The sequence below is a fragment of the Gymnoscopelus microlampas genome, assembly GCF_963454915.1.
Source record: "Gymnoscopelus microlampas genome assembly, chromosome: 1".
NCBI lineage: Eukaryota > Metazoa > Chordata > Actinopteri > Myctophiformes > Myctophidae > Gymnoscopelus > Gymnoscopelus microlampas.
The window spans coordinates 56127154-56271332 of NC_139962.1; the positions used below are offsets into that span (position 1 = coordinate 56127154).

At 41.9% G+C, this 144179-nt stretch overlaps 2 protein-coding genes across 5 annotated transcripts; both read left to right on the forward strand.

Annotated features, from left to right (window-relative positions):
- Window positions 1-3118: 3118 nt before the first annotated feature.
- On the forward strand, window positions 3119-94722 carry LOC311048328 (insulin-like growth factor 1 receptor). 2 transcript variants are annotated; one of them, XM_084061557.1, is made up of 21 exons: window positions 3119-3911; window positions 23854-24417; window positions 56921-57230; window positions 58694-58833; window positions 59268-59412; window positions 64429-64637; window positions 65383-65509; window positions 66642-66874; window positions 67480-67647; window positions 68844-69054; window positions 72791-73176; window positions 73885-74018; window positions 74952-75111; window positions 77295-77394; window positions 78348-78412; window positions 79203-79432; window positions 80136-80246; window positions 80919-81084; window positions 87532-87661; window positions 88628-88762; window positions 92547-94722. In XM_084061557.1, exons 1-21 carry the CDS (start codon window positions 3821-3823, stop codon window positions 93370-93372), a joined length of 4641 nt encoding a protein of 1546 aa, XP_083917683.1. In that variant the 5' UTR covers window positions 3119-3820; the 3' UTR covers window positions 93373-94722. The 2 variants fall into 2 exon arrangements, with proteins under 2 accessions (XP_083917683.1, XP_083917682.1); XM_084061556.1 differs by having other exon boundaries at window positions 3120-3911; window positions 78342-78412.
- Window positions 94723-106787: 12065 nt separating this feature from the next.
- Window positions 106788-136295, forward strand: lrrc28 (leucine rich repeat containing 28). Of its 3 annotated transcripts, none has more exons than XM_084080472.1 (11): window positions 106788-106919; window positions 109551-109655; window positions 110625-110799; window positions 111577-111617; window positions 112377-112414; window positions 113693-113830; window positions 117854-118060; window positions 122848-122950; window positions 123265-123440; window positions 130690-130849; window positions 132512-136295. In XM_084080472.1, the coding sequence occupies exons 3-11, from the start codon at window positions 110632-110634 to the stop codon at window positions 132579-132581; spliced, it is 1101 nt and encodes a 366-aa protein (XP_083936598.1). In that variant the 5' UTR covers window positions 106788-106919; window positions 109551-109655; window positions 110625-110631; the 3' UTR covers window positions 132582-136295. The 3 variants fall into 3 exon arrangements, with proteins under 3 accessions (XP_083936598.1, XP_083936599.1, XP_083936600.1); XM_084080473.1 differs by having other exon boundaries at window positions 106797-106844; XM_084080474.1 differs by having other exon boundaries at window positions 106809-106919; window positions 109554-109655.
- The last annotated feature ends 7884 nt before the right edge of the window (window positions 136296-144179 follow it).

A 144179-nucleotide genomic window follows, 5' to 3' on the forward strand; every position in this document is an offset into this window, starting at 1 on the left:
CTAAACTTGGATGAAGATGAGACTCCAGTCTCTCTTGTGGGATCAGATCTCAGTGTTGTGGCTGATGGAAGTGACCCGGAGTCAGTGGCAGTTGGCGGTGTGGATCGCAATGTCCAGACAATGGACTGGCTCATGAATACTCCTGAGATTGAGGATCCTGTTGATGGGAGTGATGTGGATGAAGTTCTATCCATAGCTTCAGGAAGTGATTCCTTGCCTGATGGCTTGGCCGATTCACCTGATGGAACTGACCCTGTCCCAACCAATGAGGTCTCTTCCCCCGAACCTGTCACTACCAATGCAGTCTCTTCTCCCGAACCTGTCCCTACCAATGCAGTCCCTAACCCTGTCCCTGCCGATGCAGCCCCTGCCCCTGATTCAGCTCCTGTCAGTGCAACTCCTGAGACGGCCCCTTCCCCTGTCATTGTAGCTCACTTACCTGATCCAGACTCAGTCAGTGTGTCTCACTTAGATCCCTCAGATGATGTTAACCAGGATGCTGTTGTTTCTGCACAGCCTCAGAGTTTAAGTGCAGATCAAGCTGGTGCGGTTACTACCAGGTTTGGGAGACATGTCAGACCTCCTAACAGATTGATTTGTGAGATGTTGACACAAAAGGTTGAGGATACCTCACCTGTTTCGGGTTCTGTTTTGAATCTCCCCCTCGACCTTGTGGTCTGAATGACCAAGAGTTTTTTTTTCCAGTTTTTCGTTGAAGTCTAAGTTTCTGATAAGCCTTGATTGAGGAAGTGATTTATGACTGTCGTTTTGTTTAAATGTGTAATGAGAGCTAAGTGAGATGAGGTGTTCAGGAGGTGTAAACGGCATCTTCTATTGGTCTGTGGAAAGTGTAGGGTCTGATGCCACCCTATTCTTTTGCACTCCTTACAGGAGAATTTTGTGTTGACTGTGTGATACATCAGTGCTCTGATTTCATTCGTTTTTTTTGAGTGGTCGAGGCGTTGTTTTTTGTTTTGGTTTGATGACTTACGATTTGCACAAGAGTTTAACATAATTTAAGGGGGGTGTATGTAACAGTGTTAACAAATACCTTGTTTATTATCAATTATATTAAACTTGGGACACAGCCATAGTTATTTAATTCCCTTTTGTATGTGATGCATTTTATTCTGAAGTTGTGCTCTTACAGTTGTGTTGCATTATGGGTCCTCAGTCCAGAGGAATCCTTTATGAAAGTAAGATGGTCTCCTGTCTGCTCAGACTCTAAATAATTAATTAACATTATCTGTGTTTCACTAGAGTGGCCAAATATGCTCTTGTGTTTATTATCTGTTGTCTAGCAACACTCGTTTTTATATTTCATTTCATGGAATTGGTTTATTTCATGGTTAAAAACGATTAGCTTATGCTAAGCTATCTGCTGTTATATAAGAGCCCACTAACATGAAACATGCTGTTTCTGAACAGGAGATGACCAAAGACTGTCTGTACCTTACTAAGAGCTGTGGTTGTGTGTCCCAAATTGTGCTTACAGGTATGTCCTCTAAGTAATATTGTTTATGAGGTTTTGTTATTATTATTTTGTACAGTATGCAGTGGCATAATTATTTGAGAGGCCTAGCTGCAATTCTGCATTGATTCCAGCAGGGCGGCAGTAAAGTTCATGTCTGTCCACTCTGACATTTGCAATATATAAAAAATGGAGCTTTAGAGGAAAGAGGTTATTCTGCTATTTTGTAATGGATTGTTGTGATATTGAATTCATGTATTTTATAAGGAAATGTTTTTATTTTATTATTTGTATTTTTGTCAGACTTTGTGTCAAACTAATTCCACTATACGATCACCATGTATTAATAACTCAGTCCAGAGGAATCCTTTATGAAAGAGATGACCAAAGACTGTCTGTACCTTACTAAGAGCTGTGGTTGTGTGTCCCAAATTGTGCTTACAGGAATAAAACCATACTCTATTGCTCCAACATCCGGATTCATGTGTCTTTGATGAGATAGCAGGCAGGACAGGATAGAAGAGGTCACATATATATATATATATATATATATATATATATATATATATATATATATATATACATACACATATACATATATACATATATATATATATATACACACACACACATATATATACATATATATATATATATATATATATATATATATATATATATATATATATATATATATATATATATATATATATATGTTCTTAGTAAAGTATCTATGATTAGAACATGCTTAAACATTCGATCATATTCATAGGGTCTAATATTTCTACAATTGCTACAAAACCTGAATATCCAGTCATTTTGGGGCATGAAGAAGAAGTTGAAGGATATACCGTTCAAGTTCACATCATCTGTAGCGACCCCGCAAAAGACCCAGCCGTGACTTACTAACTAACTACTATCTCTCTCTCTCTCTCTCTCTCTCTCTCTCTCTCTCTCTCTCTCTCTCTCTCTCTCTCTCTCTCTCTCTCTCTCTCTCTCTCTCTCTCTCTCTCTCTCTCTCTCTCTCTCTCTCTCTCTCTCTCTCTCTCTCTCTCTCTCTCTCTCTCTCTCTCTCTCTCTCTCTCTCTCTCTCTCTCTCTCTCTCTCTCTCTCTCTCTCTCTCTCTCTCTCTCTCTCTATCTTGGCATTGCTTGTTATCTGCCGGTCTGCTGAGTTGGAGACCGGGGTACGATTCCAGTTCGGCGCGCGAAAATATTACAATACTTTATATTAGGCTACTTAAAGACCATTTTTCAAAGACTTTTATTTTAATTAAAATAAAAAGAAAATGTGCTCAAAATAGCCAATTTAACACCGGGGGGCGGGGGGGGGGGGCACTCTAGTCTTCCTTATAATAGACAGTCAGACATGGCAACGCCGAGCACGGCTTAGCTCGGCACAGTGTTATTTCTCTGTTCATTCATGTGCTGCTATTAGGACTGAGAGGAGACTATAGAGCACCCACCGCCAGCCTGCTGCTTTCATACAGCAGCAGCACCACCACCACCACCACACTATCACTATAGTAGGACTGAGAGGAGAGCCTGCTGCCTCCATACAGCACCACCACACTACTATATAGTAGGAGTGAGAGCAGCCAGAGAGCACAGCCTGCCTCCATACATACAGCACCACCACACTATCTATCTGCTAGTAGGACTGAGAGCACATTCTGCTGCCTCCATACAGCAGCAGCACCACACTAAACCTGCTCTATCTGCACTGCTTTCCTTTCCAGCTACGTCTGAAAGAAAACGGGACACAGATCTCATTTTATTTTTCATCTTTATTATTTCATTTTTTTTCTTCAAGTCCCATTTTTTGGGGGCTCCTGGAGGGAAGAAAAAAATGGGAGAAGATGCGGATTCTCCTTCTTCCCGAGGAGGAATTTCCATTTCCACCAGCAGCAGCAACAACAACGCGTGTTGTTCTTCTTGTTTACCATTCTCCCTCCTCTACGGGTGTTCTTATCGCACAGCAACGGAAGAATAGCGCAACGTTATAATAACACTACTTAATGATGAAGATATTAACATATGTCGTCCGTTAAACGGGGGATAATAACAACAACAACAACAACAACGCGGCGATTTGAGGGAGAATCCCACAGATAATCCTAAACAGCTAGCATCACCACAGCTAGCTGTTAGCCTGCTCCCATTTAGAGCTAAAGCTAAGCAGTGTTGTGTGTCTGGGCTGGTTAAAAAAAAAACACTAAGAACTATCTGGACCAGTGGTGTTTATTTAGTTTTTTTTCCCCCTCCACCACCTCTTTTTCTTCTGACTCTTTGGAACATATTTATTTATCTGAGGGACCTCCTGGGGAGGATTTGTACCGTTTCCACAGGAATGGAGAGACAGGGTTTTAATGTGACCTTGTTTTGTGGTGTGTTGCTGCTGAGTGTGATGATGTGCTCCTGGCCTGCTGCTAATGGAGAAAGTAAGTCAAGTTTTTTTTTTGATTGATTGAATATTGATTGATTGAATACTTTATTAGCAGTTTGCATCAAAAAAAAAGCACAGAGTACAGTTTAATACAAATGCAATGCTAAAAGGATTGAACCCATATTGCTTGTCTCCATTGGGTCCGTCCATGTGTATTCAATTCATAGAAACATTTAGTGACAGACAGATATATATACAATACTATGGGAAAAACATCATGTAAGTCACAACACATGTATCTGTCTACCACAGTGGTTCAACCTTTTCTGGTCGCAACCCCCCCCCCCCCCCCTCCCAAATCATCATAATGTGAACTGGGGACCCCCCACCCTGACAAGCAGTTGGAATTGAAGCCATTACATTTTCGGTTCCACAGATAAATATTGTGAAAATAGCAGATCTACAAGCCCCCAACGCCTTTTGAGCTTGCAGATCTGCTATTTTCAAAAATGTTGCCTCTTTTCTTATTTCATTTGACAATTTGGCCAATGTTTGACTAGCTTTTATAGTAGGGTTTGTTGATTGCTTTTGATGCAGTAATGGTCTTTTTCTTTTCTTTCTTTATGAGGTATTACAACATTGTCACTTCACTGTCATCTGGGGACCCCTCCAAAATCGTGTGGGGACCCACAGGTTGAGAACCACTGGTCTACCACATGTGTTTGATGATAATGATGGTGGAGAGAGTAAATAAGTCAAGTCAAAAACACCATTTTATTGATCATCACTTCTCTCCAAATTCCCCTACCTACATCATTTGTAATGTTAAATAACATTCAATATTCCTACACACCACCTGAAATGAACTCGCTGCTGCCTTGAACTTGGTCAATGAACATCAAAGTTGGCAGAGAATGTCAATAACACACACCTACTGTACAACTCCTTAACACACACACACACACACACACACACACACACACACACACACACACACACACACACACACACACACACACAGAGAGAGAGCAGTTTTTTAGTCATTGGTGTATCAATTATTTGCATACTGTGATCCATTAACTGAATTTCATTTGGTTTAGTTTTAATTGCCCCAGAAACTGTACTGTGTAGTGCACTGTTCAATAACATGGTATTAACATGCAGTAGCAAAAAACATTGTGTGTTATTTCTGCCCACTTTCTTTTTATGGGCATTTTTACATTTCAACAAATATTTACTTTGTGGTAAATTAAATTTGACTATAATACTATTATAATGATAGTGTAGTCAAGCACACACCTAAATACAACGGGTCATGAAAAGTATTCAGGTCCTCATAAAATGTGTCTCCATATTTTTGACTGATTGTTACATTTTCTCTAAACCTGCGTGATTAATGCAACAGAGTGCCTCCAGGTTTTATAATAATGTGTGTTCATTTACTGAAATCAGATTTCTGAATAACGACAATTAGAAGTGGAAGCAAAAGAGAGAGAGAGGAGAGGATTTTTGCTGAATTATTTGAACGTATACGGTTGAGAGATGCAAAGTGAATAAGGTTAATGTAAGGATGAAAGTCATTTGTTGGCTATTTATATGGTTTATGGCCCAACATTAAGGCTGTAGTATTATTGTTGCTGACTGCTTTTGCATTCAGCCTCCTGTGCATTATGTGAGCACGGCACCACAGCAAAACAGCCTTGCCATGCAGCCTCTATTTTTATTGTTTTGTTGTTGCTGTTATGTATTTATGAGATGCTACACTTGCGTGTGGTGGTGGCTCCGAGGGATTGAGTTACAAATCCTTACTATTGGTTCCTCCTTGTAATGTTTATGATCTAGTGGGAACTGAAGCCCATTTTGTACTTGTTTGTAAGTCGTTCTGTATAAGATCATCAGCTAAATCAGTGGTTCTCAACCCGTGGATCGTGTCCCCACATGATTTTTGGGCGGTCCATAGATAGCAGTGAAGAGACAATTTAAGGACTTTTAAGACCTTTTTTAATTCCTAAAAAAAGACCATTAATGCACCAAAAGTAATCAACAAACTAATACTAAGTGATCTCGGACACGGGTCAGACGGGCAAATACAACCTGACTGTAAAATAAAGGCTCTTGTGGGTTGGCTTACACAATATTGTTTGACAATTTGAAGCAATACAACTAGTGTTTGTGTTGGTTTCAGCTCAGCGTCCTTGTGGTTACAGTTATCTGACCCTGAGATTGTGTGGTTGGGGGGTTCAATCCCTGGCTGAGTTTTATACCAGGGAGTCAAGGACTATAGAGATGGTACCCAATGCCTCCCTGTTTGGCACTGGGTCATGTCCAGGGAGTGACTGTACCGTATCGGTGGTTCTCAACCTGTGGGTCGTGATCCCTGGGGGGGGCAGATGACAGTGAAGTGACAATTTAAGAACTTTTAAGATCTTTTTAATAAATAAAGACCGCTCCTGCATCAAAAGTTATCAACAAACTATACTACTAACAACTGGTGAAACATTGGTCAAATTGTCAAATAATACAAGAAAGAGGCAAAAATTGTGAAAACACTCGCATTGAGCTTGTAGATCGGCTATTTTCACAACATTTATCTGTGGAACCGAGTCAAACAAAATGTAATGCCTCTACTCCTTCAATTCTAAGTGCTTGTCAGGGTGGGTGGGGGGTCTCCAGTTCAAATATGATTATTTTGGGGGGGGTTGCGGCCTGAAAAGGTTGAGGACCACCGCTGTACCTCAACCTCCCTGCCTCACGCTTAGGAAACAGGAGATAGGTTCCTGGGCTATTAGGCCTCTTGGCTCATGAACTGTTGATTCTTATTCCCACGGCTAGTTATTTGACTTGTGTTGGTCAGTCAGATACAGTAATGTGTTGGTGCTGACAGTCGAAAGCTCCTCTATTATGGATAAAAAACAAGTGAAATACAGACAGACAAACATCAACTGATCTAGAGTGTATGACACCACACCCCAGTAGCCGATGGAGTTGGCTAAATAAGTAGCTGAAGCACTGAAGCGGTCACATTCATCGTTATGCTGTTGTAACAATCTCTCATTTACTGTCACACTTTGTTTGACCAAATTGGTCCCTGAAGAAACGGCAGTACCTGTTCTCGTCAAGTTTATGGCATGTCTATAGAAGGAGTACTACTACAACAGTGGTTCTCAAACTTTTTCGTGTCGAGGACCCCCAATTTCATATGTATGTATGAGCGTGGACCTCCATCTGAACATATGTTGTGCAAGGAACCCCCAGAAGCAAAGATTTGTGTTAAAAATGTTCACCTTAAAAAAAAAAGATTTAAAGATTTGCACACGTTTTCAAGATTATTCAAAAATAGCCAAAGTATAAAATATGGATAAAGGAGTTACAATTATAGTGTCACTTTATTAACTAATTTTTCTGGGGACCCCCTGGTACCTCCCCAAGGACCCCTTGGGGTCCCCGGACCCCACTTTGAGAACCAATGTACTTCAAGACCTTCTGGTTCTACTACTAGGCATACATTACATTGCATTACAGTCATTTAGCAGACGCTTTTATCCAAAGCGACTTACAATAAGTGCATTCAACATAGGTAGAGATTAGGGAACGAAACTACTAATCACCAGAAGTCTTAAGTGTATTTCCTGCAAAAACAAGCAACCAAGAGTATACCTAGCGCTAAGGTAAAAGTGCAATATATCAGCTACCTACTTTCTTAAACAGATGAGACAAAATAGCAAAATCAAATGAGCACGAGCTAAAACAAATAAGTGTATCGACTAAACAAGATCCAATAAAACAATACAACAATAAAACAAGAGTTCGTACAACTAGTAAACAACAAGTAGGCCAGGCCATACAGACTAGTAGCCAAAGTGGCATAGTTACTAATTAGAAATAAGCTGTATTGGGCTAGGCCTACGCTATACCATTTGCTGGACTGATGTACTATTATAATCTCTATTGCTTATTAGATAAAGAGAGAAAGAAATATTGATCCCAGAGGTATAATTGGGTAATATCAAGCTCTCTGCTTGTGTTGTTGTCGTCATTTAACAAAACATGGTTACAAACGATCTCTTTTATCCACCTCCCTCTGTTTCTCTCTCTCTCACTCTCACACACACACACACACACACACACACACACACACACACACACACACACACACACACACACACACACACACACACACACACACACACACACACACACAACCTGTGTATTTCTCTTTCTTGCTCTCTCTCTGTACCTATCTATCTCACACACTTGCGTCCGTCCTCCAACACACACACACACACACACACACACACACACACACACACACACACACACACACACACACACACACACACACTTAACACTGGAACCAGTAAGTAACCTGCCATTCATTAAGTACACTTCCGTTTGGAGCCTTTTCATTTTGTCATTAGAAGGAGACCAAATTCCATTTGCCTTTTTTTTATAATTGTATTTACCATTTAGGTAAACAGTCCAGGGTGACTTGTTGCAACAACTGAAAATCAGCTTCAGTTCCTAGATCATCAGCATTACAGATGCAGTCAACATTAGGGACTCAGACTCGGAGCCACAGTGGACAGACAGACAACATTCCTGTGAGATCCTTGAAAATCATATAGAGGCCTAATTGGGGGACGTGTCATTGCCAGAATAGAGATAAGATTAAAGCATTATAATAAAGGCAGTGAGTGAACTTGATGTTGTGTTTGAACTCTAGTCATCATCACGTCTGTACAGTCCTCCCTCATGAATATATGGATTGTCCTGACCCAGACCCATAAAAGAATCTCTACGGCACTTGACCTTTTTAATTTGAAGTTGTTTTTAGGTTTAGGGTCAGAGAAGGACAGAGAGCGAAGGCAGGAGATATGCAGAAAGGGATGGAGGAGAGAGGGAGAGAGAGGAGGTGAAAGACAGAAGAGAGGGATGGAGAAGATGGACATGTTCTGCCCTGCAATGGTTGAAACGTTATTTATTTATTTATTATTGAATACTTTATTATTAGTCAGAAATGTAAAACAGTGGTACAGCAAGACATTAATGCTAAAAGGATAGCACTTATAGACTTCTTTCCATTATGGTCCTATGTATGCAATTCATGGTATACAAAAATAACAATAATAAATAACAATAACACTTTGTACAACAAATACAAACACTATATGTACAAAAGAGAAAGAAACCAGTGTTACACATCCTTTAATGGATGGTGTCAGGGCATTCCACATTTTGGTGGCAGAGCAGTAGAATGAGAACTTTCCCATGTTTGTTCTAAATGTGGGTGGTACCAGATCATGGTCGCTTCCTCTAGTGTTGACATGTATGAGGGTATTGTGGGCACTGAGGGCAATGTCTCTTTAACTATCTTAAATACCAATCCCAGTGATATTCGCTTAACCCTGTCTTCTACCCTGAGCCATCCCAAACTAGCAAAGTGTGTTGGAATTAGGTGGGTCATGGGCTTAAGGCCGAGAAGTAGTCGTATCAGTTTGTTCTGGGAGGTCTGAAGCTTAGTATTTAGTGACATTGAGATGTTGGAGATTGGAGAACCAAGAGGTGCAAGGATAATCAAAATGGCATTGAATGAGGGCTCCAGCTAGAGTCTTAAGAGCACTTTTGTTGATAAAAGAGGAAATCCTGCAAAAACAATCTGTTCTTTGGTAAGCACTTACCAAGACTAGGGTTTGATTTAACAAAAAAACAATACTGAAATAATACTATTAGGGGTGTGCCGATACACTAATTTCACGAAACGATACGATACGATATTTGGCTCACAACTTCGATACGATTTTGATACGATACGATACGCACTTTTTTTATTATGAAAATATATGGAGGAGAAAAAAAGAAAATGCAAACAAATAATTCTGTTTTTGCATTATTCAGACATGCAAACTTGTAGCTTTTCAGCTACAATAGCCGTTTTGAATCCAAATAGTATGACACCTGACCCGAAAAAAAAACATGTTGTCACTCTTTTCACTTCGGGGCCGTTTGCATGCCTGATTATTATGATTGTAAAAAAATATATATATATATATATATTTTTTTTTTTCAAAAACGATATTTTTTTTTTCAAAAACGATACATATCGTCGCGAAAACGTATCGCGATATATCGCGGGACGATATATCGGCACACCCCTAAATACTATCTACTTAATTAGGTAAATTAAGTGTTTTTGTCTCAGTTCCACTACTAAGCCAGTTAACTGCTCTTTGGCACCTCTTTCCACAAACCTAGTTCTGGTTCTGATCTATTCTGGGTTGGTGTCATTGCTGGTTTGCAGTGTTAAGAATCAGTTTACCTTTCCATGGGCTAGAAAGCCACAGCATTACGTAAGTGTATGCGTTCTGAATCTAATTGGCCTTTTCTCTATAATAAGAATGCGAAGAATGGACTTGCGTCCTTGGTCATAATGTCCTTCTCAAATTCATGAGACCAGAGAATGCATCCTTCTAGTTTAATAAGTAGCGAAAGTCAAAACAACTTCCACTATTGTTGTGGTCAAGTCATTTAGAACATTCAGAACTCTATAACTTTAACTTTTATTATTATTAAAATGTTTTGACGGATTTTGTTACTCAAATTGAATCTTTGATGACTGAATAGCTAAATTATGTATAGACAATATTGTTTTTTAAATAAAAAGATCTACGATACATCTATTGGTATATCAGTGAAACGTTCTCTACTCTGCTGCTTTTTGGGCATGTAAACAACAATTGTTGCCGGGGCGACGATGACGATGGGATAATCGTCCCGACTAAGGACGCAGCGCCAGTGTGACGTCGTCCTATGATCGTATGACATCATATTCTACCAATAAATACCCACAGCTGTTAGACAGAGTGTGTGTCAAGGCAGTTGTAGAATCAGAAAAACAAATAACTAGATAAATAGCCAGGGCCTATCCACCCATATTCAACGTTTGTGATTCAAGAACCACTGATTCTCGGCCCCATCCACCAGATAGAGTACGAGACCTCGGCTCTATAGGATCTCATAGGCTGAGCCACTCATCTCAGCCTTAAACAGCCTTACCACTTGTGACAGTCACAAGAGCCAGCAGTACCTACAGAATAATACAGTCCTTTAATAAGATATCGAAGTAGTAACAGATTCCTCTGTTATAACAATGTTTGTAGAAAGTAGTGTAGTGCCAATTCAGGTCATGGATGTTCGGAGCACGTGGCAAGTTTGGAATGAGAGCTCGGGGCCCATTTCTTGGCTCATGGAATGCGTGAGGCATTCGGAGCACCTGAAAGTGCTGCTCGCTATGTTGTTGAGAGAAAGCCCTGCAAAGCAGAATGCCCGCAACACTCCAGATTAAATAAAAGTCCCAAGGTGCACGGCTCGACAATGTCATGGAAATGAGAGAACAGCCAGGCACAATAAATGTCCTTTTCACATAGTTTTATTTACTTCTTGACAACGCTGAGGAAGACCTGTTGGGTTGAAACGCGTCCGTTACTCTGTCTGTGGAGAGGTAAATAAAATGTGAAAAGGACATTTATTGTGTGCTGGCTATTCTCAATTTTTCATGCAATGTTGTTGAACCACACCACAGTATTGTTCTCGAGAACTGTCATCCAATCAACTTCATGCTCAACATGGCTCTACCTTTGGTCCTCAGCAATACACCTGCCAAGTATGAAGTCGATGGGATGAATAAATGGTATTAAATGGTGCATTTATATAGCGCTTTTATCCAAAGCGTTGTACATCGATTGTGCATTACATTCACCCATGGCACCAACCTGCTCCTCGGGAGCAATAAGGGGTTTTGCTCAAGGACACTTCGACACTAACTCTGGGGGAGCCCGGGATCGAACTGGGAACCTTGCGGTTTCCATCCGGCCACTCTACCCCTGAGCCACTGCCGCCCCCCGAATAGTTGTCGCACGACACTTTCCCAGAAGCTTAATTTTGGTTTTACCATCTCGGTTTGTGTTCCTACTAGCAGTCCAGCCCTCATTTAGCCTAGCCTCCTTTTGTTGACTACGTCTGACCTGGGAATAAGTTTTCATTGTGAAGAATTGCCAGGTTGTTGTAGTTCTACTGAGCAGTGTTGTTCAGTGATAAAACACTGACTCCATTCTTCACACAGCATGGCTCCCATTAGATTTCGGCTGTGTTTTAATTTAAAGGCATCTAGCAAATGCAATGTTTTGTATCGGTGCAGAATTCCTCAGTACTTGTACTCAAAATGAACTTACAATGTCCATGTTTATGTATTAAACATAGTTACGGGGCAATTTTCAGAATGCCAAGAAGTCAGGTATGCACATTTAGTTTTGAAAGGAACATTCTAGAAAATAAATATTTGACTTTGCTGCTACATTGCTTGGAAGTTGTGTAATTTAAATTGTTTACATGGCTGAAGAGTCAGTCAGCACACAGAGCGTTGTAGTACAATAGTGCTCTACTCTTGGGAAGTCAGGATTCTCGGTTGATCCTTCCAAAATAGCTGTGGGTCTAATTTAACCGATTTTAAGTTGTCCATTTGATAACCCCCCAATGTCACTAATGCAATTTCCTGATCACAAGGGGCTCCTTTTGTTTTTCTGAAAGCAGACGCGGATATGAACAATTGTTTCAGTCAGCTTTCTAACCAAGGTATTGCTAGTTGTTGTGCAGAATCGCAGGCCTAAATCAGGTTGCATGATGTGGGAGGAAATGTTTTGTTGAGCATATTATTACCATTGGGATTCCTCCTTTCCTGGGCCTTGTTGTACAAATCTTTTGCACAATATCCATCCAAACACATTAACATTGTACATTTTGATATTTAACTGAAATGCGAAGAAAGAAAAAGCAGTTAGCAATACGGTGTTGTAGCCTAATACTGTGTATATAAAAACAAACAGCAAAGAGTGAACTCGGTAACCCCGAGGCCGGCTTGGCCCTGACTTTATCCCACACTGGTAAAGTAACTCAGACACTGCACAGGTTCAGCCCACACAAGGAAGCTTTACACACGCTGTAGCCTGCCAGCTGTGTTGCCAGATTTTGGGAGAGAAATAAGCAACCAGGTTTAGGAAAACAAGCCCAAAAGAAGCGACTATAGGCTACATGGGCACTTTAAACCTATATATATATATATATATATATATATATATATATATATATATATATATATATATATATATATATATATATATATATATATATATATATATATATATATGTGTGTGTATTAGGGCTGGGACTTTAACTGATTAATTTAGATTCATTAATTACAGAAAATTAACGCGATTAAAAAAATTAATCGCATTTTAATCGCGCTTAGTTTATGCACCACAGAACTGGACGAGTTTCAGGTGTACCGATCATACCAGTGCACCAACCAACAGCCAACACACCCCAGTGCACGCAATGGGACAAGAAGCCGATCAGACTGCTTTGCTTGGCCCAGTGGATGGGACATTTAGATTTAAAAAACTCTCTGATGGAAGCGTGGATAAAAACACGCTTGTGTGCAGAACTATTTTTTGTTGCTTAAACTTATGTATTCACTCATTGATTCACTCATATACCAAAATCTGTTTTAACTGAAAAGAAATTGCTTCTCAGGTCAAATATTGATATGCGATTAATTTAGATTAATTAATTACAAAGCCTCTAATTAATTAGATTCATTAATATATATATATATATATATATATATATATATATATATATATATATATATACACACACACACACACACACACACACACACACACACACACACACACACACACACACACACACACACACACACACACACACAGCAGTAGTATACATCGGCTATTCGAAAATAGCCGATCTACAAGCTCACAACGGGATGCAACGCGTTGTGAGCTTGTAGATAGCCTATTTTCACAAGATCTTTAAATAAAATGTGGAATATTTTTGAAACATTCTAACAACACAAATCTGGTACCGGGCTTCCTGGCATTTCCAGATGGGGGTTAGGGGACAAATACATATTATTTTGGGGGTCCATGACATGAAAATATTTGACAACCACTGGTTCAAATGATAATAAAAAAATGTGTAAGCAAGCCCAAATAAGCAACTACACTTTAGAAACTACCACAAAAAAACACAACCACCAATATTTACATGCAACTTTACAGAAAAAGAAGGCCAAAGTCGCTTATAATAAACGGACATGGCAACACTGTGCCAGGGATACACTAAACCTGGGCTCACTGGCACAATCTCTCTCTCTCTCTGTGTGCTGTCTTTTTCTGTCCCTGCTTCTGATTATCTCCCTCTCTACCCCTGTTTTCCTCTCGCTTCTCTTTCTGTCTCTTGTTCATTTAACTTAACTCTTCCTGTTCTCCTAGCTCTCTCTCTCCCCCCCTCTTTCTCTCTGTCTCTCTCTCTCTCTTTCTCTGTGTTTTGGCCTCCGCCCCTCCACTCAGTCTATTTGATCAGTTTCTCTCTCTCTACCGTTCTCTCTCTCTGTCAGGTTGGGGTTTTTCTGTGTAAAGCCAACAACACAGAGTTTGACAGACTGCTCAGTCTGTTCAACAGGAGTTAGTCTGTGTTGCTGCCCTCCCCTTTTTTGGAGGTGGGGGGGGGGGGGTTCTATTTTAAAAACTCCCTGACCATTTTTCCTTTTTTTTCGCCCCCCTCTCCTCCACTGGTGATGGATGGGATGAATCGTGGAGCCTTGTTTAGGAGTATGTCTTGGAAGAGATTTATTTTGTTTGCGGCGGTGGCACATCAAATGTTGTAAAAAATATACAAAACAAATATAAAAACCCTTTAATTTTTAACCACTTGAACCCTAGCGTCCCTATTCTGGGGGGGGGGGGGGGGGGGGTGAACCTCCTGTGAAAATAGTAGATCTATAAGCTCATAATCGCGTCCCAACTTGATCTGGATTAGAATGTGTCATATCTCTGAATATAAGGATCATCAGTGGACAATTGTGTTTTTAAATAGATGAATAATGTGTAGAGCATGGGTTCCCAAACCTTTCTGGCCGCGACTCCCCAAAATAATCATATTTCGAATCGCTTAGTCTCCTTGTACATTAGGGATGTGTGCAGTGACTAGTTTCACTTCTTTCGTATGTCGTCCTCAAATGTCCAACTCGGTGTGGTGACTCGTGCAGCCACGCCCCTTGTCTCTGGTCCCACTTGGAAGAGGAGGCCGGCCCTCCGAAGGTGGTCCGTGCCATCATGGGACAGTTGGCGATTGTGTGTTCGGCAGTCTGCTCAGGCTCGCCGCACTCGCATGTCTGCCAAGCCCCACTTCTTCATAGTCGATTTTAGGGCTGGGTAATGTATTGCCTACAGCTTCACGATACGATTTGTGAGATTAGGGAGCTTCGAATACACAGACAGACAAACAGAAAATAAACGTGATTATTTCAAGTAATTGCGATTAGACATGCGATTAGGCCTAGAGCATGGCCTGTGACCTTTTTACAACACATAGATTCCTGCTGTTGCAGAGTGAGAGAGGCATGCCGTTTAGTGACCGTCTCAAGGAAACGTCTCAAGGAAACCCCCTCATAGACGGCTAGGCTCCTACTGGGCCACACCGTAAAAAAGTTAATTTCAAGCCAAGCCCTGGGTAGCGATATTGCCAATTTCTTATATCTGGCAGAAGAGACCTTATTTGTGTATTGTAATCAAGATATGCTGCTTGTCTAGCATCATGTCTCTACCCTCTCTCTCTCTCTGTGCCTTGATTTCCTGTCTATCCACAACGTCCTATCTGAAATAAAGCAGAATATGTTCCGCCCCAAAAAGGTGATATAAATGCAATAAACGCCAGTGAGGTTGTGGTTTGCTGTTGTCCACCTTTTTTTTTCTCCTGTTGACGCCCAGTACCACCAACTGTACCCAAACCCAAGGGTTCCCAAACTTATTCAGGCCGCGACCCCCCCAAAAAATAATCATATTTGAACTGGGGACCCCCCCCAACCCCTGACAAGCATTTGGAATTGTAGGCATTACATTTAGTTTGACTCGGTTCCACAGATAAACATTGTGAAAATATAGCTGATCTACAAACTTGTGAGTTTGGAAATCGGCTATTTTCACAACGTTTGCCTCTTTCTCACGTAATATTTGACAATTTGGCCAATTTGGTATTAAAAAGGTCTTAAAAAGTCATTTTAATTGTAACTTTAGAAATGTGCAGATACCCTGTATACCCTGTATGTTGGTTTGTTTACTGTTGAGTGAGAAAACAATGTTGCACATTAAGCTAATCATCTGGGGACCCCTCAAAATAATTCGGGGTCCCGACCCCAAGTCTGGGAACCACTGCCCAAATCCAAACTGCACTGCCGTTACCCATTAACGTTGACACACTGAAAACAAGAGGCCAGTGTCTTCTTGTCTTATTGTAAAGCTGTTTCTCAACAGGGTACATTTCAGCTGTTTAGCCATTCGGAAAGTTTACTTACAATTGAATCCATGTAATGCAAACACAACTGACATACTATCTATACTCACAGTCACAGTCACACATATAGATGAGTGGGCACACATAGAATGTCTGTGTATACATTAACCCATTAAGACCTGGAACGCATACTGTGTCATTTCAGAATTATTTTTTGTTGCTTTAACCATTATTTTATACTTTGGGCTATTCAAAAATAGCAGATATACAAGTTCATAGCACTATACTGATACTATAGCAACTTATGTTGCTATAGTATCAGTGGTTCGCATTCTCAAACCTTTTCCTGTCAAGGACCACCCAAAATGATATGTACGTACTAGACCATACCCGTGGGGGGATATGCGCACGTGATCTGGCAACCCTGGAGCCAGCGAACACAAAAGCGCAAATAAACAGCTGAGATTTCGTGTAATCGGAAAACTTTGCTGTTTTAGGTGGTCAATGGCTGTGTGCAAATTCAGATCAATTGCTCCAGCCACTGAGGAGAAACGGGCAGAACCAATTTTGGCCTCACCACTACACCACGCACTACACCACTACAGAGGTTTGTCAAATTATAGGAGGATTTGGCCGCAGACCCCCATCTCAAAATATTTTTTTCCAGAGACCCCAGAAGCAAAGATTTGAGTTAAAAATGTACATATATGTCCAAAGATTTGCACACATTTTCTATTTTTCCCCCCCAAAAATAGCAGATCTACAAGCTCATAGCACGGCACTCTGTGCCACGCTATGAGCTTATATATCTGCTATTTTTGAATAGCCAAAGAAATCTAAAATGACACAGATGCGTTCCCGGATTGAATGGGTCAAATACAAACATTCACATACCGTACATCAACAGTACACATACAGGCATCTTCACATCCCCGTATTGACACACATGCACATATACATACTCTACATAGATACACAGGCATAGATATATATTTAGCCAGGAAACATTGTGTCGTTTATTTTGCCTCCCTCGGGCCGTGTTGCCATGTCTGCTTATTATAAGCGATTTTGGGCTTGTTTTTCTGTAAAGTCGCGTGTAAATATTGGTGATTGCGGTTTCTTGGGCTTGTTTCTAAAGTGGAGTTGCTTATTTGGGCTTGCTTCCTATATGTTGTTTAAACCAGTGGTACTCAAACCCCCCAAATTAATATGTATTTTTTCAACGAACCCCCCCATCTAAAAAATGTTTTGTGCCGGGGACCCCCTACCAGATTTGTGTCGTTAAAAAGTTGCAGATAGTTGGGAGCTTGTAGATCGGCTATTTTCAAATGTCCAATGGATATAGGTTTAAAGTGCTCTCGTGACCTAGTTGCTTCTTTTGGGCTTGTTTGCTTATTTTTCTCCAAAATCTGGCAACACAGCTCTCTTGGGTTTGAGTGACTGTAGAAGCAGTTTCCCATGAAAAGAGTTGCATGCTGGGTGGAGCCGCAGTCAAAAAGTGTTTATCTTCCATTTGTTTTTTTGTTTCTTAACCTCTAACCTTGAGGTTAAGAGGTGGATTTTGCCAGTTAGCAGTAATGGCTGAGAAACTCTGGTGTGTGTGTGTGTGTGTGTGTGTGTGTGGGGGGTGTAAAGAAAGTGAATGAGCCAGTCACGCCATTGAGCAAGGCACTCAACCGCTCTGTTGGCGCTGCTCTGCTCAAGTCACCAAGCGTAGAAGACTAGGGGTGGGTTTGCTCTGGGCTTCTCCCAGTAGCCAGCAGTAAGAAGACTGTGGTCATACTGGGCAGTTCTGAAGATGTGAATGTGTGTAACAAAACTGTCTGAGCGTGAACTGAAGCAGGGCGTTGCTAGAAAACAAGCGTCCATGCTCGGTTGACTTTTTCTCGGATTGAGGATGTTGAGAAAAGGAAGACAACGAGCTGAGAGGGAGAGAGACGGTTCCTAAACGGCATGTCTCTCTCTCACTCTGCAACAACAGCAGGAGTCTATGTTGTAAAAAGGTCACAGGACATGTCTGGGGTTTCCATTTCATGTCCACACAAAAATGATACCTATAAACAATGAAGAGACTCAGGGGCCCTATCTTGCCCAGGGCCTTACCCCCTTATGCCTAAACTTTTTGGTATTTTTTTTAATTTATTTTGTTATTTTTAAACGTGTAGTTCAAATACAAATACCAAATACATATAATTTTGGAGGTCCTTGACATGAGAAGGTTTGAGAACAACTGATATAGAAACATGTTTTTTAGAAAACTATTAGCATTTAGAAGACATTTGTACTTTATAGAATCCTAAATCGCTAAAAAGAAAATCTATACATTCAAAGAAATGTTCACGATTATAAAAAAACAATTAGCAGATCTACAAGCTCATAGCGTGACACTTGGTGCCGCGCTATGAGCTTGTATATCGGCTATTTTTTGAATAATGGTTATAGCTAAAAATCGAAAATGACACCGTATGCGTTCCCGGATTGAATGTGTTAACGTGTTATCAAAATGGTACAAAATGGCTAAGAAACCCATTGAGACCTGAGGCGATTCTTAAAAATGTGTTCTAAATCCTAACAGTTTTTTGAAAAAAAATCCCCCAAATTTTTTTTTCAAGATTTTTCAAAAATAGCAGATCTACAAGCTCATAGCGCGGCACTCGGTGCCGCGCTATGAGCTTGTAGATCTGCTATTTTTGAATAGCCAAAGAAATCTAAAGTGACACGCATGCGTTCCAGGTCTAAGTGGGTTAAGGGCTAAGGGCGGCCCCCAGCACCCAATTTCTTGACCTTCTCAGCATCGTTCGTAGTTTGAATATGAAAATGAAACGTGTGAATGTGAGTGCTACAAGTTTTGAGTAGGAAAATATTCCCCTCTCAGACAAAGCCATTGTGTTGTTACCTCCTGTTTTGTTTATCGTCTAGTACACCTGTACGAGTGTGATGGCTCAGTGGAGAGTGAATGTCAGGGTGTGTCTCCATGCTCTGATGTAACGTGTTATTTCAGCTGCGTCGCTTCGTGGAGTACTGTCTGGGACTATTGTCATCGTCACGGTGATGTCACCCATCGGGTGTTTTTTGCCCGGCTGCCCGAACATGAATCATGAAAATATAAGACGAAATATGAAGACACAATATTGCACGCTTTACCGGTTGCTTAACCCATTAATACCCGAGGCCGATTCTACAAATGTCTTCTTAATCCTAATTGTTTTGGGGAAAAAAACGTATGTTGCTGTAATGGTGGACCACCCAAAATGATATATATTTGTCCGCGTACCCCCATCTCAAAATGTTTTGTTCCAGGGACCCCCAGAAGCAAAGGCTTGAGTTACAAATGTTCGCTTTACAAATATATATATATTCAAAAATTAGCACAAATTGTAAAAAAAAATGTAGTTCTACAAGTGCCGCGCTATGAGCTTGTGTATCTGCTATTTTTGAGAGGTGCCAACCACTCCTATATCTGACTTTGTCTGTGTGTCCGGGTGTATGTATGTCCAATAAACAAACATTGGTGACAACATCAATACGGGGCTCATCAAAGGCACCACTCTCTTCACACAGGGTGTGATTTTTTTAATAGCCAAATAAATCCAAAATGACACGGATGCGTTCCCATATTGAACAGGTTAAAATATAGCACCTCGGGCTGACCACTCCTAGCACGTATGGGGCTTTTATGCCTTATTTGACAGGACAGTAGGCTGACAGGAAATGGGGCGAGAGAACGGGGGGGGGGGGGTGTGTGACACGCAGCAAAGGTCGTCGGGAACGGGAGTCGAACCCGCGCTACGCTGTCAGGCTGGAATACCAGCCTAGGCCTTGGTGCCCAAAAAAATATTCTGGCACCCTTATCCCACACACGCGCACGCACGCACGCACGCACGCACGCACGCACGCACGCACGCACGCACGCACGCACGCACGCACGATTCCCAGATCACCCATATAAAGTATCAGGGACATGAAGTAAACAGATTAGAGTTCAGTGCTGTAGCAATGTTCACAGCTAGTCTGGTGGTGGTGGTGCATCAACAGAAAGTGAAGCAGCCAGACCAAAAGAATCATCAACAGCGTAACTTACTGTAAACCCGACACCAGTAATCCACACAAATGTAAAAAAAACAAAACAAGATCATCATCTAGACTGAGGAGAGAACTGAATGTACCATCTTGTGTTGTGTGTCCACACGCACACACAGACACACACAGCCAACACACATCATCAGCACTGAGGGCTGTGCAACACGGGTAACATTGAACCCATTAACCCTTTAAGACCGGGGAAGCATCTGTGGCACTTTTAGATTTCTTTGGCTATTCAAAAATAGCAGATCTACAAGCTCATAGCGTGGCACCGAGTGCCGCGCTATGAGCTTGTAGATCTGCTATTTTGAAAAAAATGTGAAAATTAGTGTAAATCTTTGCATATAGTTTTTAAAGCAAACATTTGTAACCCAAATCTTTGCTTCTGGGGGGTCCTTGGAACTACATATTTTGAGATGGGGCGGGGGTCCGCGGCCAAATACATATACGTAATTTTGGGGGTCCTTGACATGAAAAGGTTTGAAAACCACTGATATTATAGCAACATACGTAAAAAATATTTTTAAAAGAATTAGGATTTAGAAGCGATTTGTAGAATCCCTCAGAAGCAAAGATTTGAGTTAAAAATGTTCGCTTTAAAAATGTATACATTCAAAGATTTGCACACCTTTTCATGATTTTTCAAATGACACAGATGCGTTCCCAGTCTTAATGGGTTAAAACTAAAGCATGTTATTTTAGATTTTAGCGTTGGCTTATTCAAAAATAGCAGATGTACAAGCTCACAGCGCGTCACTTCGCTTTTTAAAAACAAATTGTGAAAGTGTTTGAAACAATTTGAGTTTTTTTTTTTTTTTTTGCTAAAGATTTGGTGGACCCCTTGTAGTATCTCTGAGGACCCCCTAGGGGTCCCGGACCCCCTGTTGAAACCCCTGCTCTATAGTCTATACTGAGTGTTGAATTGTCTCACATTGGTGATTAAGACATCTCATAGTGAAGCATTTGCTGTGTTTCATAGCTTCTGCAGTCAGTCTGTCTATCAGTGCTGCTGACAGCAGGCAATGACAAGTATGTGTTAACCTACTTAGCACGTCTGCCACTATAACACACATACCAGACAAACACAATGACAGACAACCCTCTGGAACCATGTGTAAGGCACTATGACCACACACACACACACACACACACACACACACACACACACACACACACACACACACACACACACACACACACACACACACACACACACACACTCAACATATTTACACTCTCACCCACACATGATTATTATTTCACAAATGATTTAACTGCTATTAGGCCTTAGGATGGTACATGGTCTTGTGTAATCGTTGCTGTCGGGGCAGAATCCTCCATTTTCTAACCTTTTTTTTTTAGTTTTTTTCATAAATGAACGGCCTACTTGATCATACTACTGCGTCACACAAAAGTATCAAAAGTAGCAGATCTACAAGCTCTAAACGTGTCACGAAGCAAACACATTTTCCCCATTTCGAGCTTGTAGATCTGCTACCTTTTTCTACTTTTGGCTACTTTTGAAGTTTAATCCTTTATATGAGGTTTCCACCCGACAGACTTTCGTCTTTTTTCACTTCCTATCAGTTTGTTTTTTTGTTGTACATGGTGCAATTAATACACTGAGGTGCTGGAAAAACACTGGCTTTAGTTTGTACCATGAAACGTGCTTGAACTGTTGAGAACCTTTTTTTATTGTACAAACATTGAATGGTGAATTTGTAATCCTTCATCATGACATGTCATAGTAGGCGTCTTTGTGTTTAGATGTACAAAAGGTGTTTCAGCAAAACCTACAGGATTTTCAACCTTGCGTTGATCCAGGGCATGCATGGGGTTTGCCAAGCATGCATTGTGTACCTTGCTTCACTTGGCTTTATATACTGACAGTTTTGAGCCCTGTCGTCGGTCAGTCATCTTGTCAAATCCCATCCCCATGGCCTTTCCTCTGGCAGCCACCCTTAAGACCTGGAACTGTGTCATTTTTAGATTTGAGCTAAAAAGCATTATTTTACACTTTGGGCTATTCAAAAATAGCAGATATACAAGCTCATATCGCGGCACCGAGTGCCGCGCTACGAGCTTGTATATCTGCTATTTCTTTTAAATCGTGAAAATGTGTAAAAATCTTTGAATATATATATTTTTAAAGCGAACATTTTTAACTCAAATCTTTGGTTCTGGGGGTCCCTGGAACAACATATTTTGATGGGGGTCCGCGGCCAAATACATATCATTTTGGGGGTCCTTGACATGAAAAAGATTGAGCACCACTGATATAGAAACATACGTTTTTCAGAATACTGTTGAGATTTAGGAGACATGTAGAATCGGCTTCAGGTCTCAATGGGTTAAAATTACTTAGGTCTGGTTGGGTGTAAGGAGCAGCACAAGGTCAAGCTAGCAGGCCGAGACTCTTCTTAGTCTTGTTGCTAAAAGTATCGTTCTGCATTGTAATTGCACTTTGAAGTGGTCACTTTATTATGAAAGGCATTACGAAACCAGCCAATGGGTGACCAGTACAATGGCAACAATAACCCAGAGACCAAGAGCAATCAGTGACTGTATTCCACTGTTTACCTACCTACTACAGTTCACTATTGACCCTGTCACGCCTTGTCTAGCTTGTCAATCGGTGGACTAGTTGACGATTGCAGTGTAAACAGCTTGTGTCAACATTGCCAGATAACCTCGGGTCAAAAGTATAATCAATATGGACCAATACGGACGTAGAGTAAACACGGCATACCAAAATAAGTGGCATTGATATTTGTATTAGTGTTTTTTTTTCATGGCATTGAGTGCCCCATTGTTTTGACGTCAATGAGAAGTCAAGTGTTTTAATATTGACACATATTTTCATAATGCACATTCCAGATCATATAATAGCATATCACTATTGTATTGTTTTATCTACTAGTGTCCCTAGCCGGGCACAATTTCAAATTATTGTGAGACAAAATCTCAATAGTATCCTTGACACGTGAGAAGGACTTGGTTAAATGAGACTGCTGGGAACAGGTGGATAAAGAAAAACTAGAAAAGTGTGTTCCTCTGAGTGCAGGTCTCTGCCAGGCCGGGTTGCCCTTCCAGGGCCTGCAAATGTGAAAGCCAGTCTTGGCCGAACGGAATCGGAAAAATCTGACTGATAGATCTTATTCTAGATTCTAGATCATATTACGACTTTAAATAGAATGTGATTTGTGAGTTTTGGACACAATTTGTAGAAGTAGTAGCAAAAATTGCGTTTTGAAGAAAACGCAAAATGTCGGAAAAGCTAGTGTGGCACAAATGATCCAAGGAATCCACAGGGTTTGAGTGTACAACCTACGTTCAAGAGTTATTGTCCAAAGTGTGAAGCGGGGTGTTATAGTGCCACCATGAGGCCGATTTGAAGAATTTGGGATGGCGGCTCTTCTTTGACCTTACTGGGAGTGTGTGTGCAAAGTTTCACAGCACGACGCTGCGTTCATTATTTGTGGCATTTTGTGCCAAACGGGCCCTTTCCTGCAAACTAAAATAACCTCTCTCTCTCTCTCTCTCCCCAGTCTGTGGGCCGAGCATCGACATCGGCAACGACCTGAGCGAGTTCCGGCGGCTGGAGAACTGCACGGTGGTGGAGGGCTACCTGCAGATCCTGCTGATCGGCGACCGCAACGCCAACGCCAACCACGACGCCTTCCGCTCGCTCAGCTTCCCCAAGCTCACCGTCATCACCGACTACCTGCTGCTGTTCCGCGTGTCGGGCCTGGACTCGCTGAGCACGCTGTTCCCCAACCTGACGGTGATCCGCGGGCGCAACCTCTTCTACAACTACGCGCTGGTCATCTTCGAGATGACCAGCCTCAAGGACATCGGCCTGTACAGCCTGCGGAACGTCACGCGCGGCGCCATCCGCATCGAGAAGAACCCCGAGCTGTGCTACCTGGACTCGGTGGACTGGTCGCTGATCGCCGACGCCGAGTTCAACAACTTCATCGCCGGGAACAAGCAGTCGAAGGAGTGCGGCGACGTGTGCCCCGGCATCATGGAGAACAGTCCGCAGTGCAAGCGCACCGTGTTCAACGACAACTACAGCTACCGCTGCTGGTCCTCCAGCCACTGTCAGAGAGGTAAGAAACACGCTTAACGTCGGCAGGTTATTCAAATGTTAAACATTAACCACGCGCACAAAGGTAATTAAACACAACTAGCTAACTCATAGTACCGGGGGCTTTGTCAGCGTACCCGCCGTAGCCGTCTGTCTGCATCCCTTTTGTGCCCCTATATGGAGATCTCTGTGTCTGTCAGAACTTGTCCCTTTTATGCCCATATAGACCCCTTGACAGACAACGTCACACTGGTTGCAAGCGTCATACTCAGGGGTGAAAGTGGACCGGAACGGTCCGGAACGGCGTTCCGATAAAAGATTCGGTCCCGGAACGCCGTTCCGTTAAGAAAAAGTCAAAGGCAGCTGTGAAAATCCCATATTAAATAACCTGCCACAGACCCATGGCCATGTTCAAGAATAAAACATAATCTACTAACGTCAGATTAACATACAGGGCGTCACAACCATTCATTAATTTGTGCGTACGACGGGACACTCTCACAGATCTGTGATTTCCCCCCACTGTTTGTCTGACTTCTTTTTTTTTTCCTCCCCCCGTTCCGCATAAACAGCTGCTTTCGCGTGAAGTTAAGTAGTTTCAACTAGGCTACCTCGGTACTTCTACTTCCAGTAGTATGATTTCAAAATAAAACGTGTGTTGAATTGTAACATTACAAGGATAGAGTTTTAAAAAACCTCTTATTCTGAAATGCACATCGTTTTGAAAGGAAACCAGATTTATTTTCTGGAGGCAACTTGACAGCTTCTGCTCACGGAACACAGCTCCACTTGACTAACGTGCATCGTAAAAATGTAAATAACACGGACGTGGGTCATGGGACATTATGGAATATAAAGACTTTGTGGCAAAAGTTCATATTTACAACCATGATCTCTGAAACCAAGACAATGTGGGGCTATGGAACAAAAGTGTGTTTTCTTTCATCTTTTCAGAAGGTGAGTAATTCATCTGATCTAATGCTGATAGTGGTGGAAAGTAACTAAGTACATGTACTCAAATACTGCACTTGAGTATAATTTTAAGGTCATTTTACTTGACTGGAGTATTTCCAATTTGCAATATTTTTATTTCTATTCCAATACATCTCAGAGGCAAATATTATACTTTTACTCCACCTCAATTATTTGAAAACTTTAGTTTAATACTACTAGTTACTTTGTGGATTTTAATTATTATGACAAAACATACATAAACCGCTTCAGCCCCATTTAAACTTTGGCTTTTTGAAAATGTACTTATTGTACAGTATGGTCAAGTTGGACAATATATAGCTCTGTTTTCATCATGTGTATCAGGGGTGCAGCCATGGGTGGGCCCAGGGACGGGATTTATTTATGAGAACGAAAATTAAATAAACTAACCCTAAACCTAAAACCGAAATAAAGTAAAGGAAAAAAAGTACCAAAACCCACCCAAAACCGCACATTTTTCGACCCGAAAAATGTGCGGGGTCCCGCGCGCGCACCGAAAAATGCACGCGCGTGCATGGGTCAGTTCCGGCAAGAAATGTCAACCACTTTCACCACTGGTCATACTGGTTGCAAATGAAACCCATTCTGTCAGGTCTCGCTAGGACGCGCCACACTAGCCAATACACAAGAGGGGGTTGGGGTGTGCTGAAACCAGCGCACCCCGAAACAACAGGTTGAGAATTGATTGCATTGCATGAAACAATCACCTGTGCATCCAGTCTCAATGATGGTAAACAAATAATTGGTCTATGGAGATCCCTGTCGTCAGTATATGCCCATATATGGGTATATCCATATATGGAGTTGACTGATTTGTTTGAGCCTGGTGCCATGGCGACACATTGAGGTTAGGCAACACACTTCATATTTGGGCGTATCTGCATTGGGAACTCCTATATGGTTTTAGCTGAGTCGTAGTGACATGAGCGTGATGACGTGGTCCGCCCGACCTCCCACCAGACAATTTTAATATAGGATAAGCATTAGCACCATCAGAATGGTTATTAACATTACATGTGTGTGTGTGTGTGTGTGAATGTAATGCTGGCTAATACAGAGCTTTGGATAAAGGCACTATATAAATGCACCATTTATTAGGGGAGAAAGACGGATTTGTATTGTGTATATAAATCACAGTTAAGTTTCTGTTTAGTTTTGAAGGGCTTGACTTTTTTAAATAAATAAAAGGCTTTGCTCTGGAACCGTCGCTGATAAAGATACAACTAGGAAACCGCAAGGCAGTGGAAAGTATTTCCAGAAAGACGAGATGACAATTTAATTTTATATGAAGTGAAGCATGTCGGACTGGCATGCTTTATATAAATGAAGCTTACATGCAATGTGATAAGATCTTTTTATTAAATCTAAAATAACATAATTGATTTGACTGATTTTCTTGGCGGACCCATCCCGCCTGCACACAATTCTATTGACTCAAACCTCCTAGGTTACTTACAAGTCAAACTCGTGCATCACCGCTGTACGCTGGGCCGTCACTATACTGTAAATGACCTCGGTTGCTGCAGACAGTATGATAAAAATTCACGTCGGATGGAGACACTGGAGCTTATCTGTCCGCAAAGGAACCAAAACACTGTAATGGTGACCTTGTACGGTTCACAGAGTGGCTACCAACAAGGAACCAAAACACTGTAATGGTGACCTTCTACGGTTCACAGAACAAGGGCGAGGGCCAGCAGCAGCTGCTGTCTGCTCAGCCAACTCCCTCCTCACACTGTTGGGAAATCCCAGTTCATTTTCTCAGTTCCTCGTTGACGGCAGTGTTAAACTATTTATGTAATGTGTTCACATACACATTTCTTGTTGTCTTTATGAATAAATAAGGCTATGAGATAAACAAATTATCGCCCGGCATTCATGGTTGCGAGAGTAGTAAATCATAATGTTAACAGAGAAAAAAGAAACAGACAATTTCCCAAGGCCACCAGACTGAATGACCCACAGGAGACTTTTGGCACCATTTGCTGTCATATCATAGTGGTCTGTTGTTGCGTCTTTTGTGGGAGTGACAGGAAAGTGTGTGTGTATGTGTGGCCTTGTTCTTGCCTTCACTACTTTAATAGACTATTTATTTATCTGTGGAAGATACATGCTTCTTTCTTTCTGGTTTTCTTTCTTTACTTTGCTCTTTCGTAGTTTTGTTGTTTGGTTCGTTGTTTGGTTCGTTCTTTCTATATCATAGTTGTGAAAATATACAGATATAACTTTATAGGTGTGTGTGTGTGTGTGTGTGTGTGTGTGTGTGTGTGTGTGAGAGACACGTGTTTTGTGTGCGTCTGCCTGCCTGCCTGTCTGTGTGTGTTTATGTTTTTGCGTGTATATTTGTCTTTTTGCGTCTGGCTGTATGTTTGTGTGTGTGTGTGTGCAAAGCAAGGCCAGTCCAGCTGGAGTTTCAAGACAGAAAACACTAACAAGCACCGTCAGCACCAAGCGCGCACACACACACACACACACCACCCTTGAAAAAGCCCATGTGTTATATTCTGCTAACGATGTACAGTCCAGACTAGAGGATGCTGGGAGATGGAGTATTTATGCACCGTTGTGTTTGCCTGGTGTGTGTGGGGGGGGGCGGTTGTTATGTGTATGTTTACATAGAGACAGGCGTACGTAGTGAGAAACGGAGATGGAGAGAGAAGACACACTACAGCAGGAAGGAAGGATAGATAGATGAGTGTGTGGATGTCTTTAACTGTCCATGTAATTACACAGGAATTCCAGCTGTGTGTGTGTGTGTGGTTGTTGGGTACAGTGCAGTCAAGGGACCTGTGTTGTTGTTGTTACGGTAACAGAGTTTCAGGTATGTGTCTGAACTGGTAGAAGAATCATCATAGCCCCAGAGGACAGGATGTAGATGAAGGTTACCTTACCTGACTGTCTATCTGTCTGTCTGTCTATCTGCCTACATCTCTGTCTGCCTGTCTCTAGGCCTGTCACCATTACTTGACATAATCGCAATTATGTTATGCCTAATCGTCATAATCATTTCCATGTCGAAACATGTTCATATATATTCAAACATTTTCAAAAATAGTGGAAATGGCCGATCTACGTGATGCGTTTTGAGCTTGTAGTTCGGCTATTCCCACGATTCATTTTAGTTTTTTTTTGTGTAACGTTATTATATATGTAAGTAATTTGTTATATCTGCCCTGTGCACCTTTTGTTTACGAAGGCTAAAAGACAAAACGGAAATGTCATTTTTATTCATAATAATGTTCCAATGTTCCGACAGAACGACAGCAACACAATTAAATCGTTATAATCGCAATTATTTGAGCGACAATTGTACAGTCGAGTATAATCTCATAACCGTGACTGTCAGCCTTACCTGTCTTCTGTTTCTTAGTCTGTCTGTGTGTATGTATGTGTGTCTCTTCATCCAGACTCAGTCCACCTGCCTGTCTGTCTGTTTGTCTCTCTGCCTTGTCACCGTCTGTTTATTGAAAAAACATAGTAGTTGACATCTGGAGTCATGAAGAGCAGGAGAGAGAGGATGAAGGGAATAGAATGGAGGAGGAGAAGGCATGGGGGGGTGAGAGAGAGAGAGAGAGAGAGAGAGAGAGGTGTGTTGTGACCGCTGCTGATTTTGACAGCACATTTTGATTTAATTTTAGTCATTAGTCTTTTGAATAAAATTCCATTTAGTTTTAGTCATATTTTAGTCAACCAAACATAAAATGACTTGTCTTTTAGTTCTACTGGATCTCTTCTCCACTCGTCCCTCACTAACATGTTAGTCTAGTTTTTATTTGTTGATGAAATTGTCAGTATATTTAGTGTTAGTTTTAGTCGTCATAGCTTAGTTTTTATTTCATTTCGTTTTTATTTAGTTTTTGTCAGTGAAAAAAGGTAGTCGACGAAAATCCTTCATCATAGCTTTAGTCGACAAAATCAACACTGGTTGTAACACAAGAGAACTGAGGAGAAGGCATGGGGTTAGAGAGCGAGAGAGAGAGAGAGAGAGAGATGTGTTGTGACCTAACAGGAATGAATCAAGGCTAACTTACCAAGTCAGACGGTGGACAGAGTTTTTTCAATTAGATAGACAGACATCCATAACAAAGAGAAACGAGGAGAAGGCATGGTGTGATAGAGATGTGTTGTTGTGACCTCAACAGGAACGAAGCATAGCTAACATACCAAGTCAGACGGGGAGTTTTCTCAATTAGTCAGATAGACACACGTTCAGCCTCAGGCCATAACAAGATGGACAAACAGAAAGGAGACAGAGGGATAGATAGGGACCGGTGAGCAGTGGTGGAAAAAGTACTCAATTTGTTTACTTAAGTAAAAGTATTAAATTATATAAAATGACTTGATTAAAAGTACAAAAGTTTTGGCATATAAAATGTACTTAAAGTACCAAAAGTAAAAGTACTCATTATGCATAATGTCCCATGCATAAATTCACAAGTTGAAAAAGAAAAATATTTTGAAAATAGCAGATCTACAAGCTCACAATGCGTTGCATCGCGGCACATTGTGAGCTTGTAGATCAGCTATTTTCAAATGGCCAAAATATATATATAGGGGCTGAAGGGGTTAATGTATGTTTTGTAATAATCAAAATCTAAAAAGTAACTAGTAACTAAAGTTTTCAAATAATTCTAGTGGCGTAGAAGTGAAAGTACTCTCAAAGTAAAAGTACCACAAAATTAAAAAGTACAGTACTTGAGTAAATGTATTTAGTTACTTTACACCACTGCCGGTGAGAGAGAGAGGAAAATGTGTGTAAACAAATGAACAAAAAGAGAGAGAGAGAGAGAGAGAGATAGGACAGGAAGGAAGGTTGAGATGAATTATGATATTATAACAGAAAACATGAAATATGATGCGAACAAGGCTGGTCATCACTATTGGGGGGGGGGGGGGGGGGGGGGGTATGCTATTACTACCACAACTGATACAGTATTACTTTAGATTGATTGAATACTTTATTAGTCAGAAAGGTTAACAGCACGTGGTACAGTAAGACATTCAAGCTGAAAGGATGACACAAAAAAAGTCCCATGGACCTGTTTCCATTGTGGTCCTATGTATTCAATTCCGTACAAAGGAGATGGGAAAATTACATTTACCTCCACTTTTGGCCTCCTGTTTTTTCAGGCCAATTTTGAAAGAAACCAGTGTATGCATCCTTTAAAGGTTTCATGACATGCTGGTTTACAAAACATTAAAAGTCTCTCAAACGTGTATTAAAAGATTTTAACCGAATGATCCACTCCATCCTCTCCTCCCAGCTGTTGCTGGGAGGAGAGGGGGGCGGGATTAATGGACTGTGACATCAAAGTCCACGGGCAAATCACGGCACTTTTCTGAGCCTAATTATTCAGAAAACCCCAGACCAAAGAAAACCCTCTGAATGTTCAAAGTACAGTTTTGTTGGGTGTAATTGAGGTCAGAAAACCCCAAAAAAATTAAAATAAATCAAAGGTTATGTCACGAAACCTTTAATGGATGGTGTCAGGACATTCCACATGTTGGTGGCAGAGCAGTAGAATGAGAACTTTCCCATGTTTGTTCTAATGTTTGGGTGGTACCAGCTCATGGTCGCTCCCTCTTGTGTTGTGGCTGTGGGTGTCACTCACTTTGGAGAAGTAGTTTGACAAGATGAAGAGAAGAGAAATGAGGAGAAGGCAATGGGGTGAGAGAGATGTGTCGTGACCTCAACAGGAACGAAGCATAGCCAACATACCGAGTCAGACGGAGAGTTTTCTCAATTAGTTTCTCATCTTGCTCTCCTACCTCAGGCCACAACAAGATGGACAGGAAAACAGAAAGGAGACAGAGGGATAGATAGAGACTGGCGAGAGAGAGAGAGAGAGGAAAATGTGCGTAAACTTGCCTAACCCCTGCTCATTATGCTAGGGTGGGATGGCTCAAGGTAGAGGACAGAGTACAGCAACTTGCGATGGGCCTGGTTTTCAAGATACTCAAGGGACCAGTGCCCACGTACCTGTCTAACTCAAAAGAGTAGCCTCGTTCCCAGCCTTTACTTATCTGCGAAGAGGAAAGCCTGGTCACGACTTAAAGTAGAGAGTGTCTATAGGGGCTGGACTTCCGCCGTACGTCTTTCCCCCCGGAAACAATCTCTTTCGACCAATCACAACACTCGTTTCATTCACGGAGAATGTAAACGGATTTGTTAAGCGTCGACCTCATTTCCTTGGGCGGTACTTCCGTCAAATTCAACCGTCTAGGTCAGTGGTTTTCAACCTCTTTCATGCCAAGGACCCCTAAATTGATATACATTTGGCCCGCGGACCCCCTATCTGAAAATGTTTTCTTCCAGGGACCTCCCAGAAGCAAAGAGTTAAAAACTGTTCGCTTTAAAAATATATATATATATTGAAAGATTTGCACCCATTTTCAAGATTGTTCAAAAATAGCAGATCTACAAGCTCATAGCGCGGCACAGAGTGCCGCTTGTAGATCTGCTATTTTTGAATAGCCTAAGCTAAGTGGTTACAATGATTGTGACGCTATGTTAACTCATTTAGCTGGGGACCCCCTGGTACACACCCCCAAGGACCACTGGTGGTCCCCGGACCACTGGTTGAGAACCACTGGTCTAGGTCTTGCCCAGCGTGTCAAAAGAGTGAGAAACCTCCACGGGCACAACCCCAGATTCGGCACACACATGGGGATGAATTCCTTCTGCTATTATGCCACCAAGTGCATAAATAAAATGTATTATTATTATTATTTTGACTTGCCCATTTGTGTGCCTTTGGCACAAAAAGTTTGAAAACCACTGTCAATAACCATAAAATGTATCGTAATTTAGATGTTATTCAACCATTACTGATCTCCGACCGTCGCGTGTAAACACAGCTACGGGTCGTTATGCAATCACTAAGAGCCTTAACGAGAAGGCCACGCCTCCTCTGACATCATGGAGGTGAACGTGTGGTGTAGCACAGCGATGGAGGGATAATGGGATGAGAGGGAGAGAGGGAGAGAGAGAGAGGGGGGAGGAGGTGTAGGGAGAGGGTCAGCTGGGGTGAGAGGAAAAATAAAGGTCCAGAGGGAGAGGAGAGGGCAGTGAAGGGGGAGCGAGGCGGGTTGTCTGAGGTGGTGGTTAAGGTGCTAAGTAGGTGAGTGCAGCTTGAGGCCTCGGGCGCTGAAGGAGAAAATAAAGTAGGCTAATGGAGGTATTAGTGTGAAGGTGATTCCAGCATGTTTGTTTGTCTGTCCCGTGGTGGGGGGGGGGGGTTTGATGATGGTGTTGCTGGGAGAATCATCCAACAGTCTACACCTGTGGTTCTCAACCAGTGGTCCGGGGACCGCCAGTTGGTCCTTGAGGGGGTTCCAGGTGGTCCCCATCTAAATGATGGAGAGTTGGTAACCAAATGGACCCTTATTAGATCTTTAACTCTTGAGAGCGTAACATGAAACCTGTCTGTCTGTCTGTCTGTCAGCCAGTCTCTGTCTGTCTGTCAGTATATCTCTGTCTGTCTGTCTGTCTATCTGTCTGTCAGCCAGTCTCTGTCTGTCTGTCAGCCTGTCTCTGTCTGTCTGTCAGCCAGTATATCTCTGTCTGTCTGTCTGTCTGTCTGTCTGTCTGTCTGTCTGTCTGTCTGTCTGTCTCAGTGTCACTCAGTCTGAGCTTTCCAGAGTAAAGCAGATTTAATGGTCTCTTCAGAGATTAATGTGTGTGTGTGTGTGTGTGTGTGTGTGTGTGTGTGTGTTTGTTTATCCACACATTAACACATACAGTGCAGTCCATAAGTATTCAGACATTGACACAGTTTGTGTTGTTATTGTCTCTGTACTCACACATTGGATTTGAAATGAAATGATAAATATGATCCATTATCAGGTGAAGAACCTGTCATATCAGCTATGTAGGAAATTGTACATAGGTTGACCATTTTAGGGAACTAACAGAAAGGCAGTCTGAAAGGTCAAGAACGCTTTGGTAGGGGTTTGGGTTGTGCCATGATGTAACTCCAAAGGTGGGCAAACAACTGACAACAACAACTTGACTTACATTGAACACCTGTGAAACGGCTCTCAAAGTCACTCTTTTAGCCCGTAAACAAACAAAGCTTAGGGGAGTAGCCAATGAGAGAGGGACTAGGGGAGTAGCCAATGAGAGAGAGACACCAGAGAACGATGATGAGTGAGGTTGTGTGTTGGTCTCTCTGTGACCTTGGGGGGAGAGGTTGACTGGAACAGACACCTTAATGACACTTCCTGTTCTTTAGGTGTGTGTGTGTGTGTGTGTGTGTGTGTGTGTGTGTGTGTGTGTGTGTGTGTGTGTGAGTTTTATAGGCCATGTGCAAGCTTAAAGCCTCTCTCTCTCCGTCTTACTCTCTCGCCCTCACATCCCAGAACAGTGTGTGCTCTCTGATTTAATTGATCTTGAAAAGGAATTCAGCAACTCACTCAGTCACTTAGTCAGCTGGTCACACACACACACACACACACACACACACACACACACACACACACACACACACACACACACTCACACTCACACTCACACTCACACTCACACTCACACTCACACACTCACAGTACAAAGATAAACATAAATGCTTACACATACAAAGGGCAAGAAGACATGTGCATACATGTACATGGGGCCACATAAACACACACACACACACACACACACACACACACACACACACACACACACACACACACACACACGCTCTGACCTTATATAAAACTACAATGCAGTGTTTTCAGATTATTCAGTCTAGAACCAGTACAGCCTTTTTTTCAGATTCTTCTGACTCCTCTGTCTTTGTTTAGGCCCAGGAGTCAGGTAGCTGCTCAGGTGACATACGTGTGTGTGTGTGTGTGTGTGTGTTTGTGTAGTATGTGGTTAACCTGTTGAATCCGGGAAAGTATCTGTGTCATTTTAGATTTTAGCTATATATGAGTGTGTCACAATCTTTCTAAAATAGCAGATATACAAGCTCAAAGCGAATTGCACAACATTTTTGCAAATCTTTGAATATATATATTTTTACAGCGAACATTAATTACTCAAATCTTTGCTTCTGGGGGTCCCTAGAACAAAATATTTTCAGATGGGGGTCCGTGGCCAAATACATTTTGAGGGTCCTTGACATGAAAAAGTTTTGACCACCACTGATATAGCAACATACGTTTTTCCGAAAACTGTTAGGATTTAGAAGACATTTTGCAGAATCGGAACCTCCGGTATTAACGGGTTAAGGTGGAGGCTTTGGGAAATGTGAATCTCCTTTTTGTATTCAAGACAGGTGACCTGAAAGATGAGGTTTTGGGAGGAGGGTGTGGCAGGATTCAGCGATGGCATAGCTGATAGTGTTTTCCCATGGAGCAGTCAGTCAGTCAGTACACACAGTGCTGCTTTGTTTGTGTGTTCTGTCTGTAATACATCTTCTGACACTTTTAGAGACGGTCGTTACTAAGCGACAAAAAAAAACAACTTACAGGATAACTTTGTAAGTACCCTCAGGGCCTGAATTTTAGGGCAGGAGTTTGAGAATTGGCTTCTACATTTATCTTTATCCCACGATTTTGCAACCCCATTGTTTTCACCCAGTACCAATTGTCTAAGTAATCCTGGGCGCTACACTCCCTCTGCCAGCCTAGGGGGCTTCTACAGTTTCTGTCCATCTTTCATCGCCTGCTCTCCCCCTACTCTCTCTCTCTCACACACACACACACACACACACACACACACACACACACACACACACACACACACACACACACACACACACACACACACACACACACACACACACCTTGCAATCTGAAACAAAAAATATCCCCCTCCCCACCCAAAGTGTATAAAGCCCCCCTATGTGACGCATATAAAGGGGGCATTCCCCTCCATTTTGAAACATGTCAGGCCCTTGCCCTCCAGGCTTTATTGTACTTGGAGAAAAGTTTGTCCTGTACATTGTCACGTGTTGATTCATCCATTTGTAACTGAGAGACTGTACAGATGTAATGCTGAGTTAGATAAATCACTCGGGACAGTACAGTATGACTGCTTACCGCCTGATCGCTGCTTGTTAGGACAGCAGTGTGTGGGAGGCTGGCTCACTCTGTCCTCACTGCTTTGTGTAAAGGTGCTTTGAGCTGAAGGCTACGTCTGAATGGTGCACTGCTGTCCAAATAGAGTTTATTATTAGGGATTAGGGCTGCCGCCATCATGAAATACTAGTTGACGATTAATTGTGTTTATTGTGTTTTTTTTTTGGCATTGAATATTGGAACGCATTACTAGAAATAAAACGTAACACTGCTGTTTGGCTTACAGGCTTTGTAAACACTAATTCCACAGGTTAGATAAACAGAGTTACTACAGGGGGGTCCGCAAAATCTTTGTGTGAATTGATTCTTTTTTTTTTACATTAACCACTTGAACCGTAGTGTCTCTCTACAAGCTCACAATGCCTTGCGCTGCGAGGCGTTGTGAGCTTGTAGATCAGCTATTTTTGGCAAAGAGATATAGGTGTAGAGGGAAAACAGAGCAGACAAAGTAAAACATAAAGTTTAATCTGAAACACAATTTTATGTAATATAGAGGGGGTCCCTGCTTCATCTCTTTCTCAGCTAGGGGGTCCCTTGGCCTGAAAACGTTGAAGACCCCTGGCATAAAAGAAAGATTTAACCTTTGTATGGGCCTTTGGGTACGGGCATGGCAGCAACAGAACTGTCCTACAGATGAGGATGTATTGTAGGCCATCAGGACATGACACCTCTCTGTGTCATGTCATTTATGAGAGGAGATAAATTGAGATCATTTGACTATGCAAGCAACAGTGGTGGTTTTGCTGGTGGTAATCATTTTCTTCCTGTGTTGCTTATCAGTGTGTTCGTGCACTCACGAACACTGGGTCGCGACCAGTGGTGGAAAAAGTACTCCACATTTTTACTTAAGTAAAAGTATCAATACTGCAATAGAGAAATAAGTACCAAAGGTAAAAGTACGTGTTATGCAGAATGTCCCATTTCAAGTTTTCAAATGTATAAAAACCTTTTGAAAATAGCAGATCTACAAGCTCACAATGCGACGCATTGTGAGCTTGTAGATCGTCTATTTTCAAATGGCCGAAATGTATATAGGGCTGAAGTGGTTAATGTATGTTTTGTAATAATAATCAAAGTAACTACCGGTAGTCACTGAAGTTTTCAAATAAACGTAGTGGAGTAAAAGTACAACCTTTGGATCCGAGATGTAGTGGGGTAGAAGTAAAAGTATTGGAAATTGAAAATATTCAAGTAAAGTACAAATACCTCAAAATTGTACTTAAGTACAGTCCTTAACACATTGACTGCCTGAATTATTTTCACTGCCTATTGTTATTCATGCCAGACATTTTTCAATGGAAAAAAAAAAAGTACTCAGGAGCCGAGATACAAAATTTTAAAGTTTTAAGTTAACAAGGAAGTGGATGAGAGTAAAGATCTTCGAAAATTCATATCTCCTTGGTCTTTGGGTCAAATTTAAAAAAAAAAAAGTAAAAAAAAAAAAAAAAAAAATTTGAAAATTTTTGAAAAATTAATTTTTTACTAAAAACGAGTTAACTCGTTTTTAGCAGATCTTGGCACTCAAGTGATGAAAAGCTAAAAACGAGTTAATTCGTTTTAGGCATTCAATGTGTTAAGTAAATGTACTTAGTTACTTTACACCCATTTATCAGATGGATTCTATCTGATAAAGTAGGTGATGACCCATGGCATCAAGTGCATCAGTATGTGCTCACGCAGATGTCAGCACATAGTGATACTGAACACATGGTATTGTATGTACTGGGTCAAACAGATAAATGTCAAGCTGTACGACAGACAGTACAGTACAGTACAGTACTGGCCACTTTCATACTCGGGCCAGAATTGGACTCATTAAACAAGGAGGACTTCCGCACACTATCTTCTTCACTTGCAAATAAAACATATAATTATTGGGAACAGGATCAAAGGTTTTGTACACAGGCCTTCATCAGGTTATCTTGATCTGGTTGATCAAGTTAACGATGAAGGTTTGTGTACCGAATATTACCACAACATTGTTCCTGTTCCCAATAAATATGGCAGCCAGGTGTGCAAAAGTTCTGCTCTTTTATGAATCATTATTAAAATAAAAAATAAATGGCAATCATTGCTATTAGAGTGTTTGTTCAGTAACAGGAGTCCTGTTACTGAACAAACACTCTTGTCTATAGCAATAATTACAATCAGAATATAGTGCTTAAACTTTTTTTTTTAATCAAAAAACGTTTAGTTTTAACCCAAAATAGCACTTATCCTACCTTAACTGTTCCATCCCTCCAAGGAATGAATACATTTATAGTCTCTATGTTACCGTCTGTACTGACTCTCACTCAAATTGGCTTGGCCCACATTTAATTCAACAGGTATCAGTCGGGACCGGGTGTAGTACAATGTCATCCCTATGTTCCCCAGGTTCTATGCTCCCCGGGTTCTATGTTCCCCACTTACCATAGGGTTACGGTTTAGGGTTAGATAAGCGGGGAACACAGAACCCGGGGAGCATAGATACGCAACTCTGTGGGGCGGTTCACTTCGTCTGTCCAGAATCTGTCCTGATGGCGGGTACCGGTACTACCGTTTGATCACGGAATTGATCTGACTGTGGTGCAGTGTAAGGTTCTCGGTGTCAAAATGTTTCTTTGACAGGGACCCCCAGAAGAAAAGATTTGTGTTAAAAAAAAAAGTTAAACAATAGCAGATGTACAAGCTCGCAGTACAAGCTGTGAGCTTGTAGAGCTGCCATTTTTGAATAGCCAACATATAAATGGACAAAGTGGTTAAAATGACTGTGATACTATATTAACTACTTTTGCTGGGAACCCCCTGAAACCCCCCCCCCCCTGCCCCCCCCCCAAAGGACCCCTGGTGTTCGCCGGTCCCACTTAAAAGAACCAATGATGTAAGGGCCCCATGCAGGAGTCCATATGTACTCCACGTTGTAAAACTCTAAAATATTCACATCTGCAGACGAGGTGTGACAGCTGTGTAACGCGTTTTAAAGCGACACAAGTCTTAAAGGGCAAGACCACTTTGGTAGAGGTCTGGGTTGTGTAGTTACCTTGCCATGATGTAACTCCAAATGTGGACAAGAATTCAAAAATAATTGCTCCTTTTGATTAGAAATTGCTCATTCAAAATATGCTCCTCATTGACTTACATAGTAGAGCTCTCAAAGTCACTCTTTTAGCCCGTAAACGAACACAAACAACGCTGATTCAGACAATATAGAACATCACAAAACCCAGTACTGTTTATATTTTTTAATACAAATATTAACTTCCTGTTGATTTCGCTATTTTATTAGGAATAAAACCCAGACTGGAGCCGCGGATCCGGATCCAGATCTTCAAATAGTAAAATCAGCAGGAAGTTGACATTTCTATTAAAAAACAAACAGTACTGGGTTTTGCGATGTTCTATATTGTCTGAATCGGCTTTGTTTGTGTTCGTTTATTTTGTATATATATATTATTTATATTTTCTAATCAAAATGTAGCAATTATTTTAGATTTCTTGTCCACCTTTGGAGCTACATAATGGCAAGGTAACTACACAACCCAAACCCAAAACATTGCCCTTATAAGTCCCCATTCATTAGCAGTGCTCTGCGTCCTGTTTTTAAAAACGTGCACCCTGTCCAGACTTGTCCAGAGTCCTACAACAAGCATTAATACTGTCTGTGTGTTCCACTAACCCAAACATCTGACGACAGATAAGAGCTCTCAGAAAGCACAAACCCAATCATTACCAAAGAATGGACAACAGTTTACACTACGGTTCCTCAGTGTAGCGCTCTGTGTAATCAATCAGTCCACATAGCAGGCGGTGTGCTCTACTCCTCCAAGGGTTCCGCGACCCCCCCCCAAAACAATCATATTTGAACTGGGGAGGACCCTGACCCCCACCCTGACAAGCACTTGGAATTGTAGGCATTTACATTTAGTTTGACTCACTTACACAGTTAACATTGTGAAAATAGCCGAACTACAAGTACCCATGTAAAGAAATGGAGGCAGAGGATCTGCTCTGGCATCCAGGGAGTGTGTGTGCACAGTTTCGCTGCGATCAAGCCAACGGTGCCGGAGATTATGTTTTGGGTGAAGTATCACTTTATTGAATACAATGTTCATTTACTGACCCCCACTTTGAGAACCACTGGCCTAGACGGACTGTAGTGGACGCACACAGTAAAATCCATAGGGTTCATTTAACTCAGAGAGACAAAAAAATAAGTAAAAAATATAGCTGCAAGCAGCGATAATACGGGGCCAGGAGAGAGAAAGAGAAATGATAATTCCTTTAACAGGTCAGTTCATGAAAGTCCTTGCGGTCTTGTTTCCAATGAGGGCCTGTGAGCAATTAGGGGTTAAGAGTCTTGCTCAGGGACAAATTTCATTTCGTCGACACATTTGCTGACCTGGCCTGGAATCGTACCTGGGTCAACCAGAGCCTCTGGCTCCCTCGGCGGGCTCACTAACCACTCAGCTATGGCCGACCCTCAGAGAGAGAGAGAGAGAGAGAGAGAGAGAGAGAGAGAGAGAGAGAGAGAGAGAGAGAGAGAGAGAGAGAGAGAGAGAGAGAGAGAGAGAGAGAGAGAGAGAGAGAGAGAGAGAGAGAGAGAGAGAGAGAGAGAGAGAGAGAGAGAGAGAGAGAGAGAGAGAGAGAGAGAGAGAGAGAGAGAGAGAGAGAGAGAGAGACATGGAAACGGAATAGATTGAAGATAGAAAGCATCAAGTGAGGCTTGAACCGGAAACCTTGCGATCGTGAGGCACTCTTAGGTAGCTGCAACACTACCTATAGTGCTATAGCTTTGTCTAGGCTGATATTGTCTGTTGGATCACAAACTCTTGCCTTCTGTCATGACCCAAGCCCCTGTTTCACTAACACAAAGATCACTCGTTCACAAACCATTTACTAATGAAGAAATTGTACATCTCCTCAGAACCAAAACTAGTGAAAGTAGCCGATCTACAAGCTCACAAACCATTAAAAGTTGTCAGATTGTACATCGGCTATTTTCACAATGAAGTATGTTATACATTGAAAAAACATACTCTCATTGCTATCTGAAAAGTTGTGAGATTGTAGATCAGCTATTTTCACAATGAAGTATGTAAAAAACACTCAATTAAGTATTTCATGTTATCTTTAACAATTGCAGATGTATTCATTGATAGTCATGTTGTGTGAAATGCAACTTAGATGAAGTCTGCACCAAGTGAGGCTTGAACTGGTGACCTTCAGGTTGTGGGCCACACATTTAAGCGAGAAGCCACCAACAGACAAGAACCTGTGAAAGGAGATCACACAGATGATACAGTTTCACGCAAATAGCTGAAAAATCCTGGGTTTAAGTGTTTTTCAAACTGCTCAAGATTGCGGACAATATAAGGGCGGTGCTTACTGGTTAACGTGATAGATGTGTTCCTCATTAGTCAAGGCACATGTGTAAGCAGGTCTAATGGCTGTCGGCCAAACGAGGCATGACTTTTGCCTGTTTAAAGTTTCAATTTTCAAAAAATTGCTATAGCGCCCCCGTTTGACCAATTGGAGTAAGATTGGTTTCAGTGATATTTGGAATGGCCCTTTACATTTCTGCAAAGTTTCAAAGAATGGTAAGTCTGCATGTATGTGTTAGGGGCAGATGAATAATTGTCATAAAACTGCAATATTCATTGGCTCATTAAAGCTTCATTTTTTCACTTATGGAAGATATTTTGCAAATGTTTTTTGGTATAGGTCCAAAGTTCATGTGTAAAAAGTTTCGTGCAGATTACTCAAAAATCCCAGGAGGAGATAGGTTTTAACTGTTTTTCATATAATTCGAAATGGTGGGAGATCTAAGGGTCAGAGGTCAAAAGTCAGAGTGTGAAAGTTGTTCATCATGAGGAGACGCATGTGTGTATTGAAGTTTTATGGCTGTAGGTAAAACAGGGCATGAGTTGTACCTGTTCAAAGTTGGCATTTTCAACTGAGTGCTATAGCGCCACCTTTTGACGAAAGATTGTGAGATTTATTTTTTGATCGTTTTTCATGACCATCTATCATATGGCCGAGTTTCATAAAAAGCGTATGCACGGTTCAGCCAGAACTGGCAAAAACGGCAGAAGAAGAAGAAGAAGAAGAAATGGAATAATGCGAATAACAATACGGGTCCATGCTGGAAGCCTGGCCCCGTAAAAATATACGGGTGGATTTGCTTCCATTTGTATTTTGTACACTCTTGGAGTTGGACAGGGTGAATAGAATGCATTGTTTTTCCACGAAGGACAGATTATTCAAACAGGCTGGACAACACAATGCTGGTCTGGATGCACGCACGCACGCACGCACGCACGCACGCACGCACGCACGCACGCACGATACACACACTGGTCTGGATGGACACACACACACACTATACTGCTCCCACACTGGCTATAATACAGGTTCATTGGTTGATTCACTTACTCTGGCTGGCTGTGTGTGTGTGTGTGTGTGAGGAATGGAATGACACAATATCATTGTTCTCTGACTTCTCTCCATTCATGAAAAATGTGTCTCCGCATCCTCCTATAATTTCACAAACCTCTGTGGTCGACTGACCGTGGTGAGAGCAAAAAATGTGAGAGCAAAAATGTGACGGGACGCGCGGGGAGGACGCGCGACAGGACGCGCGACAGGACGCGAAATAACCCCACGTTTGCAACTACTTTCGCCTGCGCACTTCACCGGGTATGGTCTAGTGAGAATAATGCACTGTACAACCTAGTGAATACTTTGTGAACACCAATATTTGACTAATTGAAGTTAATAGGAGATCAATCTGAACAAGAGCAAAACCATGTTTAAAACATTCTGATCCTGGATCATCAGCAGTAGTTTATATTATTATTTAACATAGTTTTTGCATCGGTCTCCTACCACAACAGCATCAGCAAATATTGTTTTATTGGCCCAGGCAGGGGTCTTCAACTGGAGGTCCGGGACCCCTAGGGGGTCCTCAGAGTTACTACAGGGGGTCTGCCAAGTCTTTGTGTGACAGGAACTTTTTTTTTCTTTTACATTAAAAAGGCTGCATCTCGGCTCCTGAGCAATTTTTTTTTTGTATTTTTGGCCCAGAAATGCTATTTTCAAAAGCAGACAATTAATGTCAACGAGGTCGCGTTGTGTGCTTGTAGATTTGCTGTTTTCGGCACAGAGGTTTGGTGTTGAAGGAAAAAAGAGCAGATCAAGTACAGAGCCAACAATCAAGATTACTAAGTGCTGAGGGTTTAAGTGAAATAAACAAAAAACATTAGTTCACACAACACTGATGAAATCTATGAAAAGGTTTAAAATGCAACGCAATTATACAATTTATACAATATGTAGTGGGGTCCCTGCTTCATCTCTCTCTCAGCTAAGGGCTCCATGGCCTGAAAAGGTTGTAGACCCCTGTGCTCAGGAATGCGACAAAAACAAAAACATGTATTCAAGGCTTCATGGGGTTGAGTAAATGATGGAAATAAGTACAAATAAGTCATTGTTTTGGGTGAAGTATTCCTTTAAGGTCTGCCCTGCGCTTTGAGAGGACGTGATGTCAGCAACAATAGCTGGCCTATAGAGTAACACACACACACACACCCCTAAAAAAACATAACATCCATAAATCTCCTCTGTTAAACAGCCATTTTATGAATGAGCAAGGGAAGGAGTGGGAAGGGGAGGAGAGGAAGAGGAAGAGAAAAACAGAGGTAGAGAAAGGAGGAGGGGGGGGGTATACTTTTGGGTATACTATTAATCCATTCAATCCGGGGGGATTAGATGTCTTTGGGCTATTCAAAAATAGCAGATCTACAAGCTCATAGCGCGGCACCGAGTGCCGTGCTATGAGCTTGTGTGTCTGCTATTTTTGGAAAAATCGTGAAAATGTGTGCACATCTTTAAATGTATATATTTTTTAAAGCAAACATTTGCTCATAGAAACAAGCTCATAGCGCTGCTATGAGCTTGTAGATCTGCTATTTTTGAGTAGCCCAAAGACATCTTAAAATGACAGATGCGTTTCCCGGTTTGAATGGGTTAAATAGTTTTGAGAAAAAGTGCTGCTATTTTGTCCCAAAGTGACTGCAAAAGATTGCTGCTATTTGTCTCAAAAAGCTTTATACCCTGTATATATATATATATATAACATGTATATAACGACACAATGTGACATAGCTCTGTTTAACACAATGCTTTACCCGTTTTCAACTGTTTTCATTATATTTTGACACCTGCTTTGGCAATGTAAACGTATGTTTTCTCATGTCAATAAAGCTCCATTGACTTTGATGAGGACCCGGGTCCAATATGACCCGGATCTCTTCTCTCTCTCTCTGCCCTTGGTCTTCTGTCTGTCCTTAGCTAAGATAAAGCATTAAAATATAATGCCTAAAATAAAAGCAGGAAGGAGGGTGGTTTGGGAAGCAGGGGTAAGCAGATAGGGGTAGGTAGACACCAGTGGTGGAAACAGTACTTTTTACTTAAGTATATTTTACTTAAGTAAAAGTACCAATACTGCAGTATAGAAATACTCTGTTACAAGTAGAAGTCCGGAATTCAGGGTCCCCACGGTCATGAAATTCCTGGAAATATTTTGAAATAAAAAAAAAAAAAATCCAGTACTGGAAAAGGTTTACAATTGATCAAACTTCATCAAAGGTCCTGGAATTTATCAAGGGTCCTGGAAAAATATTTGGCTATGTATTGTTTTTGGCTATTGATTATTTTTAATACAAAACCTTTTCATAAACATGTATAACATTACACGAAATATGTAACATAAGTAGTTTTTCGCCGAACAGGCTGTGTAACACCCCATCCGCACTGCCAGCGATGCGACGTGACGCGACGCGAGCGGGCGATGAAATCTCATTAAAATACATGTTTTTGAATGAGACCGTCCTGACCTACTGCAAGCGACAACGAACCGTGCAACGACGTCGTCCACCCCTCCTATTTCCGCTCGCAGGCTCTATTTGAGCGAGGTTTCGCGGCTGTGCCCCACCCCCAAACACTTTTTATTGTTTTTTATTTATTTATTTTGCTACACTGCCTATCTTTGGGCATTGTACATAGGAGTAAGAGACACATTATTGCGCTGAATGATTGTTATATAGGCCAGGAAATTGGGCTAAATATTCTGGAAAAGTTTTGGAAAAGTTTTGGAAATTCATTGCTAAAAATGTGTGGGGACCCTGGGAATTCAACATTTTTTTTTTTTTTTTTTTGTAGTATTGGCAAAATATTTGAAAATAGACGATCTACAAGCTCACAACGCGTCGCGATGCGACGCGTTGTGAGCTTGTAGATCGGCTATTTTCAAATAGCCTAGGTATAAAATAGGGCTAAAGTGGTTAATGTACGTTTCATGATATCATAATTTATATCTGAAAAGTAACTAGTAGCTAAAGTTTTCAAATAAATGTAGTAAAAGTACAATATTTGCCTCTGAGAGTAGAAGTAAAAGTATTGGAAATTGGAAATACTCCATTAAAGTACAAATACCTCAAAATTGTACTTAAGTACAGTACTTAAGTAAATGTACTTAGTTACTTCCCACCACTGGTAGAGACACACACACACACACACACACACACACACACACACACACACACACACAAGCAGGTGTGTGAGTGAGAGAGAGAGAGAGAGAGAGAGTGAGTGAGTGTGTGGCGAGGTCAGGCGGTGAGAATTCCGTTGGTCCTTGGGGGGATTGGAGCGGGGGAGGGGTGTGTTGTTTGTTGTGTCTGGAGAGTCGCACACTGTCTGCACGCACTACTGTGTATGTGTGTGTGTTTGTGCACAGTACAGTACAATCCATTTTTATAATTTCCCATTTTGGTTCCGTTTGATTTTCCTGTGTGTCGTCCCACTGTGGTCCTTGTTTGTCTCTCTTCTCAATTCAATTCAAAGGAGCTTTATTGCCATGAGAAAACATACGTTTACTTTGCCAAAGCAGTGTTACATATAAATGGAATAAATAAAAGTTTAAACAGAGCTGTGTTACATTGAAACTTAGAGGGAAGACTATCTTACAAAACTATAAAAGTTGTGCATTTTCTGTCATAAATAGTTACATATATACATCATGTAGGAGAGATTAGTTTAGTATAAACTTTTGAAAGTTGACAGCAGTATTTCAATGTTTTGCATTCATTTGGTATAACATCTTCACTCTCTCTCTCTGTGGTCCTTGTTTGTCTCTGTCTGTCTGTCTGTCTGTCTCTCTCTCTCTCTCTCTGGTCCTTGTTTGTCTCTCTCTGTCTGTCTGTCTCTCTCTCTCTATGTGGTCCTTGTTTGTCTCTGTCTGTCTGTCTGTCTGTCTGTCTCTCTCTCTCTCTCTCTCTCTGTGGTCCTTGTTTGTCTCTCTGTCTGTCTGTCTGTCTGTCTGTCTGTCTGTCTGTCTGTCTCTCTCTCTCTCTCTCTCTCTGTGGTCCTTCTTTCTCTCTCTCTTTCTCTTTCTCTCTCTCTCTCTCGTTTGTCTCTGTCTCTCTCTGTGGTCCTTCTCTATCTGTCTCTCTGTCTGGTCCTTGTCTGTCTCTCTCTCTCTCCCTCCCTCTCTCTGTGGTCCTTGTTTGTCTTTGTCTCTGTCTCTCTGTGGTCCCTGTTTGTCTCTGTCTCTCTCTCTCTCTCTCTCTCTCTCTCTCTCTCTCTCTCTCTCTCTCTCTCTGTCTCTGTCTCTCTCTCTCTGTCTGTCTCTCTCTCTCTCTGTCTGTCTCTCTCTCTCTCTCTCTCTCTCTCTGTGGTCCTTCTTTGTGTCTCTCTCTCTCTATGTGGTCTTGTGTTTTTGTCTCTGATCTCTTTGTGTGTATTTTCCGCTCTGTTGTCCCTGTTGTAAAGAGCGTTTAACCCACATGGTGAATGATGTCATGTTGTGTTTGTGCCTGGCTGGGACACCACGGCCCAGGCACCCACAGACCTCTGTTTATGTCCAGGGAAAGTTGACCGGGTACAACAGCAGCACTTTATAACAACACAGTGTACTCACCTGGTACAACAGACCTTTATAACAACACAGTGTACTCACCTGGTACAACAGACCTTTATAACAACACAGTGTACTCACCTGGTACAACAGCAGACCTTTATAACAACACAGTGTACTCACCTGGTACAACAGCAGACCTTTATAACAACACAGTGTACTCACCTGGTACAACAGCAGACCTTTATAACAACACAGTGTACTCACCTGGTACAACAGCAGCACTGTCACACTTAACACTGGTTGTGTACACCAAGTGCCCTGCTCATTATGTACATGAAGGACTTGAACCAGCAACCTGGCTTCCTCCAGTGGTGTGTTCTAGGTTTTTTTCGGAGGGCATTGCGATAATTATTCCCCTCGCGATATGCGCGTGGTCAATGGATGAAATGGTTAGCAGCCGTGGTGGTAAAAGTACTTGCATGTTTTACTTAAAATAACACTAAAATTACAAAATAATACTAAACATTTTAGTAAAATAATCAATATACTGAAATTGAAATATACTGTAGAAATACTCTGTTACAAGTAAAAGTCTGCAACTCAAAATGTACTTAGTAAAAGTGCAAAAGTATTAGTATCAACATGTACTTAAATTACCAAAAGTAAAAGTACTCATTGTGCAGAATGTCCCATTTCAGAAGTTCAAAATGCATAAAAAATCATTTGAAAATAGTGAAGAGGTTAGTGCGTTTTGTAATGGAGTAAAAAGTACAATATTTGCTCTGAGATGTAGTGGAGTAGAAGTAAAAGTACTGCAAATTGAACGTGGCAATACCTCAAAATGGTGCAGTACTTGAGTAAATGTACTTTGCACCACTTATGGTTAGTAGAGGGCTACGCTTTTTTCCAAAACATTCTGCACGTCATACTACATATAAAGCATAACACGGTAGAAGGCACCACTGGCTTCCTCTAAACTTTTGTTAAGGGATGTTGTGGTTTTTATTTCCAAGCTGTAGGGGTTGATTCAGAGGAAAGTGTGCGCTACACACGTGTATGCATGCACACGCACACGCACACACACACAGTGCAGTCATAACATCATGTGATCTACTGGTTACTCTGAGGTCAGACTTGCCTCTCCTCTCCTCTCCTGTATCCTTCCCTTCTCACCTATACTCGGCTCTCGTATGTCCTCTCCTCCTCCAGTCTCCTCTTCTCCTCTCCTCTCCTCCCGTATGAGTTTGAACCCGTTAAAGGGATAGTTCACCCCCCAAATTATTTTTTGTTCCTATCGATTAGTCATCCCATGGAGACTTGAATTCATGGAGATGTTTTTGTTTTTGTCACATTCCTAAGCCGTGACCAGTGGAGCAGTAGGCAGCGGTTCCGGTAGGAGACACAAAGGAGACTCTTTGTGTCTCCTACCAGAACTGCTGCTGGTCATCAAATTATTGACTTAGGAATGCCACAAAAAAAAAGGAAAAATCCATGAATTGATGTCCCCATGGGGTGAGTAATCGATTGAAAAAAAGTCATTTTTTGGGTGAACTATCCCCACTTTGAAATGACTTCAAAGTGACAGGAGGTGGGGACATGTGACCTTTTTAAGTCTTTTTAGTATTCACCTTTGAAGTATAAGGCCGGTCTTTTGTTTCCAGTGTTGTTGTAGGCTTTCCTTCCTGTCCCATTTGTCCTCCAAAAAAAACGTCTCTGTTTATGAATGTGTAGTCTTGTTGATCACAATATCATAATCTACTAATAATATCTCAGACAGCCATTTATGTAGTTCTGTTGAATGTTGACGTAAGATGCAGTGGTGTAAAGTATCTAAGTACATTTACAGGTACTTTTACTTTACTGGAGTATTTCCTATGTTCAATACTTTTACTTCTACTCCACTACATCTCAGAGGCAAATATTGTACAATTATTAATTAGTTACTTTTCAGAAATAAATGATTACATTATAAAACATACATTAACCACTTTAGCCGTATTTTATGCCTAGGCTATTTTCAAACATTTTAGTACTTTTACTTTTTGGTACATTTTGATACCAATACTTTCGTATTTTCACTCAAGTAAATTTTGAATTCCGGACTTTTACTTGTAACAGTCAGAGTACTTCTACATTGCAGTATTGATACTTTTACTTAAGTAAAACATTTGAGTACTTTTTCCACCACTGCTAAGACGATAACGCATATGAACCCGGCCATTGAAAACAGCTGGACCCTTCAGTTAACTGTTGTTTGTGTTCCTGTGTCTCGGAAAGGGAGAAACTAGAACAACAACAATGAATGGATGGAAAGACGGAATGAATAAAATGAAAAAGGAAAGCAGGGAATCTTTTATCTCACCTTTATTTAAGCAGAGGGCTGAAGAATGGGGGGAAAGCAGGTAAACAAACACAATGAATACATGAATGGAATTGAAAATGAACAATTGTGGCCAAAGACTGAAATAAACTAGGAGAGGAGGAAAGAAAAGAATGAAGAGTGTAAAACGGGGACGACATAGAGGTTGTTTTTGGGGGGGAATGTGATGAGACTAGACAATGTGTAGAACACAGCTGTTGTGGTGGTCAGTGAAGTGTGTTTTCCCCCCACACACACACACACACGCACACGCACACACACACACACACACACACACACACACACACACACACACACACACACACACACACACACACACACACACACACACACACACACACACACACACTGACAGACACAAACTGTTATACAGAAGACAGGGTAGGGTAAGTGATTTTCTTTGGTTAAAATAAGTGTTAAATGAATAGCTCTATATTCTGATAGTACTCGTTGCTATAGAGTGTTTTTGTTCAGTAACAGGAGTCTCCCATGTCTCTCCAGCTCTTAATTAAACAGAAAATGTGTGGTAAAGTGCACGATTGTTGTGCGTGGACGCTGCTGGACTAGGTGTGTCTTAACCCATTCTATCCGGGAATCTGCATCTCTGTCATTTTAGATGTCTTTGGCTATTCAAAAATAGCAGATATACAAGCTCATAGCGCGCCACCGAGTAGGTAAAAAACACTAGTTTTCGCTGGCACTGGGGAGACACTATTACAATTTTACTCAGGCAGTTAAAGAGGTAACTTATTTAGCTGGGGGACCCCCTGGTACCCAGCCAAAGACCCCAGTTGGATGTATTTTTGTTCTCTGGTGAAAGTTGATCAGCGTCACAGGAGACTGAACATATTGTACTGTTATGTATGCACGTGTTCTGGAGGACTGGAGACACAGATTTAAGCTTACTAGTTGTACCAACGGTGTATAACTTGAGCGTAACAACAGCCCTAAGCAATAATCAAGACAGATGATCTACAGGTGTTGAATGCCTGAAGGGGAAACGGCTTGGGAAAAAAACACTCTATTGGCGTGTGTACGTGGTAGTGTGTGTCTGTCTGTGCATGCTTGTCTTCTCATGGGTGAATCATGAATCGTGTGTGTGTGTGTGTGTGTGTGTGTGTGTGTGTGTGTGTGTGTGTGTGTGTGTGTGTGTGTGTGTGTGTGTGTGTGTGTGTGTGTGTGTGTGTGTGTGTGTGTGTGTGTCACACAGGCTGCTATAGATCCATCATTGTCCTCACCACACTTACGGTGACCCTGCGTAACGTGTTTCTATGTGTGAGCACTGAGAAAATTGAGGCATTTGTAGAATGGGCCTCGGGCCCATTAAGGCCTGAGGCCCATTCTACAAGTGCCTTCTTAATCAGTAGTAGTGTAGTACAAATGTATTCGCACTGCTGCCAAGGACCCCCAAAATGATATGTATTTGGCTGCAGACCCCCCCCCCCCCCCCCACCCCCCATCTGAAAATGCTTTGTGCCAGGGACCCCCAGAAGAAAAGTAGCCTATGTATGAAATAGGGCTGAAGTGGTTAATGTATGTTTTATAAAGTAATCATTTATATCTTCAAAGTAACTAAAGTAAAAGTACAATATTTGCCTCTGAGATGTAGTGGAGTAGAAGTAAAAGTACAATATTTGCCTCTGAGATGTAGTGGAGTAGAAGTAAAAGCACTGAAAACTGGAAATACGCCAGTAAAGTAAAAATACCTCAAAATTGTACATGAGTAAAGTCTAAAAGGACACGCATGGGTTGAACATAGAGATTGTTACTCTTCTAAGAGGTGAGTGTGTGAGGCAGCGGGTTGTTTGGCAGGTGGATGATGTGCAGGTGAGTTATGTGCTGTCTCAGGTGAGTTCCCACACTACCTGCAGATGGTAGAGAGTAGATGGAAAGATACGCAGAGAGAGAGAGAGAGGTGGACAGACGGGGCAGAAAAACGGAGACAGTACAGGCACTTAGTCTAGTTTTAGTTGACTAAGTGCCTGTACTGAAACTAAATCTCATCAGATTTTAGTTGAATACATCTACAGTTGATTTTTGTCCATTGGGTCTCAAAGTGGGGTCCGGGGACCCCCAGGGGTCTTTGGCAGGGTACCAGGGGGTCCCCAGCTAAATAAGTTCACAATCATTTTAACCACTTGAACCATTATTGTATACTTTGGATATTCAAAAATAGTGAAGATTTCCGCAAATCTTTGAATATATATATATATTTGTTCTTAAAGCCACCATTTGTAACTCAAATCTTTGCTTCTGGGAGGTCCCTGGAACAAAATATTTTGAGATGGGGGTCCGTGGCCAAATACATATAATTTTTGGGGGTTCTTGACATGAAAAAAAGAACCACTGATTTTAGTCACAAAAATGTTGGCAAACGCCATCATCATTTATATTGTGGGTGCCTCGGGGCTAAAGCACCCAGGAGAAATGACGAGCAACTCATCACAAAAAAAGAAAAAAAACTCTGACATCTGCACTTCATGGAGTACATTTTTTGTACCAAATTAACCGCATTAAAGTAACAACAAAAAAATATGTGTGCATGGTGCACCCAATAGCGCGGACATAAATCAGGGCCCGTCTAAGTGACTGTGTTATTGTTAGAAGAAAATCCAGTGATTCTGTGGCCTGACAGACAGCCTGTAGCCTACAGTACCATGCAAGTTCCAACACATCCTGCCAGACCTGTGCATTGGTGTTGATGATGAATATCAACATGGCAACTTGACTTGACGGGCTGTGGGTTCAATCTGTAGTGTAGCCCGTTTACTGTGAAGCCCGTGGCTGAGGAGTCTGGCAGGCGACTCACCCAGAGTCGCCTGCCAGGAGCATCAGCATGGTATTGTTATACAGCATGGTTCCGTATGATTCCGTATGGTTCCATATGGTTCATCATGGTTCCGTAATGGCCGTGACAACGCCTCGCAAATCTTTGCCTCTTTCTTAGGTAATATTTGACAATTTGGCCAATGTTTGAATAAAAACGAAATAAAAGTTAAGCTATGATGACTAAAACTATGACTAAATATACTGACAGTTTCATCAACAAATAAATACTAGACTGAAATGTTTGGGAGGGACTAGTGGAGAAGAGATCCTGTAGAACTAAGACAAGTCATCACAGACTGAAAATAGCTGATCTACAAGCTTGTAGATCAGCTATGTTCGGCAAGCAGACGAAAGTGAAAATCTGCCATTTTGATGGCATCACGGTCTGCCAAAAAATGATTTTACTCGACTAAATCAACTGTAGATTTAGTCCTCTGAAATCTTATGATATTTAGTCAACTAAAACTAGACTAAAAGTAAAACATTTCAGGTGACTAAAATATGACTAAAACTGAACAGAAGTGTATTCAAAAGACTATGACTAAAACTAAATCAAAATTTGCTGTCAAAATCAACACTGGTAGTCAACAGGTGCTGTCAAGACATCCGTTTCTCCATCTGTATGTTACACAAACACACGCACTTGGTTATAAAAAGCATTCATGGACAATTGAGTGTTCCTGTATAAAAAGGGTTTTAAACATGACCAGACATCCAAAACGACGAGATAAGTCAAGTCGAATTTTATTATATCCCAATATCACCCAGAGGGCTGTACATAAAAACAAGCAGTAATAAAACAATAATAAAAACAAGTACTGCAATGTATATACATACACATGCGTACAAATCACACACAAAACATCTGCTGCTTGATTCAGACTAGGTGATGTCAATGGCTGATGCAAAAAGGTGTGTTTTTAGTTTATTCTTGAATATGTTGACTGAGCTAGACTGTGGGATGTGGATGGGGAGACGGGGCAGAAAAAGCAGCCACACTTCCATACACACCCACACACCTTTGTTCTCGTCCCTCTATAACCATCCCGTGAAACCTAAGGCAGGTAGACAAAGCTCTGACTCAGAGGAACAAGAGTGTGTGTGTGTGTGTGTGTGTGTGTGTGTGTGTGTGTGTGTGTGTGTGGGGGGGGGGGGGGGGGACAGACCGATACCGCTCCCCAGTCTCACATGACTTCCTGGGACTGGTGTCATCTTACATAGGGACATGGGGAACACTAGAAGAAATAATTGTGTAGTTTTGGGTGATTTTTGAATTAAATTACCGCGTGTTTCTATCGTTCCAGGTGTCGTGTGTTTCAAGAGACATCGTATTGTGTGCATCACACGACTGATGTATCACAACCTTTATTCGGTGCCAGTTCTTGTTATAGGTTGTGCCCGATAGGCTCTATGCACAGCAGCCATATTGGAAAGAAATTGGGCTTCTTCCTTACTTCCCTCACAGGTGTTACCAATGATACTTAATGAAGGCTCTGTTCCATTCTGGTCAGAATCAGAGTCAGGGTGCTGATACTGTGCATGTTGGCTCACTGGAAACACTCTGTTACATCAGTGGGTCTCAAAGTGTGGTCCGGGGACCCCTGTGTGGTTCCTTGAGGGAGTTCCAAATGGCCCCTTACAGGTGTGTAACTCTGAGAGGTCGCGATGCGACGTGTTGTGAGCTTGTAGATCGGCTGTTTCCAATTTTGGGGGAAAATGCATTTTTCAACTTTCAACAATTTTGACGATCGTGCAAAAAATAATTCCAATTATGTCAAAGAATTGACATACCTACTCTCAGACATACCTACTCTCACAGTTGTAGAACAACTGTGGACTTTGCTCTGCATAGTTATGTATGCCATTGGTTCTAAAAATATAGCGTCACATGCTAACATTTGTAACTCAAATCTTTGCTTCTGGGGGTCCCTGGAACAACATTTTTGAGTTGGGGGTCCGCAGATAATTTTGAGATCACTGATGTATGCAACGTAGAAATGCTTTCCACTGCCTTTGTTTATTAGAAACATTGTAATGTGTGTTCACGGAGCTGGTCAGCAGAGTGCCCTGCTGTGCACACAGACTGGGTAGGTGGCCGTGAGTGTAGACGGTGCACGATGACCTCTCTACTTAATGAGCTGAACTAACTGTTAACACACAAACAGCTTTGTTCTGCCCGAGTAAACCCAGCCTATTTTGGATGTGTGTGTGTGTGTGTGTGTGTGTGTGTGTGTGTCTGTGTGTGTCTTGTGTAGTGTCTGGCTCTACTCACTACAGCGCTGACCCCTGTGAACACACTGGTAGCAACCATGAAGGCAACCCTTTAGACCAGTGTTTTTTACCTTATTCATGCCAAGGACCCCTACATTGATATACATTTGGCCGCGGACCCCCCCATCTGAAAATTTTGTGTGCCAGGGACCCTGCAGAAGCAAAGATTTGATTTAAAAATATTCGCTTAAAAAAAATAATATATTGTATTCAAAGATTTGCACACATTTTCAAGATTTTTCTAAATAAACAGATATACAAGCTCATAGCGCAGCACAGCGTGCCGCGCTATGAGCTTGTATATCTGCTATTTTTGAATAGCCAAAGCTGAATGATTGTGACGCTTTAACTAATTTAGCTGGGGACCCCCTGGTACCCCCCCAAGGACCACTGGTGGTCCCCGGACCACTGGTTGAGAACCACTGATCTATATATATATATATATATATATATATATATATATATATCTCTATCTCTCGAACACCCCCCAAGAAGGACCCCTTGGGGTCCCCGGACCCAACTTTGAGAACCAATAATGCCGTATTTCACATACACAGTCCCAACTAGGCCACACTCACACACACACCACGTCTCTCTTTTAGCTGTTTGTGGCGCGCACACTGTCATATAATAGAGTAGCACTGATTTAACACTGTCATAGCGCGCCACACTCTCCTTGCACTGACTTTAAGGCCACTTTAAAGTTGTGTGTCTTGATGTAATGGGTGAGTAAGCGAATGTTGAGTGTGTGTGTTCATGTGTGCGCGGTTAAGCTAGCTCTCCACCGCACCGACGTTGGCGCCGGTAAGTGTTGGAAAGCGTCCGTTGCCGAAGAAATCTGCCGTTGAATGGGAGGTGGGTGCACTGTCCAGTGGTGGAAAGTAACTAAGTACATTTATTTAAGTACTGTACTATGTAAATTTGAGGTATTTGTACTTTACTTGAGTATTTCCAATTTCCAATACTTTTACTTCTACTTCACTACATCTCGGACCCAAATATTGTACTTTTACTCCACTACTTTTATTTGAAAACTTTAGGTACTAGTTACTTTGTAGATTCAGATTATTATTACAAAACATGCATTAACCACTTCAGCCCTATAAACATTTTGGCCATTTGAAATTAGCCGATCTACAAGCTCGAAAGCCTCGACCCGCCGGACAGCAGCGGGCTTGTTGTTGAAAAAACACATCAAGCCGTAGGCTATTTTTAGCACCATAGTAGCCGTCTGTCGGTGGCGGCTCTCGGGTGCATTCAGCGACCTTTTTTTCACACCTTCCCAACCGACTGATCTGACTTCATTCGACTGCCACTCTGTAGTAATCTGTAGTCGTCTGTTTGGTGGAGAGATACCTTTAAGCATCTCTAGACCCAGCTGTTTTAATGACAAAGCAAAATACAGCCTGCTGCCATTACTGTCTGTGTGGGGATGACTCATTTACACACACACACACACACACACACACACACACACACACACACACACACACACTCACACTCACACTCACACTCACAGAGCACTGTTCCCTGCAGAGAACAACCAGTTGCATGTAAACAAGACAGAATGGCACCCGGTTTCACTGAGTTTACTGTGTGTGTGTGTGTGTGTGTGCTTGTGCATAGTCATAAGTTGTATAAGTACTATGCGTATGATGCATTTTGAACTAGTAGATCTGCTACTTTTAAATTTGAACCCTGAAAAGTAACAGTTTTTTTTTGGACATAAAATTAGGTTTCCACCCAACAGAGACTATATTATATGCACGTCCACTTGTGTATATATACCGTACATGTAGAGGCAAATACAGTACTATAGACCTACAGTAGTGGGACAATGACTTTGGCTTTTGTTGTGACAACCACACACATAATGACAGGCTTTGTTGTAATAGATCACATTAACCCACTCAAACCGGGAACGCATCTGTGTAACCACTTTAAGTAATGGTGTAACCATTACTTTGGCTATTTCTTTAAAAATTCATGAACATTTTTGCAAATCTTTAAATGTATAGATATTTTTAAAGCGAACATTTTTAACTCAAAACATTGCTTCTAGGGGGTCCCTGGAACAACATTTTGGGTGGTCCTTGACATGAAAAAGTTTGAGAACCACTGATATATATCAACATAATAATAAAAAAAAAAAAACTGTTAGGATTTAGAAGACATTTGTAGAATCCCCACAAGCAAAGATTTGAGTTATACATGTTTCCGTAAAAAAAACATGTGTATTCATTATTCACACATTTGCGCACATTTTCACGATTTCTCAAAAAATATTCTCTAAAAAAAATCAAAAGATGACACGGATGCGTTCCCGGTCTTAATGGGTTAAGATACCTTGGTGAACAACAGACCGTAGAGGAAATATCAGACGGATAGATTGCAGTTCAGATGCATTATGGGTGAAAAACATCCCTCCAACCCGAGGCTAAACAGTTTGAAAATAATTTTTCCACGTAAGCGTAGAGCATTGCTGTGCATGCCGTGTGTATTTGTTATGATGTGTGTGTGTGTCTGCCTCTATGCTCGTCTTGTGTATAATTGCGTGCGAGACGTGTTTGTTTGTGCAATCTGTGCATGCATGCGTGCTCATATGTGTGTGTGTGTAACTTCATGTGTTGTGCTTGCAGCGTTGTCGCTTTTTGTTGGAGAAAATCTAGTGGATTTCCTCTCTACATTGGTGACAAACGGAATGAATATGGAGATTAGGGCTCTGCACACTGTGTCATAATTACGCTGCAACACTATTGCAATGTTGAGGCGTATCAGTGGAACCGAGTAAAACTGAACGTAATGCCTCAACTCCTGCAATTCCAAGTGCTTGTCACCGGGGGGAGGGGGTAAAATTTGATTGATTTTTTGGGGTCCCCGTCCGTATATCTGTTATATAGATCTGCTATTTTTGAATGGCCAAAGCCAAGTGGTTAAAATGATTGTGACGCTATGGTAACTCATTTTGCTGGGGACCCCCTGGCACCCCCCAAAGGACCACCGGTGGTCCTCGGACCACTGGTTGAGAATCACTGCTTTAATCCATGAATCCTTCTTTTTTTTTTTTTGTCTCGTTTCAAACAGAGTGTCCCGAGAGGTGTGGGCGCGAGCGCCGGGCGTGCACCCAGGAGGGCGAGTGCTGCCACCCTCAGTGTCTGGGCAGCTGCTGGGCGCCGGGCAGCGACCTGGCGTGCGTGGCGTGCGTCCACTACTACCACGAGGGCCGCTGTGTGGCCGACTGCCCCACCGGCACCTACCGCTTCGAGGGCTGGCGCTGCGTCAGCGAGGACGTCTGCTCCCAGGTCCACCTGCCCGACTCGGACACCTTCGTCATCCACGCCGGGGAGTGCATGCCCGACTGTCCGTCCGGGTACACCCGCACGGACCCTGACAGGTGAGCAATGGGGGAGGGATAGGGTGGGTACACCCGCTAGAGTTCTCAAACGGGCCTGAAAATTAAGGCCCGGCCCTAATTGGGGCCCTGCTGGGCCGGACCGAGGCTTTGCCCGGCCCGAACAATTACCATACTTTTAGGCCTGAAAACTCGAAAAACCCGTAAAGGTGTCAACATGTGCTAAATGTCCTCAAAGTCACGCATCCAGCAAGCTGGAGGGGGGGGGGGGGGGGAATCAAAGGAATCAAAGAAAGACAAGAAGGTATCTGCATATTTACACACAGCATATCCATCCAAACATGATGTACATTAAGGTATTAGAGATAAGGTGCGTGAGCATACAGTAGCAGCTGGTATATATACTGCTCATGCCATAGACATTAGTGTAAGAAGAGTATCGGTGAGATTAAGGTGCAGAGTATCAGCTAGTGTCAAGTTCAACCACAAAAGGTTGCTTTTAGGGGTGGAGAGGTTGTCCTCTGTCGCTACAAGGGACGTGTACAGTACACCCACTAGGACCTAGTGGTTCCTGAACTGGGGGTCGATTAGCTTAACCCATTCAGACTGGGAACGCATCTGTGTCATTTTTAGATTTCTTTGAGCTATTTAAAAATAGCAGATATATGAGCTTGTACTGTATCTGCTATATATATTTTTGAAAAATCGTGAACATTTTTGCAAATCTTTGAATATATGTATTTTTAAAGCGAACATTTGTAACTCAAATCTTTGCTTCTGGGGGTGCTAACAAATGTCTTCTAAATCCTAGTTTTTTGAAAAACGTATGTTTCTACATCAGTGGTTCTCAAACTTTTTCATGTCAAGGACCCCCAAAATTATATGTATTTGGCCTCGGACCCCCATCTAAAAATATATTTTAATAGGGACCCCCAGAAGCAAAGATTTGATTCAAAGAAATTCCCTTTAAAAATATAAATATTCAAATGTTTGAAAAAACCCCCACTATTTTTCAAGAAATAGCAGATCTACAAGCTCACAGCACGGCACTTGGTGCCGCGCTATGAGCTTGTATAAATCTACAATGACATGCGTTCCCGGATTGAATGGGTTAATGTGCAACATTGTTTTCTCACTCAGCAGTACAGTATAAGTGTATACAGGGTATCTGCACATTCTGAAGTTACAATTCAATGACTTTTAAGACCATTTTAATACCGAATTGACCAAATTGTCAAATATTACGTGAGAAAGAGGCAAACATTGTGAAAATAGCCGATTGAGCTTGTGGTTTGGCTATTTTCACAATATGCATCTGTGGAAACAAAACGTTAATGTCTCAACTCCTACAATCCCAAGTGCTTGTCAGGGTGTGGGGGGTCCCCAGTTCAAACATGATTCTATTGGGGGGGGGGGGGTGTCACGGCCTGAAAAGTTTGGGAACCCTTGGTTTAGGAGAACAACATGTAAAAGATCTCTATATTCTCTTTCTCTCCCCTCTGCAGTATGTTCTGTTCAGCATGTGATGGACTGTGTGATAAGATCTGTGATGAGAAAGTCACCATTGACTCGGTGAACGCTGCTCAGCTGCTCAAAGGCTGCACGGTCATCAAGGGCAACATCCACATCAACATACGTAGAGGATGTAAGTATACTGCCGTTACCATGGTTACTACTAATCAGTGGTGGAAAAGTACCCACATTCTTCACTTACTGTAAGTAAAAGTACCAATACTGCAATATAGAAATACTCTGTTACAAGTAAACGTCCAGAATTAAAAAAATACTTGAGTAAAAGTCCAAAAGTATTGGCATCCAAATGTACTTAAAGTACCAAAAGTACAAAAAATACTAAAATTTGAAAATAGCAGATCTACAAGCTCACAACATGTTGCGATGCGACGCGTTGTGAGCTTGTAGATCGTAAGTAAGTCTGATGACCCCCTGTTGAAGATCCCTGATGTAATCTGTTTCTGTCTCGTGCGTGCGTGCGTGCGTGCGTGCATGTGAGTGTATTCTGTCTGTGTACGAGAGTAGGACCTGTGATACTGAATCTCTCTCTCTCTCTCTCTCCATCAGATAACATCATGTCAGAGCTGGAGAGTTTCATGGGATTGATCAAGAGAGTGACGGGTTATGTCCGCATCACACACTCTCACACACTGGTGTCTCTGTCCTTCCTCAAGAACCTCCGCTTCATCGACGGAGACGAACTTCTGGAAGAGTATGTGCGCACGCACACACACACACACACACACACACACACACACACACACACACACACACACACACACACACGACAACACTAGGGCTGCACGATTATGGCCAAAATGATTATCACGATTATTTTGACCATTATTGAGATCATGATCATTCATCACGATTATTCACTGAGTTCAGTGACTTTTTTTTAACAATCATATATCACTGCTTTCACATTCATGTTGTGATACTGTACATCCCTGCTAATGTAGGTTTGAATCAAAATAAAACTGATTAAAATGTGATTAATTATGCAGCCCACGGCACATAGCGAATAAAGCATACTTTTAACACACATTTACCTTTAAGCATTTGGTTTTTAAGTGACCTTGGTATCATTTAAAGCCTATGCTGGATCATGTACATCTTACAACAGTCAAAACGGCTTGTAAATGCATTCTGTGGATCAAATTCTGCCCACTGAAAAAATCTGAAATAACAATTTCATGCCATTAACTGATGCAACAACACAGGGAGATGAAGTGACGTCTGAAGTATACCAACATTTTAAGGGATAGTTCACCCCAAAAAATACTTATTTTCTATCAATTACACACCCCATGAAGCCTAGAATTCATGGAGATTTTTTTGTTTTTGTCGCATTCCTAAGCCAATAATTTGATGACCGGTGGAAAGATGCTAATGTCTCCAGTCATCAAATTATTGTCTTAGGAATGCGACAAAAACAAAATAATCTCTGTGAATTCAAGGCTCCATGGGGTGAGTAATCCATGCAAAAAAAGTCATCATACATCAACATCATAAGACTAGCGCAGGACAGGACAGTGATGTCTGGAAACGTTTGAATTACAGACATGTAGCATGCCTGCAGAACCAGCGTTCCAGCTTTGAAAATAACAGGGTTTGGGTCAGTGGTTCTCAACCTGTGAGTCGGGACCCCTGGGGTGGGGGTGGGGGGGTCCCCAGATGACAGTAAAGTGAAGATTTAAGGACTTTTGAGACCCTTTTAATACCTTGACAAAAAAAGATTACTGCATCAAATTAATCAACAAACTATATACTATAAAAACTGGTCAAACATTGGCCAAATTGTCAAATAATACAAGAAAGATGCACAAATTGTGAAAATGGCTGATCTTGCGAGGCGTTGTCACTACATCACCCAAACCACCACCCCCGAGGCGTTGGCCGCGGACCCCCATCTCAAAATGTTTTGTTCCAGGGACCCCCAAAGGAAAAGATGTGAGTAAAAACAAATCGCTTTAAAAAATATATGTATTCAAAGATTTGCACACATTGTCACGATTTTTCAAAAATAGCAGATATACAAGCAGTGCCGCGCTACGCACCAACGAAATCTAAAAAAATGACACAGATTTGTTCACGGACTGAATGGGTTCAAAACTAAACAGAACCAAAAACATCTCCTGAATTGGTTCAAAATAAATCTCTATTGGATATAATCAGTTCCACTGAAGGCTTGAACAAACGGCATACATAAAAAAAATAAACGTTTTAAAATCAGAAATGTCCCTTTAACGGCCAGCAGAGTGTTTCCGTCACATTCCTCCCTTTTATGTGCTGTGTGTGTGTGTGTGTGTGTGTGTGTGTGTGTGTGTGTGTGTGTGTGTGTGTGTGTGTGTGTGTGTGTGTGTGTGTGTGTGTGTGTGTGTGTGGCGGTGAGCGTTACCATGGGAACAGAGCAGTGGAATTGTACTGCGGTGGTGTTGGAATGTGAACAGAGAAGAAGAGTCGCATAACAAGTCAAGGACACCGTGTGTGTATGTGTGTATGTCTGTATCCTGTGTAAATACTGTAAATGACAGTGTTATGCTGTACGTTGAAGTGCCTTGCTCAATGAAACCTTGACAGTACAGTAGTTGTTCAGTTTTGATTGATCGATTGAATACTTGTTTATATCAGAGATATAGACAGTACATGGTACATTAAGACATTGGTTCTCAAAATGGGGTCCGGGGACCCTTAGGGGTCCTTGGGTGGGGTACCAGGGGGTCCCCAGCAAAATGTGTTATATACCGTCACAATGATTTTAACCTATTCAAAAATAGCAGATATACAAGCTCATAGTGCGGCACCGAGTGCCACGCTATGAGCTTGTAGATCTGATATTTTTGAAAAATCTTAAAAACCTTTTGAATATATATATTTTTTTTTTAAGCAAACATTTTTAACTCAAATCTTTGCTTCCGGGGGGGGGGGGGGACGGGGGTTGAGACGGGGGTTACATATCATTTTGGGGATCCAAGACATTAAAAAGTTTGAGAACCACTGCATTGAGACATCGCCTCCATTCGATGAGGGGAGTGAGGAGAGAGGAATTTTCATTTGCTTTCCCCTTGCCTTAGTTCACAGCAGCCATATTGGAAAGAAATTAGGCCCCCTTCCTTACTTCCTTCATAGGTGTGACCAATGATTCTAGTGAAGGCTCCGTTCCATTCTGGTCAGTGGAGTCAAAGTGCTAAACTAAATTCAATTTCCGTTTCGGAATTGCACAAGAATCTTTTTACAGATTGTTAAAAGTCTAGACTTAGTTTTGTCAGAATTGAATTGAGGACAGGAAACACAATTAGGCATCAGTTGACATGTGACTTATTTTTGGGATGAGCATCTTAAATGATGAATTTACAGACTATAGTCCAGTCATGGTTCTTGTTTGTTTCTGTTTTGAGGGAGAGCTTCTAGGAACTCAGATCAGTCATGTCTCTCTTTGAAAAGCCTCTGTGCCCAGCAGCCATATTGGAAAGAAATTGGGCCTCATCCTTACTTCTTGCACAGGTGTTAGCGATTATACTAATTAAGGATCAGAATCAACTTTATTGTCACATCACAGGTTTGCAGGTGTAAAACAGTGAGTGAAATTCGTTATTTAAATGTTATTTCCATTAAAAAGAAAGGGAAGAAGAAGAAGGGGGCAAGGGGGAAGAGAGAGCAATCAATCAATAAAAAACAAACGCATTATCTAATATCTACATATTTACACATTGTACCTGAGGTAAGACATACAGTTGCATGAGCATAGCAGCAGATATATACCGGCTATTTTCAGCAATGATCTTTGCGGATCCGGATCTTCAATAGTAAAATCATCAGGAAGCTGACATTTTTATTTAAAAAACAAACAGTACTGGGTTTGGTGATGTTACATATTGTGTTCGTTTACGTGCTAAAAAAGTGACTTTGAGAACTGTTTTACCATACAATGTAAGTCAATTATCAATTTCTAATCAAAGGAGCAATTCATGTCATCACCTCAAGGTGCATCATTAATCCCATACAACTTATCGTCCATGCCTGCTGATACGATATTATGGAACAAATATAGGCGCCATTTATCTTTTTTTATTCCATCCTATGTTTGACTTAAATATTACATTATGATAAAGAAGAAGGGGGAAAAAAGAAAATCACACATTTGTTCTCTCTATTCAGTCTGAGTAAACCTTTATACGGCTAGATCAAACACATTTTTTTGACTCTGGGAGAGAGAGAGAGAGGGAGAGAGATCAAACAAAGCCGCATCATAATGATAGGCAGCTTTGGAGTAGTTAATTAAACACACTGACACAAAGGCAGGTCAACTAGGTGTTCACAGAACAGAGATGTTGACACGCCGCGAACACCACAGTCGTTCAGCTGACTCACTCTCATCAGCAGACACTCACAATAATTACTATAGCAATAATAACTGTACAATAGGCTTCAGTTCCTTCATCGCTTCAGTGGTTCTCAACCTGTGGGTCTCGATCCCCGGGGGGGTCCCCACATGATTTTTGTTTTTTGGGGGGGGGGGGTCCCGTGCAACATTGTTTACTCACTCAACAGTAAACAAACCAACATGCAGTGTAAGTGTATACAGGGTATCTACACGTTTCTAAAGTGGCTCTAAAATGAAAAACAAAGACCATTACTGTGTAGACCGGCTATTGTTATTATATCTAAATATAATAAATATATGTATCTGTGGAACCGAGTAAAACTTGCCTCAACTCCTACAATTCCAAGTGCTTCTCCGGTTGGGGGGCCCCTGTTCAAATATGAAAATTATTTTGGGGGGGGTCCCCTGTTCAAATATGATTATTTTGGGGGGTTGCGGCCTGAAAAGGTTGAGAGCCACTGACGTATAGAGGCTGAGCAGTAAGCAACACAAGGGTCAGAACCATGGTCCTACACACACGCACAAATACATACTGTACATAAAGCCAGCTCATGCATGCATACAGTAAAACCACACCAAGACCTTCAAATACAAATATACAATGATACACACACACACACACACACACACACACACACACACACACACACACACACACACACACACACACACACACACACACACACACACACACACACCCCCCAGACATTCCTATCTTGTTTTTCTCTCACACACACCTCAGAATTGTCTGGAAGTTTTTTTTTTCTATAGATAATGTCCAAGGTCACAGACCAACACAAGCACACACACACACACACACACACACACACACACACACACACACACACACACACACACACACACACACACACACACACACACACACACACACACACACACATTCATTCCTTCAGCCTTGAGACACACAAAAACAAATGTAGATATAAAAAACCCACACATCCTGAGTAGTTATCTGTTATGGAATGTTGCTGTCTCAAGGACTACATAGCATCCATTCCTCTGTCCGTACACAACTAACTCCTTCTCTTCTCTCCTTCTCTCCTCTTCTCTATCTCTACTGTCCTTCTCTCCTCTTCTCTATCCCTTCTCTCTTCTCTATCTCTTCTCTCCTTCTCTATCTCTTCTCTATTTATCTCCTCTCTATCTCTTCTATCCTTCTCTATATCTTCTCTCCTCTTCTTTATCTCTTCCCCTCTCTCCTCTATCTCTTCTTATCTCTCTCATCTCTTCTCTATCTCTTCTCTTTATCTCTTGTCTATCTCTTCTCCTCTTCTCTTCTCTTTCGTTGTTTGTCTCTCTCTCTCTCTCTCTCTCTGGCAGAACGTATGCCTTCTCTGTGTTTGACAACCAGCAGCTGCAGTACCTGTGGGACTGGAAGCAGCACAACCTGACCATCGGAGCGGGGAAGATGTTCTTCAGAGCCAACCCCAAGCTCTGCCCGTCCGAGATCAAGAAGATGTGGCAGAAGACCGGCGTGCCGGGGACCTGCGGCGAGAACGACTGCCGCAACAACGGAGACCGTGCAAGCTGTAAGAGAAGAGAGGACATTGTTAAAACCCACTGAATCCATTAAGACCGGGAACGCATCTGTGTAACTTTAAGATTTCTTTGGGCTTTTCAAAAATAGCAGATATACAAGCTCATAGCTTGTAGATTTTATTTAAAAAATTGTGAAAATGTGTGCAAATCTTTGAATATATACATCTTTAACTCAAATCTTTGCTTTGGGGATCCCTGGAACAAAATATTTTAAGATGGGGGTCTGAGGACAAATACATGTCATTTTGGGGGTCCTTGACATGAAAAAAGTTTGCCAACCACTGATATTATAGCAACATAAGTAAAAAAAAATAGTTTTAAAAGAACTGTTAGGATTTAGAAGACATTTGTAGAATCCCCAGAAGCAAAGAATTTAGCTAAAAAACTAATATATTTAAAGATTTGCACACATTTTCACGATTTTTCAAAATAAATAGCCGATCTACAAGCTACAAGCTTGTAGATCTGCTATTTTTGAATAGCCCAAAGTATAAAATAATAGTTATAGCTAAAAAATATAAAATGACACAGTATACGTTCCCGGAATGAATGGGTTAAACCCTACTATACTTTCTTTACCCAGGGTCCCCCAGGGGTCTATAATTAATTGGTCCCTCATTTTTCCCCTCTACACCAAATCCCTTTGCTGAAAATAGGACGGTCTACTACAAGCTCACGCAATCTGCTTTTTTTCTGCTGTATGTAAAGTGTGCGCGCGTTTGTTTTTCTGTCCAGGTGAAAGCACCCTGCTGAAGTTCAAGTCCAACACCACGCGGAGCACCCGGATCAAACTCACCTGGCAGAGATACCGACCGCCCGACTACCGAGACCTCATCAGCTTCATAGTGTACTACAAAGAGGCGTAAGTTACCATCAGCCTAAGAGAGCCCCGAGCTAGTATAACCAGGGGTGCACATAACTGGTGCGCAAGTGCGCATGTGTCGTCAAAATGCATGCTGCGCGGCACATCAGACGAAGGGAGGCGCTCTTGCGTACCAACAGCTGGGACAGGAATTTACTTCCTGAAGCCACACTCACACAGTCACGGTGACGCACGCGTCCGCTCCATACACACCCATGGACGGAGGCGGAGGGGGAGGGGACGCATGCTGCACATGTGTGAGTGTGGCCTCGAATCCTGACACAGCTAGTCGCACACAGCACGCTGCTGGCTGCGTTTACATGCACTCGTCACCGATGATGAACGCACCGTGATGCCTCTCTTCTTTCCCCCCGACACGGTCGAGGCAGAAGGCCCCCACCCTAGAGCCTAGGGTCTGCCTGACGTTTCTTCCAGTTAAGAGGGAGTTTTTCGTTGCCACTGTCGCAAAATTGTTTGCTCAGGGTGGGACTGTCGGGTCTCTGCTCTACATGTAAAGTGTCTTGAGACAACTTGTTGTGATTTCAACTTGTTGTATTTAGTCGACTAAAACTAGACAAAAACTATACGATTTAAGATGACTAAAATATGACTAAAACTAAATGGAATTTTATTCAAAAGACTATGACTAAAACTAAATCTAAATTTTCTGTCAAAATCAACACTGGCCCTGAGCTAATATAACCCTAACCCCTGATCTAATGTAGTTCTCTGCCATCAGCTGTGTAATACTGTTGCATGAAGAGGCATAGGTTACCTTCAACTACAGTATAGGATTGTAAAGGTCCTTACAGAAGAGTCATTGTCATTGAGTTTCACTGTCTGTCTGTCTGTCTGTCTGTCTGTCTGTCTGTCACTGTAGTCCCATAGACCAGGGGTCTTCAACAGGGGGTCCAGGACCCCTAGGGGATCCTCAGAATTACTACAGGGGGTCCGCCAAATCTTTGTTTGATGGGGAACTTAAGCCAAAAATAGCAGATCTGTGACGCTAGGCCTGGGCGAGTCGCACTTTTTGATGGCTGGCGGTAGGGACAGTCCACATTTTGGTGGCATAACCGTAGAATGAATTCATCCCCATGTGTTTTGTGCCGAACCCGTGTCCTCCATTCAACAGACCCTTCCAGAACATCACAGAGTTCGACGGGCAGGAGGGCTGTGGCTCCAACAGCTGGAACATGGTGGACGTGGAGCTGAGGCGAGACGACGCCGACCCCGGCGTCCTGCTGTCGGCCCTGAAGCCCTTCACCCAGTACGCCGTGTTCGTCAAGGCCGTCACCCTGATGGTGGAGGACAAACACATGCCCGGGGCCAAGAGTCAGGTGGTCTACGTACGCACCAGCCCCGCAGGTATGAACTGTGCAAAAACACACCCAGGGCTTCATTTACGATTCCAAACACAGTGGTGGGAAAAAGTACTCGGATATTTTACTTAAGTAAAAGTATTAATACTGCACTTTAGAAATACTCTGTTACAAGTAAAAGTCCGGAATTCAAAATGTACTTCAGTAAAAGTACAAAAGTATTGGTATCAAAATGTACTTAAAGTACCAAAGGTAAAAGTAATCGCGATGCGACGCATTGTGAGCTTGTAGATCTGCTATTTTCAAATAGCCTATGTATAAGATAGGGCTAAAGTGGTTAATGTATGTTTTATAATATAGTAATTGATAATTGCAAAGTAACTAGTAACTAAAGTTTTCAAATAATTGTAGTGGAGTGAAAAAGTACAACATTTGCCTCGTCAAAATGAAAAATACACCAGTAAAGTAAAAAATAACTCATAATTGTACTTAAGTACAGTACTTGAGTACATTAGTACTTAGTTACTTTACCCCACTATCCAAACGTTTGTCCTATAATGACATGCCCAAAATAGGGATGCCAGGGTTCATGTGGTTAACCCCCTTCTGTTCCCCTCTGTCTGTCTGTCTGTCTGTCTGTCTGTCTCTCAGCTCCCAGCATGCCTCTGGATGTGAGGGCGTACTCCAACTCCTCCACCCACCTGGTGGTGCGCTGGTCTCCACCCGTCTCTCCCAACGGGAACCACACCTACTACCTGCTCCGCTGGCAACGGCAGTCTGAGGACAGAGAGCTCTACCAGCACAACTACTGCTCTAAAGGTTATACACACACACACACACACACACACACACACACACACACACACACACACAGAGCTCTACCAGCACAACTACTGCTCTAAAGGTTACACACACACACACACACACACACACACACACACACACACACACACACACACACACACAGAGCTCTACCAGCACAACTACTGCTCTAAAGGTTATATACACACACACACACACACACACACACACTCACACACACACACACACACACACACACACACACACACACACACACACACACACACACACACACACACACACACACACACACACACACACACACACACACACACACACACAGAGCTCTACCAGCACAACTACTGCTCTAAAGGTTAATGTTCTCACACACACACACACACACACACACACGATTAGCCTGCCTGTGTGTTTCTGGTCATGCGTGCGTACACGCACCAGAAAAGCAACCCCCCCCCGCCGCCACCCCCGCCGCCAACCCGCCCCGCCCCAGAAATGTTTACTGTACATATTTTTCTTTTAGCTACTTGTTAATGTGATGTTTTTGCATAGTATTGTGTATTTGTCTGTCACTACATGTTTCTATGAATTGAATACTCATGGACCCGAATGGAAACGAGCCATAGTGCTTTCTTGTGCTCAATCCTTTTAGCCTTGTAATTGTATTAACACATTCCCTGCCGGGTATTAATTAATTCATTAATTATGTAGCTTCTGCCAGGGTTTTTTACCTTTTTATATTGACGATCTTTGCAGAGCCAGGGGAGCCGTGATGTGTGCATGGACATAAACAAAGCATGTCTAGGGGATGGGGGAGGGTCTAATCTATTAGCCAGGGAAAATAAATTTGTAACCGCGATCGGCCATTTTGTCCCGGTCGGCTGTTGTATAACAGCCGTTTTCACCAAAAAAAAGAGGAAAAAATGAAAGGAGTGGTTTCCTAAAACTGATAAAGAAGGAGTGGACGAGAGTGTGTTTTTCGGGATGACGCCACATCCGTCCATTCCTTCTTTCAGGGTCCCAGGATCATTCCTAAGTTGCGTTGGAGCGCCCTCTTGATTTTTTTTTTGTTTCTTGAAAAGACGGAGATCTCCGTCAATGGCAGGCCAGGGAATGTGTTAAACTGTACTTTCTGTGCAATCACACACACACTCCTCCTGAACCTTTCCTTCCTCTGTGTGTTATGTTTCATCCAGAGCTGAAGATCCCCATCCGTCTGGCGGCCACGGGCGTGAACGACCAGGAGGAGGGGGAGAGCAAGCCCACCAAGGCCGACCCCGACGGGGACCCCAAGGGTCCCTGCTGCCCCTGTCCCAAGTCGGCCCAGGACCTGGAGGCCGAGGCCGCCGACGCCTCCTACCGCAAAGTCTTTGAGAACTTCCTGCATAACTCCATATTCACCCCACGGTGAGGGAAGACACATCATCTTCTGCTATTGCTAACTACTTAGGGATGTTTCACTTTTACCCATTCAATCCGGGAACGCATCTGTGTCACTTTTAGATTTCTTTGGCTATTCAAAAATAGCAGATATACAAGCTCATAGCGCGGCACCCAGCTTGCAGATCTGTTATTTATTTAAAAATCGTGAACATTTGTGCAAATCTTTGAATATATATTTTGTACCCCTTTTAACTACTACATATTCACCCCATAGTAAGAGAAATACTACTATTCCACATTCATCCTATTGTAAGGAAGAAATACTAGTACTATTAGCACAGTACCACTACCAGTCCATATTCTGCATCTGTAAAGCGTATTACTAATAAATACTACAGGTACGCAGACACATGCAGACACCCACGCACATGTATTGTTTTGCTTTCTCATTCCCTCGTACACACACACACACACACACACACACACACACACACACACACACACACACACACACACACACACACACCTAGCTGTGAGGCTGTGGGCTGTTGTTGTTTCATCTGGAGTAGTAATGAAATCAAAGGAAGATCCCTTGCAGCCAGACAGTACAAATCAATGGGAACAGACACACACACACACACACACACACACACACACACACACACACACACACACACACACACACACACACACACACACACACACACACACACACACACACACACGAAGAGTCATTCTGGGTTGTTTGAGGACAGGCATCACTGACTGACGCCGTGGAGAGAGGCTGTGTGTGTGCGTGTGTGCGTGCGTGCGTGTGTGAGACACAGAGAAAGAGATGGGCTAGGAATGCGGAGTCAGCAATCCACGCCGCAATGAAACCAATTACCATTTACATTACCGTTAGCTTCCAGGCCTCACAGCTGACAGGCCAAAGAGGTGCAACACATCTCTCAACTCTACGTGGCTCTAGTCAGTGTGCTTGTAAAAGGGACATTTCAGCCGTGATACAGGTGAGCTGCTGCTGCATTGTGGCCCAGCCTTCCACCAATAGGCTCAATGCACAGCGGCCAGAAATGTGGGCCCCTCCCTTCCTTACTTCCTTCATAAGTGTTACCAACAGTGTTGATTTTGACAGCAAATTTTGATTTAGTTTTAGTCACAGTCTTTTGAATCAAATTCCGTTTAGTTTTAGTCATATTTTAGTCATCTGAAATGTTTTAGTTTTTGTCTAGTTTTAGTCGACCAAATATCATAAGATTTTAGTCGACTAAATCTACAGTTGATTTAGTCGACTGAAATGTATTTTGGCGGTGCCTTGATGGCGTCGTAATGGCAGATTTGCACTTGGTTGCGTGCTGAAAATAGCAGATCTACAAGCTGACAACGCGTCGCGCTGCGACGCGTTGTGAGCTTGTAGATCTGCTGTTTTCAGAGCGCAACACCTGAGCGCAACCGAGCATAAAATGAAAAGCATAAAGCATATCATAAGCATAAAAATCAACGCGACCCCCCCCGTTCGCTAATCATAGGCCGTTGAATATAGCATGTTTCGTCAAAAATGCAGAGGAAATCAAGGGAGGCGAGAAAAATGGCGTTTTTTCCAAATTGAATAACAAGGAAGTGAACGGTGGAGGAGATCTTGCGATCACGTGATCTCCTTGATCTGTGTGTGACTGAGAATGAAATGGTCACTCGTGTGTTGGCGAACAGTGCCAGCGTGAAACCACTGAAAACACAAAATCGCGCCATTCTCGTCATTGGCAGTGTGAGCCTTGGCAAAATATGACGAGAAATATCCTCATTGGCAGTCAAAGAGTTAAGCCTCTGTTGTCTGTTCCATATAGTGTATCGCAGTGGTTCTCACAATTTCAATGACCCCAGTAATTCTTGAGAGTGTACAAATGGAACCAAATGGACCCTTATGGGTCCAGTTGGTTCCATTTGTACACTCTCAGAGTTACACACATGTAAGGGGCCATTTGGAACCCTACCTCAAGGAACCATTAGGGTCCCTGGACCACACTTTGAGACCCATTGGTGTACCAGAGTGTTTCCAGTGAGAACAACATGAACATAATAACAGATATGCTATTTTTGAAAAATCTTGAACATTTTGTGCAAATCTTTGAATACATATATTTTTTGGAAACAACATTTTTTTTTCAAATCTTTGCTTCTGGGGGTCCCTGGAATAAAATTTTAGGGGGATCTGCGGCCAAAAACATATCATTTTGGGGGGTCCTTGACATGAAAAATTTGAGCACCACTGATATAGCAACAATCGTTTTTCAGAAAAATGAAGACCTTTGTTGAGACAATTGACAGTTACAAATGTTCGCTTTAAAAAATATAAGATTTGCACAACATTTTATTTTTCAAAACAATAGCAGATCTACAAGCTCGTAGTGCGGCACAGAGTGCCGTGCTATGAGCTTGTAGATCTGCTATTTTTCAATTGCCAAAGACATCTAAAATGACACGGATGCGTTCCCGGACTTAATGGGTTAAAACGGAAACAAACAAGAACCATGACTGGACTATATAGACTATAGACTATAGTGTAAATTCATCATTTAAGATGTTCATCCCAAAAATAAAGTCGGATGTCAACTGATGCCTAATTGTGTTTCCTGTCCTCAATTCAATTCTGACAAAACTAAGTCTAGACCTTTAACAATCTGTAAAAGATTCCTGTGCAATTCCGAAAAGGAAATGTAATTTAGTAACGTGTGGCATGGGAGAGTGACACTGGTTTAGAAGGTAATGACTTTCATTGCGTTTGGCAGCGTCTATGCCACGTCCATCTGATGCTCAGTGTCATTGTTTCTTCATTCTGTTCCCCTTATCTTGCAGGCTTAACCACTTTAACCCATTTAATCCAGGAACGCGTCTGTGTCATTTTTAAGATTTCTTTGGCTATTCGAAAATAGCAAACATACAAGCCCGCACTAGGAGCTTGCAGATCGGCAATTTTTGAAAATGTTTGAACATTTGTGCAAATATTTGAATATATACAGTATTTTTTTTTTTAAAGCGAACATGACACAGATGTGGTCCTGGTTGCCTTTTCGCAAACATATTACTCCAGTTTTAGCTTCACTACATTGGCTCCCGGTTGTTTTTTGGATTGATTTTAAAATGACTTTACTTGTTTATAAAGCTCTCAATGGTCTGGCACCTTCCTACCTCTATGAGTGTCACTGCCTGCTTAGATATGTTCCAAACCGCCCCTCAGGTCTTCTAGTGCTGGTGCTGACCTGCTTGAAGTGCCTACAATGACACATAAAAAAACACGGTGAAGCAGCGTAGTTTTTTCACACAGAACCAGAGATAACGCGATCCGAAGATTTGCTGCTCCATTCACTTCCTGGTTAACTTATTACTTAAAAATCCTGTATCTCGGCTCCTGTTTACCTTTTTTTTTACTATGTATTTTTGGCCGAGACATGTTATTTTCAAAGGCGTATGAAAGCGAACGGGAGGTCGCGATGACATTTTTTTTTGGGGGGCGGAAGCACAGTGAAACCCTCTGTGATCAGCAACCATCAGGGGATCGATCATACTGGAGATAAATATTCTGTGACTACTTGAAAAAGGTAAGAAAATCGGAAAAATCGCTGGCAGTGCGTGAGTTTTTTAATGTATGGCAGTTAAATAGTTAAACAGGTTGAGAATCACTAACTTACACCATTTCACCGACACACTCTCTCTCTCTCTCTCTCTCTCTCTCTCTGACCCCTCCCCTAACCCCCACCCCCAGTCCTCCAGATCGCCGCCGCAGGGACCTGTTCGGCGTGGCCAACTCCACGTCGGTCCTCCGCTCCACTCGTTCTCCGCGCTACTCCAACACCTCCCTCGCCACCGCCTCTGCCACCACCACCACCTCCTCATCCTCCTCATCCCCCACTCTGTCCTCCAACAACAACGGCACCGGGGGTGGTGGTGGCGGAGGGGGGGCCGCGCCGCCGCCGGCGGAGCCCACCGACCAGGAGTTTGAGTTCTCGGAGCGCTCGGTGAGGGAGCGCGAGCTGCAGATCTCCGGCCTGCAGCCCTTCACCGTGTACCGGCTGGACGTGCACGCCTGCGACCGCCAGGTGCGCCGCTGCAGCGCGGCCGAGTTCCTCTTCTCCAGGACCAAACCTGCAGGTAAACAGGATCTCTCTGGATCTCCTATTTATGTTATGACCCCCCCCAGGTCTTTTTGTTCCTATTACTGACCATGACCCCCCTATAGTCCAGTATACCATTGGTTCCCAATCTGGGGTCAGTCCCCCAAATTATGTTGAGGTGGTCCCCAGATGATTAGCTTAACCCATTAAGACCTGAGGCCGCTTCTAAACATTTTCTAAATCCTAACAGTTTTTTGGAAAAAAATATAAAAAAATAATTTTCACGATTTTTCAAAAATAGCCAAAGACATCTAAAGTGACACAGATGCGTTCCAGGTATCAATGTGTTAATGTGCAACATTATTTTCTCACTCAAACAGTAAACAAACCAACATTACAGTATAAGTGTATACAGGGTATCTGCACATTTCTAAAGTAAAGATTTTATGACTTTTAAGACATTTTTTAATGCCAAATTGGCCGAATTGTCAAATAAATCGTCAATTTCTTTTAACATTTATATGTTTAAAAACGTGCCTTTCGATTAACCGAAAACGTTATCCAAAGAATAATCGCTAAGAAAATAATGGATAGTTCCCTACAGTGAGATGTTCTAATGGAATCTCTTGATTAAAAGTAACATTTTATTACAGGAATCTATATTCAAGGATAGATTGCATCTATTACTGTGTTTTGCCACATATATAATCTGAGTTTGAACCTGTGTGTCTCTCCATCCATCCAGACAAGGCAGATGACGTCCCTGGTCCTGTGAGCTGGGAGGGACAGGATGACTGGGTGTTCCTGCGTTGGCCCGAGCCCCACCGGCCCAACGGACTGATCCTCATGTATGAGATCAAATTCAGGCTGACCGCCGAGGTACGACTGACCGAGGTTCACACAATGACAATAATGGAATAGAAGGAAAAGGCATGGGTCTTAAGAGAACTGGATTTTTTTCCGTCTGCACCAAATCTCTTCGCCAGAAATAGCAGATCTACAAGCTCACATTCTGAGCTATTGTTCTATTCTTTGACTAATGCCCCCCCCCCCCCACACGCTGGGGTTCACCCTGTTGACCCTATTTTTAATTTTTGTGTTTAAAAATGTGCAAAGATTTAAATGAAAATAGCAAGAATAGGAGATCACTGCTGTCCTCCTTGTATCCTTCTTGTCACTGTTTTTGATAGACGCTAGTTTATATGCAGTTTCTGCCGTATGTCGATTACTTGTTGGTTACATGTGGTGTTAAGGATAATTCCTTTTAACAGGTCGTTCATGAAAGTCCTTGCGGTCTTGTTTCCAATGAGAACCTGTGAGCAATTAGGGGTTAAGAGTCTTGCTCAGGGACAAATTTCATTTCATCGACACATATGCTGTCCTGGCCGGGAATCGAACCTGCGGCAACCAGGGCCTCTGGCTCCGTAGGCGGGCTCACTAACCACTCAGCTATGTTGTTTAGATTTGTTTAGCCTGACCACAAATGTTAAGAATGTTATTAAGATGGCGTGTTGTTTAGCCAGATGCTTGGTGTGATGTTTACCCTGGTGTCCTTGTTTCTTAAGCATTGCATTGTTCTCTTTGCTCTCTGTGTATATGACTATGTACCATGTTGTTTGTGGACCAGCGTTCATGCCATTTCATCTGATTTCGACTCTGGACAAGAGTGTTTGCTAAATGCCTTAATTGTAATTGTACATTTTAGATCGGCATTTTTTTACATAGAGCTAAAGTGTTTAATAGTTTGTGTGTTTGTGTGTCTGTGTGTTTGTGTGTTTGTGTGTGTGTGTGTGTGTGTGTGTGTGTGTTCAGTCTGAGAAGCATGAGTGTGTGTCTCGTCAGCTGTATGCGGAGCAGCGTGGGGCGAAGCTCTCCAACCTGAGCCCAGGGAACTACTCGGTCCGAGTCAGAGCTACTTCCCTGGCCGGGAATGGATCCTGGACTCAACCACTGGCATTCTATGTCCCAGAACGTAAGCCAGACACACAGACACACACACGGCCACTGGCTTTCTCAGCACCAAATTGCTAAAAGTGTGTCTATTATGACATGCCCACAATAGGGATGTGGTTAAGCTTCCATCAATTTTGGTTTTGATGTGTGTTAGCAAAACATAACCTCCTTAGCTTAATAACCCTTGACGCTTGCCCAGGACTCCTCAATGTATCTAGAAGAAAATTGGTTTATTAATGGTTCATTATTTTAGGTGTACAGGCAGCGTAACAACATTGCCAATACTTTTGTCCATGTGTCTAATCCTGTTGGATATGATTGTACAAAATGGACAAACGTCTGTCACAGATATTCTGTTTGAAGCCAGATAAGGATAGCAATTGTTACTGATTACATTGGCCAAAGATCCACATTTTATGCAGCCTCAACATTCAAGAGTCACTTCAGATAAAGATTAAGAAATAAGAAAATCAGTCGGAAATTTAAGCCTGTTTTTATAAATGTTTTGGTGTGATTCCTTCATATGACTGAGTATGAATTAAGCATGAGTCGCTGTACAGAGATGACACACTATATGTGTGCATGGATTGAACCCATTCAATCCGGGAACGCATCTGCAAATGTCTCCTAAATCCTAACAGGTTTCTGAAAACCGCATTATGGTGCTATAATAATATCAGTGGTTCTCAAACTTTTTCATGTCAAGGACCCCCAAAAGTATTTGGTCGCGGACCCCCGTCTCAAAATATTCTGTTCCAGGGACTCCCAGAAGTAAAGATTTGAGTTACAAATATTCGCTTAAAAAAATAATTATATATATATATATATATATATATATATATATATATATATATATATATATATATATATATATATATACAAATAAATAAATAAATAAATAGCTAGCTAGCTAGCCCAAGACAAGGGCCTTTTATTTATAAGGTATATATTTTACCACTATAGACAATAGTATGTTTAGCATGAATGTTATGTTTAGCAAAATGTCATGATTCCCAAATCATACCCCATCAACCAAGACAGTTAATAATGCAAAATTATATTATTGAGCATTGGAACACACATTTTAATTTTTAATATGTCCATTATGATTTTCACGTACTATATTCACATATATAATCCCAGTTAATCCTTTTTTAGAACATCTTATAGGGACAGAGCATAGAGTTAAAAATCACACCTGTGTGAAGGTAGCGGCGCCTTTGATACATTTTGTCATCAATAAGTGTTTATAATGTGTTTATAGCCACGTGTCACGTGAAGCTTGACCAATCACTTTGTTGACGTGTCTGACCAATCAGAACGTTGACGCAAAAGCCAGGTATAGAGGGCTAATATCCGCTCTATACCTAAAGGTATAGAGCGGCTAGCGCCGCTAAAAAATAAGGAACAGAGACCTCTATGTCTCGTCCGTCAGACTGCAGATGGACTCTTCAGATATCTTTCCAAATCTCGCGAGAGTGTGTTGCTGGGCTAGAGAAAAGTCGATAACAAAGTTGATTTGCCCCTCATTTGTGTCTCTAAAAAAAGCCATTTTGTATGAAAATCTTATACATATTGTGTGTCTTGTGACGATTGGGTCCAATATTTAGTTCAGTAACCATGGAGCTAAGGAATGGCTCAGAAGCTGTGTTCACGTTCACTCTTCCATTGGAATCAATAGACTCCAAGCTGCTTCCTGTCTCCTAAAAAGGCGTCCACCTACGTCACGCAGAAACGGGAAGTAAACCGGAGAATGCGACTCTTGCTATTTCCCTCTTGGACTCTGTGCCGCGCTATGAGCTTGTAGATCTGCAATTTTTGAATTGCCAAAACCTAAAATAATGGCTATAGCTAAAATCTAAAATGACACAGATGTGTTCCCAGTTTGAAGGATTAAAGTTCTCAGTCGCGACGGCTGAGCTCAGTCATCTGCGACGCGTTGAGAGTCAAACTAGCAAAAATGTCCAGAAGCATCTTCCATGAAATCCTAATGGTCTGGGATGTTTCATATAAAAGCCAAGGTTGTGATTTCTTCACCTAGTTGGCAGTATGTAGAACATCAGGAACAATGTTTCTAAAACATCAACCAGTGCTAGGCTCCTTTCACACTGTTCCACAAATCGCACATTAGGACTTTTTTCAGTCTTGAGATTGTATTTGTCTTTAATCCGTGTGTGTGTGTGTGTGTGTGTGTTCCACCAGGATATGAGAGCCATCTCTACGTGATGATCTTTGTCCCCATCCTAGCCGTCCTCCTCACCTGCCTGGCGGTCACTGCAGTGCTCGCTGTCAACAAGAAACGGTGTGTGTGTTTGTTAGGGAGTGACTGTGGTTTGATGTGTGTGTATGTGTGTGTGTTTGTCCACCCCATTCGAATGCTATCAATGGGACATTATCACGTTGACCGTTGCGACGTTCGCTTGAGCCTACGCAGCGCCGTCCGAGTTCTGTACCGATAGGCACAGAATGGTAAATCATGTTGTGGGGACTGCTCTACCTCTGGGTAGGTCAGTAGCTCCTGATTACGCCCAATGAATGGTCTGATAAATCGCGGGTAGGTCAGTATGTCGCCTACCCATTCAATGCATTGATAGCATTCGAAGCTGGTGGTCTGTCAGGGTCTTTGTTAGGGGGTGACTGTGTTTAGGGGTGTGTGTGTGTGTGTGTGTTTTCGATCATGTGTATGATTGTGTCAGGCGCCTCGCATATCCGAGGCGAAATCTCGTTAACGATTTACCCAGTTATAGCTCTGTTTTTAATGTTGTGAGAACAAGACAGAAAGAAATGTGTTCGGATGGAGAGAGAGAGAGAGAGAGAGAGAGTGTGTGTGTTTTGTTATGTGGGAGGAAACACAGCTGACTTGAAGACCTGATTACAAGTTATAGCCTCTGTGTGCTGAGTTAGTTTGACTATTACGACCAAGGGAAAAACATCATCATGGCTGTAAAAATGTTTTCCATCAGTCCAGTGTGAAAGTGTAATTGTTGTGTGGATCGGTTTGTGTGTGCGAGTGAATGAAACTAACTGTGTGTGTATGTGTGGGGTGGGGGGGGGTTTAGGGGTTAGAGTTTTCCCTATGAAATACTTTGTTATGTGGCGACGTCACACCGCAAAAATAGCTGATCTACAAGCTCCAGATCGGCTATTCTTCAACTATTTTCAGCCGGTTTCAATGCTGTCCTAAAGATTTTGATATCCACAAACTTGTGTGTGTGTTTATAATCATTTCTGTCCGTTTGTGTCTTTTAGCAACAGTGACCGCTTGGGGAACGGAGTGCTTTATGCTTCAGTCAACCCAGAGTACTTCAGCGCTGCCGAGAGTGAGTCTGTGTGATATGTTTTTATTTGGGTGTACATTATTCAGACAGTATGTATATGTACATATACTTTGAATAGCCAAATAAATCTAAAATGACACAGATGCGTTCCCGGTCTTAATGGATTCATGAACAAAATTCGTTATTAAATGTCAGTATTTTATTGTGAATAATTCAGCCACTCGACTGCATCCTGCCGGCATGTCATCATCGTAGGCCAACATTGTCGGAAAATATATTAGACCCTCCAGAAAAATGCGATTATGCGATCGCATAATTTACCGCAAAATGGCACATAATTATGCGGTGCAAATTTCTTTTCAAAAAGATCGCATCGCATAATATGCGCATTCCATATAATTGGATAATATGCGCATCGCATAGCATCACATAATATGCTCATCGCATAATATGCGAAATATGTGGCGCATATTTTCACATATTTTGCATCTTTTCACATATTTCATAACTTTCCGCATATTTTGCATCTTCACGCAATTTCACTGCATAAAATCACATAAAAAATCCTCATATTTCATCGCAAAATCTAGATTTTAGCCTGCATAATCAAGGATTTTTGCCCGCGTTTTTCTGGAGGGTCCAATATATGGTCTACAAGCTCACGACATGTTGCTGTGTCACGTTGTGAGCTTGTAGATCAACTATTTGTCGTATGACGAAGTGTATATAGGGCTTAAGTGGTAAAGGGAAAATCTCTTCTCCGCTCTCCTACCACTGGCCCCTAATCCTCTCCTCCTCCTCTCCTCCTCCTCTCTCCTCTCCTGCTGAGCAGTGTACGTCCCAGACGAGTGGGAGGTGCTGCGGGAGAAGATCGTCCTGAGCAAGGAGCTGGGCCAGGGCTCGTTCGGCATGGTGTACGAGGGCCTGGCCAAGGGCGTGGTCAAGGACGAGGCGGAGACCAGAGTCGCCGTGAAGACGGTGACAGAGTCGGCCAGCATGAGGGAGCGCATCGAGTTCCTCAACGAGGCCTCCGTCATGAAGGAGTTCAACTGCCACCACGTGGTACGCTCTGACCCACACCGTAGGAGACAGTGGTTCTCAAAGTGGGGTCCGGGGACCCCCAAGGGGTCCTTGAGGGGGTTCCAGGGGGTCCCCATGCAGTCAAATGATTGATAGTCAGGAACAAAATGGACAGAGTTATATTAACATTGATTTTACAGTGTATATTGGGGTCCCAGAGATACAAATGCCATCAAATCGGCGGGTTCATGGCCTAATGCATATCAAATTGGGTTCCTTGAAATTGAAATGGTTCAGAATCACTGCTATAACCTTTAAGAAAATTTCTCTTTTGGGGGTCCCTGGCATATCTTTTCAAATGGGGGTCCGTGGGCTGATATGTATCAATTTGGGGGTCCTTGGCACGAAAAAGATTGAGAACCACTGCCGTAGGACAGTGGTTCACAACCTTTTCAGTCCGTGACCCACCCCAAAATAATCATATTTGAACTGATGAGCCCCTACCCTGACAAGTACTTGGAATTGTAGATGTTGATGCATTACATTACTCACATTGTTTTCAGTGTTACAAAACACTTTTCATCTCAGTGGCACCGCCATTATGAAGTCATAGAAACGTAATTAAAAATCATGATTTTAAAATAAGTCTATGAAACGTGTCCGACTCGACACAAAACAAAGACTTGAGTCATTTGAGTCACTCCCTGGTGATGTGGTGCTCATGCTGCGTTGTGATTGGCTGCAGGTGCGTTTGCTGGGTGTGGTCTCTCAGGGACAGCCCACCCTGGTGATCATGGAGCTGATGACCAAAGGAGATCTGAAGAGTTACCTGAGAGGTCTGCGCTCTGGGAAAGAGGTACGTACAGCTACTGATACTGTCAACCATATTACTGGTACCTGAGGTCTCTACACTCTGCTGAACGTTGTCCTATCACCATACTACTACTGCTACTAGTACTTCAGCTTTAATGCCAACTCAGTTCTCTGTGATCTCCTAAAGATGTATTACTACTACAACTGCTACTATTGTCACTGTTACTATGACTAACTTCTGCTGCTGCTATCTAGCATAAACACTGAAAACACAGTTTTGACGTGTTACATATCATTGGCACTGTGGGCTTTGGAAAATAATTGCCGTGTTACACGTCATTGGCACTGAATGAGTTCATGTTTTTTTGAAAGTATAGAGTAATTATGTGTATGTTTTTTTCATATATGCCCTGTGCAACATTTGTTTACAAAGCCTAAAAGCCAAACAGAAATAAAAATGTTATTCATTCAAATGAATTAATTTGTTATAATGTTCAATGACAATTAAATCGTTAATCGCAATTATCTGAGCGACAATTAATCGTCAAGTAAAATGTCATAATCTTGGCAGCCCTGATTTTGAGTTGCCTTCAAAGCAGCTTGTGAAGCTCTTGTCGGACATCCTGTCTGCTTCCTCCTCGTGGGAATGTCTCGGCTGTGTTTATGGTACAAACATTTAGGTCTCTCTCTCTCTCTCTCTCCCTCCCCCCTCCAGGGGCATACAAACCTCAGTGAGTCCCTCCCTCCTCTCAGTAAGATGACTCAGATGGCGGGAGAGATCTCGGACGGCATGGCTTACCTTAACGCCAACAAGTTTGTCCACAGAGACCTGGCCGCCAGGAACTGCATGGTGGCCGAGGACTACACTGTCAAAATAGGAGGTAAGAGTAGCCTCTGACACTATAACTCTGAGTGTGACCCCACAACCAAACGAATGGCTGTGGGCAAAAGCTTGGAGCAGTCCACTGTCTACTATTGTCTGCTGCTCAGTGCACTCAATTTTCACAATGTTGAGTACAATGTTGAATGTATTTCATATTGGAAGACAGTGGAAGTGTGCTTATTTTAATTGACTAAAAAATCTGAACGCAACACTACTGCACATCCAGTAGTCGATGATGCAAGACCAAATAAATAACGAGAATAGAGAAAAGATGCCCGTTGTGTACCTGATAATTGCACAGTAAGCGTTCTATTGGAGCTACAGCTCTGCGCGGACGTCTTTCCTCTACGCAACGTTACTTGTATAGAATTCACTATGGCTCAGACACAACCATATATAGTTCCCACTGCAGCTACACCCAGATATGGCATGTGTCATGCTGACTGTGACAGCATGACATCAGATCAGACCCAAACAAAACATGTCGTCATGACATCAGACAAAAAATAAATAAAATAAAACGCGTTGTCATGAGTCGGATCGGCGGTGCAACGTACTGTAGGCGTGAGGGCGCGTAGCAGCCCGAACTCTAGATGCCTCTAGTACAATGAAATAGATTGACTGATTTTACCTTGAACTTTCTTTTCTTTTCTGAAGTAAAGTCTTCTTAAGACTGTTGTCTGCGATGCTGCCAATGTGTTCTTTCCATTTACTCAGTAAAGGTGTGTATTGAATTCCTGTTGATGGCCTGCTTTATTTAAACCACATTCTGAATAGACCTTGTTCTATATCCAGAATAACTTTTTAACCCTAATCTCAAGTGCTGTCAATTCAGGTTTTGTTTTCACTCAAGTACAAAGTGGGCCACAGCAGAAAGCACTAAGAGGCACAAAGGATGCCTATTATTCCCATTTCACTTTAGACTTTGTGTGTACTCTGTGTTCTTTCTCCTGTGGTCTGTTTAGTATTTGGACATTTTATGCTTGCAAACCGGCAAACTTCTGGCAACAAGTGCGCTCCTGTAACCTTTAGGCCACCGCTAAATATAATATGAGACAATTAATCGCAGCAACAAAAAGAAAAACAATGTGAAAGCTAGGAGAAGGTTAACAGAAAAATGATGACAGCAAACTAAGTCTTTAATTAAAAGCTAGATGCTTTGAATTGTTTTGAAAAAAAAACACAGATGTAGTTGTGATTATCTCTGTGGGCAGATAGACTGTTCCAGAGCCCAGAGCTTTAAACAGATAGCGTTAAACAAAACAAACCCCTGACAGCTGTGTTCCTCTTCCCTTAGAGGAGGCCTTGAGTGTGTTGCTGCCCACTTTATTCATTTATCTATCAGGTCATCAGTACCTATTCTAACAACAGTAAGACAACACGTCAAGCAGAAAACAAGTCAAAACAACATCTGTCAGCTCAGTTTGGAAGCTACTAATAGATTAATAGGCTCTATGCACAGCAGCCATATTGGAAAGAAATTGGTCCTCTTCCTTACCTCCTTCACAGGTCTTACCAATGACATTAATGAAGGCTCTGTTCCAAGCAGAGTAAGGGTGCTGATATTTTTCATGTTGGCTCATTGGAAACACTCTGCTACACCAGTGGGTCTCAAAGTGTGGTCCAGGGACGAGTGTGAAACTCTGAGAGTGTACGAATGGAACCAAATGGACCCGTAAGGTTACAGGTATATTTGGTTCCATTTGTACACTCTCAGAGTTATGGGGGTCCTTGAAATTAAACAAAATGTGAGAACCACCGTGCTACTCTAAATGGAACAGGGCCTTTATTAGTATCATTGGTAACACCTGTGAAGGAAGCAAGGAAGAGGCCCAATTTCTTTCCAATATGGCTGCTGTGCATGGATCAATTCATACTGTGGTAGTCAAATGATAAGTTACAAACGTGATGTCAGTGTTCAAAAGGTTAAAAATATTGTGCGTAATTCTGCTGTAAAAGCGGAACATTAAAGTCATGAAAAGTCAACTAATTTGGGGACATATTTTGCCTGCTCGACTACTTTTAATACAGTTGTAATACAGTATACTCAAATCACATCATTTCAGTACATTGAACAGTATACAACATGACTGTAACCCTAGCCTTGACCTTTGACCCCTGAACCTTTAAAGCTGGCAGCTTACTTAAAAAGAAGTTGAGCAGAGAACAAGATCACTGGGGATAAAATTATTTTATTCTCTATTCAGCTCCACGCTGATTGCTGAATGTATAAAGTACGTATACCGACTGTATGCAGTGCTAGAACTGGAACGCTGGAAACCTTGGTTTCCAGTGTTTGTTTTCGCCAACCTTCAATGTGTTTTGACCCTTTCAGGCAACAGACACAGTGGATAAATTGTATGTGCCATCTCTCTCTCTCACTCCCTCCATTAATTAATCCATCTGGTTGTGTTTGTATAGCAGCCCCTCAGAGTGGTTTGTACCTCAGTCCTAACCCCCTCAGCCAACCTTTCTTCAAAACTGTCCGTGGTTCGTTACCGGGCAGATTGTGCAGAAATAAAACCATATCAATCGTGAGCCTTGAATCTCCGACCACTCATACGTGATGTTTGCGTTGGTGTCTCTGCGGTGACGATGTTCAGCTTGTTAGAAAAAACCTTGGAGGTGCAACTACTGCAGCAAGGTCATGCGTTGGTTGGTTTTCTCCGCAATGAAACCATTTTGCACTAAAGATCTCATCAAAGTTTGTTTCTGCAAAAACAAAAAGTATGCTGCAGCCTTCACCTGACCCTGAAACAAACCATATCTCTTAACCCATTAACACATTGAGTGCCAGTCGCGTATATCTACACGAACCTACTTAATTGTGCAGAGTGCCAGTCGCGTAGATCTACGCGAAGTGGTCTTTTTTACTCACAGGTTGAAATTTCATTGTAGGCCTCGTTCGCCACGACACATTTCATTGTAGCACCACCGGAAGCGGAATTATTCTTCTCGGGATATTTTCGTTGCCATCCGCCTCCATTCTAAAGCGGACACAAAATCGCCACAGTTTTTTGAAAATATATGAAAAATATTTTTCCACGATTTAACAAAAATAGCAGATCTACAAGCTCATAGCGCGGCACTCGGTGCCGCGCTATGAGCTTGTATATCTGCTATTTTTGAGTAGCCAAAGAAATCTAAAGTGACACAGATGCGTTCCAGGTCTTAATGGGTTAAGGAGGTAAGGATAGGATACCCTAACCCTGGCCACAACTGACCCTGAACCAAGCCGTATCTCTAAGGAGGCAAGGATACCTAACTAACACCTGGTTCTAACTGATTGCTGCAAGATGTTGTTTGTTGCCGCCATTAGACAGTGGTGGAAGAAGTACTCAGATGTTTTACTTAAGTAAAAGTAGCAATACCACAATATGAAAATACTCTGTTACAAGTAAATGGCCTGTGTTCAAAATGTTACTTGAGTAAAAGTACAAAAGTATTGGCATCAAAACATGCTTAAAGTACCAAAAGTAAAAGTACTAAAATGTTTGAAAATAGCTGATCTACAAGCTCACAAACGCGCGTGATGCGACGCGTTCTGAGCTTGTAGATCGGCTATTTTCAAATAGTCTTATGTATAAAATAGGGCTAAAGTGGTTAATGTATATTTTATAATATAATAATCTATATCTGCAAAGTAACTAGTAACTAAAGTTTTCAAATAATTGTAGTGGAGTAAAAGCACAATATTTGCCTCTGAGATGTAGTGGAGTAGAAGTAGGTAAGTACTGAAAACTGGAAATACTCCAGTAAAGTAAAAAAAACACCTCAAAATTGTACTTGAGTAAATACCTAGTGACTTTACACCACTGCCATTAGAGCACTTTGTTTCTTTCTCTGCCTCCAACCCGGACCAATGACACTTAACCCATTAAGACCTGGAACGGATCTGTGTCACTTTAGATTTATTTGGCTATTCAAAAATAGCAGATATGCAAGCTCATAGCGCGGCACCGAGTGCCGCGCTATGAGCTTGTAGATCTGCTATTTTTGAAAAATCTTTAAAAAAAAAAAAAGTTTTTTTAACACATCGGGTGCCAGCATTTTTTCATAACAACTTACCGTGGGTGCCAGCATTCTGCCCATTGACTGCGCTTTGCTGTTTAAAGCTTCCGCGTGCGTTACAAGCAAATCCACGGAAAAAAAGCATCGATTCATGTTGTGCCATGAGCCTGGCTACAGGCTGGAACCATAACATTCCCCTCGTGGGTTACAACGGGGGGGGGATCGCGCATGACCGGTTTTCCCCACAGGAAACAGATTCGGAGATATAGGCGTTTCAAAGTAGGAAATAGACAGGAAGCGGATGGGGGAAAAAAATGTGTTTCCGGTGAGCGATCTGGCACTTCCTTCGCAGGATTACAATGGGTGCTCCCAGAGCTGCTCTAGCCCCGCCCGCGTGGAGAAAAACAAAAAAAACAAAAAGACTAAACTCACGGTTCAGACCGTGTTCGGCACCGAAGCGGCGGAAGCGCCACTATGTAAGCACACGGTTCAGACCGTGTTCGGCACCCGATGTGTTAAGAATCACCTCAGGTCTTAAAGGGTTAATTGAAAAAATGTTCCACACGTGCAAACAAAATGCCTTGTAGGTACAAGGCAGAATAAGTCTGCATAAGTCTTTCTTGTGTGAAAGACGGCCCTGGAATGTATCCACTGTTAGAAGCAAGTAAGAGCTTACAAGAGTACAATGGATACAATGGATTTCTGCAATGTCTACAAATAATTCCCAAGAGAGTTGCAATATCACTCATACTCAACGTGTGGTGAGTCGGGCTACTGTCACAATGGGCGGCGGGACAGCCCTAAAGCCTGATTTATTACGTTGAATAAACAAAGCATAAATAAGACACACATTAGGACTTGGTCATACAAACATTTTTCAGTCATGAGATTTTATTATGCTTTAATCCACGCATACGTATGACAGTGTTTTATGTGCCGAAACTGGGCGGTCTACAAGCTTGCAACCAGTGGTGTAAAGTAACTAAGTACATGTACTCAAGTACAATTTTGAGGTATTTTTACTTTACTGGAGTATTTCCAATCGTCTATACTTTTACTTCTACCCCACTACATCTCAGAGATAAATATTGTACTTTTACTCCCCTACAATTATTTGAAAACTTTAGTAACCGGTTACTTCGCAGATATGAATTGTTACATTATAAAACGTACATTAACCACTTTAGCCCTATTTTATACCTAGGCTATTTGAAAATAGCAGATCTACAAGCTCACAACGTGTCACATCGCGACGCGTTGTGAGCTTGTAGATCTGCTATTTAAAAACATTTTAGTACTTTTACTTTTGATACTTTATGTACCTTTTGATACCAATACTTATGTACTTTTACTCAAGTAAATTTTTAATTCCAGACTTTTACTTCTAACAGAGTACCTCTACGTTGCAGTATTGATACTTTTACTTAAGTAAAACATTTGAGTACTTTTTCCACCACTGCAAGCTTGCAAAGCAGTGAGCTTGTAACTCTTAACCCTGTGATGATGATGTACCATAACCTCACCCTATAACCTGATATGTTCAGAAGTACTATTAATTATTATTTAGGAGTGATACCGTGTGTGGGTGAATGGGGGAGTAAAAGTATTCCATTGTAACACATGGCAGTAAAGTAAAAATGTTGAGTGATGACACTTATTTAACAGCTGTATGGAACACATTAGAGCACAGGCTCCAGATGAAGACATTATTGGCTGCCTGATAGACACAAGATTTATTTGTTTACTCTTTGTTTGTCATTATGACGACATCCTCAAAACATCTCTAGCCTCTTCTGTGTGTGCGCGCGCGCGCGCGTGTGTGTGCGCGCGCGTGTGTGTGTGTATTTAATTAAATAATATCTGTCAGTCAGTGAATGTGTTAACCTGCCGGTCCCAAGTGTCCGGAATGATTCAAATGTATCTGACACAAATGGGCGTTTCAGATGAATCCTTCATAACATGGCTCAGCTGACCTGCTAAGGCAATACATTATAGACCACTACTCACAGGTTATACTGTAACAGTTAGGCAGTGGATGCCGTCCGTGCGTCTGCTTGGGACAGCCGTGGGAAAGTTGATGAAGCATTTGTGAGAATCGTGTAGTCTCCTCAGAGCTATCCAGTTCAAGTGGTAATGTTTTAACGTGTCCACCTTTTATGATTTAACGTCATGTTCACCTGGATGCCACAGTTGCAGTATAGGTGTTGTGAAGAGTCTTTACTGCGTCTGTGTTGGATCAAGTAGCGCATTAATGTACGAAAAAACTGAAAGAAGTTAGAATATGGAGAAGATACGAGGTTTCTGCCCGACAGCAACGATATGTGTGTGCCTGTTTGTATGTCTGTCTGTTTATTTATGTATCTTGTGTGTGTGTGTGTGTGTGTGTGTGTGTGTGTGTGTGTGTGTGTGTGTGTGTGTGTGTGTGTGTGTGTAGACTTTGGTATGACCAGGGACATCTACGAGACGGACTACTATCGTAAAGGAGGTAAAGGTCTGCTGCCTGTCAGATGGATGTCACCTGAGTCACTGAAAGACGGAGTCTTCACCACTAACTCTGATGTCTGGTAGGACAACACACACACACACACACACACACACACACACACACACACACACACACACACACACACACACACACACACACACACACACACACACACACACATACATTCTGTCAAACATGCATTCAAACAACAGTCTGTTGTGCTGTTTAATAGGAAACAGGTGCAACCGAAGTGTGTGTGTGTGTGTGTGTGTGTGTGTGTGTGTGTGTGTGTGTGTGTGTGTGTGTGTGTGTGTGTGTGTGTGTGTGTGTGTGTGTGTGTGTGTGTGTGTGTGTGTGTGTGTGTGTGTGTGTGTGTGTGTGTGTGTGTGTGAGAAAGCGTTCTTCCTGTAAGTTCAGAGGGCCTGTTAACCCCCCTATTAACTCACTTCCTGATGGAGAAATGGGATGGAAAGAGAGCGGATGAAAGGAGAGGGAGGGAGAAGATGAAGAGAAATGGGATGGAGGGAGGGAGAGAGAGAGGATGAAGAGAAATGGGATGGAAGGAGAGAGAGAGCGAGAGAGTGAGAAAGATGTCTCTAGGGTTGGACCCACTGCCTGTCTTTGGGAGTTTGTCGTTTTCCAGATGTTAAATTACAGTGCAGACCCTTTACTGTTAACTACATGTCCTACAGCTTCCAGCAACACACACACACACACACACACACACACACACACACACACACACACACACACACACACACACACACACACACACACACACACACACATGCCTGCACACTCTCACAGACACACACATTTCCTGGAGGAGGTCTGGCTTTTTGAAGTTTGGTTGAACTGAAGCCAAGACACCCATGAGAACAACATCCGCCCTCCACAACCATTAACATTGTGTGTGTGTGTGTGTGTGTGTGTGTGTGTGTGTGTGTGTGTGTGTGTGTGTGTGTGTGTGTGTGTGTGTGTGTGTGTGTGTGTGTGTGTGTGTGTGTGTGTGTGTGTGTGTGTGTGTGTGTGTGTGTGTGTGCAGGTCATTTGGTGTGGTGCTATGGGAGATAGCCACGCTAGCAGAGCAGCCCTACCAGGGCATGTCTAATGAGCAGGTGCTGCGTTTCGTCATCGAGGGCGGACTACTGGACAAACCACAGAACTGTCCTGATATGCTGTAAGTACTGTACACACACACACACTGCAAAGTATTGGTTGTAAATATCGGTAGTTGTGGGTTACGTTTTTTTGGGGCATGTTTCTAAAGTGTAGTTGCCTAACGTTCTCAAACATTTTCATGGCAAGGACCCCCAATTTGATATCTATTTGTCCGGGGACCCCCCACCTGAAACGAGAGACTCCAAACAAAAATTCCTATATATTTTTTTTTTTCTTCAAGATTTTGAAAATAGTTGATCTACAAGCTCACAAGCTTGAGCTTGTAGATCGGCTATTTTCAAACAGCCAATGTACAGTATATAGACCCTCCAGAAAAACGCGGGCAAAAATCCTTGATTATGCGGGCTAAAACTTTTGATTATGCAGGCTAAAATCCTTGATTTTGCGATGAAATATGCGGTGTTTTTTGCAATTTTAAGCGGTGAAATTGCGGGAAGTTGCGAAATATGCGGAAAGTTGTGAAATATGCGTCAATATGCGGCAATCTGCGAAATATGCGATATGTGAAAAGTTGCGAAATATGTGAAAAGTTGCGAAATATGCAGAAATATGCGATGCGAAACGCATATTATGCGATGCGATGTGCATATTATGTGATGCGACGCGTATATTATGCGATGCGATGCGGCCTTTTTGAAAAAACGTTACCCCCGCATAATTATGCGCCATTTTGATGATAATGCGGTAAATTCTGCGATCGCATAATCGCATTTTTCTGGAGGGTCTAAGTATATAGGTTTAAAGTGCTCACTTGGCCTATAATAGTCGATTCTTTTGGGCTTGTGTTCATAGACCTGGTTGCTTATTTCTCTCATCAAAAAAATCTGGCAACACTTGCATACACGTTGGGAGTAAATTATGACAGATGGACTCTGAAAAAAAAAAAAACTACCGTATAGTTGAGAACTTGTTGAAGGAGTACAGAGTACAGGAAAAGAGAAAAAAAAAAACGCACTCAAGTGTCATCATTATGTGTCCATTAACATGACAGACAGCCGCAGTAAAGACTGGAATGATTAACATTTGGCTGAAATACAGAAGCTCAATGTGAGACATTCTGTATTGCAACAGGAGAGATATGATGCACTGAAGAAATGCTAACCACCTGGTTACTGGTGGTGGTGTGGGAAAAAGACCGGGTTCTGTGTAGAAGTCTGAAGAAATGCTTAGCACCTGGTTACTGTTGGTGCAGCCTGATCTCACACAATTTAGTATACATTGCATGGACCCATGAGTGCACGTGATTCCGTGCATAGTCGCCTAGAAAACCCGAAAATCCGTGCATATGTACGGCGAGTCCCACGGTGGGCGTAACCGGTTGCAACCCGGAAGCAGAGCAGTCCCCACAACAAAATGTACGATTCTGTGCCTATCGGTACATACTGTAACTCAAACGGTGCTGAGTAGGCTCGGACGGCAACTTGTTCGCTTGTCCCTCACGTGGCTCCAGTTCGCTTGAGACTGCGCGCCTCCGAAATGGTTTAGTCAATGGGGGAGATGCGAGGCGGCTATGCACGGATTTTCGGGTTTTACAGTTGTCTATGCACGGAATGACACTCCGTGCATAGACTGCCAATTTTGTCGACTAAAACTATGGCGAAAAAATGTCGGCTACCTTTTTTCACTGACAAAAACTAAGCTATGATGACTAAAACTAAGACTAAATATATTGACAATTTCGTCAACAAATAAAAACTAGACTAAAAGGTTAGGGAGGGATCTAGTGGAGAAGAGATCCAGTAGAACTAAAAGACGAGTCATTTTATGTGTGGTTGCGCTCGGGTGCTGCGCTCTGAAAATATCAGATCTACAAGCTCACAACGCGTCGCGTTGTGAGCTTGTGAGCTTTTTTTTATTCAAATGACTATGTCAAAATTTGCTGTCAAAATGAACACTGGGTGGTAGTGTGGGGAAAAGACAGGGTTCTGTGTAGAAGTCTGAAGAAACACTAACCACCTGGTGGTAGTGTGGGAAAAAGACAGGGTTCTGTGTAAAAGGTGACGCAGCTAAATAGGTGGCTAGCAGATTATACCATGTGTAACTGGCTGGGCCTCATACTCATACATAATGGTTCACAAATGGCAGAGGAACACAGTATTTACTCTGTTTTTTTCACAGACATTGGGTGTTGCTTTCCTTCCAAAAGATCTCATGAAAACCCCTTGCAAACATGAGATGACCAGTACTGGCCAATCAAGTTTGCTGGTTAATTACATCTAATAGTGCATCTCCTTTTCTTAAATGGTCATTTGACTCTGGCATTTGATGTTGTTGTATTCAAATGTGCAGAGTACCGAAGTCCTGACGTCACTCAGGACTCAGTCGCATGCTGTGAGCACAACATCATGTAAAAAAAAAACTATAAAAGCCAACATACCCTTGAACAAGCCATAGTACACCACTGCCTGTAAGTGGTTAACTGACATTTGCTTATTTGTACAGCAGTGTAATTTACCTTCATTCATGGTTTCATTGAGAGAGCATGGAAGGGGGATTTGAGCCTATTGCTCCGACCAGACAACTGGTTGGTGTGGGGATTAAACCTGGTGTCTTTGCATTTTCAAGGTTCTCACTCTAACCACGAATCTCACCCATAAAAGACTGTGACGGAATAACAGAACTTAGTAAGAGGACAGACCGACTGACCGACCCGACCTTCCTTCCTTCCTTCCCTTTATTGATCGTGTGGGGGAAATTCAGTCGGCAGAGGCAGTACAGCAGTTAAGACACAGTTACAGAGAAACGGTACAATTTCTGTTAGATTTAGTTAGAAGAAGGTAGAAGAGGCTGAGTCCGGACTGACAGAAAGACAGAGCTATCGTTAGGAAGGTGGAACTAAAAGGTTCAGCTAAAGTAAATATTGTTCCTATACAGAGAACATGGAGTTCTTCTACTGAACAGAGTTGATGGAGCCGTACCTGACTAACATGTCTGTGTGTGTGTTTATCTTCTGTGTGTGTGCGTCTATGTATGGACGTTCTTTGCATCTGTGTGTGTGTGTGTGTCTTCTGTGTGTGTCTATGTATGGACCAAGGGGCTAGCATTCGGCTTGTAAATTGAGGCTATATAGGAAGTATGAAAGTTCATATGAATGGCCTGTAGTCTCGCTGTTTCACCCTTGCTGGTTGCAGAATCAATTAGGCTCTATTCAAGCGGATGGGTTTTTGTCCAAACTTTACACTTGATTTAATTACCTTAATAAACATTGTCATAAATACTGTATTCTTCCAGTCGCTAGTTTAAAGTCTTCTTGCAATCACCATGATATACGTTTTGGTAAATTATAGTCCCGATTATTTTAAAGATAATGATAAAGTAGGGTATGTTTCTAGGGTTTCTACTGGTTCTACCGAGTGAAGACCCGCCCTCGCTGCGGTTTCAGCCAATAGCATTCGTCTTCGTTTGCATTTCGGACCGGATATCAACCGGATATAGAAAGATGGCGTATTTGAAATCCCTGTTAAATAGGCTTCATTTACGGTCTGTAGAAACCAATGGCGTGACGCTGTCCATCATTTTTTTTACAGTCTATGGTATGGATGTTCTTTGCATCTGTGTGTGTGCATCAATGCGCGTGTACTGCGTGCGCACCTGTGCCTGCATTCACTGTGTGTGTGTGTGTGTGTGTGTGTGTGTGTGTGTGTGTGTGTGTGTGTGTGTGTGTGTGTGTGTGTGTGTGTGTGTGTGTGTGTGTGTGTGTGTGTGTGTGTGTGTGTGTGTGTGTGTGTGTGTGTGTGTGTGTGTGTGTGTGTGTGTGTGTGTGTGTGTGTGTGTGTGTGTAGCTTCGAGCTGATGCGTCTGTGCTGGCAGTACAACCCCCGGATGCGGCCCACCTTCCTGGAGATCATCCAGACCATCAGGGAGGACCTGCACCCCTCCTTCCAGGAGCTCTCCTTCTACCACGGCGAGGACAACCAGCGGCCGCCGCCTCCTCCCCACGACTCCTTCGCCTCGCCTCCTCCTCCCCACCAGTCCTCGTCGCCTCCTCGTCGCCGCGACTCCTTCCTGAAGGAGAAGTGCGGCGGCGGCGGCATCGAGGAGGACACGCCGGACCACCAGGAGGAGGCGCAGGAGAGGGCCGGCCCCCTGGACGTCGGCACCACCTCCTCCTCGTCTTTCCACTCCTCCGGACGACTCCCCGTTTGTCCGACCGCCACCTCCCAGACCCAGCCACACCCACAGCCACAGACTCCGCCCACACCCAGCTCCGACTACAAGGCCCCGCCCCCCTGCTCCTCCGTCCTCCCGACGCTGCTCCCGCTGACTCCGCCCTCGTCGGCGTCGAGCCCCACCCACCACCTCCCGCCGCTCTCCTCCACCACGTCCTCCTCCTCCTCTTCCACACCGAGCTCCGCCCTGCACAGGAAGCGCTCGTCGCCGACCGCCGGCGGCGGGCGGCTGGCGTCTAACGGCGCGGGACTGGGGGCGGGGTTAGGGGCGGAGTCTGTGGTCATGCTGCGGCCGTCCCTGGACGACCTCCAACCGTACGCTCACATGAACGGAGGAGGAGGTGGAGGAGGAGGAGGAGGGGGCGAGGGAGGAGGGGCTGGAGGACAACGGAAGAACGAGCGAGCCATGCCTCTCCCCCAGTCCTCCTCAGCCTGCTGACCCCTCCCCCTAGGCCCCTTAGAACCCTCCTCCTCTTGACCCCTTGACCTTTTTTCTACGCATCCTGACGCCCCTGCTCCCTCTCAAACAAACCATCAGACGCACACGCCCCCCTGTTCCCTCTTTGTTTTTACATTGAAACAATAAGTAGCCCCTGTTCCCTCTTTGTTTTTACATTGAAACAATAAGTAGCCCCTGTTCCCTCTTTGTTTTTACATTGAAACAATAAGTAGCCTGTTCCCACAGGCGGGAGTTTGTTTTGTTTCTCTTGAGGAGCAAAGACTCATGGGAAATGTTAGACGGGATACCGGACGACTCGTTCTTTTTTTTTTCTGGGAATAGGCCGAAATATGAACTCCAGACCTTTGTCAGGTTGGGAAGGTAGGCTGGTTGGGTTTGGGCATTATTATTATTATTATTATTATTATTATTATTATATTTGTGGAGAAACTGATTGAAAACTGTCGTATTGCAGGATGTGTGGAGGCTATTCGTTACTGGAGTACTACACACACACACACACACACACACACACACACACAGGCTTGGCTTTTCTCTCTGTTACACCACACTACTCTGTGTGCGTGTGCGTGTGTGTTTGGTTTAGTGTTGCGTCTTCTTCGTGACGCCATACTCTAGGTCCGAACCCCAGCTCCGCCCCCGTTGTCACAGAGACTGCTGAGGTCAGCGAACATAAGGGGGCGGGGCCTGTGTACGTCGGGGGCGTGAAAGGGGGAATGGTTCAAATCTGCCAAATGTGTTGCCAAATTGTATTTTTTTTGTTGTTGTCTTAATATTTCAGTTGTCCTCCATTTTCAGTCCTTCCATTTTGGGGTTTGGGCTCTCTTCCTCCATTTCAACATGGAAGCAACCGATTGTTGAATTATTATTATTATTATTATTATCACTCCAGAGGTTTTTTTTTTTTACACTGGTAAATCTGTGTTTTGGTTTCTATGGTACTCTGTTTTTGGTCAAATAATTGTGATTCATGGGAGCGACCCCCAAGTCCCTTCCCACTGCCTCCATCTCTAGACATTGATGCACATTGTTGCGTTTCAGAGAGACCTCCAGCATTGAGCCACATCCCATCTGACACAAAGTGTCGTTACATGAAGACCATGGGTCCTATCTTACCCTTAATGCCTAAAAAAAATATGGAAAATTATCTTAAAATAGTCCATCTACATCGACACGTTGTGAGCTTGTAGATTGGCTATTTGAACTATAAAAATGAATAATTTCAAAATAGTAATGGATTAAGGCGGATTACTTCAGTAATCAAGCAAAAAGCACTTATAATACAGAAATCACACACAAAATACAAGATAAAAGGAACACAAACAAAGAGAGGTGGGAAGGGACTAGAGCAGTGATTTACAACTACAGTCCTAGGGACCCAGAGCTAGGCCGCTTCTGGTTTTCTATTTGACCATGCAGTTAACTGCATTCACCTGGGGCTCCAGGTCTAAACTAAACCCTGATTGGGCAGCTGATCAGTCTAAAGTAAACCCTGATTGGACAGCTGATTGGAAGTCCAGGCTGGGAACCCTGGACCGGACTTGAGAACCACTGCCCTAGAATAAAAGCCAATAGAAAAAACAAAACAACAAACTGGATGATTCTTGTATTAACAGAGCCTTCATTTGAGTCTTAAATAAGAGGTTTGTTCTATACGAGCAGGTTTGTTTTGACTAGTCACTAGTCTCTCCCTCTCTGTTACATATATATATATATATAATTATGATGGAAAACATTTCTATGGCTCTAACAGTTGTATGTTGGGGCACAGAGCATTTACACACATACTTTTTTTTGTTGTCACTTTTTCTACCTTTTTTACGGTTGGGAGACGATCATCTCTTACTAGTCTGTACAGAAAAGAAGCTGCTATTTTATTCTTTTGATTTTTCTCTTGTGGTTGTAAAATAGGTTGTATCTATATATATAAAGATAAACATACAATCCTTCAGGTTCACATTCTGAGAGTTTTCCACTATAGTCCCTTTTTTTTGTCATGCTCCAACTCCTGTAAAAAGAGAAAGACAAAAATCATCTAGCACAACCTTGTTGCTGTTACTGCTTATGAAGTTCTGGTCTTTTTTTTTGCAGCATATCGCCCAATCACAGTGGTGTTCAATCATAATAGGATCATCATGGAGGACTGGTGGTGCACAGGAGAGTTTTATGTACACAATAACCCTAGCGTCTCTATTCTGGGCATGTCATGATAATAGGCAAACATTCTGTAAAAAAAAATGGCAAACATTCTGTGAAAATAGAAGATCTTAAAAACTCTTCTAGATCGGCTATTTCCATTCAACAAAGCAGGGTTCTAATGGTTAAATCGAACCCAACAGTTACACCAGCTGGATTATTATTTAGCACACTTTCAAACAGACTAGTGGTAACTGAGGAGTACAGTCAGCTGTTGTAGTGTTTGGTTGGAGTAAAGCTAGCTCGCCACCGCACCGACGTCGGCAGCGGTAAGTGTTAGAAAGCGTCTGTTGCCGAAAATCTGCTGTTGACTGGCCGGTGGATACACGGTCACGTCGGATCGCAAGTTGTAGCGAAGCATCGGATAGCAGCGGGCTTGTTGTTGAAAAAGACATCAAGCCATAGGCTATTTTTAAGCACCATTGTAGCCGTCTGTCGGTGTCGACTCTCGGGTGCATTCAGCGACCTTTTCTCACACCTTCCAACCATCTGATCTCCCGACTTCATGTGACTGCCGTTCTGTAGTCGTCTGTTTGGTGGAGCGCCAGCTTAAAGACAAGCATAAACTCTGCTCTCCATTGGTTCTACAGGACTGGACACCGCTGGTCCAACAGTAGTCCTTCTGTCATATTTCTGACGACCGATATGTTTACTCACATGGGCTTAGAGACCCAATCTGTCAGATGTAGAGAGCTTGTACTGATATAACTGTCCACGTTCTTATAACTTCTCTTCTCGGACACCTGGACTCTACCAATTAGGGATGCACCGACATATCGGCCACATATCTGTATCGGACGATATTTGCCGGTATCGGCAAATCCTTTTAACATTCAGTGATGACAGTAGCCGATATTTATCTGTTGTTGATAAGCATGCATTTTGCTCTGGCTATGTTGGTGTGTTGGTTATTATCTGCAACCTACTAAGCTGAAGATTCTGAACAGTTAACTTTTATAATGAAGGTTTATTTGTTTCCCTGACACAAAAGGAAATGACAACAAAAAACTAATAAACAAATATCGGTATCGGCTAAATTGTTATTTTAAACATTGGTACCGGGCCAATCATTTCCATATCGGTGCATCCCTTTTACCAATAGTCTCTGGTGTTTAGAATGGAAGTGGTGAAGGTATTGCTGCCGACTTGCAACTCAATCTCAGGTTAAAAAGGAGTCAAATCCCTTTCTACGTTTCTTTTCTCTCTAGATGTTATCATTACCCTGCTCTACATGGGTGTTACAGTCCTCGGTCTGTCTTCTCTACTGGACCCCTATATTGCATCAGTCAACTTGTAGTTTAAAGAGGCATTTTACACGGTTGAATGCTTCCGTACCTAATCTCGCATGTTTCCCTAGAACTATTATTATTTTCACACCAAGGTAATGAGTTTAAAACTCATTACCTTGGTGTGAAAATAATAATAGTTCCATTTTTGAATTCATTCAAGTGGCACTCATTTATTTAAATGTTAAAAGTGGAAATAAAGGTCCCCAAAGCAACTTTTGTGAGATGCTGCTGGAGAAAGCTTCTATGAACATGTAGACTTTCTGTGACACTTTTACATTAACTTTGAGTTCAACTAGATGTTGGACTAATATTTCACCATTCATTCCTATCCCTAACCAAATAAGTGTTTTATAAACAATAGACTCTATGCACAGCCAGCCGTATTGGAAAGAAATTGGGCTTTCTCTGGAAATTGGGCTTTCTCTGGAAAATTTCTCTTGAGCTTTCTCTGGGAATTGGGCCTCTTCCTCCTTACTTCCTTCACTAATGATTCTAATGAAGGCTCTGTTCCAGTTAGTGCAGCACAGTGGTTCTCTAGCACAGTGGTTCTCAAACATTTTAATGTCAAAGACACCCATAACTCAGAGTGTACAAATTATTTGCCAACATGCAAATTATCAGCATCATGACTCTGTTTGACCAGAATGGAACAGAGCCTTCGTTAGTATCATTGGTAAGTAACACAGGTGAAGGAAGTAAGGAAGAGGCCCAATTTGTTTCCAATATAGCTGCTGTGCATAGAGCCTATTCTCAACCAGTGGGGTCGAGGGAGTCCTTGTGACCCAAGTATTGGGTTGTGATGCTGTGACAGGGTCACGTACAAACAATATCTTGGATCGGGGGAATGTTGTGTAGGGATGGGACAATATGAAAATTAAATGTCACGATTATTGTGGCAAAAATGATTTGTGATTAACGGCATTATCGCGATGATCAAAATATGCTAAAAACTTAAAATGCCACTTCCGCGAACCACTTGAACCCTCAGCATCCCTATTCTGGGGAGAACGTTCACCAAAAATAGCCGATCTACAAGCTCTCAACACGCAAGCTTGTAGATCTGAAATTTTTGGTGATTTGTGTAAAATAAGAGCGTACCAAATGCGCTCTTTACCGGTTTGTTTTATCATGTATAGAGTGGTACTGAATTTGCAGCTCAACAAAACCTAATTCAGCCTAGTGAATTTCACGATAAATTGAAATCTCTGATACGATTATTTTGAGCGTTTTTTTTTTATCACAAATTATAACAACGATTATCGTCCCATCCTTAACGTTGTGTTATATTGTCCAAATTGGTTGTGAATTCATATAGTAGGTAATATTTGGTTCGTGATTCAACACTTGAAAACCAACAGGCATAATTTGTCCTGAACAATGTCAACTTTTAATTGGGTCCAGTGTGAAACAAGTTAAGTCTTTGGCTAAGATGACCTGTCACCCAGCAACAAGCACATCTAAACACTACGTACACTAGCCTTATAGGTCAAAGCTAGCTTACACCTTACAAAGACATGGTGGCAACTATCTGTCTTTTCTAACCATTCATGAGTAGGGTTCTAGATATATCAACCAAAAGGTATATCCATAAGTTAAAATAAAACTAGACGGTATATGTACACAAAAAAAAGGTTCTATATTTACCTGAAAATAATTTCATATGTAGTATGGTTCTTTTCAAAGAACACTCGCAGTTCTTTTGCCAAACCTTAAAAAAAAAATACAAGGCCAGGTTATGCAAGTAAAAAATAGATGTTATAACCAAGGTGTTGTACAATAATGACTCAGCTGTTTAATTGTTGATTGTTTTCATTTCCTGGCATTGAATAATTTCTATGTAATCAATGCTGTAGTCGTGTACTATTTTTTTCTTTTACAGAATCAAATGGGAATATGGAACCTTTTTAGAGTCCCTATGAAGCAGGCTTTAGAACCTTTTTCAGTTCTATATAGAACCTTGTGTAGTTACAGTCCCTCCCCTTGGCTCCACGGTACTGTTGATGATGAATGCTTTCGTTTGGAGTTTGTGAGCTGTGCTGTACCAACCAACCCAGCTACAGTACATCCTCTTAGGTTTTCCCTCTTTCTTTTCTATAGGCTCTATGCACAGCAGCCATATTATCACTTCTTTCACAGGTGTTACCAATGATACTAATGAAGGCTCTGTTCCATTTAGTCTAGCACAGTGGTTTCCACGACCCCCACAACTCTGAGAGTGTACAAATGGAACCAAATCGACCCTTACAGGTCCATTTGATTCCATTTGTACACTCTGAGTTACACACCTGTAAGGGGCCATTTGGAAGCCCATGAGGGTCCCTGGACCCCAACTGTAGACCCACTGGTGTAACAGAGTGTTTCCAGTGAGCCAACATGCACAATATCAGCACCCTGACTCTGTTTGACCAGAATGGAACAGAGCCTTCATTAGTAACATTGGTAACACCTGTGAATGTCTTCATAATATGGCTGCTGTGAATAGAGCCTATTGAGATTTTTGGATCCCCCCTCCTTATTCCTTCAAAACCATCCATCTACCTCACTCTTTCTTTTCTTTTTTTTCCCTGTTTTTTTTTCTTTTCTTTCGCTTTTTTGGATCAAAAATGTTTCAGATTCTTGGCATTACGTGGTGTATACGAAAAGGACGATACATTATGATCGCTCTGGCCTCCTGTTTTCAGGCGACACAGACGGACCGCCACGTGACTGATTTAGGGCTGTTTGTGTGTTCCGAGACGACTATCCCCTGACCCCCCTTGACACCGAGCGTTAACTCTTTGGTTCATGTCTAGTAAACTGAGTCCAGTGGTTCTCAACAGTGAACAAATATGATTATTTTGGGGGGGGGGGGGGTCGCGGCCTGAAAAGGTTGAGAACCACTGAACTTGGTCCACTCTACCAGACATTTAGAGTAAAGCAACCATCATTTGGGAGTTACTGTTCTATTCCAAGTTTGCCAGTAAGTTCTTGTCTTTGCGTGCGCGTGAGTGTGTGTGTGTGCGTGTAACCCTGCCCTCCCAACCTAATGTACCCCGACTGTCCTCTGTCTGCACATAATGAATACTGTCTCACACCTTTTGTGTCCTTTCCATCCTCAAAACCTGGAGGGATTCTCTCAAAAACTAATGTTTTGGTACGACTGTTGTACTATTGCATGATCACTGCTAATAGTATGGTTGGTTACTGGTCTGGTACATTTGTTTGGGTACTGATGTTTTGATATGTCAAATGTGTACAAAAAAATGTTTTTTCTATAGAGGAGGGGAGCAATCGATGAATTGATGCCAGTATGTATTTATGACTGTGTTTGATCCTGTGTGTGTCTGTGTGTGTTGTGTTGACTGTAGCAGTAGTGTCCAGTTATGTACCGTGGAGGGCAGGCAGTGTGTAATGGCATTTTTGTTTCATTCCAAACAAACTGATTTCAGTGATCAACTCTCTAATTGGTGACATCAAATGGTGTAATACCAGTGGATTTAACAGTGTATTCATTAGTTTTAAGCAGTGGTGTAAAAAGTACTCAAATGTTTTACTTAAGTGAAAGTATCAATACTGCAATGTAGAAGTACTCTGCTACAAGTAAATGTCCGGAATTCAAATTTTTCTTCAGTAAAAGTACAAAAGTATTTGTATCAAAATGTACTTAAAGTACCAAAAGTAAAAGTACAAAAATGTTTGAAAATAGCAGATCTACAAGCTCTAGAGCTTGTAGATCGGCAATTTTCAAATAGCTTAGGTATAAAATAAAGCTAAAGTGGTTAATGTCTATTTTATAATATAATAATTTACATCTGCAAAGTAACTAGTAACTAAAGTTTTCAAATAATTGTAGTGGAGTAAAAGTACAATATTTGCTTCTGAGATGTAGTGGAGTAGAAGTAAAAGTACTGAAAATTGGAAATACTTCAGTAAAGTAAAAATACCCCAAAGTTCTAGTATTTACAGTACAAGTACAGTACTTGAGTAAATGTACTTAGTTACTTTACACCACTGGTTTTAAGTAGAATTGGTGCCCCAGGTGACGTACCTTCAAAAGGTTATCGCCATTGTTTATTGACGAAACATTTGATACGTCTCAGTTTCCTCGAAACTTCCTTAGTTACACAATGCAACAATGTACCTCCATGTTTTATACTGTATAATTTATGTCTTTATGAATTAAATGGGACTTCTAGGTAACACGGGTTAACTAGGGAGGCGACAGAGGGACCTTAAGAGGACATTGTTTTTGTGGCTTCTAATTTCCTCTTCAATTATTTAACCGATATTTGCGATATCTCAATATCAAATCTTTCATGTCGTCTCTGTCGGGTGGAAACCTCATAAGTCCAAAACTGTTACTTTTCAGGATTAAAAAATGGCAAAAGTAGCAGATCTGCAAGCTCAAGTTGGGTGTTTATTTACTGAAACAAAAAACAAAGTTAATATATGGAGATGGGAGGTTTCTGCCCGACAACAACGATTATGTTAATTATTTACATTGATAATCATTCTGGAAAAGTATTGCCCAGATCCATTTTGGAATGAACATTATGCACACACACGGCCCTCTGAAGGCACACGATGAGACACTGTGATGAAAGAAAATCAAATCAAGTGTAGATCTGACTTTGTAAAAAACGAAATAAAAAATAATACAAAACTGCTGTCCGTCACAACCATCGACCAATCACAGTGGTGGAATTTTTAAATGAGTTCCACTCCAATCCTCCCAGCCCCCCTTTTATAGAAAAGAAAAAAAAGATTGTTCCAGTTGTCTTTTTTTCTTTTTCTCCAGTTCAACTCAAGTTTGTGTCCATTGAAAGTAAATAAAGAGAGCCATTGCATTTCTACTGTCATAAGATCTCTACTATTGTAGAATCTCTTTTTTTTACAGACACAGCAAAGTCACTTCTGTAATTGAAACACCACCACCACCCATACCCATTAAATGCTGCTATATAATGCTGCAATATAATGTCCACTCTGATGCACTTGGCAACAGCACTAGAAGATAAACAATGGTCATTTCCCTCAGTTTTAACTGCTCACAAAATGATGCTGCTGTTTAAAACTCATGAGTGTTGCAAACATGGAGCAGTAGCGCGCATGTCAGTGGACGAGGAGTACGACAACTTGTCCCGTAAAGTGTGATTTATTCTATACACTCATTGAAAATGTGTTGCGTGAGCATTTTTTTGCACGCACCACCATTGTATGATTGAAGTATAAATTAGGCACTTAAACCCCTGCTTGGTATGTAGGTTTTTTTCCCTTTTGTTTACCTCTCTGGTTCCACAGATAGCAAGCCTATTCATTCAGCCCATAGAGATCTCCAAAAATATTTATAATTTTGGAGATATAAATAGCATCCCCCCCTCCTCCAGAATATGGATGCTAGGGTTCATTAACTGGAAGGTCACAGGTTCCGTCTCTGCAAGAGCCGTGATATTATCCATCCAACAACCTGTCAAAGTGCCCTTGAGCAAAATGAGCACTTACTGTATAACTGCCCCGCCCGCCCACTTACTCATCTTATGTCTCTGTGTGGAGATGAACGGCAACAATAATGTACGACCATTATTGCAATTGCACGTTCCCCTAAGAGGGCACTATAGCAATGCATTGTTTTTAGTGGGCCTCCATTAGATTTTTGGTAGATACAGTGTATCGTCTCTGTCGGGCAGAAACCTCTTATCTCCATATTTTAACTTTTTGTGTTTTTTCATAAATTAACGCCCTACTTGATCACACTACAGCGTCACACAAAAGCATCTAAAGAACCAGATCCGCAAGCTTGAAGCATGGCGCGAAGTTGAATCCTGAAAAGTTACAGTTTTCACCTGACAGAGACGATATGTTGTGTTGGCGCAGCTACAACTACCCAAAAAGGCTCTTAAATTCTGTTTTATTTTACATTTTTGAATAACTAAAAGAAATTGAAACAAAGGGATTGGAGCCGGCACATCACAGGTTGAAAGAAGAAATGCTTGATTTTCCCTCTTCTTGGTTAAAATCATTTATACCGGCTTTATTATGGGCGTGGAATATGTTCTTATACCGTACGAAAGGTAAACCTTAACAACACATTTCTTTTGTTAGACTGAGACGGTTGCTGGTTGAATGGGACTCTCCTCCTGTCTGTCCTCCATACTGACATTGTTGTATTTTCTCACTCTTTCTCTTTAACTCGGTGGCTATATCTGTCTCCACTTGCAGTCCCCTCTCTATCTGTCTGTCCTGTCATTTTATTATACATAATTTACAACGTGTGTGTGCGTGCGTGTGTGTGTGCGTGTATCTCTGTCTGCCTGGACTGAATAAGTCCTCTGCCCTTGGTGTCTGGGTTCCAACCACACTGTAAAACTCCTCAGTGTTAATTTAACTCAGAAGAGGGTGCAAATGTGACCGCAAGGGTCCCATGTATGGTCACATTTGTACACTCTTCTGGGTTACAAATGGATAAATTAACATTTTCTACTGTGTAAGGAAGTAGGTTGTCAGTACTTCAGAGTGTGCAGTATATCAACTTCAACATGAGGTCGTATTGTGGCTTCTCTTGTAGCAACCCAAAACCAATCCCAGCTGGTTTGTGCTGCCTGAAACCAGTTTGTTAAGACCTGTTTGGACTGGTTACTACTACTGGTGTGACATGTTGTCAATCAATGATGGATTATGATCTCATTCAACATGTTTTATCCGACTTTGTTTTTTTCTTTCCTTCTTTTCTCCTCAATCTTTTACCACTGGAAACTACAATACAAACTGTTTTTGTTTTTCGTTTAAATACAGAGCAACTTTTCATTTTGTTTTATTTGTGTTTCTTGTTGCAATCTATCTATGGCCAATCTGTTTTTAATGATTTGATGTGTTGTAACTTATTCACGACCTTCCAACCTCCTGTGTTTATATTGTTGAACTGATGTTTTTTTTGTCAAACAGAGGTTTCATTCAGGCGGGTTTCTTTTTGTATATTCAGTTGTAAGAAATTATTCCTATACAGTATATATATATAAAATTCTGCATACTGGGAGAGGGCTGGGGAGGGGGGGGAGTGTTTTTTTGAACGGCTGAAGGAAAAGAGAATGTTGCGTTTCTCTGATTCTTTTTCTTTTTTTTCTAGGCGTTTACCACAAGATTTCAAAGTTGAATAAAAATGTATGCAAATGTATACCTGTATTGAATTTATTGTGTGTGTGTGTGTGTGTGTGTGTGTGTGTGTGTGTGTGTGTGTGTGTGTGTGTGTGTGTGTGTGTGTGTGTGTGTGTGTGTGTGTGTGTGTGTGTGTGTGTGTGTGTGTGTGTGTGTGTGTGTGTGTTGTAGTTAAGGGTGGGGACAATGATATCCCTCTTTTCCCCTGGGGAGGTTGTTATATTTATTCTATCTTAGCTTGTAGATCTACTATTTTCGGCAAATGGTTCAAGTAGATAATAAATTGTTATTATTTTAGTTCTCTCCTATCACACAAAGATTTGGGCGGCCCCCCTGGCCTGTAGTAACTCTGAGGACCCCCTAGGGGGTCTCCGGGCACCCTGTTGAAGAACCCCATGCTTCAGATCAAAGTCCTCTGGCCTTCAAACCAGCCGTTTCCTCCCCATTACCACAGGAATGTGTTTGGTAGCGGCAACAACCGTCTTTTTCACTAAACCAATTAAGCAGTTGGACGGTGAACAAAGCAGCCCGGCTGGGGACTTGGCCTCATGCAGGACCAGGTCCCCCCCCCCCGACCCCCCCCCCCCCCCCCCCACCACAGGACCACCGGGGGAGTGAACAACACCAACCAATAAATCATTTTCACTCTAAATACAATGATAGCAGTAGATAGCATACTGTATAGAGGCCAAGTTTCAATGTACAGATTATTCGTTTTTTGCTATACTGTTTTAGATTGGTGATATAGGTTCTTGGTTTACTATGATCAGTGGTGGAAAGTAACTAAGTACATGTACTCAAGTACTGTACTTAAGTACAATGTTGAGGTATTTGTACTACATTGAGTATTTCCAATTTTCAGTACTTTTACTTCGCTCCACTACATCTCAGAGGCAAATATTGTACTTTTACTCCACTACAATTATTTGAAAACTTTAGTTACTAGTTACTTTGTAGACTGTGATTGTTATTACAAAACGTACTTTAACCACTTCAGCATTTCGGCCATTTGAATATAGCCGATCTACAAGCTCACAATGGGTTGCGATGCGATACATTGTGAGCTTGTAGATCTGCTATTTCAATACGTTTGAAAACTTGTGAAATGGGACATTCTGCATAATGAGTACTTTTACTTTTGTACTTTAAGTATATTTTGATACCAATACTTTTGCACTTTTACTCAAGTAAATTTTGATTACCGGACTTTTACCTGTAGCAGAGCATTTCTATATTGCAGTATTGATATTTTCAAGTAAAAAATGTGAGTACTTTTTCCACCACTGCCTATGATCCTGGATTATATCTCTGCATTTGATGTATTACCTTGTGTTTACCTTGCTTACTGTAAATCACTCTGGATTAAGAGCGTCTGCTAAATGCCTAAATTGTAAATTGTAAATAAACAGCATATGTCTCTATGTCCTGAAAACAGTTGGTATGCCACCTGTAAGCTGCTATACACAGTCAAATAATATCATCAGAGCGAATTCATCCATTTGTAATGTAGCTCTCTCTGAGAGTGTACAATTGATTGTTTGATTCATATACTTTGTTAATAGTTTGCAAAAAGTAGGCCTACAGCGGTACGATTATACAATGATGTTATGTAAGGATAATACAAAAAAAGCCCTGAGGGCTTGAGTTGTTTCCATTGTGGTCCTGTGTATTCATTTCATCAAGACATTTAAAGACATACTATACAATAAATCATCAACATATAGGATCAATAAAGGTATATGTACAGAAAACAGTGTACAAATGTAACCTAAGTAAATTAAGTATCAACTTAATTAAAAGGTGCTGCAAAAATTAAATAGCTCTATAATCTGATGTATAAATGGGTACTCTCTCCTGATTGGCTGAAATGGGTAACCCACCTGAAAAGGTATTTTCTGTTTATTAAAGAGTTGGAGAGATGGGGAGACCCCTGTCAACATCAGAATATAGAGCTTTAACTGAAAAAAATAAATAAAAATAAACCAGGTGGCCTAACATTTTGACACACACACACGCGCGCGCGCGCGTGTGTGTGTGTGTGTGTGTGTATGTGTGTGTATTCTTAGACCCTCCAGAAAAATGCGATTATGCGATCGCAGAATTTACCGCATAATCACCAAAATGGCGCATAATTATACGGTGGTAACGTTTTTTCAAAAAGGCCGCATCACATAATATACGCGTCGCATCGCATAATATGCGCATCGCATAATATGCGTTTCGCATATTTCTGCATATTTCGCATATTTCTGCATATTTCGCAACTTTTCGCAGATTGCCGCATATTTCTGCATATTTCACAACTTTCCGCATATTTCGCAACTTCCTGCAATTTCACCGCTTAAAATTGCAAAAAACACAGCTTATTTCATCGCAAAATCAAGGATTTTAGCCTGCATAATCAAGAGTTTTAGCCCGCATAATCAAGGATTTTTGCCCGCGTTTTTCTGGAGGGTATATATATATATATATATATATATATATATATATATATATATATATATATATATATATCCCTATATCCCTTCTTTTTTGGGAGGGAAGGGGGTGCTTCAAATTACAAATAGGCTATAATAAAAAAAAACAAAGGCTCTAAAAAGACTAAAAGACCATCATACAAAACATGAGACAAAGGCATGGCTTATTGTCCTATAAAGTGTTGATGGTCCTTTTCTGTGATACTGAGCAGCTGGAATCATATTTACTATGTCTATAAACTACAGCTCCCATCAAACAACGGGCGACGCCGCCGTCGCCTAGACGATGACGTCAGACGTTGTTTACGTTTGTCGCCGAAGCTACTATAACTAGCTACCAGTCCGTTAGCTTTGGAGGGTAAATAATAGATATTAATATTCATGAGGACAAAACAATACAAACTATTGTCTAAAGTGATGCTGGACGTTTCAGGTAAAGTCATGAAATGTGTTTTGTGAGGATGTTCTGCTCTCACACGCAGCAGAAGGAAGCTTTACTGTTAGCTAACGGTTGATGTTGTCATGCTTATGATTAGCCCTGAAACTTGACTGTCATATCGTGACAGTCATGGATGAACTTCAATCTGGTTTTGGCACTTAATCCATTTACAAGCCGTACATCTACATAAACTTTCATATTTCAAATTTAAAGTGCTTACCCCATAGCCGTGGATGTTACAATTATGTACGGGCCCTCAGTAGTACCCGTATCTTTCGTATTGTTCAATAAAAAGCATTTTAATCCGATCGGTGGCCATTTTCTCCGTATTTTCTATGCTTTCAACTAAGTGACCCTATCGGTTGAGAGGTGTACTGCACTCTGATACATTATAACTCTATGAAGACATTATTTTAAGAAAATTAAAATGCTTTGTATTGAACAATACGGAAAATAAGGGTACTTCTGAGGGCACGTACATAATTATAACATCAGTGGCCACGAGGTAAGCACTTTATATTTGAAATATGAACGTTTATCTAGATGTACGGACGGACCGTAAATGGAGAAAGTGCCAAAACCAGATTGAAGTTACGCCATGACGCTCGTCATGTGAACCCTGCATAGCTTATGATGTGCTTATTGCCTTTGATCCAGAACACATTATGAAATATGCTTCAGTTACAGTGGTGGAAAAAGTGCTCAAATGTTTTACTTAAGTAAAATGATCAATAGTGCAATGCAGTAATACTCTGTCACAAGTAAAAGTCCGGAATTCAAAACTTACTTGAGTAAAAGTACAAAATTATTGGTATCAATGAACTCAAAGTACCAAAAGTAAAAGTACTCATTGTGCAGAATGTCCCATTTCACAAGTTGAAAATGTATACAAAAAGCTTTTGAAAATAGCAGATCTACAAGCTCACAACATTGTGAGGTTGTAGATCGGCTATTTTCAAATGTCTGAAATGTATATAGGGCTGATAGTGGTTAATGTATATTTTGTGATAATAATCAAAATCTACAAAGTAACCAGTAACTAAGTTGTCCAAACTGTAGTTTTGCCTCTGAGATGTAGTGGAGTAGAAGTCAAAGTACTGAGAATTGGAAATACTGAAGAAAGTAAAACATATCTTAAAATTGTATAAGTACAGTACTTGAGAGTAAATGTACAGTACTTAGTTACTTTACACCACTGTTCAATGATTACATGAAACATGCAACATGCAGTCGTTATGCAAGAAATATAACTAAAGTAAACATCACTGAATGACAGTGTCACTGGGTTGCCTTAGTTGTAGGCTTACTTTTGGTACTGTAAGTATATTTTGATGCCAATACTTTTGTACTTTTACTCAAGTAACTTTTGATTACCAGACTTTTACCTGTAACAGAGCATTTCTACATTGCAGTATTGATACTTTTACTTTAAGTAAAAAAAAACATACTTTTTCCACCACTGCTTAACATTAAATGTACATAATAATAGTTTCCCAGGGTTGTCAATGTCACTAGAATTGCTGCTAATGTTAGAAGAAGTAGACATAAATATACGGTATAGTAGTGTTCTCACCTGAGTATTGTCTACCAAGGGTTCCCAAACTCTTCAGGCCGCGACCCCCAAAAGTAATCATATTTGAACTGGGCACCCCCCACCCTTACAAGAACTTGGAATTGTATTGTGGGAGTTGAGGCATTACATTTAGTTTGACTCAGTTCCACAGATAAATATTGTCAAAATAGCCGATCTACAAGCTCACTGTGACGCGTTGTGAGCTTGTAGATCGGCTATTTTCACATTGTTTGCCTCATTCTAATGTAATATTTGACAATTTGGCCAATTTGGTATTAAAAAGGCCTTAAAAGTCATTCAATTGTAACTTTAGTGTGCAGATACCCTGTATACACTGTTGAGTGAGAAAACCCCCAAATTCATTTGACCCACAGCAGTTCTCAAACCACTGCACTATACTAAACAGTATTTATTGGTCCATTTGGTTCAATATGTACACTATCAGAGTTAAATGAACAATATTGTACTCTGTACTCTACCACCAGAGACCTGCTACCTGTAGCACTATGTAGCCATAAATATAACAGCCTGCTAAATCAATACAAACATTTCCCACAGTGTGTAGAGATGGAATTATGCTGTGTCCCAATTTGTTAATTATGCATCTGATATGAATAATAGAGGTAAATTAATGCTACCCATAAAGTTGAATAAGATGATTGAAGTAATTGATTTTAAATTGTTGGCTGCAGGCCTGGAATTTCATCATTAAATGATGAAATGATTAAAAATGTTAATTAATTAGAGATTGATTATAGGTAAAATTGTCCCATAATAATTATTCCAACCAAGTTGGTTGGTTTAATTATTGGGCAATTTATGATTTCATAAGATTCAATTCAACCCACTGACGACTGATAGTTTTCTTGGCATTGAAGAAGAATGCCAATCTAGTAAAAAAAAGAAAAAGAATACTGCCAAGCACACAAAATATTAATGCCACAGACGATGTATAGTGAATTATGGATCTCTGTTGCATTTATTAAAAACTGATTGAATACTTTAGTTTGTTTGTTTTATTTGAAGTTTGTTCTCCTGTTGTTTTGTGTCAGGAGGACCAGGGATGCTGTAGACAGAAGGAGACATCATTAAATCCCCTAACTGGATGGGGACTCTTTAAAGACTTCTACAACAAGCCAAAGAAGAGCAGTGATTGTGTGAGTAGTGAAACCTGTCTGAATCATTGCTGGTACTAGACCCCTAAGTTGACATATATTTGGTAGGCCTGTCACAAAAACTCACATTTATTTTTGCATAATCGCCGAAATTACATTTGTATTTATGTTCAAAGCTCAAAACAACAACACACACTTAAGTCATTAATTGCAATTATTTGTGTGACAATAATGGTCAAATAATCATGCATGATCGTGTGCGATCAAGGGGATCACGGGGCGGCAGTGGCTCAGGGGTAGAGTGGCCGGGTAGAGTGAACTGGAAACCGCAAGGTTCCCAGTTCGATCTTGGGCTCCCCCAGAGTTAGTGTCGAAGTGTCCTTAAGCAAGACATTGAACCCTAATTGCTCCCGATGAGCAGTTTGGTTGCATGGTTTCCTCCGCCATTGGTGTATGAATGGGTGAATGTAATGCACAATCTATGTAAAGCGCTTTGGATAAAAGCGCTATATAAATGCACCATTTACCATTTACCATCATGACTGCCGCAGATAGTATATGGCATTTAAAACAAATGGCTTCTTTACTTTGATAGGTCTTTGATAGGTATTTTTTGGAAAAAAAGGGCAATGCTCTTGGACTGTACAGTGCATAGAGGAGGTCTTCATGAATCTGCTGCCTTCTCCTGTTCGATGACTTATTTGTTGGGCAAGACGTTTTTCTCTTGCGTCTCAGTCTTCTTCAACTGGGCCTTGTCAAATCCAGAGATCTCTGTCATGTCTGGTTTATCAGCCATGTTTGCAGGTTATGAGTAGGTGGTTGGCGTGTATAAAGTCCTGATGTAGCAGATGTGCAGAGTTTCAGACGATAATGTCATAATATAATCTCATGTCATAATGACATGAGATTATTGTTAGTACAGTAATTATAGTTTATGGTCTTTTTTGTTATTGATAATGATATGAAATGTGAAAAGGTGTGAAATGGCAATTTTGCTGTCTGCCTCTGCAGGGCAGACATGGCCACCGAGCTTCACGAGACCATCTTCATGGCCAAACAGGAGAGGCACAAGAACCTGTTTCTGAACTACAGGAACCTGAACAAGTTCCCTGTGGAACTCCTGAAGGACGAGGGACTGCAGTTCCTGGAGAGGCTCTACATGAAGAGGAACTCCCTGACAACCCTGGTAAACCGGATATTCGAATAATCGCTATTGATAGAATTATAGTAATCGAATTTCATTTTGGCCACTTTTACACGTGCCTACTTGTATCATTCACAGAAAATATCCAATCTTCAAGCTCATTGTGCTTGTAGATCTGCTATGTTCAACAAGCAGCACCATCGTACAAAGTAGTATAAATGAAGCATGGCATTTACTGTACCGATCCATAGACGCCGATACCGCGGGGGCCTCGGGGCTTAAGCCCTAGTGTTGATTTTGACAGCAAATTTTGATTCCGTTTTAGTCATAGTCTTTTTAATCAAATTCAATTTAGTTTTAGTCCTATTTTAGTCATCTGAAATGTTTTACTGTTAGTCTAGTTTTAGTCAGTTAAATATCATAAGTTTATAGTCGACTAAAACTACAATTGATTTAGTCGACTAAAATGTATTTTGGGGGTGCCTTGATGGGTCGTAATGGTAGATTTTACACTTGGTTGCGTGCTGAAAATAGCCGATCTACAAGCTCACAACGCGTCGCAGCGCGACGCGGTGTGAGCTTGTAGATCGTCTATTTTCAGAGCGCAACACCCGAGCGCAACCAAACACAAAATCAGTCTTTCTCGAGTTGAGCCCCCACGGCCGCGCACACACAAATCGGCACGTCTGCCGACAGCAACGATATGCTGTATATCCATATTATTAATGTGATATTATAGCAAAAAAGTACTGAGAATGTTTACTGGGTGTTTTGGTTGGTAAAGTCTCTCTTTGGTCTTGTCTCCTCTTTCTCTAACAGCCGGACAATCTGGCACAGAAGCTCCCAAATCTGATTGAGCTGTGAGTATGTTCACAGCACAGTCCTGTCTATGGTGCATGTAGCACCAATTACAGCCTTTATTACAATGTGGTTATAGATTTACAATGAATGTGTCTATACGAGTGCTGCAATGTTGAGTGATGGTGATAAAGACATGTTAATGTTAACTTAGAGTATACAGCTGTGACCACTTAACTCTAAGATATGAGAAAGACACAGTACAATAGCAAACTGGTTGGCGCACTTTCACTTAATGTCCAGCAGGTGTCACTAGAGCACTTTGTTCAGTCATCATGAAAATGGATCAGAATCAGAATAGTAATAACAACAATAATAATAACAGCTATAATCTGCATTTGTATAGAACCTTTCACATGCAGCTCAATTAAAGCTAATTTAAAATAATAAAATGCAAGAATACGATCAGATAAAGGTTATGGGCAAATATACACATACAAATAAAATGAAATAAAGTAGACTAAGATGTGCAGGTGTTCAGGTAGAGCAATGTGGTACAATATAGTGCAGACAGTAGAGCAGTGTGTTGTCAAACAATAACACTCAGTGACAGAGATGTACCACACAGTACACTAGGTGTCAAAGTTAGTTGGAAAACAGCCTGTCACATTAAAAGGTCTCAAAATATTTTGAAGTATTGACCAATGAAATTAATATAACCACGTATAATGATAATAGTAGTATTAAGAAGAATATAATTAATATTATTATTATAGATTTTCATATAATGTGATGATAATTCTTTTGTTTTGCTTTTGAAGGTATCTGCACTCAAACAACATAGCCATGATTCCTGAGGGTGAGTCTGACTTTGTGTTATTACTCTTTTCATCTTTTTATTATGTTTTTATTTACATTAAAACATTCCATCACCCCCATCCCTCCACCCGCAAAAACATAAATACAAATTCATTATTTAATTAATTTGTTTTCCTTTAACAATGTACATTATTTTAACATTGTACAGTTCATCATCTGACATCATTTGTGAATTGGACACCAAGTAAAAAGAATAAGAACTTCTTTGCTACAGAATAATAAAAAAAGAGAGATGAAGCAGGGACCCCCTCTATATTGTATAAAATTGTGTTTCAGAGTAAAGTTTTTTTTAAATATTTAGTCTGGTCTTTTTTCCTTCTACACCTGTACCTCTTTGCCAAAAACAGCCGATCTACAAGTCCACAACGCCTCGCAGTGCGAGGCTTTGTGAACTTGTAGATCTGCTATTTTTGGCTAAAGTAAAAAAGAAATCACACAAATATTTTGCGGCCCCCCTGTTGTAACTCTGAGGACCCCCCAGGGGTCCCGGACCCCCTGTTGAAGATCCCTGCTAAAGAGTACCGAAGTCCTGACGTCACTCGTTCATCCCCCGGGTCACACAAGTCATTTCTCTATGGAGAATAACATCGGGTCATCTTAGAATCGCCTCAAATAAGAATTGTGGTCCAAAAATAAACAAACTGTCCCGGCACTATTGTCAGGGAGGTGGCTCTGTATCGTTTACGTTTCTGGCGAAAATGTAATTAATTCGGCGGCGGTAACGTTAGTGTTTTCTCGCCGTCAGTTGAATGCTTCATATCCATATGAGTCAAACCACCGGGACCATTCGTTTATTTTTGGAACACAGTTATTATATGACGCGATATTAAACACGTCTATGGGAATTCAGAAGGAGGGGGGAACCGTGACCCAGGTAGGATGCGTAAATTACGTCAACTCTATAGCATTGGTTCTCAAGATGGGGTCCTTGGGTAGGGGGGGGTACCAGGAGGTCCCCAGCAAAATGTGTTAATATAGCGTCACAATCATTTTAACCGATGTTACCATATTTCATACTTTGGCTATTGAAAGCGCAGAGTGCCGTGCTATGACCTTGTAGATCTGCTATTTTTTGAAAAATCCCTGGCACAATTAATTTTTGAGATGGGGGTCCTCAGCCAAATACATATCATCTTGGGGGTCCTTGACATGAAAAAGTTTGAGAACCACTGCCATAGAGCCTATTTAGGTATGACTGTATGTTGTGAATGTACAGTAAGTGAAGTGCTAACAGCCCTGTGTGGGTGTGGTCTCTCAGCCATAGGGAACCTGGCCAGGCTGCAGTCCTTAGACCTGAGTGACAACGCCCTGCAGGTCATCTGTCCAGAGATTGGTCGGCTGAGGTCGCTGCGGCACCTGAGACTGGCCAATAACCAGCTCCGATGCCTCCCCCCAGGTAAGGAGGATGTACAACAGCATTCTGAAGCCTGATTCCTGCTTCTTGCCTTATTGACTTCCTAAGCACTTTTTTTTTACTTTGAAAAAAAAAAATTGCTGGCACAGTATGAACATATTTTTTTATTTCATTGGCACTGAGAGAGTTAAAAGCGGGAAAGTATCTGTGTCATTTTAGATTTTTAGCCAAAAAGCATTATTTTATACTTTGGCAAAAAAAAACGTGTTGTTTAGACCACAAAATATAATTTAGCCTACCTTTGATATAGACAGTCTAGTACAGTATTACTTATGCAACCACCATTTAGCTCTTATCTCTTTCTCTGGATGGTCGATCATACAGACTCCATCATGTCCCGGTCATACAGTGTGTTCTGTTATCTTTGTGTGTGTGTGTGTGTGTGTGGGGGGGGGGGGGGTGTGTGTGTGTGTGTGGGGGTGGGGTGGGGTGGCAGGCAGGCAGACTGGGTGGGAAGGAATAGTGGATCAGTGAGTTTGAAACACTTGTAACGGTTGTCTAAAGCCTGTGTGTTTATTATTAGCTTGCCCAATAGGCTCTATCTATGCACAGCAGCCATATTTAAAAGAAATTGGGCCTCTTCCTTACTTCCATTGATTGATTGATTGATGTACTTTATTTAGTAAGACATGAGAACAGTACATGGCAGTACATAACAGTACATGGAAGTACAAATTCGCAATACAAGGTCTACTAAACTGGATAGCTCAGTTAAGCACGTAGCTTGTTTAAGATGAGATCCCCATGCACACAAATCATGTTGACATATAAGAGACAGACAGATATACACACTACTATACAGAATGTCATACAATCAGTTTACAGGTTACTGGTATGAAGTATGAAGGGTGAAAAATATGTACAAAAAGAAAGAGAGGGGGGGGGGTAGGTTAGGTTAGGACATGGGGTAGGTTAGGTTAGGACATGGGGTAGGTTAGGACTTGGACAGGGGCCATTTTTGAATTGCAGCCTCCTGAAGGTGTATCTTTAGGGCATTTTTGAAAGTGAGTAGGGTTTTACACTCCTTTACTCCTTTTGGTAGGGCATTCCATATTTTAGATGAATAGCATGAGAAAGAGTTCATTCCCTTTGTTGTGCCAAATCTGGGTTGAACATGGTTTGTGGAGCTGCCTCTGGTGTTATGATCATGGACTTGATTAACATTTTGGAAGTATTTTGACAAATACAGGGGGATCCCAATGTTGTGGTGTATCTTGAAGACCAGGCCCATAGCAAGTTGCTGTACTCTGTCCTCAACCCTAAGCCATCCAAGCCTAGCAAAATGGGCATGGGTTAGATGGGCTTTGTAATTGAGGCCAAGAAGTAGCCTTACAAGTTTGTTTTGGGATGTTTGGAGCCTTGTTTTTAGGGCCTTGGAGGTGTTGTGATACCATGAAGTGCATGCATAATCATAATGACCTTGTATGAGGGCCCCTACAAGAATCTTCAGAGTATTCTTACTGACTTTACGAACAAGCCTCCACATCCTCCGTGTTATTTTGTGGACCTTTTTGATCGTCTTTTCAGCGTTTTTGTCACCTGAGAGGTTTGCCTCCAAGATGGAACCCAGGTAGGTAATTTCCTCCTTTCTTGTGATAACATTTTCACCCACTTTGATCGTGAAACTCTCAGCCTTTCTAAGGTTAGGGTTGGACCCAAAGAGGATGGATTCAGTTTTACCCAGGTGTAATGAGAGTTTGTTGTCGGAGAGCCAGATGCAGATCTTGTTGAGTTCAGTGCTGAGAGTTTTCTCAACCTGCAGCCTGTCCCTGTCCGAGACCAGCAGAGCCGAGTCATCTGCGAACAGGAACAGTTTGCAGTCGCAAGCTGAGGACATATCATTCACATATATCAGGAACAGTAGTGGTCCTAGTATGCTTCCTTGAGGAACACCACAAGTCACTGGGAGGGGAGGGGACTGGGTGCCGTTTACTTCCACCACTTGCTCCCTCCCTTCCAGGTAGGATCTCATCCAGTTCACCGACGTGTCATCAAAGCCTATTGCTTTGAGCTTATTGATCATAATTGGGTGATTAACGGTGTCAAAAGCCTTCTGGAGGTCCAGCATGACCATGCCGCAATATTTGCCCTTGTCGACATCTTGTTTGATAGAGTCGTTCAAATAGAGAAGGCATGTGTCAGTGGAGTGGTTTGTTCTGAAACCAGATTGGAATTCGTAAATTAGATTTTTTTCGGCAAGGTACTTTTCAACCTGTTCATAGACTATTTTTTCCATGACTTTCGAGATGGAGCTAAGAATAGAAATAGGGCGGTAGTTGCCAGGGTCTAATTGGTTTCCTTTTTTGTACAGAGGGGTCACTCTTGCTTTTTTGAAGTCGTTAGGGACCCGTCCCTGTATGATGGAGAGGTTTATTATGTGGGTAATGATTGGGGCAATGGAGGCGGCTGAGTCTTTTAGAAATTTAGCGGGGATGTTGTCGGGACCTGTGGCTCTGTGTTGTTGGAGTGCACTCAATTTTTTAAACACCTCATCTGTTGACACAGGGGAGAGTTTAAAATCATCTTTGCGTACACCCTGTTTATCGTAAAATGAATCAACATACTCTCCACCATGACTCCCAGAGTGAGGGGGTAGTTTTTCAACTAACTCTGAGGCCACGGTCGTGAAGAATATGTTGAGGATTTTACTCACTTCCCGTTTGGAAGTGAGTAAAATCAGGTGCTACCAATGACACTAATGAAGGCTCTGTTCAATTCTGGTCAAACAGAGTCAGGGTGCTGATATTGTGCATGTTGGCTCACTGGAAACACTGTGCCTCCGCCACTCCTTGAGGGGGTTCCAAATGGCCCCTTGCGGATGTGTAACTCTGAGAGTGTACAAATGGATCCAAATAACTCTCAGAGTTATCGGGGGTCCTCGAAATTTAGAAGTTTGAGAACCACTGTGCTACACTAAATGGAACAGACCTGTGAATGAAGTAAAGAAGAGGCCCTTACTGTAAATGAGAAATGTGCATTATGCAGCTCCACAATATTTAATGTGCAAAAAAACAAACCAGAAAAACAACAAGAATTGACCACAATTCGTCTCCATTAGGCGAGTAAATTACATTGACCTATTGACCCTTACATACACATCACATTGTCAGGAGAGGTCACAATCCAATGACGCAATTCCCTGACAGGGTATTTTCTTCCCAATAAAATAAATAAGCCTTGCATGTGACAGAGCCTACAAAAACATTACATACAAACAACAACAAATATAAGGCACCAGTGTTCATTTTGACAGCAACATTTTTATTTAGTTTTAGCCATAGTCTTTTGAATAATAAAATTCCATGTAGTCTTAGTCATATTTTAGTCGTCTGAAAAAGTTTTCATTTTAGTCAACTAAATCCACAGTTGATTTAGTCGGCCAAAGTTTATTTTGGAGGGCCGTGATGGTGTCGTAATACCTGATATATACTTAGCTGTGTGCCGAAAATCTTCAAGCTAGAGTGGCTATTTGCGGAGTGTGACACCAAAACTATGACTAAAATACACTTGATAATTTCGTTGACAAATAAAAACTAGATGAAAAGGTTAGGGAGGGACAAGCGGACAAGAGATCTAGTAGAACTAAGACTAAAAACGAAGTAATTTTATGCTTGGCTGTACGTGGGTCTTCATAGCTTATTTTTTAGTTTTCGCCAGTGAAAAAAGGTAGTCGACAAACATTTTTCGTCAAAGTTTTAGTCGACGAAATTAACATTGTATGACAGTGGTTCTCAAAGTGGGGTCCGGGGACCCCCAGGGGTCCTTGGTGGGGGGGGGGGTCCAAGGGGTCCCCAGCAAAAGTAGTTAACATAGCACCACAATCATTTTAACCACTTTGTCCATTTATACGTTGGTCATTCAAAAACAGCAGATCTACAATTTACATTTTCAGATGGGGGTCCTTTGCCAAATACATATCAATTGGGTGGTCCTTAACACAACACATTTTGATTTGTAAGGTACCTGTTAACTGAACTCTAGTCTTTTTTTTTCTCTTCTCCACAGAGATAGGTGACCTGCGTGAGCTGGAGACCCTGGACGTGTCCATGAACCTGCTGATGTCTCTCCCAGAGAGGCTGCACCAGTGTCTCTCTCTGCAGTGTCTGACCGCCGACCGCAACCGCCTCAGTCTGCTGCCCAGACAGCTGTGTCAGCTGCACAGCCTCAACGAGCTGTCTATGGCTGCCAACTGTCTCACCTCTCTGCCCTTAGGTTAGTACCGCCTGTCTCACCTCTCTGCCCTTAGGTTAGTAGCACTACTACTAGCTATCTGTGTCAGCTACACAGTAGTGATGGGTCGTTCATGATCGATTCGTTCACAAGAACTCGTGAAATGCCGTGAACGTGAACACACTCGTTCATTTCCCGAAACTGATACGTTCACGCTTTCGTTCATAACCCCCCGTACACAGGACAGGAGGGCGGGCTGTTCCCGTGACAGACAGACGGACATCGATGTGGTTGTGTTGTTTTTCACCAGACGATAGCGCTACTGAACGAATCATTTGAACGAGTCGTTTGAACGGATCATTGCCGTGAACTAAATGGTTCGTTCACTGAAACGAACGCTTTTTTCTGATCACTACTACACAGCCTCAACGAGTCTATGGCTGCCAACTGTCTCACCTCACTGCCCTTAGATTAGTACTACTACTACTACTACTACTAACTATCTGACACTGCTGCCCACACAGCTGTATCAGGTATAGAGAACCGAAGTGTGATATCACTGCCGCTAGAGGTCGCTCACATGAGTTATTTTCTCCATTGAAAATACCATAGGGTCTCAATAGCTTCGTGGCATATTAGAACTTTGTTCCAAAAAATAAATAAACAAGTCAGGCTATTTTACTCATATGGATATGAAGCATCAACGTAAAGTAAGTAAGTAAAATGACAGTGAACTGTCTATTAGCCCATTCAATCCGGGAACGCATCTGTGTCATTTTAGATTTCTTTGGCTATTCTAAAATAGCAGATCTACAAGCTCATAGCGCGGCACCGTGCCGCGCACGGTGCTTAAATTTGAGCAATTTGGCCGATTCTAGAAATGTCGTCTAAATCAGTTTTTAAAACCGTTTTTTGAAAAACCTTATGTTGCTGGTTCTCAAACGTTTTCATGTCAAGGACCCCCAAAATGATATGTATTTGGCCGAGGACCCCAATCTCAAAACATTTTGTTTCAGGGACCCCCAGAAGCAAAGATTTGAGTTACAAATGTTCGCTTAAAAAAAACATATATATATATTTATATATATAGATATGCACAGATTTTCATGATTTTTCAAAAATAGCAGATCTACAAGCTCATAGCGCGGCACTCGGTGCCGCGCTATGAGCTTGTAGATGTGCTATTTTTGAATAGCCAAAGTATAGAATAAGGGTTGTAGCTCAAATTCTAAATTCACGCAGATGTGGTCCCGGATTGAATGGGCTAGAGGAGGTGGGGATGCTTTCAATAACTGCCATGTAGAACGGGACCAGGATGGGTGGGCTGGACGTTGAGCTTCCTTGGCGTGTCGTAGGAAGTACATCCTTTTGTTGGGTGTTTTTTTCCTTCCTTCTTTTTTTTTTTGGTGCTGGTGATGTGATTGTCCCATTTGAGGTTGTGACACCTTCTTTTTCCAGGGTGGGTGCATGGGGGCCATTTAGTTTCCTGAAGTCATTGACCTTTTTCCACAGTCCTGCTGGTTTTGACATCCGGTTTTGTTGTTGGAGCACCATGACACCATGCCACCTCCCTCCCTCCTGTACCCGCTGGGGATGAGTAGAGCATTGGTTCTCAAATTGGGGTCTTTGGGGGGGGGTTCAGGGGGTCCCCAGCAAAAGTAGTTAATACATATCAATTTGTCTGATGCCAGATTTCCGGGGTCAGAAATAAACTAAATGCCCAAATATGGCCGCCTGGTTGAAAGTGGTTAAAATAAATCAGGACAAGTGTTCAAAATTGGCTGCATAATTGCAGATACCGATGTCATCAGAAAAGTCAAATAATGGCCGATATGTCAGCCAAACAGATGTATCGGTCAGTCTCTGTTGATTTGGCCAACCATATCGGTGTCATCGGCAAACCTCAGGAGTTTGACAAATTGGTCTTTGGTTTTCAGTATCAGACTGCGTTATGGAGAAGTGCAAAGTGCAATAACACATGAAATAAAGAATTGCTCAAATCATCGAGGCTGAGTTTGCAAAAAAAAAACATTTTCTCCTGTTTCTGGACATTTTAATGGCTAAATATTTTTGTATCCTTTTATTTTTCACGGTAATGTTGATGGAGGAGAAAAGCACTTGTCACTCACTACCCTGTGCTAGCCTGGTAAACCCGCCCTCCGGAGGGAGGGTTTACCAGGCTAACCCTGTGCGCCCACTGTTCTGGTAATGGAGACTAATGGTGCTCTCTAGGTCACAAGCCTGCTTCTCTAACCTCTAGGCCCCCATCCCCCCCACCCCATGTACTGTAGGTCAAAGGTCATAGGTCAACGGTGTCGCTGCTGGTCACTCATCAATAGCAGTAGAGTAGCAGTGAAGCTGTCAGTTAGATTGGTGGACGTATCGATGCAGTTTGACTGGTGGTTGGCTGGATGGAGTGAACGCACTGGATGTCACTGTCCCCTAACTGGGGGTCGGGACTCCCAGGGGGGTCCCCAAAGGATTTTTGGGGGGTCCCCACTCCCCAGAAGATTAGCTTTTGGTAATGTGCAACATTATTTTCTCACTCAACAGTAAACAAACCAACATACAGTATAAGTGTATACATACAGGGTATCTGCACATTTCTAAAGTTACAATTTAATTACTTTTTAAGACCTTTTTAATACCAAATTGTGAGAATAGCCGATGGACAAGCTTGTAGTTCGGCTATTTTCACAATATTTATCTGTGGAACCGAGTAAAACAAAATCGAATGCCTAAAATTCCATATGCTTGTGGCAGACAGCCTGCTGCACTGACTGAATGCAGGCAGGAATCATACAACTTCACTTTAATTGATTTAAAATGATAATGTAGGTCAAGCTGAAAAGGAGCGACCCATTTGATTATGATGTGTCACGATGAACAAGTGTCACACGTGAATCTAAATTACAAGCAGGATCGCGATTCTCGTTGTTACGTTCTGTTGTTAATCATGCATGTTATTCAAATCAAAGTTATTGAGTGTTTTTTCTTTACAAACCAAGGCTCAGTAGCCTGAATGAATGGGTTGGGGACCCCCTCAAAAAAACATGTTTGGGACCCCCCCTTCGTTGTCAGTTTGAAGATCGCTATTTTCACAGAAAGTTTGCCTATTGTGAGAATAGGGGCGCTAGGGTTCATGTGGTTAAAACTCAGAGAAACATAGTTCTTGTGTGTCTTTGTAAGGCAGTAATAAAACCAACTAGATAATTACTGTGTGTGTGTGTGTGTGTGTGTGTGTGTGTGTGTGTGTGTGTGTGTGTGTGTGTGTGTGTGTGTGTGTGTGTGTGTCTGTGTGCGTGTGCGCGCGCGCGCGCGCGCGCGCCTGCGTGTGTGCCTGTGCACGTGCGTCCTGAGGGGGATGGGGGTGCTGTGGAAGTGAGAGGCGTGGGCGGTGAGGTGGTTACCGTGGTGACGTAGCAGGTGCCAGGAGACCCCCATGCTGAGAGGGGCTCAGAGGGAGGCCTGAGGACATGAAGCATATCGTTGTTGTCGGGCAGAAACCTCTTATCTCAGTATTCTAACCTTTTTGTGTTTTTTTTGTGAATTAACGCTCCTACTTGATCACACCACAGCGTCACACAAAAAGCAGCAAAAGTAGCAGATCGCGCCGCGTTTCCAGCTTGTAGATCTGCTGCTTTCGATTATTTGAATCCTGAAAAGCAGCAGCTACGGACATATGAGGTTTCCACCCGACGGAGAGGATATGCTGTACAGCACACCTACCTAGAAGCATAAGGAACCTATCATGTTAATAAGGGCTATGGGGAGCGGGTAGTACCGTAACGTGAGGGTTAGAGGAGTCATATGTGTGTGTGTGTGTGTGTGTGTGTGTGTGTGTGTGTGTGTGTGTGTGTGTGTGTGTGTGTGCTCGTGCACGTCGCAGCCCCTGCCATCATTGAACCATCTTCAAAGGCTTTCTCTCTCTCACTATCAGTTGATAATGGCTACGGGGGCTTTCCTGCAGAGTTTAGTCAGAGGACAGAACAAGTCCATAGCATATATACAGTAGATATCTGCTGCTATGCTCATTGCTCACGCACTCAGGTAGGCCTACTTACCGCACCGGATATATGGTACTATGAATACGTAGGATCATTTGTTTGTTTTTATTGATCTCTCTCCCTCTCTTCCCCTTGCGCCCTTTTCTTCTCCTGTCCTTTCTCTTCTCTCAAAAACAATGGAGCTTTTGCACGTGTACTGTTTTACACCTGCAAACAATTTTGAGGAAATGTTCTACTTGGAGTATTTCCAATATTTAATTATTTTACTTCTACTCCACTACATCTCAGAGGCAAATACTGTACTTTTAACTACAATTGCCTTACCTTTTACTCTCTACTTGGTCTGCTCTTTTTTCCCTCTACACCAAACCTCTTTGCTGAAAATAGCAGATTTACAAGATCTCCTCCAAATAAGGATGCTAGGGCTCAAGTGGTTAATATAAGTTCCTATCACACAAATATTTAATAAGGGCATTTTTCTCTCTAACGCCAAGGTTTCCATACCAGCAAATGAAATAACAGACTATGAAAGCTCTGTAGAATAAAATCAATGACTTATCCACCTGAAATTTGGCTAGCTTCCTTAAACAGAAGAGGTTGTTGACATTTCTTACACACCATTTCAGTATTGTAATACTAACCTGTGTGTGTGTGTGTGTGTGTGTGTGTGTGTGTGTGTGTGTGTGTGTGTGTGTGTGTGTGTGTGTGTGTGTGTGTGTGTGTGTGTGTGTGTGTGTGTGTGTGTGTGTGTGTGTGTGTGTGTGTGTGTGTGTGTGTGTGTGTGTGTGTGTGCGTGCGTGCGTGCGTGCGTGCGTCTTTCAGACCTGGGACGTTCCAGAGAGCTGCAGTTTGTGTTTGTTGACAACAACGTCCATCTGAAAGGCCTTCCCTCCTACCTGTACAACAAGGTCATCGGCTGCAGCGGGTAAATATCATATCATTTGTATGCAATTTGTATAGTTACTCTTTCAGTCTCGTTTGATTGAATTGATTTGTTGAAGCACACAGGCAATTAATAAACATACTGTATAACACATAACAAAGGACATAATAACTTCAAAATTCATGTTTGAGATATTACCAGCAGTAATTGTTGTCATGGAACAAAATTTTTATTTATTTTTCGTCAGTGAAAAAAAGTAGTTAACGAAAAGTTTTCGTCATACTTTTAGTGGATGAAATTAACACTGCTGTGGTGTGTGTGTTTGTGTGTGTGTGTGTGTGTGTGTTTGTGTATAGGTGTGGTCTGTCGCCGCAGGCGTCGACCGGCCATGCTCTGTGTCTGTTCCTGGGGGAGGTGGCCGTACCGCTGCCCAGCGAGGTCAAGGCCATCGGGTCGGAGTCGGACCGCGTGGTCCCACTGGAGGAGCTGGCCATGAGGACACTGCACTGCTCATACCAAAACAACCCCAATGGTAACACACACTATCATCTATGGCACTGGTTCTCGACCTTTTTCAGGCCGCGACCCCCCCAAAATAATCACATTTGAACTGGGGACCCCCCACCCTGACAAGCACTTGGAATTGTAGGAGTTCGACTCTGTACCACAGATAAATATTGTGAAAATAACCGATCTACAAGCTCACAAGCATGTATGAGCATGTAGATCGGTTATTTTTATTTTTTTTCCTTAGGTAATAATTGACAATTTGGCGAATATTTGACCATTTGTTATAGTAGTTTGTTGATTACTTTTGACGCAGTCATGGTCTTCATTTTGTATTTATTTAAGCATTTTAGAGGTACTAACAAGGTATTAAAAGTCCTTAAATTGTCACTTTATAAATGTGCAGATACCCTGTATGCACTTCTACTTTATGTTGGTTTGTTTACTGTTGAGTGAGAAAACAATGTTGCACATTAAGCTAATCATCTGGGGACCCCCCAAAATAATTGCCATAGTTTGAGAACCACTGATCTATGGTACTGGTTCTCAACATGGGGTTCTGTCTCCCAGGGGTCCTTGAGTGGATTCCAGAGGGTCCCCAGTGAGGTCGGAATAGTTTAACCACTTAGGTTTAACTGTTTAACCACTTAAAAACCACTAAAAAATGTTGAGAAAAAAAGGCTGATCTTCAAGCTCACAACACGTCACTATTTGAAAGTGGTTAATTTCACTGTAATGTCAGCAGCGAGAAGATCCAATCCAATGAGAGAATGTACTGTAATGAGAACAACGGTTCATATCATGGGGTTCTGTCTCCCAACGTACAGCATAGAAAGCTGTAGAAATCTGTATTTAATCTAATCTATCAACTAAGATCTTCTCTTATGGGGGGTCCCTAGCATCAATTGTTTTCAACTAGGGGGTCCGCGGCTTTATGCTGTACATGTCAATTTGAGGGTCCTTGACATGGGAATGTTTGAGAGCCACTAATCGATGGCAGTGGATTTCAAACGGGTGCCTTGAGATTATGTGACAACCACACACTATTGAAGGAGAAAAAAAAAGTGGAGATTATCTCGTCTTCAGACGGGATGTTTTTCATTTACAGTTTTAATTTATCTGAATATTTGGGTATCCAAAAAAATTGGACAGCAACTTGAAAATGTGTTTTCAATGATAACCGACTGACTTCGACAGCATACACGCGACACCGCCACGCACGCATGCACGCACACACACACACACACACACACACACACACACACACACACACACACACACACACACACACACACACACACACACACACACACACACACACACACACACACACAGCACAGCGCAGACCGTCAGAGTACGCATACACAACCTGCCACACTCACACAGACAGTAAGAGCATGCATACACAACCTGCCCCACACACACACACGCACACGCGCACACACTCACGCACGCACACACACACACGCACACACACACACACACACACACACACACACACACACACACACACACGCACACACGCGCACACACACACACAGCACAGACAGCAGGGCCTGTGGAACAGATGGTAGATGTAACTGGTACGTAATGAGGTGTCAGCCGTCTAAACAGCAAAACACACTACGTTTCTGGCAAATTGCTTAAGACTCATCCACCAGCGATGAGTCATTCATTGGATGAGGAAACAAGAACGGTTCATATCTTCTTCCAGAACCCTTTGATCTACCTTTCAGCTCGACTCAAAGTCAACCTTTTTTTTTCTTTTGTGTTGTTGTTGTAGTAGAGCAGGTTTCATGCACAGCGAAGCGCAGACTAAAGTGTTCAAGTGCATTTTGAGTTTTGACCGCCGATGTGGCTGCGGTAGGGCAGTGGTTCTCAACCTTTTCAGACCGTGACCCCGCCCAAAATAATCATATTTGAACTGGGGACACCCCAGATAAATGTTGTGAAAATAGCAGATCTGTTGCGAGGCATTGTGAGCTTGTAGATCGGCTATTTTCAAATGTTTTGCCTCTTATATTATTTGACAATTTTGCAAATATTTGACAATGTTTTAGTGTAGTTTTGCTTTGTTTAGGTATTAAAAAGGTCTTAAAAGTACTTAAATTGTCACTTTACTGTCATCTGAGGACCCCTCCCAAATCCCGACCGATGTTGAGAACCACTGCGGTAAGGGATTGAACCAGTGAGGTTTCTGCAGCCGTTAAATGCAGAACTGATACACAAGAACACCTGCTATTAGAGAGACAAATGCCCAGTGAACAGGATGGAGGCATACGCACGTACGCACGCACGCACAGACACACACACAAAGTTTTAGGACGACGATTTTATGAACGCCTTTGGTACAATTTTTGGGGCATTTTTAACTGTCCGAATAATAGCAGATGTACAAGCTCACAACGTGCTGCAAGCTTGTGGATCGGCTATTATTCGGTGCACGACACTGGCACACAACTATGTCTAAATATGTTTTAAAAAAAAGAGGTTGGAATAAGTTTTATTCTCTCATTCCAATCCCCTAAACCTAACCTCTAAATGTCTAATCCTAACGCGCACGCACGCACGCACGCACGCACGCACGCACGCACGCACACACACTCAGATGCTTTCTCTTACTCCCTCTCTGTCACTCACTCACTCACACTCACTCACTCACTCAACACAGAGACAGCAGGACTTTGTGAAAAAGTGCTTAAAGACTGGAGACCACAGCAATGAATGACTCACTAACTGGATGGAGAAACCAGGGCAGGTCTTTGATGTTACTGTTGGCTTTCAAGTCAAAGCCAGGTCAGGCCTTTTATTTGTATTACAACACATGTCATACAAAGGCCAACTGTACAGCTATGTGCATGCATACGCACAGATACAGTGGTGAAAAATGTATGTGCACACGCCATGCATATACCCAACAAATGAATGGAAAATGAATATGCCGCAATATTCTGGTTTCGTTTTAACCCATTAAGACCCAAGGCCGATTCTACAAATGCACAGAGCACAGAGTGCCGCGCTATGAGCTTGTAGATCTGCTATGTTTGAAAAATCTTGTGTGCAAATCTTTGAATATTTATGTTTTTAAGCGAACATTTGTAACTCAAAGCTTTGCTTCTGGGGCGTCCCTGGAACTAAACATTTTGAGATGGGTGTCCGCAAAAGATCTTTTGCGTGTTTTCCATGTCACTTACTTACTTACTTAGGCCTTTAAATTCCCTGAGGAACATAGGCCATTGATGAAACTCCTCCATCCCCTTCGGTCTTGTGCCCTCCGCTCCAGTTGTTGCCATGACAGCCCTTGCGCCTTCATCTCCTGCTCTGTGGTTCTTCTCCAGGTGGCTCTAGGCCTTCCTCTCTTCCTCTTGCCTTGCGGGTTCCATGTTAGCGCCTGTTTTGTAATTGATTTATTTTGTCTTCGCAGTGTGTGCCCTATCCAATTCCATTTCCTCCTCCCGATTTGTGTTCCTATTGTGTCCTGTCTAGTGAGGTCCCACAGGTTGACATTGGAGATGGTGTTGGGCCAGTATATTCCTAGGAGGCGTCGGAGGCAGCGGTTGAGGAATGTCTGTATTTTGTTGAGTATGGTGGTTGTTATCTTCCAGGTTTCTGAACTGTAGAGTAGGGTGGATTTGACGTTTGAGTTGAAGATTTGCAGTTTGGTCTTGCGTGAAATGTCTTTTGCTTTCCAGATTTTATTTAATATGTTGAATGTGGTCCTGGCTTTGCCTATTCTAGCACTGACATCCTCATCCGTTCCTCCGTCCACCGCGATTATGCTTCCTAAGTATGTAAAACTGGTTACCTCCTCTAGCTGTTTTCCATGTCAAGGACCCCCATAATGCTATGTATTTGGCCACGGACCCCCCCAGAGTTACATTACAAACCAACAGTGCCAATTTGCTCACTCATAAACACATACTACACACATTCAGGTGTAAATAAATACACCGATCTACAAGCTCACAATGCAATCGCGACGCATTGTGAGCTTGTAGATCGGCTATTTTCAAATGGCTGAAATGTATAGGGCTGAAGTGGTTCATGTATGTTTTGTAATTATAATCAAAATCTACAAAATAACTAGTAACTAAAGTTTTCAAATAATTGTAGTGGTAAGTAAAAGTACAATATTTTCCTAATATAATATTCTCCACATACGCACAAACACACATAAATGCCAGTGATGTGTTCCTCAGCTGAAGCCAGTATGATGAACTCCTGTAGACCTTCTAACCACTGGCCTGACTCACCACCCACTGACTGACTGACTGACTGGAAGCACTCAGGAGTTGGACAACATCCCTGCCTTCCTCCCCACCATCTGTCTGTCTGTCTGTTCTATATCGCCTGGCCTCTGCCAAGAGTACACTTTAATACAATACACTTTAATACAATACACTTTGATACAATACACTTTAATACAATCTCTCAGGTTGGTTGTCAAAATGGACAGTACAGGCAGGGGAAGTTAGACGTGACTATTTAACCCATTCAATCAATTAGATTTCTTTGGGCTATTCAAAAATAGCAGATCTATGAGCTTGAGTAGATCTGCTATTTTTGGAAAAATCGTGAACATTTGTGAAAATCTTTAAATATATATATATGTATTTTCTTTTTTAAATATATTTTTGGGGGCCTTTTCTGCCTTTATTGATAGGAATGACATGACATGCGGAATGACATGCTGTCAAGCTGGATTACCAGCATGTGATATGCGCCTGGAACGCTAGGCCAGCGGGCGCCCCTGAATATAAATATATAGTTTTACATTTGTAACTCAAATCTTTGCTTATTTTCTTTTTTTTTATTTTTTTCACTCAGAACCAGAGATAACGCCATCCAAAGATGTGCTGCTCCATTCACTCCCTGGTTAACTTATTGCTTAAAAATGCTCTATCTCGGCTCCTGTGTATTTTTTGAGCGGTGCAACTGCTCCTATAAGAGGGTTTAGGACCCATCCGTGGTGAAAGTTTTTCTTTTCGTCGTGAAAATTTGTCTTTCGCTGTGACGCCATGCTGTGGAAAACACGCCCATAGACTAAAAAAAAAATCACACCTGCAGGACGTGCTGTGATTGGCTAGCGAGACACATGATGAAATTAACTTCAAACTTCGCAGACGCGCTGTGATTGGCTAGCGAGACGCATGATGAAATTAATAATAATGTAAAAAATGTAATCACGTCACTTCGCAGGACGTGATGTGATTTTCGCTGGCAGTAGCGTAACACTATTACACTATACTCTGGCAGTTAAACAGTTAAGGGGTTATGGGAAAATGGAACAGAGAAAGATTCCGTTTAAAACGACATGGATTATAAGAATATCTTCAGTATCGTCATTCAGTTTCTTTCATATTGTTCATTCAAATGCAGTCTGTACAGACAGTGGATTACCCAGCAGTAGTAGCTTGCGAGTGAGTGACTTTGTATTCTTGCCACTTTTTAACATTTTTAGAAGTGAAAGTGGTTTAAAGGACAACTTTAGTTTTTTACAACCAAGGTTTATGTTTTAGATTGTAATTAAAGTAAATAAAATATGAGTGTTAAAATTTTTAAATGTACTGCTTTCTATAGTTTTAGCAATTTTCGCGATCTTTTTTACAGTGGGCGGGGGCATTCTGTCCGGTGGCTAAATATGTCTTTTTTTACACAATAACCCGGTGTTTTCTTTATTATTATGTACAGTAGCTCTTCTAGCCCCCAATAACTCACATTTGGCCATCAAAGACCACAGGACCTTTTTTATTGTGTAAAAAAGGCATATTTAGCCACCGGACAGAATGCCCCCGCCCACTGTAAAAAATATCGCAAAAATTGCCAAAACTGTAGAAAGCAGTACATGAAAAAAAAATAACACTCATCTTTTATTTACTTTAATTACAAGCTAAAATATAAACCTTGGTTGTAAAAAACTAAAGTTGTCCTTTAAGTGTGTCTGTGGGTTTCATACATATTGAACCAATGAAAAGTATCAACAAGAGCTTGTGACAAAATAACTACATTGGATCCTTTTATCGGAACAAGGTTAATTGGTTCTTTTCTCCATTTGCTGACGTTTTTTTTTTTACATAATAAGCTTTCCACTCCGACGTTAGAGAGGAGTGCAGGCTGTAACATCTGCTGGTGAAGACATGAGAAGACTCACTGGTTCAGACCACAGGAATTCTTGTTAACTGTCTGTTGTCTGTCTCTTTGCAGTAATTAAATCACAAGCACGCGTGTGTGCGCGCACACACACACACACACACACACACACACACAAAGGGCTAATTTAAGAACATGACATGGCTGGACATAGTCACGGCTGTTCGCGGAAAAGCACTTCATTGACCAATGCGTCGACCATCAAAATGGCCACCGTATTGAATGTTGGGACAATCGTGTCATTGTGTGTGTCTTTCCATTTAACCACGTCTCAGACTCTTCTCCCTTCTGGCGTCCCAAACTGTGGAGCGAACGCCCCATCGCTGTTAGAACCGCAGACTCGCTCCCAATCCTCTGCTGCAGTCTGAAGACTTGTAGCACTCGACCTAGCCTTGATGACCTTGCAGGCTTATATGCAAAGGTTAAATGTAATGTTAGATAGCATTTTATGTAGACAGATACCAGGTTTATTTGTTGACCTTTCATCCTATATTTGTATGGTTTCAATGTACAGATTATAAATGTTTTGATATTATACTGTTTAGACTGATGATAGGTTCTTGGATTACCTTACCTATGATCCTAGATTACTATTTCTATTCATTTGATGTACAGTATTACCTTGTGTTTACCTTGCTTAAATCGCTCTGGATTAACTCACTCAATTCGGGGAACGCATCTCGTGTCATTTTAGATTTCTTTGGCTATTCAAAAAATAGCAGATCTACAAGCTATGAGCTTGTAGATCTGCTATTTTTTGAAAAATCGTGAAAATTTGCACAAATCTTTAAATATATATATTTTTAAAGCAAACATTTGTAAAATATTTTGTTCCAGGGACCCCCCCCACCCCCACCCCCTGAAGCAAAGATTTCAGTTACAGTTTTGCTTAAAAATATATATATATTCAAAGATTTGCACAAAATTTCAAGATTTTTTAAAAATAGCAGATCTACAAGCTCATAGTGCGGCACTCGGTGCCGCGCTATGAGCTTGTATGTCTGCTATTTTTGATTGGCCAAATCAATCGAATAAAAATGACGGAGATGTGTCCGAGTGGGTTAAGAGCGTCTGCTAAATGGCTAAACTGTTAACCAAAACTGTAAACCGTTTGTGTTCATCAGGGCTGAACCTGCTGCCTCCCTGCATGATGCCCAAGAGCCTGTTGGACCTGTTGCTGTGCCCCCTGGGGCACTGCCACCGCTGCAGCCAGGCCATGTTCACCATCGTCTACCCAAAGCTCTTCCCCCTGAGGGAGACCGCGCTGGCGGGCGTGCATCGTAGGTGAGGAACAAGCACAAAGGGCCAGCCAAAACGGGCAATACCCCAGCATCGTCCCTATTCTGGGGGGGGGGCGTTGTGAGGCATTGTTGATTTTGACAGCAATTTTTATTCAGTTTTTGAATACAATTCCATTTAGTTTTAGTCATATTTTCATCTGAAATGTTTTAATGTTTGCAGTTGATGTAGTCGGCTAAAATGTATTTTGGCGGTGCCTTGATGGCGTCGCAATGGCTGATTTTACAATTGCATGCTGAAAATAGCAGATCTACAGTGTTGTGAGCTTGTAGATCAGCTATTTTCAGAGCGCAACACCCGAGTCCAACCAAACTTAAAATGACTTGTTTTAGTTCTACTGGATCTCTTCTCCACTCGTCCCTCCTTAACATTTTAGTCTAATTTTTATTTGTTGACGAAATTTCCAATATATTTAGTCTAGTTTCAGTCATCATAGCTTCGTTTTTATTTCGTTTTTATCTAGTTTTCGTCAGTGAAAAAAGGTAGTCGATGAACATCTTTTGTCATAGTTTTAGTCGACAAAATGGTTGTGAGTCAACACTGGTTGTGAGCTTGTAGATCAGCTATTTTGGCTGAATGTTCACCTATTATGACCTGCCCAGAATAAGGACGCTAGGGTTCAAGTGGTTAAACTCATAAACCCCCGCCGGATGGGAGCAAGGTTTCACAAGCCTCTTCCACACAGCCTGTTCAGGGTGGCGCTGTTGTGGCATTATTCTGCCTCACTGTTCTATGTAGAGCAGGGGTGATGCAACTTTGATGATGGAGAGGGCCACTATATTTCCACACTCACTCCAGAGGGCCACATTGCATATCGTTGCTGTCCGGCAGAAACCAGCTAACTAAATGTTTCCGCTTTTGCAATTTCTTTCCAGAAATCAGTGCTATTGAACACCCTTTACGTCTGTGTGTTGATTAAAACAATATTGAACCAATGAAAAATATTAAAAAGCGCTTCTGACAAAACCAGCTAACTCCATAAGATCCTCAAACTTTATGCTAAACCAGCTAACTCTACCAAAGTGGAGTTAGCTGGTTTTGCTGACTCCAGGCGCCACCCCCTTTTGACCTCCAACCTCATTGTGAGCTTTGAGGTCCATTCAGCTGTTCTTATTCGATAACTTTTTTCATTTATTTTTAATATATTTTTTTGAAAATTAAAAAAAAATAAATACAATAAAAAAATAAAATAAAATAAATGAAAAAAGTAATCAAACAAAACACGGCCCCCTCGCGTATTAGGAGGGCAGGGTGAATCATCAGAACCAAGGATGGGTGTTTTTGATGAATCTAACATTTTAAAAATGGAGATTGAAGTTATAATGGGTTTGTATAGGAAGGGGGCGTGTCTGATAAAATGAATATCAAATATCTAAATAGACGAAACAGAGTTTAATTGTCTGACTATGATTCTGGGAACAGAAAGCAGGCCTGTGTGGCGTTTTCATCTGCTTGCTGAGAGCTGAATTATTTTCAACTCTGGCGTTTGGAGGCATTTTTTAGGCGAGCGCCTTGCCGTGTTCTGCCCGGACACGGCCCCCCCTAGTGAGGACTTAAGCAGCAGCGTTCTGAACACTGCCATGACACACAAACCTACAAAACCTCACACACTCTCTCTCTCTCTCTCTCTCTCTCTCTCTCGCGCAGGAACACTGTGAACTTTGTGGCCTACTGCTGCTCCAGTCACTGCCTACGGACCTTTGACCTCCAAGGATGACATGGCCTTCTTCTCAGCTCCTCCTCCTGCACCACCTTCCTCTGTTCCTGACCGCTCCTCATCCTCATCTTCTCCCCTAGCTCCTCCTCTCCCCTCTGTCCTGACCTGTTCTCCAGAAGAACCCTGACAGATGAAGGCTTGTCGGGGCGTCCTGCAGGTTCTGAGAGCAGTTAGATCTTTAGTGGTTCTTGGTTCCAGTATACCGTTGGGACTGTGGAGCCGGATTGGACGGGACTTGGAGCCACTAATAAGTGGATGTTTTTGTTTGTTTTTTAACCTTTATTTATCGAGGGGTAAGTGGACAGAGTGCAGCACCCTGCTTTAAACTTCTACCACATTCTTGCTTCCGGTTGGCCACAGAGCAGCTCCACTGGAAAAAATAAAAAAGTAGAGGTCAAGTGCCTTGCTCGAAGGAATCTTGGAAGGTAATGTAGTTTTTTTTTCCCCAGACCGGTGTTTCTCAACCAGTGGGATGTGATCTACAAGCTCAGATCTACAAGCTCATGAGCTTGTAGATCTGCTATTTTTTTAAATATTTGTGCAAATCTTCAAATATATGTATATTTTAAAGCGCTTCTGTTTTTTACTCAAATCTTTGCTTCTGCGGGGTCCTGCAAATGTCTTCTAAATCCTAACAGTTAAAAAAAAAACTATAATAGCTATAATATCAGTGGTTCTCAAACTTTTTGAGAAAAAATATTACAATTACAAAAAAGAATGTATGTAGCGGACCCCCATCTCAAAATATTTTGTTCCAGGGACCCCCACCCCAGAAGAAAAGATTTGAGTTACAAATGTTTGCTTTTAAAAATATATGTATTCAAAGATTTGCACACATTTTCATAATTTTTCAAAAATAGCAGATCCACAAGCGCTAGGAGCTTGTAAATCCGCTATTTTTGAACAACCAAAGAAATCTAAAATGACAGTTGCTTTCCCGGATTAAGCCAGTTGACTTTAACTCCTGCCACCCTAACTAGTTAAGTTCATTCACGTTCCAACACACTGAACAAAGACAAGGGGTATAATGTGGTCTTATAGGGACAGTGGCAATAACAGATCTCACATTACTGGCAGGTTATCATCATGGACCCCTTTAGACATGACATTAACGTGTCACAGTAAAAACCCTAATGTATCCATTTTGTATAACTCTGAGTGTGTGTGTGTGTGTTGCATTAAAGTACATTAGCAGTATACAGTGAGCTTTGGGGTGCATTTTACAGTACATGCGTTTTTGATGCGCATTTGATCTCATTCTGACTACAATGTCAATAGGCTCTATTAATACACAGCAGACATATTGGGCCTCTTCCTTACTTCCTTCACAGGTCTTACCACTAATTAAGGCTCTGTTCCATTTAGTGTAGCACAGTGTAATTTCAAGTTCTAGAGCTGGTTCCGTTCTAGATTCTTGGAACCGTAGTGCATTCACAGAACCGGCCACGAACTCTGCTTGAGTTTCCACACTCAAAACACTCTGAACCGGTTCAACAAACAAGAACGGAACCGGTTCAACCCCCGGTGGGAAAAGGGGGCCGAGACCCACTGGTGTAGCAGAGTGTTTCCAGTAACCCTAAACATGTACAATATCAGCACCCTGACTCTGTTTGACCAGAATGGAACCGAGCCTTAGTAGTATTAGTATCATTGGTAACACATGTGAAGGAAGTAGGCTAACTAAGAGGCCCAATTTCTTTCCAATATGGCTGCTGTGCATAGAGCCTATTGACACCATACCGTAGACATATGAAGGTAGACGCCTCCTCCGACTCTGGGGCGTCTGTATCTGAGGGCGCAATTTTTGGGAAGGCAAACTGCCTAGCAAAGTGACTGGCCAATCACAGCGCGTCTTTTCCGGGACTTAGCAGAATCTAGTTGTATAAAAATACAGGATATTGTTTATGCAACTACATTCTGACAAGTCCCGGGAAAAGACGCGCTGTGATTGGCCAAGTAGTCACTTTGAGTGGCAGCGTGTCTTCCCGAATATGGCGCCCCGCGGATTCAGGTCGCTCCAATGAACTGCAGCCAGCGGCCAATGAGGTATCTAGGTTTCTATGATCTCTGATTGACACCAGCAGGTGAAAATGTAAACCAGGTCAGATATGTTATGAAGACACGATCTGGATACGAGACACACATTTTAATGTCACGTGTAAATAGGGGATCTATGTCGGCAACATCATGTCAATGTCAGGTGGAAACCGTATCTCCAAAACGTTTCAGGATTCAAATTCAAAAGCATCAAAAGTAGCAGATCCACGCGTTTCGAGCTTGCCAGATCTGTTACTTTTGATGCTGTAGTATGATCAAGTAGGGTGTTAGCTCATTCCCTGCCAATGACGTCTTTTGACGTTTTTTGTAAGCCCACACCTCCAATGACGTCTCTTTTTTTTTCCTCTCCGTTTTTCACACAGAACCAGGAGATAACGCGATCCAAAGATGTACTGCTCCATTCACTTCCCGGTTTAAAATATTAGGGAAATATTCTGAATCTCTGCTCCTGTGTTTTACTGTGTATTTTTGAGCGAAACATGCTATTTTCAACTGGGGATAACAAGCGAACGGGAATCGCGATGATATTTTCTTTCACAGAAGCACAGTGAAACCCTCCGTGATTAGCAACCATCAGGGGATCGATCGTACTGGAGATAAATATTCTGTGACTACTTGAAAAGGTAAGAAAATCGCAAAATCCTTGCGGTCTGGGCTTTTTGGCCTTTTTCTTTTTTGGCAGTGAATGAGAAAAACACAAAACGTTAGAATATTGAGATAAGAGGTTTCTGCCCCGACAGCAACGATTTGTAACTTTTCTAACAAGGGGTTCATGTCACACTACAGCGTGTGAACAGTACTGTCACTTTAAATGATTTGATGACATGTTTATCAGTATTACAGCCATGTGCAGCTCTAATCTGTTTGTTCACCAACACAGACATTATGACGGAACAAAATGAAGAACGAACACGCCGTTTCCCAAATAGTCGGTCGCGGACCAATTTGTATGGGTCACACAAGTCATTTGTTTGTAATTATTATTTCAAAACATTGTCTAAAATTTTCACCAAAAAAAAAAGCTAATTCTTTTTTTAGAAGAATTTCATAAATAAATGAAGAAATCAAGGAAATTCTGTGAATTAGAAAAAAAATAAAGTAGTGGAAGTAGTGATGATGATAATATATTTTCACTTGTTTGGGTCCCAGGGAGACATCAAATTTCCCTTTTGGGTCTTGAGCTAAAACGTTTCGGAACCAGTGCGTCTAGTTTGACTTTAAATCAACCGCATTTTGGGTATATATATTGTCCTTAGTTTGGGGTGGGTAATATCGATATAATATCGATATCTAGACAAAAGAAAATAAGTGTTTATTTTGGGTTTTATTTGCGTAAGCCTTATTTCATAATACTTTTTAAGAATTGTCAAAAAATGTAAAAGAAAATCGATATTATTGCCACGATATGATATTATCGTCACAATGTCGATTTTGAGGTATTTGGTGAAGAATATTGTGATAATTGATTTTGTCCATTATCGCCCAGCACTGCTTTACGGACTGCTTTAAGGACCCCCAAATTGATATGTATTTGGCCTCGGACCTCCACCTGAGAAGGTTTTGTGCCAGGGACCCCTAGAAGAGGAGAATTTAAAAAATCAAAGTTATTGAAAATTTTCCAAAAATGTTCGATGCACAAGCTAAGGCCTAAGTACATGTACAGTATGTGTACAGTACATGTACAGTATGTCCGTTAGGGCTTTGTTGTTCAACACTAATTTGTGAGTGTTTTGGTTTTCATTAAGAATGTCTTTGCTTTTGGTAATAAACATTCACTGATGTTTAACTCTGTCAGCCTTTATTTTACTCTGTACGCTGTATTTTGAACACTTAAACTATGGATTAGACACTTTGTTTTTTGTGCTTTATATCCCCTTTTTTTCCCCAATTTAGTCGTCATGCCAATGAATTCCTCCCCACACACATTTGTTGACTCACCTGCCAGTAAGGAGGCCCCACCGGGAGGACTTAGAGCCTTCGTCCTACTCCTCCCACCCAACACTCCCTGCAGGTACTGCCCCAGCATGTATAGAGTACGTACAGTGACAATTATTGCCCGGCTTCCCTCCACTGAACACGGGCCAATTCTGTTCGTATATTAGACACTCGACAAAGGCGGATGGATTCGAACCCACAACCTCTGCGGTGGTGGGCAGGCACTTTACCACTGCGCCACCCGAGCGCCTGGATCAGGTCCTCTTGATAGTTATGGATAACTGTCCTAAAGCCAAAGCACTATGCCTGTCCAGGTGAAAAAGCCTAAAGAATTGAGCTCTTGACCTGCCACAGTATTACTGGTATAGGCGTAGATGTTTTTAATACCATTTAACCAGTGGTTTAAAGTAACTAAGTACATGTACTGCTGGGAATACTTGGTGAATCTCTGCTTCTCAACCAGACCCAACATCAAGGGAACTTCAATTCCCATGAGCCACTCTGGTCTCAGAGAGAGTTGTTGCTACTACACCATGCTCTCTGTTCATTTCCCCCCTAACCAACGGGAGTTTGTCTCCATGAAGTCGGTTACGCTCAATAACAACGACATAGAATCATCTCAATTATTTGATGATTAAGCTGTACACAGGGTAGTTATACATACTGTATTATAGTGCACTTGTGTAATTTATGCATCTTTCTCCAAGTCAACAAGCCTATCAGTGTGTCTATATAATGGTCTAGTCTGGTAGATACTGATGACATAGTCCTGGACTACTAAGTCCTGGACTACTAAATAGTCCTGTGCTACTAAGGCAAGGATATCAGTCTCTTAAAAACATGGCGCTCCCATTGCAAGACAATTATGAGTAAATAAATAAGTTAACCATAGTACTACTGGGACCCCCACACTCCCCTGCTGTGTGCTTATTTACTCATAACTGACTTCCTCACAGTGCATTATCCTTTACATATCACAATATCCCTGAATCCTCTCCTCTTCTCTCCTCCCCCCTCCTCTCCTCTCCTCTCTTCTCCTTGCATCCCATCACCTTTTCCTTCTCCTCCTGTTTCCCTCAGTGAATGTGTCATTCAAGTGTCCTTGTCTCCATCAGTCTCTTGGCTATCACCTTCCCTCTGCCTCCTAACACACACACACACACACACACACACACACACACACACACACACACACACACACACACACACACACACATCTTGCGTGTAATAGTCTGTATCAGGTTCAATTGCTGCACACAGATTGCATTGATAGACACACAATCAGACACACACACACACACACACACACACACACACACACACACACACACACACACACACACACACACACATACACACACACACATATTGCTGAGGTCACAGGGCCAAGTAGAGGTCAGGGTTCATGGAGTTCAGCTCTATATGATCTGAATATATTGCCTCTAATTGGTTAACAATTTAGTGTGTCCCCTGGATGTACAAAAATACACTATCAATTGACCACTTGAGCCGTATTTAAAAGTGAATATAGCCGATCTACAAGTTCTCCAACGCAAGTGAGTGGAAAGGCATCTTAAAAAAGAGGAGAAGAAATCAAGCGCACCTCAGCTCAGATTTTTGAGGGTCCCCAGATGATTAGCTTAATGTGCAACATTGTTTTCTAACTCAACAGTAAACAAACCAACATACAGTATAAGTGTATACACAGTGTATCTGCACATTTATAATAATATTATAAATTGTCATATGTCAATTTAAGGACTTTTAAGACCTTTTTAATGCCACTAAAATAATATTAAATAACACCAATACTGCGTCAAAAGTAATCAACAAACTATTCTATAACAAATGGTCAAATATTGACCAAATTGTCAAATATTAAAGGTAAAAAAAATGTTTTTAATTAAATGAAAATAGCATACTCACAACGCCTCACATGTAGATCGGCTATTTTCACAATATGTATCTGTAGAACCGAGTCTAACTAAATGTAATGCCTCAACTCCTACAATTCCAGGTGCTTGTTTACAGGGTGGGCGGTCCCCAGTTCAAACATGAATATTTTGGGGGGTCACGAGCTTTGAGAACCACTGCGCTACAGTAAGGTTCTGATTGTATAGGTGAAGGATAATTGGTTTTCCACTACACTATAAATCAGAGTTGGCCAGCTTTCTCAGAGCTTTGATGTCAAGGCGGGCATCAAGCAGGGATGCCTACTTTAACCATCCCTGATCCTCCTGGCAATTGACTGGGTCATGACTCATGAGGGAGACAGCTGAGGGGAGGAGAAATGGAATTCAGTGGACAATGTGGGAGCAGCTGGATGATCTTGATTTTGCGGATGACATAGTTATCCTTTCACATACACAAACACAAATCAAGAGAAGACAGACAGACAGACTCTGACAAACTGCAATAAAACTCTGTCTCACTCCCAATAATAGCAAAGAAGACACAGGTGATCAAGATCCACGCCAAAACAATCAACCCTAACCCTATCCTTATGAACGGCACTGCTCTAGAGGAGGTAGAAGCTTTTACACACCTTGGCCGTGTTGTGGACACCACCGGAGGGACGGATGCTGACATAAGAAGCAGAATCAAGAAGGCTAGAGTGGTGTTCAACATGCTCAGGAAGATCTGGAGCTCAAAGAACATCTCCATCAACACCAAAATGAGCATCTTTAACTTCAGTGTGAAACAGGTGACGCTGTATGGATCTGAGACTTGGATACAACAACAAAAAACACAACACACAGGCTGCAAACATTCATTAACACCTGTCTCAGGAGAATCCTACACATCTGGTAGAGAGACAAAGTAAACAATGTGGACCTGTGGAAAACAAATCAGGATTCCATCGAATTGCAAATCCAAAAGAGAAAGTGGAGTTGGATTGGCCACACCCTCAGAAAACTTGCTACAAACATCACCCGACAAGCCCTGAAATGGAACGCTCAAGGGCAAAGGAAACAAGGTCGCCCCAGGAACAGTTGGAGAAGAAGCGTCGAGGCAGAGATATCAGAGAGCGGGCTCAACTGGGGAGATCTCGAAAGAACCGCTAAAAAACGAGTGAAATGGAGGACATTTGTCAACGGCCTATGCACCCTGGAGGAGCAAAGGGCTTAAGTCAAGTAAGTCAAGTATAAATCAGAGTTACTTTAACTCTTTAAAAACTTTAAAAACAAAAACATGTTTTTGTTTTATTCTTATTTTACTTTTAATGTAATTTTTGTTTTATTTTATTCTTGCCTGCACCCCAGGGAGAATAGTCTCCACTATGGTGTAGACTAATAGACCAATTATTTGTTTACTAACATTGAGCCTGGACGCACAGGTGATTGTTTCACGCAATCAATTCCCAACCTGTTTCGGGGTGCACTGGTTTCAGCACACCCCAACCCCCTCTTGTGTTTGTTGGCTAGTGAGACGCGTCCTAACGAGACCTGATATAATGGGTTTCGTTGCGCGCATACTGGCTGCACGCAGCCAGTATGACGTCGTCTGTTAAGGGGTCTATGGGGATCCTTAATAAACAATAAAACCACAAGCCCCTCCCACCCTCTCCCCTCATTTTAAAAAGATGTATTCCTCTATTGTGTTTCTATTGAAAGATAATTTCACACCTTATGGCCATAAAATCCTGCTTTGGAGTCACAAGAGATATGGTTTAGACCCCCCCCCAATCTGACTCTCTCAGCTTTCCTACTGTCTGTCTCTCCTACACTGTCTCCCTCTCAGGGTTCCTGCTGTCTGTCTTTCTGTCTGTCAGTCGGTTGGTCTGTCGGTTGGTCTGTCTGTCTGTCTGTCTGTCTGTCTGTCTCTCCTATATGGTCTCCTTCTCATCCATTCTAGTGTCTTAAGAAAGAAAAGAAAAAATACAAAGGTGGCTTAACTCTTTTTTTTTAAAACAGCTTAGGTTTCCTGCAGAAGAAAAGTGAGTATTTTGCTGAGTGGGATCAAATCCTATTAAGGTGTGACGTTCCTTTTAAAGGAGCATTTTATCAGTAATGCATGTCAACTGTACTCCTTTTGTTGAATGTCTCTTTAAGCTCCGCAGGGGGCCTTGTCCCCTACCTGATCTCTGTACCATGCCTTTGTTCCTCTCCCCTGCTCTCCTCTCCTCTCCTCTACTCTCCCCTGCTTTCCTCTCCTCTCCTCCCCTCCCCTCCCCTTTCCTCTCCCCTGTTCTCCTCTCCTCTCCGATGCTTTCCTCTCCTCTCCTCCCCTTTTCTCTCCTCTCCTCTCCTCTCCTCTCCTCTCCTCTCCTCTCCTCTCCTCTTTCGCCTCCTGTACTGCACAGTAAAATCGTGTTAATTTAACTCAGAGAGTGGGCAAATGGCCCCGTGGGGGTCCATTTGCCCATGGGGGTCCATTTGGTCCGTTTACAAATGGATAAAAGCACACTCGATTTTTACGGTGTAGGCCCACCATGTTGGCCCTAGACATCTCTAGAAAATCCATCGGTGAGTTTTTTAAACTATCAAATCAGTCAGTTCATATCACTGAACTGTATTTCATTTCGTTCTGATGTTCGTATGCAGTCTGTTTTCTGTTTTTTTTTTGGTAAATATTTTTAGACAGAAGTGTATGTCATCCCTGGAAAGCGTTTGGCTGGCTGTATGCAGAGCAGACTCTGTTGGCCGTGGCACAAAGTGTTGACTTTATGCTCTCCTCTCTATGCTCAAACTGAGACCTGATTACAACCTAAACAGTCCAACGCAGACCGTTTGGCTCCATGTGTAAACTCTCAGAGACGCTTGAGCCTGAACATCCAGTCTCTTTATCCGGGAACGCATCTCTGTCATTTTAGATTTCTTTGGCTATAAAAATAAGAGGTATACAAGCTCATAGCGCGGCACTGAGTGCCGTAGATCTGCTATTTTTGAAAAATATTTTTTGCTAATCTTACATTATATATATGTTTCAAAGCGAACATTTGTAACTGTCAAATGTCTTAATTTTTCTGAAAAACTGTTGTTGCTATATCAGTGGTGCTCAAACTTTTTCTTGTCAAGGACCCCCAAAATTAAATGTTTTTTTCATCAAAATATGTTGTTCCAGCCTCCAGGGACCCCCCAGAAGCAAACATTTGAGTTAAAAATGTTTCAAAAAAATATATGTATTTAAAGATTTTCACTTAATGTTCAAGATTTTTCAAAAACAGCAGATCTACTGTACAAGCTACGAGCTTTGAGCTTGCAGATCTGCTATTTTTAAATAGCCAAAGTGTAGCTAAAATCTAAAATGACACAGATGCGTTCCGGGATTGAATGGGTTAAGTCTGTAAATGGTGCATTTTTATGTCGCTTTTATCCAAAGCGCTTTACATAATTTGTGCATCACCCATTTACACACCGATGGCAGAAGAAACCATGCCAAAGGCACCAACCTGCTCTCGGGAGCAATTAGGGGTCCAGTGTCTAGCTCAAGGACACTTCGATACTTACTCAGGGGGAGCCCGGGATCGAACTGGGAACCTCATGGTTCCCATCCGGCCGCTCTACCGGCCAGTCTCTACCCCTGAGCCACTGTCTTCTGTCTGCTGCTGCTGATATAAATAGAATAAGAGTAAGAATAGAATAACAGGAAGACTTGCAGGTGCTGAGCGAAAATGTACACCCATTACAGCACTTGTGCAATACATCATTTTTCTTTAAACGGCGCCCAGTGTGCGAGTGGTACATTTTCCTAGTGTCTTTGCTGCTGACCCATATGCCACACTTCTGTAATCTAATCCCGACCTTATCATAGCCCCCTGACAAACACCTAATCACCTTTATCACCTTTTTGCATTTGTCTTCTATTTTCTTAATACATTCTACCCATGTCAATAGAATCAAATACGATGTGATATGATATAACCTCCAAGTATTTAAATGATCCATTCAGTTCTATTCGAGTGGCCTCCTCTCTACTCGCCTCCAGACAAGGGAAGGAATCTGTTGTGGCCTCCTCTCTCCTCGCCTCCAGACAAGGGAAGGAATCTGTTGGTATCCGAATGATGTGTGGCCGCCGTGCTGACTGTGCCGATTGGGGATCAAGTGTTTTGGGAGACATGCCCAAGTAGGTGAAGCATTATTTCCAGGACTGTTCTGATGAAGGTCAGGTAGGCTATATCTGGGTTATCAAAACGTCTTAGGAGGAGGAGGCGTGCTCGTTTGGCCACACTTGCAATAATGAACCCAGTTGGCTGAGCCTTCTTCGGCATGAACCGAACTTAACCATTTCAGGTCACCCTCTCTTATCCTGCCTGGTTGTCAGTGGTGGGAGAAGTACTCAGATATTTTACTTAAGTAAAAGTAGCAATACCACAATATTGAAAAACTCTGGCCTGTGTTCATGTTACTTGAGTAAAAGTACAAAAGTACTGGCATCTACTGGCAAATATACTTAAAGTACTAAAAGTATAAGTACTAAAATGTTTGAAAATAGCAGATCTACAAGCTCACAACGCGTTGCGACGCGAGCATTGGCTGCAAAATCAGTGGTCATTTGAGGAGGCTTGTGCTTTAATTCCAAAAGTATTTCTATTTAAATAGCCTACTACAGAAGAGGATCAGCTCATTAACATGTCCACACAGAATGCAAGAGGCACATCATGTATGAAACACAGTTATACTTTGTTGAACGACCAGAGTTTACAGGAAGGGACGGTTTATTATTTAAACTGAGGGTTGCTGAAAGTCATGACCCTCCCTTTGACAGAAATACCCTTTCCTTGGCCCTCCCCAAGTGATTCGAGAAAGAAGATAGACCCTCCCTCCCCCACCAAATAAGGGAGAGTTGTATACTTCGGCTATTCGAAAGTAGCCGATCTACAACCTCGCAGCACATTGTGACATTCTTCATAATAAGTACTTTTCCATTTGGTATTGTACTAAGTACTGTATTTTAATGCCAATACCTTTGTACTGTTACTCAAGTGAAATGTTGAATATAGGGCTTTTACTTGTAACAGTATTTCTACATTGTGGTAGTGCTACATTAACTTTTCTGAGTACTTCTTCCACCTCAGCTTGATTGTGTAAATAAATCCCACATCTATGGGCCTATGTGTATAGTATGTTCCATTATATGTTTACCCTGATGGATATAGTGTATGTATCCAAACCTTCAGAACCGCTTTTCAATACCCACCTCTACCTCTTCAATATGACCTGTCCCAGGTAACTGACACGGCCCACTGTCTCACCATTCCACAGTTTTCATTGATTTTATTCCATAGTCTAGAATAGTGTTTTTTTCTAATAAAGTTGATTTTCTTTTGTTGTTTTCTCCTCCCCCCCATGTAAAGCAGCTTTTGGTACTTAGAAAAGCGTGATTTGATATATTATTATTATTATAGCTACCATTTAGATGACCCGTGATTGCATCTCAGTGATCTAGCATGGAAACTCAGACACAGATCACGTTACCTGCACTATAGACACCTAGAGCACAAATAGAGCCTATTATTAACCATGTGAACCTGAGCAAAAAGTGTGTTTTCATGTGTTTGTTATGTGGGCCCCAGGAAGACTGGCTGGTTTCTTTGCTAACACCAGCTAATGGTGAGGCACAGGTAATCGTCCCAATTACCTCTTAGTTCCTGAGCACCACATC

Excerpts from the sequence above, each read along its gene's own strand:
- lrrc28 (XM_084080472.1), top strand. The coding sequence starts at position 110,632 with ATGGCCACCGAGCTTCACGAGACCATCTTCATGGCCAAACAGGAGAGG. Across the intron at positions 110,800-111,576 it reads GGAACTCCCTGACAACCCTG|CCGGACAATCTGGCACAGAA; the intron begins GTAAACCGGATA and ends TTTCTCTAACAG. Across the intron at positions 122,951-123,264 it reads AAGGTCATCGGCTGCAGCGG|GTGTGGTCTGTCGCCGCAGG; the intron begins GTAAATATCATA and ends GTTTGTGTATAG.
- LOC311048328 (XM_084061556.1), top strand. The coding sequence starts at position 3,821 with ATGGAGAGACAGGGTTTTAATGTGACCTTGTTTTGTGGTGTGTTGCTG. Across the intron at positions 59,413-64,428 it reads GGAGACGAACTTCTGGAAGA|AACGTATGCCTTCTCTGTGT; the intron begins GTATGTGCGCAC and ends TCTCTCTGGCAG. Across the intron at positions 69,055-72,790 it reads AACTCCATATTCACCCCACG|TCCTCCAGATCGCCGCCGCA; the intron begins GTGAGGGAAGAC and ends CCCCACCCCCAG.